The 144,179-nt window shown below is 28.3% G+C and overlaps 4 protein-coding genes across 9 annotated transcripts; 2 read left to right on the top strand and 2 right to left on the bottom strand.

Moving 5' to 3' along the window:
* Nucleotides 1–4,753: 4,753 nt before the first annotated feature.
* On the bottom strand, nt 4,754–12,952 carry His2Av (Histone H2A variant). Its single transcript, XM_016059853.4, has 4 exons — nt 12,802–12,952; nt 12,650–12,727; nt 8,612–8,725; nt 4,754–5,065 (listed from the first exon to the last, which is right to left on the bottom strand). Exons 1-4 carry the CDS (start codon nt 12,802–12,804, stop codon nt 4,865–4,867), a joined length of 396 nt encoding a protein of 131 aa, XP_015915339.1. The 5' UTR covers nt 12,805–12,952; the 3' UTR covers nt 4,754–4,864.
* Nucleotides 12,953–13,058: 106 nt separating this feature from the next.
* Nucleotides 13,059–25,412, top strand: LOC107445462 (transmembrane protein 130). The gene is made up of 6 exons (XM_016059852.4): nt 13,059–13,300; nt 13,388–13,684; nt 15,826–16,131; nt 19,429–19,513; nt 20,726–20,928; nt 22,584–25,412. The coding sequence occupies exons 1-6, from the start codon at nt 13,243–13,245 to the stop codon at nt 22,850–22,852; spliced, it is 1,218 nt and encodes a 405-aa protein (XP_015915338.2). The 5' UTR covers nt 13,059–13,242; the 3' UTR covers nt 22,853–25,412.
* A 5,883-nt stretch (nt 25,413–31,295) lies between these two features.
* On the bottom strand, nt 31,296–61,001 carry LOC107444228 (hatching enzyme 1.2). 4 transcript variants are annotated; one of them, XM_043041757.3, is made up of 11 exons: nt 60,875–61,001; nt 60,625–60,775; nt 59,603–59,648; nt 57,823–57,870; nt 51,132–51,220; nt 50,967–51,042; nt 49,555–49,672; nt 36,482–36,657; nt 34,391–34,621; nt 32,328–32,444; nt 31,296–31,473 (listed from the first exon to the last, which is right to left on the bottom strand). In XM_043041757.3, the coding sequence occupies exons 2-11, from the start codon at nt 60,757–60,759 to the stop codon at nt 31,427–31,429; spliced, it is 1,083 nt and encodes a 360-aa protein (XP_042897691.1). In that variant the 5' UTR covers nt 60,760–60,775; nt 60,875–61,001; the 3' UTR covers nt 31,296–31,426. The 4 variants fall into 4 exon arrangements, with proteins under 4 accessions (XP_042897691.1, XP_021001037.1, XP_021001038.1 ...); XM_021145378.4 differs by lacking the exon at nt 60,875–61,001 and having other exon boundaries at nt 60,625–60,860; XM_021145379.4 differs by lacking the exon at nt 60,875–61,001 and having other exon boundaries at nt 32,328–32,438; nt 60,625–60,860.
* Nucleotides 61,002–81,988: 20,987 nt separating this feature from the next.
* On the top strand, nt 81,989–143,975 carry LOC107439290 (protein bicaudal C homolog 1-A). 3 transcript variants are annotated; one of them, XM_087166110.1, is made up of 19 exons: nt 81,989–82,126; nt 112,061–112,101; nt 113,827–113,893; nt 120,816–120,895; nt 121,844–122,002; nt 122,462–122,515; nt 123,905–124,138; nt 126,694–126,906; nt 128,765–128,822; nt 129,692–129,762; nt 132,337–132,508; nt 133,117–133,179; nt 135,138–135,230; nt 135,610–135,678; nt 139,131–139,279; nt 140,138–140,231; nt 141,312–141,460; nt 141,899–141,995; nt 143,383–143,975. In XM_087166110.1, the coding sequence occupies exons 1-19, from the start codon at nt 82,024–82,026 to the stop codon at nt 143,511–143,513; spliced, it is 2,097 nt and encodes a 698-aa protein (XP_087022236.1). In that variant the 5' UTR covers nt 81,989–82,023; the 3' UTR covers nt 143,514–143,975. The 3 variants fall into 3 exon arrangements, with proteins under 3 accessions (XP_087022236.1, XP_087022237.1, XP_087022238.1); XM_087166111.1 differs by lacking the exon at nt 81,989–82,126 and adding an exon at nt 99,766–99,925; XM_087166112.1 differs by lacking the exon at nt 81,989–82,126 and adding an exon at nt 99,769–99,925 and having other exon boundaries at nt 112,064–112,101.
* The last annotated feature ends 204 nt before the right edge of the window (nt 143,976–144,179 follow it).

Genomic DNA, 144,179 nt, shown 5'->3' with positions numbered 1-144,179 from the left:
GAAAAGAGGAGGAGAGGGAAGGGAGAAGGGCTAAAAGCATGAAACCGGTCTCTCCCCAGATGGCGTATTCGAGTGTTGCGATCGCGAATAATTAACTATGTTTTAGTTGAATTTATGAACTGTTACAATTGACCCCGTAAGTGGGGACAATTGTAACAAGTGCACGACTGTCAAAAATTGTTAGTAACTAATATAATAACATTTAAAATATGGTATTTATTTTTTTTCTAGTAGAGGATAGTCTACTTTACTCGTCTGTCAATTAATACCAATAAGATATTGGATTTTTTATTAGTTAAAAATAGTTAAGTAAAAAATGTTACAATTGACCCCACTCTCCCCTACAGAGCAAGACAATCGTCATTGAAATTTCGAATTAAATTTTTACTGTTTAAGAAACATTGTCAATTTTTTTTCTCTGTAGCACAGGTCCCCTGAACGTGGCGGGGCCCCTAGGCAGTTGCCTACAGTGCCTAATAGATAAAACGGCCCTGCATTGGTATACTAAAAATTCGCTTCCAGAGAGAATCCTATAAACTCAACAAAAGCCCAATCGACGTTATGACTTAATTGATAAAGTCCCGCAGTGCATTGATCGTTAAGACACGGTTCACAGCAGATCACCGAAGTCAAGCATAACTGGCTGCGGCCAATGTGGGGGTGGGTGACCACGTGGATCAATGTGCGTTGGGACCGAGGGTGTGCGCTATTGGTCCCAATTAAACTGTTTTATCGTAAAATGCTACACTTCGCGTGCAGGTCATTGGGCTACCGAAGCGGGGGTGCCATCCCCTCTGCCGAGGATCAAAATTGTGATGGCCTGTCTTCGGATCATCCTCAGGGATGTTTCCCAGACTGTCGCCAATAACCCATTGCACAGCTCTAGTGCGACGTAAATTAACTACAACTACTATCGAACATCGACATGGCACAGAAAAAAAATCCCATTTTCGAAAAGGGAAAATTTAACACTTTTCAAACACCCAATGAAAAGTACAGTTAAGGACTTTTAAAAAACGAAAAAAAGCACCTTTAAGCACTTTTTTAAAACCCTATGCACCATGTCTATTGCGACTTAAATGAACTACAACAACAACGACTTAATTGATAAAAATTATTCTCACCATACTTTCAAAGTGATGATTTGAATTAAACCCACGAATTTTCCAGAAATAGTGCCAAGATAACCTTACTAAAAATACTATAGCTCAGATTAATGCGATTAGAAAACAAGATCATTCTCATGCTGTATTTTCAAACCAATTTTTTAAAAGCCTTAACAACTTCCCATTCAATCAACTCACAAGGAGCATTCACAACAAATGCGCTTACCGCACAGTCGATCGAAATAAGCCCGAAAGAATTGAATCTGCAATACGTCTCATCAATCACGAGATGTTGCAGATGATGGAATAATTCCTTCTAAATATGGCATTTGTCAACTGTTGAGGCAGCCAAGGCCAGCAAGGGGCTGCTGTTCTACATATGAAGAGAAACTTGGTTTTCCAAGAGTTGGCTCTTATTACCCATTTACTGCACGTGCTATTATGGAAAGGGTATATTTGTATGCCAGTCAACAACATAATGTGTTAATGTTTGAAAATTAAAATTTTTACTTGTCGGAAACTTAGAATTGTGTTTCAAATAATACATAGTTTCCTTTTAATATATTGAGCTTACCTGTTTTTTGAGAATTTTTCTATAAATCTTATGTAAATAAAAGTTGATAAAACAAATTTTGTAAATTGATGTTTTCTATGTAACAAGCTAAGACTTTTTTTTCATACATAATGTATAGAAAAGAATATCAATATTTCCCCATATGCTGTCAAAATTCCTTTATTCGATTTTTTTAAAAATTCATTGCTATTAATATACTATTATTACCATAACATAAAAAAACATCTCATTTTATAATATTTTTTGTAGAAAATATTCTTGTTGAATTATTATTAAATGAAATTTACCTTAAAGTAAATATAAAGGTTGATAATGAAGGAATCGTGAAACACTAAAAAATTTAAACAAATACTTCCATGTAAACAGATGGTACACAGGGTTCCCACTCAATCTTTTAAAAAAAATTCAAGGACTTTTCAATGACCTGAAATCAAATTTTTCCAAGGACCTATTCGATATTATTGTTATACGCTAAAGTACATGTCAACCAGATTTTACAATTACGTAGAAGCAGAAATTGTATATTTTTAAATCATAATGCTTATTTGACAACAACAAAATTTTTTTTATTAAATTTATCAGCTAATCATACGAATGGTTGATAGTTACATTCCTGTTTCAAATTACTTTAAAAAATTCCAATTGATCAAAAAAAAAACTCCAATTGACACAGGATACTAGCCAACATTTAAAATTAGCATCAGTGAAACTTTTCATGACAAATGAATTAGAATTAATGAAACTGAATGAATGAGTAATGCATATTACATTAAACAAGCATAGTAAATAATTGATAAAGTTTGCGTAATTGCACGGTTTTCAAAATATAAATACTTTTTTTAATATGTTAGATCAAATTTTAGGTTACAGGAAATGTATATACTTAGATAAATTATCAAAATATATCTATTTAACATATCTGTTTCAATTTTAATATCAAATTTTCTATGTTCTTACTTAAGAATATCAGTAATGTATTTTGAACATAATAAAATCTATTGTAGAACAATATTTTACAGATAACTAAGACTTACCAAGCTTTATTTTATTTAAAATATATCCATAAAATGTAAACTTTGTGAATAGGCCTAATTTTCACAAATTGCAATTTGTGTTTCGAAAGGTGCTTAATATAGGACAGATATGTGTGATTCTAAATTCATTTTGATGAGAATTGTGGGTGGTAACTCTCAAATCTCTCTTTGTGAATCGCAATGCGTGATTTGTAAACTACTAGAATAAGAATCGTGAGGCATGATTGATAAATAACTTTAATGTGAATCCTGATGTAATTTATAAAATACCTTTACACAAATCCTGATGAGTAATTTGTAAATCAATTTAAAGTAATATTCGATATGTGATTCATTGATCATTTTCAGTTAAACCACAATTCGTAGAATATTTTATGTGAATTTCTGATCCATAAATCAAGAATCAGTTTAATGTGAATCACAATGTTTATTCATAATCAATGAAACCTGTAGGACTAAACTTTATTTAATAGCAGTAAAACTGAATGTAAAAATTTGATTGTAAATGATACAAAATTAATTATCCTTCTTACATAAATTAAAAGAACAAATAGGACAACAATATTAACCTGTCGTAATAATGAAGTCAACACATTAAACATGTTTCTAAATCAATTAAACTCTATATATCATTCGCAAAACTATGACTAAGAAACCTAAAATTTGCTAGAAATTTCAGCTTTCAAAACATCAGAGATATGAACAACAATCTGGTCTGAAAAATCTAGGAGAGAAAAGTTTTGCATCTTCTTTAACCCCTTTTCACTTCAAGCATTAAAAATTGCATAATTAGAATTTCTATAATTTTCCTTCGAATTTTTTTTTTCATTACTTTTTTGCAAGAAAAATTAGTATTTTAATTTCTAAAAAATCAAGTACCCTATAGCAGAATTCAAGAACTTTCTGGGGCCCTGATTTTTTCCAACCAAACTCAAGGACTTTCAAGGTTTGTCAAGTACTGTGGGAACCCTGGTACAACAGAGCAATGAATAACTCGTTTAAATAAGAAAATTATAAAATCTCGTAAAAAATAGAAGTTTTAATAAATAATCTTCAACCAAGACTCAATTTACGGGCATAAAAAAAAAAAAACACTTTTTATATTTTAACAATTTGATTAAAGCATTCAATATTTTTGCGTTCTAGTAAATTGTAACGTATTAAAAGAATTTTTTGACTGTAAATTAAAGGAAAATCAGTAGCTTAAATTAAAAATAAGATTAGTGTTTAATCATGTAAGAAGAAAAAGTTGAAGGAACTATTCCCTAAACTTTACAGAGTAAACAACTTGCCAGTGTGATATAGGTTATTTGTATTATATCTCACTTCAGCAAGTGAGATAGATAAATAACCTCACTTTGGTATTATTTGCATTTTCTATTTTAGTTCAGGAAATTTATGTAACCTGGGGGGGGGGCAAACTTCTAGGATTTCTTCATTTTTTCTCTTAAATACATAAAATTTTTAAAATTACCTAGCTTTTCTTTTTACTAAGAAATATAAGTAGAACGATTAGTTTTTAAATTTGCATTACCAATGTGAGAAAGAGCTTCTACAAAGTGATTGAACAGCACTTGAAAAACAAAAAGTTTCAGGGCATTAGGGTATATTTTTTTTTAAACTTGTGAACGTGAGCATTGAGAATACGTCTTAGAGGAAATTGATCTTAATAGTGTGATAAAAGACTGTCTCTCAAAAATTGTTGCTTTAATACAAATACATATTCAAAAATTACTCCCCCCCCCCACTAAAATTACTCACGAAGGGGCCCTAAATAACTACAGACACGGCGTCCCAAAAATAGATCAGGAAGCATGTCAGATTTGTGAAATATAGTTTCTCAGAAGAAAAACCATTCCCTTTTGACAAATAAAAAATTCTAATAAATAAAATCTCTAAGCATACCAAATTTCCTTAAAAAGATGTTTCCTCAACATGGCAATGCAGATAATAGCAATATAACAGTAAAGATAATTTAGTTTTTAATATAAAAAAAACTAACTGAAGTAGGTTAATATATAAAATAAGAAGACAAAGAGTGGCTTTTAAGAATAAAAGATTTTTATTTAAAAAAAAGTCAGAGTCAAAACACTTGATGCAATGAAATATGATGAAAGGTGCAAAATGCAGTTTTATTTTATGGATCTATCTTAAGGAGTCTTGGGGGCAGCCTGTGTTCCCTTCTTACCAATGAGAGATTTGTGGATGTGAGGGATGACACCACCACCAGCAATGGTGGCCTTGATGAGTGAGTCAAGTTCTTCATCCCCACGGATGGCTAATTGAAGATGGCGAGGTGTAATTCTCTTTACTTTCAAATCTTTACTAGCATTGCCTGCTAATTCCAATACCTGCAATAAATAAATAACATTAAGATTCCTTTTTTACACAACTGTTATAAACTTATCGAATGCAGAAACCATTACTAAAGCAATAACCCGCATACTCTTAATTTCAATGAGAATCGACACTAATGTGATTTAATACATAAATATCATATTCATGAGTTTCTGATTAACTTAAATCTTGATAAATTTAGCTCAAGGAAAAAAAAAGCCAAAAAATGCAGAACTCCACCAACTTATTTTTTTTAAAGCATAAAATAAATAGCAAAAACAGGAAACAAAATTTTAACTATTAACAGTTTATGTATTGATGCCTCCATTTTTAATATAAATGAGTCACTAATTATGCAAAAGATTTTAGATAATTTGAAGAAAAAATCAATTGACTGAAAAATATTATGTAGCAGCAAAAAATGTGTTATCTTTTATTACTTTTCGTCCTGCGCACACACAAAAATAAATAGTAATCTTCAGCTGATGAGGAATCCTTAACATCAGATATGGAAACACTTCCCGACTCTCAGATAATTTTTCCAAAATTTTTGTTATTCCGCTTTTTAAACCTGTCTAACCTGCCATTCGAGCACATAAAAGTAGTCACAGAAAATGTTTAGCAAATTCATTGACATTTGTCCAGATACTAGAAAATTGGGGCTTCTTCGATTGCTGAACCACTTCAGTAATGCTTCTTCAACATCCTTGTGATTTGCTTTTCTCAACTTTTTTCTGCCATTTAAATTTTCTTCATGAGCAGAAATTGTTAATTGCCTATTTTTCCATATGTTACAAACTGTAGATTTGGATAGTTTATATTCTCACCAAATATCAGCTTGATTACGTCCATTTTCATTTTTTCTGATTGTGCCCATTTTATCATCAATGGAGAATATTTTACGTTTACTGCTCCCCTTAGTTAAGTTTGAGACACTTGTTTGCCGGCTTTTTTTAAACTGAACTGAGAGCAAAAAGGAGTTGAAATGAGGGCCTTATTAACACATATTAGCGTCCAACCCTTTGACCAATACTGAATAATTACTAATTCCCTCTGACAAAAAATGCATATTGATCCCACTGACAACTTATAGGTGCATCATCTGCCTGGGTAGTAAACATCTACTTGATCTGTTTAGGGATGGAAAAGTTAGATAAAAGAAAACAAGAATAAATGCTTACCGCTACCTCCCCCTCTATAGATGGTTTAAAAACTCAGTTTATGTATTTATTTTGAAGTAGAAATTTTAAAATTATCACAAAATGAAGAAAAAATCAGTCGAAGGCAGAAAAAAGTTCCTTATATCCAACTTCACTTTTTTGGCTCACTATATTCACAACAAATAACATTATATCGGTATAGCAAGGCTTGGGACCGAACACTTCATTTACTATATCCGGGAGTTCACTGTATTTACTTAAAACTCACAAATACTGCCTCTTTTTTAAAACAAAAACATTCGATCAACTTTTTTACAACTGCACATTTTTCATATTTAATGAGTCAAGAGAACAGAAAAGAGCAAAAAAAAAAATAGTCATAGGACCACAAATCAGGGGCCTGTCCAGACATTTTGTGAAAAGTCCTTTTTTCGTGAAAAAATACCTCACATTCTCTCAACCAGGGTCCGCTCTTATGAATTTGTGCAAATAGGGTACGTTATTGCAAAAAAAACTTTTTCAAGGTGTTTTTAAATTAAGGTGTTAATAAAAAAGACATACAAGATTATGCTCAACACTGTAAAATTATAATTAAAAAAATTAAATTTTAAAAAATAAACAACAATTGCTGTTTCTAAATTAGAGATGCAACATACAAATATTTGGTAAAATTTTGGTAAATACTGCTGAACGCAGAATATTCATTTCGGACGAATAATGGAAGAATCGTCTGCGAAGACAAAACTTAAGATCGTTTACATCCATCTTTCATGTTTCCCCCCTAGGATGGGTTTATTCGATTAGCGAAACAATAATGAAGACAAACAAATTTGTGAAGGGTCCCATTAAAAGAAAAATCATTTTGAGAAGGGCCCGTTTTTATGAAAATATATTTTGTGAAGGGCTCGTTAACGGACCCAAATTTCTCTTAAACAGACCCCTGTGTAAATACACAAGTTATAAATTTAAACTAAATCAATATATAAAACACAAATTTTACTTTAATGAACTCTTTAATAAAAAATTTATAAAAAGGTATGAACGCAGACCGACTGCGTCGATACTAAATCCCATGCAATTGCATGGGACTTAGTATCATAGTATTGGAATTGACAAATTTTAAGACTTCTTATAACATTAGCTTAAAAATTATTTAAATGTTTACAATATAGACATGTATAGTAGCGCAATAAAGAATAAGATACACGTATAAAGAAAGTGGAATTCTTGTATTTACGATCTAAGTTTTAGTTAATTTCCTATAGTGAAGGCGCAGTTTAAAAAAGGTCATAAAATATATAGCAAATACATTATATCCAATAAGGAAGCATTTCGGGCCTTGATAAGTGACTAATAAAATTTCTTACTACAAAAAAAAAAAAAAACATTTCATTAAGAGTCAAAAGAAATTATCTTGCCACTTTTCACCAGGGTTCATACAAAGATCTGAAGAAGAAATCCAAGGAGTCCAAAATTTTAAGGACTTATCAAAAATTTAAAAACATTGTGTAAAAGATAACTAGACAGTTTTTTTTAATTAAAAAGCAGTTATTATAAGGAACTCGCAAAAATTTATAAAATTTTGCATAAAATTATAAAACATTTGCATTTTTTTTCTAGACCTTCTGAAATATATTTTGACTTTGTCTAACTTCATCAAGAAAATCACTATAAAGTTATCACTTTTACACATAAATACACTTTCCAGTTTCAAATATTTTAATAAATCTTATTAAGGAACAGATGTAACCTACCAATCTTATATTTTTAATTTGAATATATAAGAAAATCTAAGGCATTGCATACAAAAAAAAAATCACAGTAAATTATTATTTAAGTTTACTTGTAACATGTAAAATTAAAATTATTTGCTGTTATTTTTTTTTCTTCTTTTTTCCGTTTAAATTTTTTCTTAAACTATTAGATTTTTAGCAGCTAAGTCATAATTTAGTTTCCCTGCTTGGACATTAAATTTATCAGCGAACTTAGTAAGTTCATCTGTGCAACACAACAATTTGGAGTTTCTAAGCACTAACTTGGAAATCTAAGTAGTTCCAAGTACTCCTTGGAGACTTTTATTTCCAAGGAGTTTCTAAGGAGTATAAGGAACGAACCCTGCGTTTTCACTGGCACTTAGCTCATGTAAACAGGAAACAGATCTGACAATTTCTCAAAATCTTTATCTATTAGAAAGTATTAAAACTTAGAAACTATCAAAATCTACGAAGTTAGTGTCAAAATGCAAGAAAGTTAAGACAAAATGGAAATAAAGCATATCATAAAACTCTCTCTCTCTCATTGTTCATTTGTTCAAAAAATTGATTACAGTTAAAATACAAAAAGCAATTACTGGACAATTTAAAACTCTTTAACATATTAAAACTGAAAGAACACATGTACCTCAGCAGTTAAATATTCAAGAATGGCTGCACTGTATACTGCTGCTGTAGCCCCTACTCTTCCATGACTAGTCGTTCGATGCTTCAGATGACGATGAATACGACCAACAGGAAACTAAATAAGTAAAAAAGCACACATCAATACAAATAAAATAGCAAAATGGAACGAAAAAGTGGTTTAAACCAGTTTTTTTTTATTTTAAAAAAAGCCTATTTGAAAAAGCATTATTGATTTAATTTTCTTTTATTCATAAAAATACTTGGTTAAATATATAAAAATAAAAAATGGTAAATTTTTCTAAAATCTTTTAAATCAATAACTAATATTAGTCTGCATCACTGTACATAAACATTTGTAAGTAGTTTTTAAATGTATTATATGTGCATCTGTAAAAAAATATATTAATTACTGTAAGAAAATTTCAAGTAATAGAAATTGTCTCAAATAAAACAGTCCAATTATTTCATGTTTGGATAGTTTTTAATGTTAACTTAAAGGCAAATTTGAAAATAATCTTCCCTCTTATTCCTGAGGGTGCAAATGATTAAACTACCTTTTACTATTTACCATTCACTGAACAATCTCATCGCAAATTATAATAATATCAATTTATTCAAACTTTAGATTTCGATTCTATAATTTATATACCACAAAAAGATATTTCTATATAACTTTTATAACAGATTTTACCAATAAGATTTATTTATTCATTACAACACAGTGTTGGCAAGTTTTTGACATATGACGGTTTTCACCATGGTTTTTAAGGTCATGTCAAAAACCTATAGTTTTGGTAAAACTGTATTTTTATTTGAGTTTAACTGCTTATAATTTAAAATTAATTCATTCTTGGACAATAAAATTAGACAAAAAGTTGTTAAAAGATATTTAAGAACAGATTCTTACATTTTCCCAACATAATCATATCAAAAAATACTATTTGAAGTAAAATATTAAGATACTAATGTCTTGCCCATCCATTGAAAGAATCTTCTCAAATTTTGGACTCATCCATACTAAACTCAGAAATCGACTGGGCAATGAAAAATGCGCAAAATAGTTACTGGCTATCGTATGCTTCGGCACAGTGACTGAACATGTAATTTTTTTAGTAATTTAATTAAGTTTTGTTTAATGTGCTTTTTCAACTGATTAAAAGCTTTTAATTTGACAAAATAGCAGTAATTCTTGACTTAGAGTTTGTTAGTAGTTACAAGTTTTGAAAGTTTTGTTTAGCTTATTTCTAATATTTAAGAAATGCCAAATTTTAAATTCTTTTTAATTCTTGAATTTACTAATACTAGTTCCAAGTTTTTTTGTTTGTTTATTTCTGACAATTAAGAAGTGCAAAATTTTGAATCTTTTGCAAATCAAGCTATAATGATAAAAGCAAGTATCACTATTTTCAATAAGTATATTACAATATTACTGTATGAAGATACATCCTTCTATAAGAATACATGTATGTAATTGCAAAATCAATAGCAATCAATTACAAGGCAATTATATGCCATAAATTAAAGAAAACAGTAGGTTTTTGACAATTTTTACCGGTAAAAACATGCTTTATACCACTGTCATGACAAAAACCAAACCCTGTTACGTCTTAATATTATCCTTTTTCGGTCCTCATATCACACTTTAGAATTTGATCATTACTCAAAATTAAGATTAAAAGCTAAAAGTACATAATAGATTTTGCTTACATCAAACAAAACCATTTGAAGTTTACAGGCTCATTTTAGAACAAATTGACAAACTGATTGCTAAAAAAATAAAACTAAAAAAAAAAAGCATGTTGATGGTACAATACCAAAAAATACAGGCACATTAAGAAGCAGAGAGATAAATTTGATAAAAAAGAAGAGATCCATCAACAATTAAATTATCTTCACTACAGATAAACTACACTTAAATTTTTTTTTTAAAAATTCATCCATATATTTTACTCTATTAAATTTCATTAAAAATACACCATATAATGTACAAATAAAATTATATTACTTTTATTAGCGAAATTCAATAAATTTTCCTGACATTTTCAAAAAAAAAATATATATATATATAATTTTTTTTTTCCACATAAGATTCTAGGATTTTTTTTTCTATTTTGAAAGATGTTTACCTTACCATCATTTTGGAAATAATCATTAGTGGATTACTTAATTGTTTTTTCATCTTTTTCAGATTATTTCCAATAATTTTTTTTTTTAGTTGAGTTTAACAATAAAAAAAAAACGGCCTTTAGTAGCGTTTCAGAAAACCGGAAAAATCAGTTATCCGAAATAGAGATGGTCCCGATAATCGGTTCCCTACTGTAATTCTAAAAGAATATAACAATTATTCTTTGGTAAATATACATTTCTACCTATTATTTTTTAATAAAACATGCTATTACATTAATATAATTAGCATGAAACAGTTTTCATGCTAACAAATGTGAGATATTAATTAAAATTTAAGAGCGTACACTGTTTCAATTAGCAAGTTTTTCGCTAGCTTACTGCTAATAATTTCAACGAGGTTCAAAAAGTAGCGTCATTCTTTAATGCAATGTTTAATTGTAACATGTGAACTTCGGCCATGCATTTATGTACTAAGCTTGTTTCGTGATTCAAACAAATTTTACATTGCCTTGTCTGTAAACAGCTATTGGCTAAAGATTTCTAAGTAGTTTTTAAAATCTTTAAATTTTTACTAGATTTTATTAAGCCTCCAAACTGAGAAATTTATTTTAGAATAAACTATTTAGTACAGTAGATAATAGAACATCTGATCACTTCACATTTGTCCTTGGTTTCTTGACAATTGTTATGTAATCACAGCATGCAGAAATTTTCAAATAAATAACTTTTTTGACACAGTCAACACACGCTTATTTGTATTACAAGCTCTCCAGTCAAACTTTCTTTCAGAAATTACCTTATTGATTTCTACAGTTTATAAAACATAGTTCGAGTCAATTTCATTAGATGAATTCAATATAAATATATGAGTTTACAACTTCAAACAGCCCATTATATATCTTACTACTAGTCAATTTCATTATATGAATTCAATATAAATATATGAGTTTACAATTTAAAACAGCCCATTATATATCTTACTACTTTCATTCGTGATAATTTCAACCTTTTCCACATGACCTTCTTTAAAGATTTTTCAAAAATTACTGCTATAACTATGCAGTTTCTAAAATCCCAAAATACATCTACTTTAAATCCACGTAGGTTATTTGACAATTAACCTGTGCGGATTCTCTCTTAAATGCAGTCTAATCTAATTTCTCCAAACAAGACAGTGTTCTGCATTTTATCATTTTAGGAAGCAAGGAAAGTGTTAAAAACTGCAGAGAATTGCTCGGGGTGACTAAGAGTTATACCCTCCAAATTACTGCATAGAAATGGCCAAGACTAAAATTCTGTGGCAAACCAAACACCATCTGATTATTGAAAAAAAAATTTATATTTCAATCCGAAATATATCAGCACACAATGTAAGTTACTGATTATTAAGAAAACTATTAAAAAAACTCTTATAAGTTTCAAGCAGTATATTTTATGATTAAGCCAAAATAACTTAATATATAAAACTCACAACCTTATATCCTAAATTAAAACTATTATCACAAAATTAAAATTCATTAAAACTAGCAAAATAATAGGCCAGCTTTTTTTCAATAGAAAAATAAAATATTCAATAACTAATACATAATTTATTACTTTAAATATCGATTAAAATGCTTGAACATGAAAAAACAACAAGTAATTACTGTGGTTAATTCATGATTTATGTTTAATAATTCATGTATTAAACAAAAGTAAACACATAAAATATTTAGATTGTTTATATTTATAGTAAGAAATGGCTTTGGCGCCAACTTAAGAATAATAACCACATGGCAATCTTGAGCTATAAAACAATTACCAGAACGAAAAACACATTTTAATAACAAAATATAAGAAGCTTGAGATATTTGTTATGAGTACACAAGAGGAAATAAAAAATTAATTACTGGCGAACTATATTATTACTTACTTGTAAGCCCGCTCTGGCTGAACGTGATACAGCTTTGGCTTTAGATTTTCCAGAATCTTTTCCTGCCTTTCCACCAGCCTAAATTTAAGAATTAAATCATTAAAAGTTCACAATACGTTAAAAGTTATGAATTAGATTAGAAATTAACTTACCATGATGATTTATTCGAAATGTAAAAATTTCTATAATTAGAAAACTAGCGAACGAATACTGATTTCCGCTTATACAACAGCGTAAATGCAGCGGCGGGAAAAAAGAAGGTTAAATACTTATTGCTGATTGGTTCCCTTCAACCAATGCTCTAGTTTGGATATTGCCATGCTGATTTTAGAAATTATAAAAATATTTGTGTGTCATATGCGCTGCTTACATGCCATGCATCATTTGCATCATTAAAGTTTTGACCACTAAATTGGCAGCATGCTTATGACATGTGATATCTTGTTTTTGTTTGTTTACGTTTTGCCAAAAAATTTTAGAAATATCTACCTAACCCAATAAAATATTGAAATCTAGATATGATCCACAGATATATTTAGCAGAAAACTTTCTTCAAATTCAATATTAGTAACTGTGCAAATGTTTGCGTAGTTATGAAATCCATACTGTTGTTCTATTTGTCAATAACAATCTGCTTAAAATTTACCGGAGGTTAGTTAATGCAAATGAATACTGAATGTGTTAAATAATTCTGAACTTGTTTAAATCTGATTATTTAATGCTTATTATATTTTATAGGAGCTTCTACTGCAGTCTTACTAGTTACTAATAACGGTCCCTCATACCTTGGTGCCAATGTTACATTCACTGCAGTGTTGCTAGATTATTCATCTGATAAAACTTTAACATTTGTGTTTGATGATGGAATAATTGATCCTGAAGAACATCAAACTAAGAATCACAATGTTACTATCAGTAGAGCTTTTCCTGAATCCATTTACGATGAAGGGACATATGATATGAATGTGACAGTTTTATATACATTTCTTTGGGAAAGAACTTTAGTTTCCAATCTTACAAACTTTCAACTGCAAAGTAAGGTTATAATTTTATATATCTAAGATCTAACCGGCATGTGCAACTTTTTTTTATGATGCAAGAAATCCTTTATCAGTTCTAATATTATAAATAATACTTCAGTGATGCATATAAAAGTAACTGTGCTTTTTAAAAGAAGTTATAATTTACAGTCAGTTATAGCAATTTTATTGCTGGTTAACTAATTAAAATTCTGCCCCTTCAAATTGTAATTTGAAATGGAATATTATATCATAACAATACAATGCTTTATGAGACAATGCAATGCAAAAAGAAATAACTGATTATTAATCGATGAACTATTCTTAAAACTAAGACTTGCGAATCTAGGAAAGACAGATTATATTGATATCCTTTACTCTATAACTAGAGGGAAATTTCTATAGGTTTTCTACGATATCAGGTTTTTCATCTTGAATTTTTAGTTTAAATATGAAATTTTATGCCTTTTTATCATCGTTTCACAGTGGCAGTCATGCATCAATGTATGTGGCCATTACTCTTGAGCATGAGTTCACAGCGTAAGCATAATAGCCTTTCAGTAGGCATTCAAGACTTCTAGGGGAGCATTGGGACTTTTTTGATAATGTGAAAAAACTAGAAGAAGAAAATTTTCAAACTTGGAGTTTAATTTAAAATTAATAATTCTATTTTGCATCAAACCAATTTTATACTTACCAATTTATAATGGAAGTAACACTTTGCTCTCTGTACTTCACAAAAGAATTTTTAAACCAGTGAGGTTGAGGTGATTTTCTTTAGCTTTTCAAAATCCAGATTATTCTTTTTGAATTTTTAACAGATTAGTTTGATATTTTTTTATTATCTATGATTATAATGTTACAATAATTTGACATATTTTAAAATACTTTATTTTCAAAGGTATTTTATGCACTGTTTAAGAGTTTGCTACGAATAATTATATTTTGCAGGAGATCTACTTTAATAAAAAAAAATTGCTGAAGAGAGTTCAGATTTAAAATCATTGATCAATGGAAATTTGTAACAAATTAAGAGTGTGATGTGTACCACATCAAGGAAAGTAAAAAAAAAAATTTAAATTGGTTAATAAAGGTTTGTTAAAAAAATTGTTTTTTTTTTCTTAAAGGGACGTTGAAAAATATTTTACTTGCAATTGTAGGCACCAAACCAAAAAAGATTGGGTACCTATTAGCAATGCCGGATTAAGCGTATGCGGGACCCTAGGCCTTTCAAATTATTTTTTCCATATATTTTTTATTTATTCAAATATAAAAGTCTTTATATATCTTTTCATTTAAGAAAGTATATTTGAAATAAAAATAAATAATAATAAATTAAATTTCACTTCATTTTGTTAAATTAGAACTAAGAAATTATCATAACATTTTGAAAAAATTTTAAATTTATTAACACTTTACAAAATCAACGCTACTATAAAAATGGTATTCATCTGCTCTTGCGATTAATAAACTCATTGATAATGTTATCAAAATTAATTTCACTGAGAACATCTGATTCAATAAACATCAAACTTTGCGTGTCTAATCGTTTTTGAAACATGACGCTTCTTTGCTCACTCTTGATTCATTTCATTTTTGAAAACTCGCATTTGCTTTGCACTAGTCGTTGCATTTGTTTTTGTTATAAGAGTTAATCAATTGCTTGCAGAATATTCCTTAACTAAGATTTTGTGTTTGCAGAAAGTTTTTAATTTTTAAGTCTGCCGATACATATAGAATATGAGAAACCCATTCTAGTAGTACTAAATGCAAACAATATTACGAACCAGGGTTGGAGTTTTACCAGAAAAAATCAATCTTTGCAAAGAGTGGAAAAACCAGGTATAAGTGGAAAAAATGGTGTCTCAAATTTACATGACATATATTCTTGCGTTCTCGCGCTGTAGTGAAAACACTGGAACCAGTGAGTAAATAAATTATAAATGCTAGAGTTTGAGTTTGTTTTATTTTTAAGAAACCTTTAATCATGAGGTTTGAAGCAAATTTTGAATTCTTTCAAGAATGGATAAAAACTAAAACAATATGAAAACTGCAACTTTATTGTAATAAACTGAAACTAACCTTTTTAAAATAGTACGCAAAAGTGTTTATATATTTTAAGTAAGATTATATATGTATATTTTTTTTTCACTATAGAGGATCTAATTGGAGAGATTGTAGTTCAGCATGGAGATGACTATACAGCTCTTGATCTAGATGAAGTTGCAGTTGGCAGCAATGTTAGCTTTGCAGTCAATATCTATAATCCTGGGAACTATTTGAATGATGCTGTTTTCAGTTATGGTTGGAGTGTAGATTGGGAACGTCATCAAACCTCTGATAATTTACTGATATATAAATTCAAAGATCGTGGGTTGAAAGACATAAAATCTATTGTTACTGCAGCTTTACCAAACAATGTCTTCTTGAGTGGTTCGTTTGATAAAATTGTAAATGCAAAAGGTAAGTTCTGTTCAACAGTTTTTGAAGTTATTTATACTTTTCTTATTAATCACATATTACGAGTTATAAAATAGTCTATTATTTGAATACTGTTATACATACAGAAAGTGTTCTGTTTTGAAAATAATATTAATAATTATTCTTAGCAATGAATTCGTAACAGCAATTGGTTTTTATGAGCTGCAGTGTCTTAATGATTAAGGCTTCACTCCCCTGTGGCAGCCTGAAGCCCACTCAACTTCAGATCCATGGGTACTGTGTACCAGCTAGTTGGAAAAGTTAAGACGGTCTATGCACATTGCTGACCGGTTGCCAGAACCTTGCCATTGGTATTGCAATGGTGGAGCTTTAACCCTCTTGAACCTCCTGGCCCACAACAGGCTATAGCAGGAATGCTTTGATTTTTAAGGGTTTAATAGTGACGTATCCTGGGACTGGCAAACTTTTCCCTTCTCAACAGGGATGCCTTTATCCTCACTTACTTTCTGTTAGGAAAAAAAATAATTTGATATTTGAGAAAAAAATTTGAAATTTTTTTCTAATTTAATAATATCTTTTTAGACATATTGTTTCTTAATATTTTAAAATAGTCTAAATTATTGAATTTCTTACGTTTCAATTAAAATTATAATCCATAATTTATTCATTTGTATATAATGTATTTAGAAAGTTGAATAATTCCAAATCAAACTTATTAATTATTTATATGCCACACAGCGCCCTCAAGAAGTTGTGACCATCGCCCTCCCGTCTATACCTGTTTGTTTTTGATTGCTTTCACTCTTAACTACAACAGTAGCAGAAAATTGTTTTATAAAAGTGTATTTTTTCTTAACACTGTCATGTCAATTTTATTCTGCTGTCTTTTTTTCGACCTATTTTCTTAAACTTGTTTTAGTAAACTGAATCCATCAAAGAAACATTAAGTGATTTCATAGATATTCCCTGTCAGTATATCATTGATTAAAATCCAATGCCTGGAATAAAAAAATTTGGTCACAATATTTATCACTTTATTAGTTTTACCATTTAATGTTTTATATGTATATATTTATTGTATATTTATTACACTCAGAATACATTTGTGTAAAAATGTCTGTTAATATTGAACATTTTGTGAAATATTCTTTATATTATATCGCAAATTAATATGATTCTTTGTGTATGGTAATAAACTACACTGAAGAGCCAAAAAAACTGGTATACCTGCCTAATATCGTGTAGGAACCCCGCGAGCACGCAGAAGAGCCGCAACACGACGTGGCATGGATTCGATCAATGTGTGAAGTAGTACTGGATATAATTGACCCCATGAATCCTGCAGGGCTGTCCATAAACCAGTGGGAGTAAGGATATCTTCTGAACATCACGTTGCAAGGCATCCCAAATATGTTCAATAATGTTTATGTCTGAGGATTTTGGTGGCCAGAGGCACTCTTCTGAAGTTAGACACTTCCGCTGGCCATAAAATCCCCAGATATGAACATTATTGGGCATATTTGGGATGCCTTGCAACGTGATGTTCAGAAGATATCCTTACTCCCACTGGTTTATGGACAGCCCTGCAGGATTCATGGGGTCAATTATATCCAGTACTACTTCACACATTGATCGAATCCATGCCACGTTGTGTTGCGGCACTTCTGCGTCCTCGCGGGGTCCCTACACAATATTAGGCAGGTATACCGGTTTTTTTGGCTCTTCAGTGTAAATATCTTGATTCAGAAAGATAACAAATTCTTTGAATCAATACTTTTTTTTCTGCAATAAATTGATTTTATTGAGTCAGTCATTAATTACAATGTCTAAATTTGATACTTAAGAAATAAAAAAAATTTTATGAAAAAAGGAATTTACTGCTCCAGACTCACTCAAATTTAATTTGGGAGAAAAAAAAATGTGATTAAAATATAATAATTTTAGTTTCGATGACATGTTATTTTATCAGACTTTAGCTGTATCTTTGTTAGCAAATCACTAAATTTAGTTTTATATTATTATAAATATTAACTTTTTGGCCAAACATATTAACCTTTTGCTTAAGGCTGTTACAGCATGTGGATCCAGAGCCGGATTACATCTTTCGTAGGCCCTAGGCATAGCCGTTTTTGGGCCCTCCCCTCCTTCCCCCACTCCTCCCCTTTTTTGAAAATATATGCTAAAATTTTCCTGCATATTTTTTTTAACATTTTTATTAATATGGATTTTAATTTACAAATTTGTTTATCGAACTTTATCTGCAATACCGACATACTGCCAATATTGCAGTTAATATAGATAATACCATTATGATTATACCAACATAAATCTGCACAAGAAATGTTGAAGGCTCAAATTAAAGATAAACTTGTGAACACTTTTCCTAACGTTCACATTGCATTAAGAATATATTTGTCGATTCTTGGATCAAATGCAGAAGGAGAAAGATCTTTCTACAGATTAAAATTGATAAAAAATTATTTGCGTAGTTTGGAATTCGAAGCATAATACAAGATTTCGTTGAATCCAAAAAAGTAATATATTAGATCATAAGATTCTGCAAAATAATTTATTACCGAAAAATATTATATTTTTATTTGTATCTTCATAATTTTGTGCAAAATACACTTGTTGTTTTTAAAGCTAAATTAATTTTGTCAAAAAAAATTTTTCTCCCAAGTTTTTCGTAGGCCCCTGAATTTCGTAGGTCCTAGGCACGTGTCTAGTGTGCCTATAAGTTAATCCGGCCCTGTGTGGACCACAAGTGATGGTCCCATATGGTATACCCTAACCAAAGGTTTAATTATTTCACGTCATAGGCATCAATAACTTATTTAATAAATTATATTAAATACACATAATATGCTCTTATCTTAGGAAAAATAGAGAGGCATATTGTTTTTATTATATATTTATTGTTATTGTTTTTAATTCATTTAAGAACTTCCAACATTCAAATTTTGCAATGCTTGTGATCTTTAGTGGAATATTGAAAGAGTTCATCTTTTTAATTTGTAAAAATTTAAGCATTGTACTACTTTCTGAATGTATTATAAAAACCTATTCAAGCAAAATATTATTATAAATAAACAAAATATAAATTTACTTTTTTAATACCATTTTCATTTGATTTTTTTTTTTTTTTTTTTTTTCGTTTTTAAAGAAATTTAGCAATTTTATGCAAATTATTTTTAAAAAATATTTCAAATTTATTATTTTGTGTATTCGAAATGCTCATACTAAAACTACATTTTTTATTGTTAAATTTATTTCATTAGTTACTAAAAACCCTAATATTAATTTTATTTATTTTACTAGTACCAGTGGATAACCTGAATGTGACTGGCAATTTTTTCATGCATCATGGTGAAACACTGAATCTCAACATAAATTGCAGTGGAACGTAAGAAGATAATCCAATTTTATTTATTATTTATTTATTTATTTGATGAAAAAGGGCCAATCTAGGCTTTGATGGAAAAAAATGGGTTTTTTGCTCTCATTTTCTTTCCTGTTGTCCTCAAAGTGCATTTAGTGTATCTAAATGTGTACATGTCATCAACTTATAAAATTCTCTTTTTTTCTTCTCTACTTAGTGTTTCTATTTTTGATACTAAAATATCTTTTCAGCTCTAATTTAATTTAACTATGAAGATCATATTTCATTGAAAAAAAGTAGTTATTGCTATTTGAAAATTTTAAAATCCTTTCACTATAGCCATAACTATGTGGGCTAGATAATTTTTTATAACCTTATTTTATAGCTAAAACCGTAAGATGCCATAATACAAAATTTGCTTGTTTTATTAAGTGGTATGCTTGATGACTGGGCATCTTGGCAAAATTATTTTTATATCATCTTCTATATTCCAGTTTGTCTTTTAAATCACTTATGTATTGCTATAATTTATTATTGCTATATTTGTTATTGTACTATTTATTTATCATACATTATACGAGAGGCAAGTGAAATGAAATCAGAGCTGCCACTTCAAAACTATAATGAAATTTGTTTTGTTCAAAAGTAATTGCCAAAAATGTTAATACATGCATCTCACAATAAGACGAGATCAATTCCAGTTTTGGTGGATTGCTGATAGATCCACAATCTCCCCCACTCTTTAGCTTCATTGTCCAAATGAAACCAGTGTTCAGGAATGTCTTTTGCCAAAATAAGAAAGCAATTAGAGGCAGTGTTGGCGTGATTTAAATCGCTTGATTTTATTTAAAAAAATAATTAATTTAAATCAACTGTTATTTTTTTTTTAAAAAATAAAATCATTGACTGATCACCAATTGATTTTTCTGACTTTTGATCGCTGATAGATTGTTTGGAAAGTTGGCATCTCTACACCTGTATCATACTCTACATCTCCAGAACAATAAAGAAACAACAATATAGATGTTTACATAATCTCTATGTTTTTCTTCTACCCTACAGATAGTAATATGGCTTTAGGTATCCCTAATGTAGCAACAGTGTTGCCAAATTTAGGGAAGAATGTATTTAATGTTAGATCTTTGGTTTTCATTTGACTGCCTGTTATGTATTTAAATCTGTATTTGATAATTATTTGCATACTATACTGTTTTTTTAATAAAGATATTTTTTCAGGCCACCATTTATCTACTGTTACAAATTAATGAATGGAAATGATACATCTGATAATTTTACCTGCTCTCATGTCTCCACATTTACTACATGCCACATGGAAATAATTAAATATCTTCAAAAAGATGGAAAATACAACCTGGGTATTTATGTCAGCAACAATGTGAGAGAAATTAAGAAAGTTTATGAAGTAATGGTTTATAGTGGTAAGTGTAGCTATCTTTTATTTTTTATGAATAAAATGTACTTTAAAATGACTAAAGTAAGCAAATAATTGAATTTTTTACTTTTTTAATCTTAAAAAATAATACCTGAATTTCTTTGTTTCAAATTTATATGTTTTTATGAATTTTAATTTTTCTAAACCATGAGAAAAATAAAAACTCCTAGTTAAACTTATAACTTTCAGAGATTTTTTGTGAGCATATTTGTATCCATATTAATTTGTGTTTTTATATTTATCTCTATTGTAAAAGTAATGAATGGAGATAATCCATTTTAACGATGCAGCTGGCAACTTTACCTATACTTTTTTGTAAAATGAGGCATATTGGAGTATACTAAACTATGTTTTCTTGCATACTGTTTTCAAAATTAATCTCTGTTCTATTGTTTAAATCGCACTCTTTTTCTGCTTTTCTGATAAATCTGGTTTACCTATTTTTGCCCTTAACGCCTTTGACTTTAGGATAAATGTTTAACTGTAGTTTTTTTTTTTTTTTACCTAACGAGGTTGGGACAATAAAGTATAATTTTACAGCATAATATTAAGTGTGGTCATAAGATATCCAATCACAAGCCATTAAACAAATGATTGTAGAATGGAAAACATGCTTAAAATATTGTTGCTTTCTGATGAAAATGATTCACTGGATAGTTGATGCTAGTTGTCAAAACAATAATAGAAGGTTGATAACGAACATCTGAAAGGAACCTGTAATGAAGATAATTATCAAGGCATAATAAACTTCTTGACAGTGGAGCATGTAAGCAGGGGCCCCCACCAGGGGTGAAGGTGGGCGCAAGAAGCTTGGGGGGGGGTGGATTTTTACACTAAATAAAACAAATAGTTTTGGGGGGGATTTAGAATTTGCCCAAGAGCTTGGAGGGGATGGGGGCCACTGCATGTAAGAGATTGTGAAATTTATCAGCAAAAGAAAAGAATAAATGCCGAGCCCTTTGTGTATTTGTCAAGAGCTTGGTGGTTTAGCAAGCAGTTGGCCAAAGGCAGCATTTGTGGGTAAAATATGGAGGGTAAGTAATATAGTAGTTCCTTATGTAACTGTTGTAGTACCGCAGTTGTATGGCTTAACTATGGTATGGTTATGGGTCTTGTAATCATCACAGAGACATTGAAATTCTCTTATGCCAAAGCAACAAGCTTTAGAAGCTTATATGGGAAATTCTAAGCTACTAATCCTATAGTCCAGATCTGTCCCACCAGTGTGACTTCCACATCTTTACCAAACTCAGTAATGCTCTGTGGAAAATATGGTTCCAAAGGGATGATGAAATCAAGCAGTACGTCTGTAACTTTTTCACAAAGCGGCCAAAGGATTTTTATGAACCCACACAATTATAGAATAAAGGCCAAAAAAATTGTGGATAGCACGTTTGAGTTAAATGAAATAAATTGTGAAACATCTTTTGTTTTATTATTTATTAACTGTATCTAATTGCTTTTAAAAGAAAAAGAATTATAAAATGAAAACCTTGCTCTATTAAATAAAAAAAAGCACATTTTTTCTAAATTTTTCCTCCAAAAATTTAAACAAATTAATATTAATGTTTTTGACATCAATTTAAATAGCAAATATGATTCAATTTATTGAAATATTCATATCTTTATTTTTATTTCCAGTTTCTGTCACTCCAACACTATCAACAGTTATTATGCCCATTGTATGCAGCTTACTGGCCCTTATCATAATTTGTGGTGGAATCGCTTATTTCATTCAACACAAAAATCAGATGGAAGTAGAAACGGCTAATTTTGATTTCCAGGATGAATCTGATTTATATCCTGAGCAGACATTCTTTGAAAAACTTTTTGATTCCTTATCTTGTAGAAATTGCAAAAGCCCTCAGTTGTCTTGTAGTAGTGCAAGTGAAAATGATCCACTGATATAATAGAATTATCGAAAACTAGATTCTCTATTACCCAAGTTGTATTGTTATCTAACTGTTAACTACCACCTATAATTGAGTATGACTAGCTGTGGTGATTTTTCTTTCTGAATAACGTTGAATGTTGTGTAATCAACACTGTGATATTTGTAAGAATTTAGTTTTTCATGACCTAGAAATAGAGATTATATTTTATAATGTGAATATATTCCTATCATAACATTTCTTTAATTATCTCTAATCCTTGGTGACATTAGATAAATGAGGTTTAATTAAATTTAGGCATAAGAGTAATTATATTACAACCTTTTTTTTTTTTTTATCCTCAAAGAATCTCCTTTAAAGTTGGAAAAAGAAACTTCTCTGGCTCTTTTGAAAGAAGCTTGTGTGAGTTTTGTTTACACTTAGTTATATTATAAGAGATCTATGTTAAAACATTCATATTATTCTTATTATACATATATTCAAAGTCATCCAAATCTTCTATTAATTTGCTAAAGAAAATAGATTTTCTGGTATTTTAAACAATATAGTTTTAAAGTTGAAGTATATAGATAACTAAAATTGTATATAAAAATATTTCTGAAATATGCTAATTTTTCTTGCATTTTAGGTAATGTATTTTAAAGTTAAGGCATATAAATAATTAAAATTCTATACATTTGAATATTTAATGCAATACAATAATTGAATTCTAAAATATGCTGATTTTTCTCGATATTTTAAACATCATATTTAAATATTTAACCCTATACATATACGTAATGAGAATACTTATACATTGCTGAAATATATCAACTATTATATTTTAAACAATACTTTAAAATATAACATCATGTTAAAAGCAAAATTCTTAACATCATGTTAAAATATCTTATAATTGGGAATATACTTATTTTTTAAGCCGGCTGTTTATCTTCTATTTTAAGGTAAAATATGTCAAGTAAGTAAAATTCCACACATTGTAATTAAATACTTAATATTCAATGCTATATTGGAAAGAATACATATACATGGAATTTTCAAAACAGTTTTCAGTATTTATTTAGCCTTATATTTTCATAATGAAAAGCACAATCTGATCTATTTTTCTCTAAACTTTTTATTTATACTTACTTCATATAGTTGTTATTTCTTTCATCATAACTTTTATTTTTCATTAATGTTACCTATTGTATTTTGTATGTGATTTGGGTCTAATTTATAAGAATATAATTCCAAGCCAAATTAGGATTTTCAAAAACCAATTATCTTTTTTTTTTTCAAGTTGTGTTTATTTACAAAAATCATCTATTTAAGATAAAGAAACAATTTTAATATCTTTTACTGTGCTCATTGGATAAGTCAAATGAACACTATAAAATTATATGTTTGGTTTGTCGGAAAATACGATAGGTTATTTAAAATTCTGAAGTGATTTGTGGGGATCTCTAGAACAGGGAGACACCAGGCACATGCCTTATCTTGTGTAAATCAGGCTCTGAATGTGACGTTCTTTAGGAGGGAAAAAAATTAGTTTCTTTTTTTCCAAATAATTGTAAAAATATAAACTTAATATGTTATATAATAACATATAAAAAAATGTGTATCTATTGAATGTATTATTTAAAAAAAATTTTACTTTTTGTGTTTGTTTAAAGAAAGGTGAAATTTATTATAAATTGTATGATATTTAAACTTTGCTTTTTTTATTTCTCAACTGTTTAGTTGCATTTTTGTCCAATTTTTAAATATTCTATGTTCGTTCATTTAGTTTCTGAAACTTATGTTGTTAAAAAAAATCTTTGAGCATTGATTTATGTAATTTACATTATCCTCCGAAATTGGATGTTATAAAGATATTAAGGAAAAAATTTTCAATACAAGCATAGAAGATACAATGGATTTAAATTGTAAATGTAGGAAATTTTAAGATACAGAAGTTTTTGAGGTAGACAAGTTTGGCTGTATTCATAATTTTAGTTCAGGTTTAGCTGTGCACACAATTTTAGTTATGCATTTATTTGAGGCTTTCTGAATAGTATTTTTTTAACCACCACCTGAGTAAAGTTTTTATTTTAAATGTATGCTTAAATTTAGCAACTTCTTTTTTCATAAAGTTAATGTTAAAATTTCTTCAATATTTGTTATGCCTCGTTATATAACGATCTGATGTATTTTTCGTTCTTGAAATTTTTTTACTTTTAAGAAGTGCTCCAAATTTTATATCAATTATTGTCTTAATTCGTTTGTATATTGTTGATCAATATATTTAAAATTATTTACTTGCATAAAACCATGATTTAAACCTTGACCTTAAAAAAAATTATGCTTAGAAAGGCAAAATTATGTTTACTAATTTTGATCCAGGATTTGTATAGTAAATTAGTATTAAACAATGTAACAAATTATGTATTTGTACTTAAATTCTTCCAGTTTTATTTTGTGCTTAGATTTTTAATTTTATAAATATAATCTAACCCATGTGTTAACAATTCAATTCATGTTGTTAAAATTTTATTTTAGATTTTGCTAATATGTGAATTGTTTTTGCCTCTTTGTAATAAAAGTCATTTATTTCTTATTTGCATTTTCTTAAGTATTAAAGTTTTAATGAAGTGTTAAAATTAAAATACCTTAATTAATGTATTAGATATTAGCAAATTAGCACTGTCAACCTAATTTGTTATTAAAATTTCATATTTGATTTTATTTATATTTGTGTTTTGGTATGACAACTCGAAAAGGAAGTGCCTTTTTTTCGTGTATTTATTTTATTTTTAATACTTCTTACTTTTTAAAATATTTTCATATTCATATTTTTATAATTTCATAATTTTAATGATGAAAAGAAAAGTAGTCATAGATTAAAAGGTAAAATTAATTTGGTAAAGTTATACTACTTCGCTCAAAAAAATCAGATTTTTTTTATTTAAATCGGATTTTTTTGATTTAAATAAAAAAAAATTTTTTTAAATAAGATTTTTTTTTTATTCAAATACATTGTAAGAACTTTATGATTAAATGAAATTTCTTGATTAAATGATAATTTATGATTAAAAAAACTTTATAAATGTTTAATCAAAACTAAATTAATATTAAAACTATATTATAACAATATTTTAGAAGCTCTAACTTACTAAAAAAAAATTTTATTATAAAATGTAGCCTTGAATGCATAGCAACCATTTTGAAGCAAATGCATAATTGAAATTTCAAGACTAGGTGAAATAGAGAATTTAAAGAATACTTCAGAGGTCTGTCTAGTTTTTTTTGAGAGATACTTATTTTGTGAAAATTAAAAATTATATTAAAAATTTAACACAAAAATATGGATTTATAGTTTCTTATGAGACAAAAAAAATAAAATTTTAAGAAAAAGTATTTTGTACCGTTTTTCCTAAAGTTGAATTTGTGAAGGTACCACTAAGCAGTAGTAAATTTGGCTTGGGCAGACCCCTGTCCTTTAACTATTAAAACAAAGTTTCAATTAGCAAACCATAATTTTAATTTGAAATTGTAATTTTTTTTCCTCTTGATTTTTAATATGACAAAATAAATGTAACAGATTGTGTTTATAAATGTAGTCATTCATCAAAAAATAAATAAATATTTAATCTATATATTTTTATACTAAAATATTCATTTTTAATCCTATATCAAAATAGATAAGTTAAGTCCCAAACTTTTTTTAAAAAAATCTATGTGCTCATTGGAACTTTTTTTTCACAAAATTTCTTAATAGAAAATCTAACTCTACTGCTTCAAATAGAGTTTGCAAGGAAAGAATGACATTGTATCTAGAAAAAAATATCTGAATTCATCAGCCTTTTTTTTTTTTCTATTTTTGGCGTATTAGGGTAATTTCTTTTTAATAGAACCTCAAACTGTAGAAGTATACTTTTTACACCAATTAAATATAATGTGGATTTTAATTCCATGCTTTTTCAATCGAAAGGTAAAATTTTAATTAACATTTCATTTATTTATTTATTTTTATTTTTTTAAAAATCATGTTTATTAATTACTTTCTATAGCTATGAAAGTCTATATTAAAACAGCATTAAATGTGTAATTTAATCTGTCATTTCAATCTCAAGAATTAAAAGATTTTTAAAAATGTAAATTCAAATGTGTTGGAATTTAACACACACCGAGAAAGAAAGTAATTTCGTTAACTAAGATTAATTAATGCAGCAATTTATTTAAAATAAATTTTAAAACTAAGAAAAGAAAATAATAAAAGTTTCAATAATTTAAAACACTGTTTTTTAACTTTTAAAATCAATATATATATTAAAAAAATCAGTTGATTTAAATCAATGATTTTTTTAAAAAAATCATTTGATTTAAACCATGATTTAAATCAACAAACCCTGTTATTGACACCAATGATTCTTAATTTAGATAATATATAGATATGCATATTGAAATGAAAGAAATATGCTATGTACTAAAAGGCAAAATTAATAGAGTAGGAGTACTTATTCGTATTGAGGAACCATAAAGAAAATTACCATAATATTAATAATGTCAATGCTTAGTTAATATTGATAATATGTATTAGCTGAAATAACAAAATATAGCCAGTCTACAAATAAGCAAAGTTATTGGGGAAAAGATATTATTGCTTTTATAGATATTATTATACACCATATTATTGATACCAAAGTTTAATTAATATTGGTAATATGCATTAATTGAAATGAAAAAAATAAGCTATGTGCTGGAAAACAAAGTTAATGGGAAATTTTCACTCGAAAATTTTGTAAAGCGAAGATAAGGAATTATTATTTTAATGAATTAGAATTAAAAGAATATTTTTTAACCACTACTTATAAATATTTGAAATAGCAAGTTCAGATAGAAAAATATCATGCTCCAAAATCTTATAAGGAATTCTATTTATTTTTGAAATGTTGGCTTTAGTTTGCTGCCACTGATAAATGTATTTTGCACAAAATCAAATGTTAAACAGTTATGCTTTAAGTACTAAATATGTTAATATAGGTATAAAGTATTATATTGATATATTTGATGATTATTAAAACTGCCGCAACACTAAGTTAATACCGATATTGTGGAAATAAGTGTCTTACGACCCCTTGAAAGGGATGCATACCGATGAAAATTACTTCATAGTGTTAAATTTTGACTATCATGAGTTGACCATGAGCAATATCATCACACCAAGTAATGCTAATTAAATTGATTGGATGAACTTCAAAAAACGTGTTTTGCTTAATATAATTACGTAAAACCATCGGGAAGGATAACAAATAATAATAATAATAAATAAATTATTTTAGCTTTATTATTTGAAGAGTTTAGTGGAAAAGCCAGGTAAGTGACATTTTCAAAAAAGATATTTAATCAGGATAAGAAGAAAGAAAAAAGGACCCAAACTATTTCATTACCGATCTATTAGGAGACTGGATTAATAATTCTTTGTCTTATTTTATTTACCATTGCCTAATTTGAAAATAAAAATTATATTGATGCAACTACTTCATGCTATTTTCACTGATTCATAAATACCCCTAAAAATGTATTTTACTAAGCTTATCAATTGTATCAATATATGCCTTTTAATTTGGTGCATGATTTGTGTTGTTCAGTATATATTAATTGATTTTTTTTTTCTTTTTGTTTATTTACCCCGTACGAAAAATGGGTAGTCAGCTAGTATTTCTAATAAAATATAATTTTTTTTTTATCCAGAAAGTCCTAACAAAAAAAGGACCCTCCTAAAAATATGCCCTAATGCAGAATGCGTAACTTAGTACTTATGAGCAGTTTGTTTCTAAAACCTTGTTTCAGAATTGTGAAATGAAGGAAATTTTATCTAGCATGTGAAAGGATTAGTTCTAAAAACTATAACTTAATGACAAATTATCAATTACCTTTGCTGTACAAGTTAGCCTCTGAGATCACCAGGGTTGATTTGGTTTGAAAACTGGTGTTGAACAGCGAACCCAGTTTTCCGTTATCAATGTTCGGCTCTGTAACTTTGCAATTTTGAACCTAACCCAGAAGATAAACTCTTTAATCGCGAAATAGGGTAAAATTAGACTTCGTGAAAGACTTTTTGATGGAACTAGATTGCATTTTCCTTAAACGAAGAAGTTTACAACAAAAACCTCCCATGGTTAGCCCGATAGGAAAGCTATTCCAACCCAAGACCTGTCCACCTCTGAGGATATTTTACATCAGCAACGTTGTTGGTGGGAGCTGAATTTGCTGGGACTTTAACCTGGGTCTCTTCATTAGAAGGCGAAAGTTCTCCCTGAGCCACCACAGTTCTCTCATACTAGATTGCGACTTTTGGTTGTGGGAATAAATACAAGACTTGGTCTACCATGATCCCATCTCATCTGTCTCTAAATGTAAAGATGTGCATATTTCACATAATGCACATTTACCGACATGCTCTACTTTCAATAATTGAACATCCACTTATGCACAAAAGATGCTCAATATGATGGACATCATATTGAGCATCTTTTGTAAACTGAAGATAGTTACATTCTTTATATTTGTAATTGTTTGCTATATAGCTATAATACGCCACCTAGAGATAATTTTTTGAACTAATTTATTTTTATATTACTATATTTTATTTATTTTTGTTACATGAAGTTACCGAATTTCTATAATGCCATTTTTCAATTATAATGAAATTTAACTCATAGTTTTTACTAGAATAATTACGAAGATCAATTATCACTATGGATACTTTGCACCTGTTAAAATATGGAAATCAATATCGAATTTTAAAGGTAGGCAAAATTTTGGTAACAGGTTTTGATTGTAGTTTCAATCATACCAGAAATACCACTTTTTGTTTAAATAAAATATAAAATTCTAACAATATTATTTGCTTATTAAAAATCTGCATAAAATGTGAGCTGAGTCTAATCTCAGATGAAAGGTGTCACAAAATTATGCTAACGTAAGATTGAACTCAATATACCCTGATCATAACTTGTGCGTGATACGATTTTCTATTAGGTGCTGCTAAAGTTTCTTTGTTTCCCAAGTGTTCTTTTGCTGAACTCAGGTTTGCATCGTCAGAGTCAAAACTTGGAAACTGTAGTAGGAATAAAAATCAAATGGAATTACTTCTGTCTGAAACAATTACTAGCTATCGTTGGTGACCAGCTTGGTCATATTTAGAAATTATCTTGTTCAACAAACTTTAATGGAAACCATGCACAGGACGACTATATTCAAATATTCTAATTCTTCAACCCCCGAGTTTATTGTGCCACTTAAGAAAAATATATATGATTTTATGTGTTTAATCATAAATTAACACTATTTTCAATAAAATATAACTTTCTGATTTTAATAAGATATAACAATAGAAATTTAAGGAATTGTGTGAAATTTGAAATAAAATCTTTTGAAATGAAAAAGAAATAACATTCTAAAAGAATCGTACGATATTGATTAGCGAATTTATTATCAATTAATTTTATATTAGGAATAATTTTAAAACATGGACTTAAAAGTTTTTGAAAACTATGGGTGTCATGAAATTTGAAAAAAAAAATTGTTTTGTCCAATTGAAGTATTATATATTATAGTATACATAGAGCTAATATTATAAAAAAGATTTTTTTTTATAATTTTTTGCAACACGTGATTCATTTTAATCTGAATTCATATTAAAATATTGTCATGTAAATTTTGCCCATTAGTATCATGAAATATGCATTAAAAAATTTCATTTTGTCCAAATTACAGTAAATTGAGAGTATTTTATATTGTTAAGATGAGGATTTTTGCTTTATCTTTCTAAATCGGCTAATTAACAAAATGTGATCATCAAACTCTTCGAAAACAGACATTATGTCAGGAAATTTTTAAAAACTTTTATTTTGTCCAAATTGTAGTAAATGTATAGCATATATTGCGCTAATAAATGGAAGAAAAAAAATTGGCGAAATTTTTTAAAATTTTGTGCGATACGTGATTTATTTTACACCGGGTTCATATTTAAGACGAATTCTCCAGAAGTCGTAAATATGTTTAAAAAAAAAATTTTTTTTTTTTAATATCTTACTTTATCTGTAAATATAAAACCGATGTTTGTTTTTTTTTAAAGGAATTTTTTTTATATTTTTTTGCAACGTTCGATTTATTTCAAATGGGGTTCACATTTAAATATGAACATCAAATTCTTTGGAGAAAAAAAACCATATGCATCACGGATGTATACAAAAATTTCAAAAAAAAATTTCTTTTGTTGAAATTTCAGTAAAACTTGAGTATATATTAGCTCTAATACAAGGAGGGACAGTTTGTGAATCTTTTTATATTCTTTTATGCGTTATAATTTTTCAATAAATATAGGGAAAAAGTTTATGTGATTTCAATATTATTATCACTGAATATTATTCATGTTAAATAAATGTTTTCCGTAATTTTGTAAATAATCATTTAACTGAATAAAATAAGAAAATTTCACAAATGAATGTATTTTAATTCATTTATTTTATAAATAAAAAAAAAGTATCAAAAATTGTAAAATGTTGTTCTTGTACATCACAAATTTTTTGGTATCATATGCTTCGTAAAAAAAGATTCTATGGTTCATAACGCCACTGTTTCATTTTTCTCAGACAGATGTCGCTTCAATCCTAAAAAGAAAATATGAACAAAAAAAACACTTTATTTCATAATCAAAAATATATAAAAAATATTTGCTGATTCATTGATTCTAATCTATTGATTTGAATAGGTAAGTCAACGTATATATTTATATTTTTTTAACTCGTTCAGTAAAATCATAATCAAATCACCTACGTAAGTTGATAATGTAATTCAAATTAGTGTCCTGATTTATTTTGTCTAAATTTATTGGATATCTGTTTTGTTGCTTCGAAAGCCCTTAGAATTTATTCATGTGTGAACTAGGTATCTAGTGACTTGTGAACCATGAATTATAGTGATTGAAATAAAAAACGATTTCTTGATTCGAAATATTTTGTTTGTTGATTTGAATAATAAAAGATAGCCGGTAAAATAGGTTAGGTGCTTGGCCAGGCTTAGGTGGAGTGTATTGATTTGAATAAATTCTCTCCATCCATTTTTTGACACCAATGTCCAGTTTGACCCTCGTTGAAATTAAAGATTCCATTTTAATCAGAGACTCTTATCTAAAAATTTAAATCGGTAAATCAAATTTACTACAACCAACTGACTTTAATTATGATTTAGAAATTGTGTAAGCAAGCTGGCTCTTCTTCTTCTTTGTTACCGCAACAGCCCATTCCAGGCCTTGGCTGCCTCAACAGCTGACAAATTCCGGCGCCTCCTATACATGGATACTCCTAACCAGCTTGCTAACCTTGCTAACCTTTAGGGTTAGCAAGCTGGCTCCTTTGATCCAAATTACTTTGAAGATTACTTCATTATGCCTAAATTTACTGTATGCTTGCAAATTTTATACTCGTAGTTACATTTTTTAAATTAAAAGGTAATTTATACTCACTGCATTGATTGCAGGACTTGCGACAGTTGGTCACCATCCATTTTGGATTCCTCTTGCATTCTCCATTTTCTGCCCATCCTCTGCACTGACTGTCTGTGTCTGTGCATTCCTCTGAAACTCAATATACTATTCTAAGAATATATTATAGAGCGAGTAACATGTAGTTAGTATACGTAAAGAACTCCCTATAGCCATTAGTCTGGTATAGTGGCGGTGACTATGGTTACGAAGTTGGGCCATTATTTAAGACAGGTTTAGGGTCGGGTAGGCGTGAGAAAGGGAATCAGGGGAGAAAGGAGCTAACCTCTTTCAAATGCACCATTTCTTGTTTCCATAGCAGCAAGCAGACTTAGACATTGTGGCGAGGGGTATTCTTTCTGTAGACAAACTATACATTGCTTTGTTGTTTAATATCTTTTTTGAAAGGCGCGCAGAGACTTCTTTTTTTTAATTAACCGATTCAAAGGCTTGTAGACCGTCCTGTTGATGACTAACTTATAAAAAAGTTGCGTAGACTGTTTTCTTATTACATTATTTAGATTTATTGCACTGTTCATAATTAAATTACATGCAAAGTTGTGTTAGCCTAATATCTAAAATTAATTTTTTTTTAGCTATTAGTAAATAAATTTATAAAAAGTAATATGTATTTTTTCAAATTTATTTTTTGCGTGAAACTATACCTTCGGATATACGAATTTTACAATTGCGTACAAAAAAAAAAACTTCAATTCGCTTAAAAAGTTCTCGAGATATGGCGAATTCCCAAAAAGAAAAATTAATCCATGGGGAATGATACAGAGAAAGATCCAATCTTAATAACAATAATTAGAGACCACGTTCCTCGTTCCTGACCAAACTTTTAAGACCATATTTCTCAGATTGCGGTTGCCCCCTATATCTTCCTGGTCAGAAATCCGAATCTGTCTAAGGAAAAAAAAAAAAGGTATGTTTATTCCGAGAAAGTACGTTTTTGTGTCTGTTTTCGTAACTCCAAATATCGTCTGTCTAACACAGGGATGGGGAAACTACGGCCCGCGGGCCAACTGTGGCCCGTCGGAAGGTTTTATCCGGCCCGCGGATGGAATTTTAACTTGCTGATCTGTGGCGAATATAAACAATATACATCCATTTTCTTGTCTACTTCGTTTAAAGTTATTTTTCTTTCTTTTTTAACTAAGTACTGCGGACCTTTTAACTTTCTCTATTTTTGTTCTACAAAATAATAAATTGATGGAGGCTAGCACAGACAGCTTCAATTGGTGAAATGAGCAGAAGTTCCATATAGAATAGCCGTAGATTGGTGCCATCTGAAGCAATTGTTTCTGAATATGCCAAAAATTGAGTTTTACAAATCATTACCAAAAGCTAGTTTCCCAAATATTTCATGCCTAGAAAATCAGGGCTATGTTTGCTTCCTTTTATTTATGCGTGAACAAGTGTTTTCATCTACAAACCTGAGAAAAAATCATTTCAGAAGTAGTTACCTAGAAGTAGTTTACCCTTGTTCCTTAAAATAAGTACATCTCACTTGGAACCTTAATGTAAGGAACTTTTAAAAATGAAATCGCAATTTCATTCATCTCATTAAATATTTACACTGAAAATTGCATATAGTATTTTTTTTTTATTTTAGATGTTTTTATTTAGCCCACCAAAATTTTTTTTCTTCGATTTTTGGCCCTCGACCAGAAAAGTTTGCCCATCCCTGGTCTAACATATCGGTCACCCCTTCGAACCACTAAGATTTAGTCATGGAGCTTAAAGATCCGATCACTATATCAAAAGTTATTTGTTATTCAGATTAGTCCGTTTTTTTATTTATTTATTTATTTTATGCGCATTGTACCTAATTTTGAAAACCTTTATTTATTTATCACTATTATTTGTACAAATGAAGATCTTACGGTCGTGTGGCTGCTCTAATCATTGTTTTGGGATTTTCAAAAAGAAGAAAAAAAAGATGGAAATTGTTTTAGAAAAGTTAAAAATTTAGTTTCAGGTTATTTAATTTTCAAGTTTATGTCAAACAAATTTAAAGAAAATAAAATTATAATATTTACTTTTGTGTTGTGAAGAGCACTGGTACAATTTATTTATCTTTCTAAGATCCGTGCGACTAAATCCAGAACGCTGTCCAATGAAAATGTCTCTGTTCTTCGGCAGGATAGTTGGCCTGTTACGATATTTTGTGAAGTCGTAAGATCCGTAGTGCATGATGGAATCGTAATCGTAATCTTCTCCCAGATGATGAAGTCTGCCATCAGTGTATTTTGCAAAATTGTGTGTCTGTCCTGTATTAGAGAGGGAAAATATAATTCTTTGACAATATATTGTTAAATATCTTTATGCACTTATATAAATAAGTGGTTATGTTAAAATAACTTATTATTTATACTAAAACAAGAAGCAACTTTTCGACTTAAATGAAAAAAATTGGAAACTACATAGTATATATCAAGCAGGTTAATATAATCAATACTACATTTTTTGATATTTTGGCATAAAAGATAATAAAACAAATTGCAACAATTTAAGTTTTTATTTGTGAAGAATTAAAAATTTAAAGCCAAGAATTTTAAAATAAATTAATTAGTTACCTTTTTAATCTATATAAAAATATTTCAGTATTGTTTTTTTTTCTTAGTATTCATATTTATTTATTTATTTATTCACAATGAATAAAAAAGTAAATTAAGTTTTAAAAAATTTTATCATTTATTAAAAGCGAAGTACTGCAGTTGTTCCATTATGCGTTTTCCGTCCAGTATTACGTTTAATTCAATTTCCACCTCATTTTTTTTCCTTTAAAGTTTGAATTTTATTTTATAGCCAGTGTTGAACAAACGACTCAATTCTAAGTTTACGACTATCATTGTTCCAATAAGTAGCTTTAAAATTTTGAAGCCATCACAAAGATTAACAACTATATTAAAACTATATGATTAAAAATAAGAAAAAATAGGGTGCATATCGGTTAGAGGGACAATGTGTAGGTGATCACTTCTAAGCGTTGTCGCCAGTACGAACATATCCTGGTGTAAATCAAAACCATAATTTATGTATGCTATACAATGTATAGTAAAAAAAATATCGATATTTAATATTTTTTTTGCATAGGTCAATATTTTCATTACCCGAATAAAATCTATCAACACTCACAATAGCGTACTCAATAATTACACTATGGTAAAAAAATTTTGTTGCATTTATACGAATACTTGAACTAGCCTAATTTCAAAACTGGAATTAGTTTTGTTTCTAAAGCTACAGATTTTTTTTAAAAGGACAATTTTAGTCCTATTTTTTGTCGAAACGCACAAGCTTAAACACATTATGTATAACAGGGGGTCGTGTAAAGTTATGAATTGCATGGTATACCATGAAATGGAAACGTCGTCATACGCTGCTAGGGGCACTTCCTATTATGATCTATTCAGAAGCGCACGAAGAAACAGTTGAAAATTGGGAAGCACCCCTTAGTGGCCCATGACGATATTTCATGGCATGGACTCCTGATAGCTAATCCTAATGGATCCCCTGGCTCTAACTCCCCTGTAAGTTTACCGTAATATTTACACAAACCCCTGTTATATATAACGTTAATAAACTGGTATATTTTGACAAAAAAAAAAGAGAATAATAGACTAAAATGACATATAAAACAAAAAAATGTAGGTCGGAGAGCCGATTGCTGATTTGAAATCAACAATACGTAAGTATCTAAGTTCTGTTAATAAATCTCTTGCACAGAAAAAAAAAACATTTATTATCTCTATATGCAGTGTTATCTCTATGTATAATAGGAGCGATTTATTATTTTTTGATATGCTATATGTTCTGATCAAGATATTGATATAATTAATTATCTCAATATTACCGTATTATTGGTTATCAAAAATGATAGTATTATTATAATAGTATTTGAAATATATTGATATCGTTAATGATTGCCATATTCTCGTATTTGATACACCTACGTATGTTTAGTATCGGCTGCTGGTGAATAGTATATGATGTTGTTCCTACGTGTTGCTTAACTTGACTACATCGTCTCTATAATCAATAAGTACCCAAAATATCCACTACTTTTTTATTTTTGCAAGGAATATAAAATGTGATGTTCCCTTCAATGTTTAAGCCTTTATAATTACCTTGTTGAATGTTCTCCCACAGAATTTGCACGTAGTTATCTCTGTCTGCTCGGCTCTGTTCGTGCCAAAATCCAACTGCGTGCATGAATTCATGTATGACGATGCCCACGAACATGCAACCTTCACCCAACGACAACATCTGTCTCCCGCCATCACGTCCAATCATTGAGAAACACCTAGAAAAACTCTTTTATTATAGGTGTTCAGAGATGTTTATGTATCGAAACTGACTTCATTGACAAAACAAAAGGGAAATTATAGAACAGCACTTTTATTTTAAAAAACGATTACATTACTATGAATTTAACACGTTGAACGCCGCGCTATATAATTTTGCATGGCTTGCCCGTCTGCCCAAACGGTAAATAACTACAAAAAACTAAATTTGCAAATATTAGACAGATTTTGCTAGTTTTTTAAAAGGTTTAGCATGACATATCTGAAAAAGAGTGGTGAATTATAGTAGCCTACGAATTGTTTAGAAATAGGGGTGGATAAAAATCTACTAACTTGAATTTATCAAACGACGAATCACAATTAATAATATACCACTTGAAAATATTTATTCTTTGTCCGGAGCAAGTTGGCGTCTCTGTGCATATAAATAAAACTGTTTTTGTCTGTTCTATATTGCATTCATTTCTTCAAACCATTTTAGTAACGATAATAATATAAAAAAATAACAAATTTACTCGAATTATGTGTTTCCAATAATCTTATTGGCTTCGCCGGTCACCGGTGACCCCCGTGAAGCTACGAACAAACTCAGTGTCGGTCACCGGTGACCTCCATGGCCAAAATAAACGGACCTCCCTGAATAATTTAATAATGATTGGACTCAATCTTAAGGGCTCGAGGAGGTGACCTCAAATATGCTAATTAATAAGTGCTGACGATATTTTTTAAGTTACGAAATCAGACACAAAAACGCCCTTTTTCTAAATAATATGTAGGGGAGAGTTGGATAAAACGGGATAGTCGGACAAAACGGGATACGTCGCCTAGTGACCAGACTATTGCAGCTATCTAGTGGACAACGACAGAAACGTGTTATTCGACCGTGATTATATCATTCTCGGTGCGTCCCGCCTCGAGATCACTATTTGATAGAAAGTTATAAGTCTCAGAACTTTTTTACTCTATTTTTTTGCCATTTTCTACATTTACGTGCCTTGTTTTTTACGTTGTACTGCCTACATATAAGGGAATAAAATTCCGGTGAGTATTAAATTTAATTAACCATTTATTTACCAATATTTTTATGTGCAGTCTATCTAATTTTCTTTTCACATTTAGGCTGCAGCCATGTTTGCTTCAAAAAGTGTCGGAGTCGGACAAAACGGGACACTTGTGAGTTGGATAAAACGGGATAGAGTTTTTCATGTCCCGTTTTATCCACCTATTTATTTGTTGGATTATTACATTTTAAAATAACCATATATTAATGTAGGCCTTGGCTTTTTAAACAACTTATTTATATTAGCTTATATATTTTTGAAAAATTTAGTCTCTTTATATAGTAATGCAAAATTTGTTTATTAACGTTCATTATTAAGCATTTTATTTTCGACTCTAGAATTTCACATCTTTCTTTGGAACTAATTGTAATGTATTTGACGTTGTAATGATTGATGTTGTGATGAAGACTTTAGCTTTTTTATATATAAACAATATTATTTATATATTTGCATTATTTATTATTTTATATTTATATATTTGCAAAAAATTAAGCATTGTAAACCCTATCCCGTTTTATCCAACCCAGGTATGCTAAAACGGGATAGGTAAGAGTTTGGAAAGGAATTTTTTTTTCTATTTCACAGTCATTAAAATTAGTTTAAAATATGTTTTTTGCGTGCTTCAATAAATGTTGTAACTACAAAAAAAAATAATGTATGGTTTTCCTTAACAGATATTCCGTAGTAAATAAAAACAATAATGGTATCCCGTTTTATCCAACTCTCCCCTAATACCTTTTCTTCCGCATACCTTTTCTTTCTCCAGACCAGTGGCGTGCCAACTTTTTTTTGACTGGGGGGGCGAGTCAATGCAAAGTCATAAGCTTTGCTTGATTTAATATTTTAAAGTTAGTTGTATTATTTTAATATTGTAATTTGTCTAATTGTAATTATCTAAACTATTTCCGTTGTTTATGACGACGATGATTTAACTATTACATCCACACCAATTTAGTTAACAAAAAATGATTTATCAATCCGAAACTAATTAAAAAGAAAAAAAGTGTATTAAAATGTAAAAAATTTAATTAATGAATTTTGTAATTTTACTCCTTTAAACTTGTTAATGCTGAGCAATACATTTTGTCGATACATTTTAATCATAATGACATAGAATGGTTTTTCGCTCCTCAAAAACATATTGAATTTAAAAATAACTTGTTATTTAAATTTTGATTCTAGCATAGATTTGAATTTAATCATGAATATAAATTTTCAGTTTACAAAAAAATGGAAAATTAACTTTATCATAATTTTAATGATAAGCACAAGGTATAAAAACATTAAAATAAATGAAGGAGTAAAAGAGATTGATTTCTAAAATTAAATATTATTTTAAAATGACTTTGAATTTTAACAAGTCTTCTGATTTCTCTGATTAATTCCAAGGTAAAGCTTAAAATGTATACAAAGAAAAAAAAATACAATTTTAAACATATAAATGTGCAGTAATTTAATGAAGTAGAATTAACTTTATCATATTAAGTTTTCCTGATAAGGGACTGGGGATGAAAGAATTAAAACAAATGAAGGAATTAATTTCCAGCTCGCCATATTTAAATATGTTTCTTATTTACAGAAGTATAATCTAAACACATTATAAAATTATAACCAAAAATTTTATTGTATATTAGAGGCTATGTGCTTTTTTAACTTAACAATGCAATATTATTTTTTGAATTATAGCTATTCCAAACAAAATTGTTGAGCGAAAAAGACTAATGGAAATTTAAAAGAATCTTTCGAAAAACCAAATGATATTGGGAAATTATGTTATATACTTTTAAAATATTTAAAAATTTTCAAGTATAAATTGAATGAAATATATTTAAAGAATTTACAATGTTCTAACAAAATATAGAAAAGCAATTAACAAAAATATCATTAACATAAGCGTAAAGGCAAAAATCCGATAAAAATGAAATCTAAAAAAAATATTACAACTAAACAAAGACTAAATCTGAAAAATTTGCTGTACTTATTAAAAATTTGTTGTATTATAACATAGTTTTTATTAAGACTTATTATTTTATTAATGAGAATAAAGAGTTACTGGTCACAAAATTAATCACAAAAATTCCCATTTAGCTTTAAAATGTTTGAAAAATAACAAGGACAGAGGAATAGAAATTATTATAGAGAAAATAAAAATCCGAAAAAAATTTTTTTTTTAAAAATAACTGACAAATAATCAAAGTAAACTACGAAGTTTGAAAATTAAAATGTTCGGAAAAAGCATTTCAATAATAGATGACTAAATATAGGAAGTAAATAATGTCAGACAAAAATCGTAATTACTGAGCCAGGTATACCTGCAAAAAATGCATTAAACTATGACGCACAAAAAAAAGGAATAAATTAAAAGATTACTGACCATCACTGAACAACCTTAGAATCGTCAGCCCTGTGTATAACAAAAATATTCAAATCGCAAACATAAGAAGGTTCTGACTAAATTGTCGGAACTGTTTTTTTTCCTTCCAGATTACAGCTATCCCATTATTTTAAGGGTCAAGAATCAGCATACGTTGATTGAAAAAGTTTATTCAAAGCAAGTACGTTTTCGTGAGGGAAATTTCTTGACTCTTAAAATCGTCTACCCTTACACTAATTATTTCGCATATTTAAAGTCAGGTTCCCGAACTATCCGAATTGAGTCCTATGAAAATGCGATTGTTTGATCTAAGAGTGCTCGCTTTGTTTATTTATTTATTTACGCTCAATACATTGTTTGATTTTGCTACAAAATAGAAAACTTTAGCCTCTTGCTAGTTCACGTACATAAATAATTATTACCTGCACTGCACAGAATCAAAAATTAAAAGTGCGTGAGCATGCGAGATATTACAAGAAAGTGCTAAACCTCACCACTCAAGTAACGAAATAACTTCTAAATTTGAACAAAATAATAATTTGTGTTTGCACGGTTTAGCCGTTTCTGTACATGTTCCTTAAATTTTCACATTTAACTGACCAATTAGAATATGAAAAGACAATAGCTTCCTTTTATCTTTGTTTTTATCGCTTTTCTAGTAAAAATAATGTGATGCAAAAAAACCTAAATATAATTTACTACTAAATGGATATTCAATTATTTTAATAATTCTTTATAAAATTGAGCAATGTTTTAAACTTTTTTTTAAGATTTGGGTGTCAATGTCGACGATGAATATGTGTTTGCTTCTTCTAAATGCTACAATTAATAATTTTAGTTGAGATTCCTCAAAATTGTCAGGAAATCGCATCAACAATTGGAACCTAAGCGAAGATTTTCGTTTTAAGAGATCCTGAAAATTGATTAGTAGAAGAGAAATTGACATTGAATGTATTAACTATAAAATCGGTGATGGCTCCCAATTTCTACTTTGCCCAGGGACTTCTTTTTTCTCTTTCAGACGAAATCTTAAAATAAATTATCCCATTTTTTTCTTTGGTGCATACTTCTATATTCATTTTTGCATATTTTTAGCTTTCTGAAATTATTTTATAAGAAATAACTTTTTTTTTGTACATAAATTTCAAAATTCTAAAAAAATTTCTGAAGTTCATTTTTAATTGAACTATAGGTTATAGTTTTATTATGTTACGCAAACTAAACGAAAAACAAATTAGTTATAGAACTTTTAAAATTGGATAAAATGAATTTGAGAACTGATGATAAAAACGACATGCGACGTGCGTTATTTATGTTAATTGATGAAACAACAATCTTATAACAACAACAATCTTAACGCCAAAGTTTCATTGATATTGTCTATCAAAGAAAATTTTTTTAAACAAAGCTATTAAGGCTACAGGCCATCAAATAAAACCAAAATATTTTGATTCAGATTATTATTATTATCCGGTATACAGAAAGACAGGTATGATGGAATTAACAGGTCAGACACTGAAAATTGTATTTCGAAGGTTTTATAAAATCAAAAAATGGATTTAATATAAAATGTAAACTTTGAAGAAAGTATAGCTCTGTCTATATATAATATGGTTACCATATGATGTATTAGATTAAATGATATTGTAAAATTAAAAAAAGAATAATAACAGTTGGAGCTAATTTAATTAACTAAGTTATTACTTTATTATTATTATTTTCAATCTTAATTTTTCAGACAATTTTAGTAAATATCTGTATTGTTGTATAAATTAAGTTTATAAAACTGGCGCATATATCAGTTATGGGCAATGGAAGCTCATAACTTAAAATTAAATAAATAAAGTAATCATAAAAAGTCTTAAATAAAGTATCCCTAGTCAACAAGCTAATTATAATGCAAGTCATGAAGTGTCAATTTCATAAAACTTCTTGAATCTGTTTAATATATAGTTATAAAAAATGAAATTACTTATTGATTTCAAATTAAAAATTTTCAACACGTTTTATAGAAATTGGATGGAATTTTACTGTTTTATGTATCACATATGCTCTCCTTTTAAAAAGCCACTATAAAAAAAATATTCAGTAGTTATATAATTAACATCGAGCTAAAAATAAAGTTACGTTACTCCAGTGTGTACATGGACCTAAAAATATGGCTATATTTTAAAGAAGATTCTTTTTTGAATAATTTGCCTATTGAAACTTCTGATCAGAAAGGCATGCAAATATATATATTCGCGATGTCATCTATGAGTAAACAATCATGACAGGGAACTATTTATTTATTTGAAATTCCAAAGCAGATATAATACCAAAGAAAAAGGTTATACAGCTTTTTTCCTAAATAAAAAATTCTTTTTAATGGCTTGTCTTGACAATGAATTTTATTTGCTTCGGATTTTTAAAGAGAAAAATAAAATAAACAAAAATATAACACAATAACATATATATAACATATATAACACATAATACATATATAACATATAATATAACACAAAATGCGGAAAAATAAATGAAATTTAAGTAGTTTTATGTGTAGTATTTTTCTCATATTGTTCCAGTTTAATTTATCTGGATTTAAGTCGTAATTGTCATGTTTAAAACGGAAAATAAAAATATTCAATTGATAAAGAGAAATATTCACATTTTTAAGAAATGATGAATTACAATAGTATTGATCGCATTAATTTTTTAATCTCCATCAACAGCATTTATAATTTCAGCATTAAAATTTTTGAAAATTAATACTTTAAATTCAGAAGAAATATTCATGAAAAAAGCTTTCACAAAGTTAATTAACACAATTTTAGCATCCTATGAAATCATGATTAAAAAAAAAAAAGACTACAAAAATTACGCGGATAATTTTTTACCCTCCAATGTTACGGAATGTGTTTTACCCTCCAATATTGCCCCATTCTTAAAAATAAGTTTTTTGTTTAATTAAAGTTTTTATTACTGAGAATAATAAAATATTATGAAAATTTATAATGAACCTTTCTTAAAGAATAATTTTTCAACATTTTCATTGTTAAAAATAAAAATGGTAGTTAATTTGTTTGTATTAAAATAAAAATTATCATTATTTAAACGAATTATCCTTATTTATACAAATTATTGTTGGTGTATAATGTTTTTTTTTTAATTGGTTTATTTCACATGAGAGAGAGTAAATGTATAACAGATTTGGTGTTAGAGTTCTGCTCTACGTAATCATATGATATACATAATATAATAATAGTTATCATATAAGATAAAAATAAAATAGTAAATTTAAAAAATTAGAAAAAGGAAAAAGAAAAACACCTTTCAGAGCTGATATGATGCATTCTCAATCGTGTTATTTTCCTGTTTTTAGAATCAATAGTTTTTCGGTCATTTTTATTTATTTATTTTTAGTATATTAATCTGCAATGAATATCACTTTTGTGCCAAAAGAGCAGAAGAAAATTAATTTCAATAAAATAAAGACATTGATGATCTTAAGGAACCGATATTAAAATGTACCTCCTAAAAGTTGAAAGAATAATCGAAAATACGAAAACAAATTTTTTATTTCAAGGTATTTTATTTATTATTTTTTTATTGACTAGGACTTTCTTAAAAAAATTAAAGGTTGAATTTCATTTTCGAATAAAAACAAAGTTTTTAAAAGTAAAAAGAATTCAAAATATTATTAAACAATTAAAAAAAATTAAATTCGTAACATAAACTAATCCATACACCAACAACAAGCGGTAAAATCATGAACTAATGTACTATTTAAATGTATTTGATATACTTTTAAGGTTGATAAGGTTGAATTTCATTTTCGAATAAAAACAAAGTTTTTAAAAGTAAAAAGAATTCAAAATATTATTTAACAATTAAAAAAAATTAAATTCGTAACATAAACTAATCCATACACCAACAACAAGCGGTAAAATCATGAACTAATGTACTATTTAAATGTATTTGATATACGAACAACTATCTGAAACAATTCAAATAGTACATAAATGCATAATTATTAAAGCATTAAATAATTTAATGAAATGAAAACATTTGCTTACCTCCTTCGATATCTATTTTACGTTTCCTTGTTATTTAATTTATCAAACTGATGTAAAAAAAATAACGACAACAACAACAACAACAAAAAAACAACCAAATAATTTAAAACAATTAAACAAAATAAAAAAATATGCTTTCTTTTGAAATTGATAACTTAAATTATGTAATTAAAAGAGCTAAAAAATTTTTTAAACAGAGAGCGTTTATTTACGTTAGTCTAAGAAATGTCTCATCACAACAAGTCCTCCCCAGTTTAGATCCCTTAAAAGCTTAAAACACCTGTTTTCTCAGAAAATCTAGATAATTGCTTGTTTGAGACGATTTACGAAGAGATATCCAAATAAGATATGTTTCTGTGGATATCTGACATTTTAAAAAGAGGTCAAAGGAGCAAAAGGCCATAAAAATGAAAATTTAAGAAGCAAAGTACTTTTACCAAAGTGTGTAACATGAGGTGGCTGTTTTTGAGGAGTCAAATAACTGTCTTTGTGGGGGGTTTGGCCACCAGAATTATATGCCAAAGTGGGTGGAAAGGAAATTGTTGAAAGTCAGGGGTGGCTTTGAAACCAATTTTTATCAGTGAAGGTTGCATTTTATTACTCTTTCCGCCAGGGAAGGGCAAAAGAGATGAAGTTAGGATGAGATTTTCTCTTAATTATATAGAAAGTTATACGTGAAAAAAAAGTCTTTGTCTTAAGAAAGTTTTTTAGACAGTTTTTTTTTTTCTGAAATTACCAATTTAACTTAATTTTATTTTCACGAATGTTTAAATTTCAATAAGGGTAAAGCAAATTATTCGCCTTTCAATCAAATTTCAGAGGAAAATAAAAGTTTTAATTTCAAAAATAGCTTTAAAGTAGAAAAAAAACAGTACTTTTTTTCAAAAGTTACCAATTTAACTTGACTTCATTCTCACGAATTTCCGAATTTCAGAAGTGGCTAAGAACACTATTCGCCCCCTCAATTAAATTTCAGAGGAAAAAAATTTTTTTTAAAAAAAACTTTAAAGTTGAAATTTTGTTTTTCTAAAATTACGAATTTAACTTTATTTTCACGAAAGGCTAAATTTCAGAAGGGGCGAAGCACATTTTTCGCTCCCTTAATTTAAATTCCCAGTAAAATAAAGTTTTTGATTTCGAAAATAACTTTAAAGTAGAAAAAAAAAATAGGGCTTTTTTTCTAAAGTTATCAATTTAACTTGACATTATTTTCACGAATGGCTAAATTTCAGAAGGGGCGAGGAACATTTTTCACCCTTCAATTGAATTTCAGAGGTAAATAAAGTATTTTACTTAGAAAATAACTTTAAAGGGGAAAAAATAGTGCTTTTTTCCTAAAGTTATCAATTTAACTTGACTTCATTCTCATGAATGTCTAAATATCAAAAGGGGTCTAATGTCTAAATATCACTCAATTAAACTTCAGAAGAAAATAGTGCTTTAAAAAAAAAACTAAAGTTGAAAAAGGGTTCTTTTTTTTCTTTCTAAAATTGCCAATTTAACTTAACTTTATTTTCACGAATGGCAAAATTTCAGAAGGGGTGAAGCACATTATTCGCCCCCTCAATTTCAATTCACAGTAAAATAAAGTTTTTAATTTCGAAAATAGCTTTGAAGTAGAAAAAGAAATGGATCTTTTTTTCTAAAGTTACCAATTGAACTTGACTTCATTCTCACGAATATCTAAATTTTATAAAGGGCTAAGTCCACTATTCGCCTCTTCAATTAAATTTAAGACAAAAAAAAAATGTTTTTTTTTTTTCTTCCAAATTACCAACTTAATTTTATTTTCACGAATGGCTTAATTTTAGAAGGGGCGAAGCACACTATTCGCCCCCTCAATTGAATTTCAAAAGAAAATAGTGTTTTTTTTCTTACATTTTTTTTATAAAAACTTCAAAGTTGAGAAAAAGTTCTTTTTCGTCTTCTGAAATTACCAATTGAACTTAACTATGTTTTCAAGAATGGCTAAATTTCAGAAGGGGCGAAGCACGTTATTCGCCCCCTCAATTTAAATTCACAGTAAAATAAGTAATTTTTGATTTCGAAAATAACCTTAAAGTTGAAAAAGAAATGGTTATTTTTTTCTAAAATTATCAATTTAACTTGACATTATTATCACGAATGGCAAAATTTCAAGAGGGGCGAAGTACATTACACACCCTTCATTTAAATTTCAGAATTAAATAAAGTTTTTCTCTTAGAAAATCGCTTCAAAGTTTAAAAAAGTTTTTTTCTTCCTTTTAGTTTACTAATTTAAATTGACTTTATTTTTGTGAATGTCTAAATTTCAGAAGGGGCGAAACGCAATATAGGCTCTTTTATTAAATTTCAGAAGACAATAAGGTTTTCTATTTGAAAAATAGCTTCAAAATTGAAAAAAAAAAAAAATTGTTTTTTCCTAAAATTACCAATTTTACCTAAATTTATTTCTTGCCTTCATATTTATTATAACCTCTTACTTTAATTTTAGAGGAAAATTAGGTTTTTTACTTGGAAAATAGCTACGAAGTTCAACTAAAAAGTTACTTTTTTCTAAAATTTTATTTTTTGACTATTTTTTACTCGGAATTTAACTTGATTTTATTTTCTCGAATGTTTAAATTTCAGGAGGGGCGAAATATATTGTTTGCCCCCTCACTAAAATTTCAGAGGGGGCGACTGCCCCTTCTGCCCCCCCGGCTGGCATGCCACTGCTCCCGACTACCTTTTCTTCCGACGGATCCGGATTTCTGACCCCTAACATTTAGGGGGTAGCCGCAATCTGGAAAATAGGGTCCCGATAGTTTGGCCAGGAAAGCGCCCTAAAGTTTGGACCCCTTTGTTAATTTTACTTTCTACGTATTTCGCTATATCTCTACAACTGTTTAAGTTGACTACCTGTTAACATTTTTGCACACAATTATAAAATTCGCTTATCCAAAAATAATTCAATGCCAAAAATAAATTTTAGTAAATATTTATTATTTTATTTAATAATGATCCAAACAATTTTGGAATGCAAGGCAGACAATTTTTTTCATAATTTTAAGGAATGTAATTTTATTTAGCAAGATACAAAGTTCGAGCAAAATCGGTCGAATAGTTCCTGAGAATTCGCATTTTAAAATATCTGACTTTTTTGAAATTCTATTTCTCTGGACCTACTCGACCTATTCCACTGAAATTTTTTCTTTTTGCCACGTAAAATTACATTCCTCAAAATAATGTAAAAAATTATAGATCTTACAATTCCAAAAATAAAAAAAAAAATTTCCACGAAATTAGCTCTGGAAAAACAAACTTTATAATTGTGTGCAAAACTTTTTCAATTCGCTTCGATACAGCGAAATGCGCAAGTAATAAAATTAACAATTAGGGGGTCTAAATTTTGAACCACTCTCCTGATCAAACTATCAAGAACCCAGATATCCCCAATAATTAGGAGTCAGAAATCCGCATCCGTCGAAGAAAGGTATGTTTTTTCAGAAAAAAGTACGTTTTTGTGTCTGATTTCGTAACTTAAAACATCGTCTGCACTTATTAATCAGTATATTTGTAGTCACCCCCTCAAATCATTAAGATTTAGTCCTAGAACTTAAAGATCCGATAATTAGATCAAAAATTATTCAAGATGGTCCTTTTTTTTTTAACCCTTTTTCTTCGTACATGTAGAATATTAGAAAAATAAAATTGGAAATTTTAAATTTTTTTTTCCTGACGTTCTAATTACAAGCAAAAATATACTTTGGTATTTCTGAGTGACAAAAGACTAAGTACTACTAGTTACTAAATATTTCTGTTAAATTATCGGAATTATATTTGTACAAAAATTTAAAATCACAAAATAGTAGTTTGAAATTTTTTCTCATTCATATTCAATTGTTTATCAATAATTAATTTAGTTAGTAAATTAAAGAAACTTCAATGATGGATAATTGTTTCGCTTCAATCCCAGAAAATGCATAAAAGTGCAAATTAGAAAAATTATTGTTAGGAAATAAATCATGTTAAGAAGATTTTATTAAAGTATTAAAATGTTAAATATAAAATTGGTTTAATTACTTTGACCTGAATTAATTCAAAATAATGAAAAAAGTATGAAAAATAAATTTAATGAAAATTCTGCGTCAAAGGGTTAAATAGTTTATATAGAAATACATTTCGAATACGTATTTAAAAACTGGTGTATTTGCATTTTTTTTCTTATAACCGTCCTTGAACAGCCGACAAAATTCTGGGTTTAAGGCTATTGTTCAACTCCGTAGCCTTGTAACTTTGAACCAATCCAGAAGACAAGGAAACTACTGGATCAGTACCCCCAGAGGTATGATTTGTTATGGGAACATGGAGGAGTTTGTGATTCGACAGATTTAACGTGCATCAGTCACCATTTACTACAATGGGACTCTTCGACCGGCAGGGATTGAACCCACGACCTCTTGCACATGAGCCCAGTGCCCTACCAATCACGCTATTCCGGCCCCATGTATTTGCATTTGGTGTAACTAGAACTTTAATTCCAAAACTTTGCTAAATAAAATCAATGTATTTAATCCATAAATTAATTACTAAAGCATAGTTATGCTCGATTTGTGATTATTATTTTTAGCATTGTAATAGATTCATAATTCTAATACTCAGCACAATTAATTTTAATGAGCCAACTATCTCAGCCACTTAAAAATCGTTTCATGTGTGAAGAAGAAATAAATATAGGAATTGTTTTTTTTTTTGTTGTATACAAATTATATATTTTTTGCCGTCGAACATTTTTATGTACTTAAATTACAGTGAAATAAATATCGTTCTTTTCTGTAACACAGTGTTTCCCAAAGTGTTGTACGCGTACCCCCAGGAGTAAGGGAACAGTTTAGCGGGGGTACGCGTCCTTATGCGAAATATCTTGCAACAAACGAAAATTTCAAAAACAAAAATTTTAAAACAAAGCTAGCCATGAAAATTTACGATTACGTATTTCTCTATTGGCTATTTTTGCAGAGTTAACAGTTTATAATTAGTGGTGTCAACAACCAGATGTGATTTTTAACTTTAGTGCAATTTTTCTACAGTAAAAAATACATTAATTTTTTTTTATTAGTGGTACACAGCGTTATGAAAAATTTAGAAATGGTACACAAACGTCATAAGTTTGGGAAACACTGCTGTAACATATTTGTTTGTTAAGAGGATATATTAATCCTAACATAATAAATACAATTTAAATGTAAAAATATACCCCAAAAAAATTTTTTTAAAAAAAAGTAATTATTCCCGTAGCTTCTTGAATATGACACTACTCTATGTTGTGAATTATGATACATTTTTAATTAAATATAACTTTAATGTTTACTTCGATTAAATTTCTCGTGAAATTTTCTGTTTTGCATAAATTAATAAATATCTCACAAAATAAGACCTTACCCTTGTTTTCTTGTAATAAGAACAAAATCTTCTTCATTGGTTCGGGGAAGAAAGCGAATGCATGTTTGCCTGTGGTATTCGTCGATAGCTCTGGCTATTATGCTTCGTTCCTTTGGGCCTGTTTTGAAACAAATAAAAGTCTCGAATAAGACACGCATTATTTCATTTCAACTATTTAAATTCCAGCCATGATTAAAACGTAAAAATACAAGTGAGGGTGAACATTAAAATAGTGTTTAGTTCGTTAATGTTTCAAATATAAGGTACTTAAATAAAATAAAAAAAAATGACGTAAAGATCAGTAGGGCGCCTAACTTTCTTAGGGGGAATATGACATGAAAATTAAATTCTGAAAAAAAAGTAATAATATTAAAATTTTTTTGAAACCGTAAAATTCGTTTTGTTTATTCATTCTAGATTCGAATTTTTACCCTATGAGTTTGATCTTCATTATTGTTTCAATATTGAATTGATTTTGAAGTTTTATTTTACTAAGTCTACACTATGAATCTGTGTCTGCGTTTTTTTTTTTTTAATCAAGTGTTTTTTAATTACATTTTCGAAAATTAAGGTCTACAATTTTTAAGAGGACATTCAAATTTTAATTGTTTATCAAAATTTTGCTCTTAAGTCTTTATCTTACTTAATAACCCGCTTTGAACAAACTGACAATTCCGAGTTTATGACAATCACTGTTCAACTCTGTAACTTTGAGCCTACCCAGAAGACAAATGAATACCTGGATCAAGCCCTAGGGCAAACTAGCCTTCGTGTGAGATTTTTTGTTGGAACTAACCCGCATTTGAGTTACATGAAGAGGAAAACCACGAAAACCTTCAACGGCAAGCCCGGCGACAAGGGGATTCTAACCCAGGATCCCTCTACCACTTAAGATATTTTTATGTCAGCACAGTGGTTGGTGCAAGTCAGGAGCAGAATTCTTAATCAGCAACCCCCTGGGATTCGAATGTGTGTTGCAAAATAGTTTATAGTATGAAGCTTTTAGAGAACTTAACATTTTTTTGTACTTTTCGGATAGCCGGGCGTAAGTGTAAAGTAACCGATAAAATGTAGACCTCCACCCACTTTTCTTTACTATTTTTTTTTCTTTTTTTAAACACTAAACAAAATGGATGTTTTCAACAAAAAAAATGGATATTCACAAAAAATTTTTTAATAAAATAGGAGAAAGTTAAAAAATTATATAGTTGATTTTACCTGCTCCCGGACAATCGAAAATTAACAAAACTTTTATTTAATTAAATAACAGTTTGGTAATTACGAAAATTACCCAAACTTTTTATTACCAGAAAAGTTAAGTTTTGAATTGTCTGTACTAAAAACTGACGAGATTCTTTAAAAGAAATCTGTGAAGTGAGGCAAAGGTTTAGTACCAAACTTATTTCACTTACCAAATACACCAGAAATAATGTAAGGAATTTCACCCCGGGGCCATTTCATCCGATTGTCCCGAATAGCATTTCGACCCTTAAAAGAAAACGAAGAAATAATGAAGAAAAGCTATTTTAATTAATAAAGGCTAAAAAAGTCAATAGAATAATAACTGTAACTCTCACTTGTATGAGTTTAGGATCCTTGATGTCTCCTTCGAAATGCCCGGATGTATGGATTGGATCAGAATTTAATTTGGGGGCGAAATCTTCATCTAAAAAAATTATAAATAGTAATAAAACTTAGATAATATAATTTTTTTTTACTCGGCATTCTGAGAATCACGGAAAAAATATATCGAAATTTTTTTATTTTATATAAATACCGTATCAGTGATGCTTGCTTAATTAACCACCGCCTCTACTAGCATTGTTTTGTAATCACTAATATAAGTAATTATATCAGTGCTAATTAGTGCCAAATGTGCTAATATAAGTAATTATATTAGTGCTAGTTAGTGCCAAATGTGCTAATATAAGTAATTATATCAGTGCTAATTAGTGCCAAATGTGCTAATGTAAGTAATTATATTAGTGCTAATTCGTGTCAAATGTGCTAATATAAGTAATTATGTAATTATGTAAATAATGTGGTGATAAGTTTATTACGCCCCCCGGAGGGGCAGGAGCGGATCCAGAAATTTTTCCTTTGGGGTCATAGACTCAGACCTTCCCCCCACACACACACACACAATTAATATTTTTTATAAAAAAAAAATTTTTTTGAAAAAAAAAAAAAACTTAGGTTTTTAATGCTAGTCTTTTCATTTATTTTTTCATAATGAACAATACATAAATAATTCAAGTATTCAAAATCCTTAAATAATAAATGTAATGCGTTTTTTAGAAACGTTGGCAAATATGTCAATGAATGACGCTTGGAGCTCTTCAGCATTATTAATGTTTACAATGAAACTATGATGAATTTCGTTTTAATCTTTTGGATTATGATTCTTGAAACAGTCAAGAACATAATTAGATGGGGGGGGGGAATTGATTTTTCCGACCTATCTAGGTGTATATGCCCCCTTAAATAATTTTTAAAATATTTTATTTCATTTGCAAACTACGAAAAAAATTATTATTTTTATTTGATTTTTCAAATTGTTTTTTTTAGGGGGGCCGCTGGATCCGCCACTGCGGAGGGGGTAGTACAGGAGAATATTGCTTGATTGCGGTATGTTAGCCTTGTGCAACATCATCATGCTGATGCACAAAAAGTTAAGCGTTCTGGTTCTATGCATTATCTCTCTTAGACACACTTTTTTCTTTTATATACATAATTTTAAAAAAAATGTAAATCAAAAGTTCCGCAGTCAGGTTCATTTCGTTCTAAAATTGTAATTATTCCGAGATAATTTGAAGATCATCATACTATTTGATCATTTCCTATAATATTTGCTTTAAGTGAATGGTTTTCTTTTACATATACGCAATCATTAGAATCACTTTTTACCATAGCTGACAAAGTCGCGAAAAACATAGTGGCTTAAATGCATACACCACTTTCCTTGAAATTCGGATTTGGGTGGAGTTTTTCTGATGACATCGGACACTACGGTTGAATTACCGCAACCCACAGGATACATAAATATGACTACTAGTAGCCCTTTGGTGTTGATTTTCAGACCTTTGAAACCACACGTGCAGACGCGGACTATAATCTTATCACTGAAATCTAAATTATGTGATCTGCAGGTGTGGAGATGGTGCAGAAATATATCCCCTCTAAGGAAAATAGAGAAAATACATAATTTGCCGTCCTTAGCCCCCCCCCCCCACTGGACAAGGGAGAGGAAAGTTTTTTTCACAATTAATAGGTTAGAGAAGAGAGTCTACAGCTGAAGAAATAGAAAAAAAATTATTGATTTCGCCCGAACCACTTTAATTTAAGAAGCATGTCTATCTGTATAATTAAGAAATGTTGAAATGTATATAACTTAGCTCATTGTTTTACATCAATTTTGTAGCATTTAAAAATAGGAAAAGGCTTTCAATTCTTTAAACGCTCAATAAATTACACGCAAAATCCATTTGATATATATGCTTTATATATTTATTCTTTTATATGTTAGTAACATTTATTTTATGTTTTCAAATATCGTTTCAGTATTTTATTTTTCATTTCATAACTGACGTCGGACAGCCGACCCGAATCTGAGTTTTCGACTCTGTAACCTTGCAATTTTGAACCCAATTCAGAAGACAAGGGAACTAGTGAATCAAGCATTGACAGATATTTGCCATCGAGGAGGACTTTTTGATGGAACTAATCCCGCAGTAGCGTTACATGGAGGGGAAATAAACACGAAATACACGAAAACGTCCCACAATTAGAGGATATTTAACCACTGAGGATATTTAACGTCAGCACTGCAGTCGATGAGAGCCGGTAGCAGAATTCGTACCGAACAATCATCGCTGGGATTCGAACCCGACTCACTTTATTGGAAGGCGAGCGCTTTATCCAATGAGTATCCACCAGTATTTAAAAAATAATGAAATAAAGCAAAAATTTTAAAAACAGCATTTTTCTAATATAGTTAAATAAAAAATAAAACAATTTTATTTTCGTCATGCCTATAACGACAACGATAAAAAGGAGGAGCATCACTTTCTAAAGACATAGTGTGGCTTTACGGTTGTGATTGCAGCTTTATTGCAAAATTAATTCATAAGTTTTTTTTTTTGGAAAGGGGTCGGAATTGCGATTGATGATTAGAGGGTCAATTTTTTTTTATTTGCAAATTTAGGAAACAACTTTAACTAGTAGTCCTCAGATGCAAAGCTTTAGTTTACATTTTTAAGCACACTCAAAAATTTGTCGAAATTTTGATTGGCAATAAATTATATTTGAGAATAAATTCTGCTTGTAGGAAACTTGTATTGCGATTGCAACTCTATTGATATCCAGAAAGGAATCATAATTGAAATTGACATTAAAATTCTTTTTGACTTTAATACCGAGAGCGATGTAAATATGACTAATTCCTGATTAGTTAACAGTGATATAGCTCTTATATAGACGGAGAGAAAAATTCTGGTAAAATTACCGAACTGTATATTAATAGCATTTCTGGTAATGAAAAAAATCGGAAAAAAAAACAAACAACATAATTATGGTTCATAAAACCGAAATATATGGTAGTATGGTTTATAACCAATAATTTATTAATTTTTCCGTTCACATTGTAGCAGCTTGCCGAAAATTCTGATTTACAATATTATAGTTCTTATTACTGTATTTTAGGGGTGCTCAACCTGCGGCCCGCGGCCGCAATCTGAACAAAATGAAAAAAAAATTAAATATTTGTTTTTGAAAAATAATAAAAAAAATTCGGTAATTTAAATTTACAGTTTTAAGTTTTTGACGCACCCAATCTCAATCAACGTAGTTTTTCGATGTTTAACGCTACGGATTTCAGCATAGTTTTAAAAATCCCAATATTTTTAATACATCATTATTACGATTTACGAATTTTAATTACCACTTTTGACGCTTTTCGTACGTGCCGATTCCAATGACTTTTCGGTAGTTATTGCTACCCATTTTCAAGTAGTTTCTGAAACAGCGATTTTTGAAAGTTATGAAACGCTTTATTTGTGCAAACTTCATGGAAAATCTAAATGACTTTAGATCCTTTCTTCAACAGTTATTGCTGCACATTTCCGTCCGGTTTTTAAAACTTCGATATTTTAGCATGATATTATTACGAATCGCGAGTTTAGATAACCATTTTTTGACATGGCTTATTTGTAACGATTTTATCGCAAATCAAATTATTTTACAATCGTTATTTTAGAAATTATTGCTACACATTTCTACAAGGTTTTGAAAGTACCGATATTTTTTATACGCTATTGCGACATTTTAATTTCAAATCTCGCATTTAAATTACATAAAATTTTGATGGACTTTATTTACTCCAATTTCATCTAAAATATTAAAGTATTTTGGTTATTGTTTTAGTAGTTATTACGTTTTCCCCGTGATTTAAAAAGATTATGATATTTTTAATACTTTGACAGCAAGCGAGTTTTGAATTGCGCATTAAAATAATTATTTTTTACGTGCTCTGTTTGTGCCGATATTATCATTTGCGTTGTACCGATTTTAACACGAATTTTTTAAGAGGTTTTTCGAAAGTGTTTTTTCTTCTTTCCCGTTATTGCTGCATTTTTATTTGTGATTTAGAATATACCTGATATTTTCACACAATATTACAACTCGTGAAATTCGATTCAGCTTTAATTTTTTTTCGTAACTTAAAAAGTAATTACGTATCTTAGCCAAATCAACACCTTCCCAGGAAAAAAAACCGAGATGCGTTTAAACGCGGTCCGTTTTGCAAAAAAATAAATAAATAAATAAATAAATAATTCAAAAAACGGCATAATTCTTTAGTCCCATGAACACGTGCAAGTTTAACAACACACATCGAACCTATTCTTTTTGTTGTCACATGTAATTTAAAAGTCATACATCGTAATTTGTATTTACGCTATCTGAAAATTGCGCATCGCATTTCGTATTAACATTAACGAAATTTAAAAATAATCCATCGCGTTTCGTATTTACGGGATTTAAAATCACATATCGCGATTCGTGTTCTGGCGTTTAAAATATCATCCGTTGCTACTTTTCTCGCACGCGTTTTAAAAACCATATATCGCGAAACATATTCATGCATTTTAAAAATCAAGTGTTGTGAGTAGTCCTTTGCAATTAAAAAGCCACACGATTCGTATTCACGCGATTTGAAAAGCAAGCATCGAGTTTATTATTTACGCAATTTAAAAATCATACATGGCAATTCGTATTCAAGCAATTAAAAAATTACACATAGCAATTCTTATTCAAGCAATTAAAAAATAACGCATCGCTATTTGTATTTCCGCGATTTAAAAACCCAGAAAGGAAGAACACCATCTAGGACAAATTCCAAAACTGATTATGTTATTTGCTCTAAGCTTAATACTACCCACAACAACAGCTTTTGTGGAAAGACTGTTTTCCAGAATGAATTTGGCCTGTTCAAAATTACAGAGTAGTCTTTAAATACAATCATTACATTTTCATTTAATGGCTCAAAAAATATCACATGATCAAGTATATAAAATTATCACAATATTCAAATTTAATATAAGAAATTTTTTAAACCATTTTCTATCTTCTTGGAGCATTTTATATCATTTATGATTATATGCTGGGAAATGATTTGTATATCATTAAATTTTAACTGTATAAAAAATTTAATCAAGATAAGTTTCGAAAAGTAATGTAAATTTTATTGATTGTTAATTGATTGTGTATTAATTGTAAATAGTAAGTGTCATGTTAAAAATATATTCGTCATAAAAAGTTGTAAACAAGTATCTTAATAGTTTTTTATTATTAAGGAATATAGTTCCTTAAAACTTAATGTGTTTTCTTCTTTCTTTTTCTTCCCTCTCTTAGCCTCTTATTATTAATTTAAAATAAAAATGTCTGAAAGATAAAGTACATTCTCTAATAAATGCTAAGTCTTATTTTCCACTTAAGGGGTTAAGTTTTAGTTTTAATCATTTTTAACCCTATAAACTTTATTTAAATCAAAGTATTTAACTTGAATTTATATTAATGACTAGAATATTTATTTATTTGAAATTTAATTCTATGAAAAAAAATTAACGTTAAAATTTATGTTTAAATGAACTTTTGTATTTTGTAATGTGATAAAAAAAATTTAAATTTCTCCATAGTTTTTTAATTATTTCAATTTATCTAAATTTTTTCCGATAGATTGATTCTGATTTTCGAATTCTGTTTTCCTTCTTAAGTAATCAGTTTTGCATTTTCTAATTTTAAACGTTTTAAAGTATTGTATTTTCTGCAAAGAGATTACAAGGTTAACCGACAAAAAGAATTTAGTGTTATAAAAACAATGATGTTTATATAACAATCACCACCAACAATTGCTTTCAATATGTCGGTCTAAACACTTTGGCATGCGGCCCTTGATTGGTCAATCTGCTGTGCATGTGGCCCGTCACTGAAAAAGGTTGTGCACCCCTACTGTATTTAGTAAAAATACAAGACTGAGAAGTAAAAGTTGACCGAATGAATTATTTTTATGCCATGCTTTAAGGTATCATGATAAAATTACCACATTTTCGCATTATGGAACGCTAATTTTATCAAAACCTATTCGGTAAAAATTAGCGGGCTTTTTGGCATTGCCATAAAGGCAGAAACACAGTTAATTGTACCATATCCTGATAATTTTGGCCATAAATTTTTTTTTTCACAGCGTAGATTTAAACGCTCTATTTAGTTAGAACGTGCAAGTTACTCGATTGCAAAAGATTCCTTGTATTTTTAATCTGAATTTCTATTTTCAGATTTTTTTACTAATAGAAAAAAGAAACAAATTTAAGAAAAGCTGGAAAAAAAGCAGACTTTAAAGTTTCCGGCTGAAAGCAAATAAACAATTATAATATAATTCTAATAGAGAAAAAATGGTCTCGAAAAAAAGCAACAAAAAAAATTTAGTAAAATTGACAAAAACAATCACAGCAAACAAACACAATCACAGCACAAAAACAATCTCGTTATATATAGTTTCAAAACATTTGTAATTATCAAAAACTATTGGTATTTAAAAAAAAAAAAATTGCCAAAGTGCGAAAATTTTGTGGTTTTTTTTTTTCGAAAATGAGAAATAAAATTTCAAAGTATTCAGAAGCCATCTGAAAATTTTATCATATAAATTGCAGAAATAAAAATTAATTCCACTAATTTTAAATTTTATCTGTAAAAGAACAGAAATTATAAAACCTTTTAAGATCTGTCCAGCAGTAAAGTCGTCAGGAGTCAATGGAAGACCTGTAAAAAAACAAAAATTATTTTTGTCACAATCGAACACAAATTGTAAACATATCATTGAACCCTGAAAATAATTCAAAGTTTTTATTAAAATCTGTGTTTCTCAAAAAAATTATAGCGAGCTTATCTTGGTACATAATATATATATTATACATTTTTTTTTAATATTTCTAACAATTTGAAGTTTATAAAGCATGCATATTATGTGTCATAAAAACAAAATTTTAGAAGATAGCGAACAAAAAGACAAACGTCTTCAATCTCTGATCAATCAATATTGAGATTCATTAACATTTTGTTATACAATACAAACACAGTACATACAAACAACATCGCGTCTTTAATAATTATTTAAATATTAATTTGCGTACATGGTTTTTTAATTAATATTTTGCGAAGATTCCAAAAATATCTAATGATAACCAGAAGCGTAGGTAGGGTTCACAGAACCCGGAGACAAATGCAGTTTTCGCGCCCCTTTGCAGCATGATGTCTCATAAAAGAAGACTTTTCCGAACGATTTTATGTTTTAGAATATGTAAAATACTGAAATTCAGCTCTCTTTTTTCATTTGATAATTTTTTGAAAATCTAAATATAGCTTTTTAAAACAAAGTAACGCGATATAGCTTCCTAAATTTTTAATCGATTCGATTTAAAATTACTGTACTGTTGAAATATGATTTTGTGGGTATTACCTCATATCTTAATGTCTAGTTTCATTTAAATTGATAGTTCTGGAGTTATCGGCGAAATGTGAAAGTCATCTTAATTTTGAACACGTCTAAGTTAGTTAATATTGAAATCAAGTTACTACTATAAGAGAGTTAATAATGAAACAAGAAATGCAGCGATTGTAACTTTTCAAGACATGTGACCACTTTCTCAAAAAGTATAATATTTTAAAGGATTAAAAAAAAACTGTTGATATAATATAACTAAATTATAACTTTTGAAGAATTTCTCAAAACGTGATATAAACGATAAAAGACTCATTTCTAAAAGGAAGAAAAATCTTAAGAAACGAAAATGAAATAAAATCATTTTCAGAATACTATAAAAAATTTATAATAATTCTCTTTCTATAATAATTCACTAATAAGGAGAGATTTATTATAAAATAACATTGTAATAAATCTTCCCTTAATATTAACCTATAAACAAATTTAGGTAATAGATATTCAAACCCAGTCAGGCATTAGATTATAACATACTATACGACCATAACAAAGGAAATAATTACATACAAATTAGGAAGCCAGGAAAATAATTAAGAAAAAAAGGAGGCGTGGTATTTTAAAAAACAGAAATGAAATAAAGAAATTTTCGGAATACTATAAAAATATTCATAATAAATCTATAGTTATTAAAAAAAAAATAAGATAATGCACACGTGGAGAATTTTTGACGAAAAAACTGGGCGACTGATTTCTTGTCGCCGTGTGGCCTGTGGCGAATATAATCTACTATACGTCTATATACATACTCGATAATATATTATGCATCTAATTTTACTTAATATTTACAACCACTATTTATTATTTGAGAAAAAAATGAGAACTTGTTCTGAAATGACGACGCTTAAGCACAAATGAGTAAATACAGGAAAGAGTAATATTATTAAATAGATTCAGATTTAGGTAATTACATATGATTTGTATTTTAGGTATTAGTTTAATGATCAATATAAATCAAGATTTTAAACTCAGTGTAAATAAATAAATGTATCTCACCTAAATCTTCTTCGCTTTCGTTTTCGGTTTTTGCAATATTATGATCCTAGAAAGGAGAAGAAAAAAAAATGCAATGATTAAAATCTTAACATTCCATAAATCCAACGAGTTAAAAAAAATTCATAAATCTTTTAAGTATTAGCACATTTGATGAGGATACTTTTTGACACTCCCCAGGAATGGAATTAATAATTTATGTGTGAAACTTTTTAAAGGATAAGATTAATAGCCGGAACTTCTTTATTCCCTTTGTAAACAATATCTACACATTTCAAATTCGAATACATAATGTTATTCTTTATAAATGCAAAAAGAAACTTTTTAACCAAAAAAATAATAATAATAATAATCTATTTCAAATTAAAACATTCCCTGAGGTAGCAAAATTTATGCTGTGTGTTTGATCAATTTTTTATTAATTTAAATTACGATAATTTCCCCCACCACGCCAAATTAACAATTCAAACCTTTATATGCTTATTAAAGAATTGATAATCACGTGGGGATGCTTTTTAGTGCAAATAAGTTTTTTTTAATTTTCTTTTTAAAGAATTATCTTTACTTTAATTGTTATTTATTGCCATTAGAAAAAAAAATTTGTTGCCAAAAACGTACAAATTTAAAATCTCTATCCAATAGTGCTCTAATTTTCACGCTGCAGTGACGTAAAAAGTGGTTGTATTTAAAAAAAAAAAAGAATAGTAAGTTTACGTTCAAAAGGAATATTCTATTATTCATCTGAATGAATACGTTGTAGATCAATTGATTAATCCGGCTTTTTGCAAACAGACACCATCTTTTTGTATTGCTTTCGGCTAAGTAGAAATTTTTCCAATATTTTCTACAAATATCTATAAAGACTAAAAATATCGATGAAGACTAAGTTTCAAATTAGAACAATAATTGCTATGCAGATTTTGCATGCTTTTTACTTTACTATGTGTTCCTTATTTCCCCACTTTCTGGCTTTGTCTTTTCTATAAAGATGAAAAAAAGATTATGATACATTTTAAGAATCTTACTTTTCTGTTGAAAAAGTCCTCTTTATACGAATCATCTGGGAGACCTAACTTAAGAAACTTTCCTAACCTCAAATCATTTCCTACATTTTGCAAATCATCTTTGACGAACTCAGCAAGGACGCAATCCAAAACCATCAAGGGCACCAGGACACTGAGAAAACGCATTTCGTAAAAACAATGGGTTGCTAACAAAACAAAATAGATATGGAAGAAGAAGTAACCACAAAGAAACAGGTCACTTTATTTATACCTTCTTTCATAAGTCCCCTATAATTAATCACTTTCCCTGTTGTTAATCAACTTGACTTAATGATTTAATTTCCAGCATCAGAAATTTTTTGTCTGGCCTATCCTTTCGAATCGGTGATTTCTCATTTTTTGACAGTGCCGAAAAGGATTGCACTCGACCACTATGTGACTGATAAGTGATAAGAACACCTGATGTTCGACACTGAAAAATCAAGTTTATGATAATGAGTATTAAGTAAATCGATCATTTTGCTGAAATCTGCCCTGATAGACCCATCCTGTTGTTCATCTGCACGCTTGTTTTTATATTTAAGTTGTAGTGTGCAGGGAAGGGGGGAAGGCAAAGGGATCTACGGCCCATTCATCTAGCCCAGTGTTTCCCAAACTTATGACTTTTGTGAATCCTTTCTAAATTTTTCGTAACGCTGTGTACCACTAATAAAAAAAATAATGTATTTTTTACTATAAAAAAATGCACAAAAGTTAAAAACCGCAACTGGCTGTTGACGCCACCAATTATTATCTGTTAACTCTGCTAAAAATAGCCGATAGAAAAATACGTAATCGTAAATTTTCATGACTAGCTTTGTTTTTAAATAAATTTTTTTGAAATTTTCGTTTGTTGCAAGATATTTTGCATGAGAGAGCGTAACCGGCTAAACTGTTCCCGTACCCCTGGGGGTAAGCGTACCACACTTTGCGAAACACTGATTAGCCAAAGGTATCCAATTGACGATTAAAAACACCAAAATTTTAAACTGATTGATATTATATAATTAAATTAAATTTTTTAACTGATAAAAAGTTGGTTCGAGTAAAATATTTCGTTAAAATTATAATATGATTTTTAGATATGATTAATTTAAGTATGAAGTTTTAGATTATTACTACTTAAATAACTTTTTTGCATAAAACAAAGGGGAAAAAAGATTATTGCACCAAGCAACTGCTATTTTCGCATTAAAAGCATCAATTAACATTTGCCCTATAAGTGATTTGTCTTGCGATAAGTTAAAAATTTTAACAAAAATTATTAATTGTATCCTTTTAATAGAATTAAAATACAATTCCCTATATGAAAAAGATATGCAGATTTGTATGCGACTATTATATCAATCATTAAAATTTAGTAAGTTCAATTTAATTATTGGCTAACCAATTTTTTTTTTTAATTTCTTAAGAGTGACTCTTAAGAGTTTTCTAATAATTTAGATATGAAAAATCTATAAAGTTCCTTTTCGTTCACTTCAACTTAATCGTTGTAAATAGCAATTTTTTTTCTTCTTTTCTTTTAATATCCAATTACATCTTTTTTTCGTTTAGCTTTACATTGTGATCTTCAAGGCACTTTTTTTACCTGTGCTACTTTCTCGGTGCAGTTTTTTTTTTCTCAATTTATCTGTAACTTTAGTCTGAAGATTTTATTTTCTTCAACTTTTATCCGATTCACCTCAATCACGTGAAAAAGCACGGAAAAAAAGTACGAAGAAAATGAAAAAAAAAAAAAAGAATTTTATGGGAAGAATTTTAAAAAAAGTTGCGACTGTTTAATGATTTTACTGACCGATTAATGGTCAAGACATGACCTTATGATCGATAGTCGTATATTTTTAGACATTTAATCGTAGTAAAGAGGTGAATGTGAACAAGTAATAAAATTAATTATTTAAACTATTGCAGTTTTATAAAAAGAGCCAGTATAAGCAAAATGGAACTGATTTCAACCTAAAAATACAGTTCGACGTAAATAATATTTATATTTTTTTAATTATAATTAATGTTAAGGTCTAATAAGTATTAATTATAATTTACAAGTGAACTTAATTCCAACTAAGTTTTAAAAAAAATAACGGTTTCAATATAATTTTTTTTTTTAATTTAGAAGATTTTTTTTAATTTAAATTTGAGTTTTATTTTATTAACTATATTTTGCAAATTAATCTTAAATATCAGCTGAGAAGAAATGATAACATTTCGGAAATATCAATTTTATACATGATAGATAATTTTATAAATGATAATAATAGAAAGAAACAAGATTTCACAGGTACAAGCATTGTTTGAAATTATGGAAAAAGATAATAAAGAAATTTTATATGTAAATTAATTAGGTACTTTTTGTCCGGTGGCTCAATTTTCTTGTTGCTTTCTCTCGTGCTTTATTACGGTTGCTTTTTTTCCGCTTACCGATTTGCCTAGTAGTTGGTTAATGGCATATATAATAAAGTAGTTTTCGATGCACATGGAGTATTTTTAACAAAAGACAACGCAATGTTCGAAAATGCCTAAAAGTCAAATTTAACATTTCTTTTCTCAAAACTACCGAGAAAAAAGAAAGCTAACGCAATAGAATTTAGCAGCATGCAAGCTTGTTTCAAATGTTTAAAATTTCAATAAAATTAAATTAATTTAAATTTTAATTAAATCATGTTTAAAGGTATTGTGCCTTTGTTTCTTTTCAAGAACTTATGCCTTTTAAAGCTCAGCTCCTATCTAAGGGGGGAAATGTTTGATTACTTTTAATGTAAAAGAAAAAAAAAACGAAAACAATATTATTTTAATGAAATCCTCAATCAATTAATAAGCATGATAATTTTAATAGCTCTTTAACGTCAATTTATGCACTCATATTGATTTAAGGTAATTTAGATAAAAAAACAAAGTCATTAAAAAGGAAAATAGAATTTAACAATCATTCCATTTTATTTGAAGAAGAAAAGAAAACATAACCGAGGAAGGTTACTCAAAATGGCAGGAAAGTAAGGACAAAGAGGCCACGAAAGTGTGTTGGTGTTAACATAATAATTGCTGCTAAAACATTGATAACAGGTTGATTTCGAACAACCACTTGATTCTGTTGAAATACCGAATTTCTGGGATTCCAAAATATACATATATTTCTATTAAATGTTTCTCATAGTTGGATAAGTGTTGACATCGGCATAACGGTACGTATTATAGTAGATAGAGATAGGATTGGAAGAACAATAACTGTCTGAATTACTCTGCAATCAAGTAAACAAAAGGAAGTTTCGGGGATTCCCCCTTTCACACTGCCGGGAGGGAGAGAAGAAAAAAAATTGTATAACGAAGCGTGCGTAACAGATAAGTTGGAGGTGGAAGAATCTGACTAAGTAGACATTTTGATTTGTGGTTATCCGGGAAAAATTAGAAGACTAGATCAGGGATCGCGGAAATGGGAGGGAACTGGACCTTAAGTTACAGTGACCACATTTTCATTGAGACAAAGCGGGACAAATGGGATGAAATGAGAATTACAATTTAGTTATATATATTTCATTGTATACATTCATATACTTGTTCAAAAATGTATTTATTATTAATTATTGGTAACTATAAAAATATTTGTAAAAAATAATAATTTGAACGTCATGATTTTTAATCAAATTAAATTTTTTATTTAAAAAACATTATGATTTTCTTTCACGGTCATATTTTTTATCTGAGTTAATACTTAGCAATAGATTCGGATAATTTATTAAAATGTCGTGAAATATTTCACATGAATTGGTCAAATTATATTTTACACTTAAAATAGATTTTTAAAGTTTTAATGTTCAACTGCGTTTTTTCAGTTATCCATATTTTATTGATACTAGAAAAAACACGTTCTGTTGCTACAGTTGTTCCTGGAAAGGAGAGCGCGAATTCTACAATTTTCAAAATATTTTGATAAGGAATATTATTCTGTTAGAAACGAAGGAATAACTCGGTCCATTTTTTGTCTGTTTTCACATTTGCAGATAACCAACATTTAATTTTTTCATCTGTAACATTTCATATGTTCAAATTATTCTTTTTTAAAATAGTACTTACTGAATCAAAAATTATTTGTGAAGTTTCACTCGGCAATGAAACAAAATCTAATATTCTATATTTAATTCCTGTTTCTGGATCAAAAAATCTAACAATTGTGGGAAATAGTTTTAAATCTTTGTGGTTAGACGCATCAGAATTCATGGATATAAATGCGCATTTTTCTAATTCTTTCTGCAATTGTGAAAACGAATATGGTGAAAAAATATTACAAATAATTGCTTCGGTTTTTGTCCTTGCACATGCATATAATGTTTGTCGGATAATGTTTTGATCATTTGCGACGTAGAATTTCATTGATCTGAAACTTTGATTTCGAGATCAAGGTTTATGGTGTGGAAAGCAAATAGCCCTTCCGCTAATGCTAGCTGTTTTTCCGTGTTGCCAAAGCTAGCAGTGCGATAAAACTGTTCCATTTCAGACGACGAAGCGGCATTATTCAAAAATCTTTGTGCCTCTTTGTCGCTAGATGTTTAGTAATATCGTTTTTTCCACCATGTGAGACCAAAAATTCAGCATTGCATTTATCACACCGTACCATATAGAATTTTTTGGTTTTCTTAATAAATTGAAATTCTCTGCTTAGCTCTTCATTAAATTTGCATTCTCTTTTTTTACTCATCTTTTATTCTGTGGGTAAATACTAGAAATGAATAAAAAATTTACTACAAAGGCTGAAAAAGAGTATTAAATTTTGCCTTATTGACCGTTACGTTGTGGCGACTATTGCTCTACCACTATCTTCGTCAATCAAATAATGAGTCAAACCGAACGTCAAATTGAAAACAACAAACTGCACTGTCTGCACTTATCTGAATTAAGCCGAGACGTACCGACAATGATCGAACCACCGAGTAAATCTAACTCGGTACATTGCCTAATTTAGTTTACTCTGCATGCATTTTACGTGCGTTTTTTAATGTATTTTTTATTTCTTTATATTCGCCATAATACTTAATAAATAATAGGTAATATATTTTTACAGTACATTTAAAATAAGAAATGCAGATATTTTCTAAAAAGCGGGACATTTTTAAAAATCGGCGGGACTCGGGACAGTCCACTTAAAAGCGGGACTGCCCCGCCAAAATCGGGACGTGTGGTCACTTTACCTTAAGTCCACTCATTTTTAATCTTAACCTCTGTTAAGATAAAAAAAAATTTCACTCAATATGTGTGTAATTAAATTTACAATGTAAAAATAGATAATTTTGGTAAATAAAGAAATGATTTTAAAAAAAAATTGAAATAAAGACTCTCTAAAAAAATATCTCCATTTCAAACGAGTTTTAATATTTCCTTGATAAAAACTGCTACCAAATCACCCCTTACTCAATTCATGACTCAGCGAACAGAATTTAAAAAAAGGTGAAACAGTATAATGAAAATTAAAAAAGAAACCCGTTAAATGACAGATGCATAATTTACAGGTAAAAAATTTCTTTTATAAATTTTATTTTAATTTTAAAACAATTCGAATCATGAAGTTAAAATTGCAAGTTCGAATTTTTGATTGGCATTTTGAGAGGTTTAGATAAATTCGGACTAATAATTCGATTAAAGTATTATATATATAAATATATATACAGGGAGGGAGACACCCCCCCCCCCCTCACTCTTGAAATACTTCCGCTGTCACTGGACCAAATACAAAACAATTATTTGCTTAGGTAAATAATTAAGTGGCAATATTATTGTTTTGATGTCCAACTTTGTTTTATTGAATTAATGCAAATAAAAACCTACTTTTTTAATTCTTTAATGGTTTAAATGTATTGAAAGTTTCAAGCAATCTAGGGCTAAGTTATTAAAAGTTAATTAGAGCAGTGTGCTCTTTTCTGATATTTAAATTTTTCGCTTTCATATAAACTGACTAATTTTTTTAAGAAACATTTTCAATGGTTTAATTTAAGTTGAAAGTTGCTAGTAACCTATAAAAATCTAATTGTAAGCTGTAGTTATTGAAAATATTATTTTAATGAGTCATTTTTTTAAAAAAAATTGATATTTAATTCTTCTGATTGAATAATAAGAGAAACCGTTTCTCCTTTAAAAAAAACTTTTTAAGAATAAAAAACTGTGGCAAGCAGAAGAGCATATTATACAGTACGCACATTAAAAAAAGTGGAACATCTAAATAACTTTTGATCTAGCGATTGAATTTTCCTGAACTAAGATGGATCTTATTTAATTCTTGATTTCTTTCGAATAATTGTAACAGACCCTAGCAACAAGTACTAGTGTGAGAATATTATAGCATATAAAAAAACATTTCGCGTTTGACCTACAGACAGCGTAAATACAAGTAAAAAAAAAAAAAGTACATTGGGGGCCAAGCTGTCTGGAAGAACCAACGAACAGTCTGAAGGGCAATCCTGAACAGAGGTCATAGGTCGAAAGCAATACACTTTTAAATGCCCCCTCAAATCTTGATAACAGCTAAAGGGGAGACCATATTGCTATTTTACACGTAACCACATTTGCAGGGTTACTATATTTCTTTCATTTCATTTCATGGTCAATGCTAATGGAATGTCAAAGTGAGAAAAAATTTTTTTTTTCCTTTTTCTTTCTCTGTTTTGAAAAATCTGGGTCAATAATGTGAATGATAATTTAGTTTAGAAATAATTAAAACTTTCAGTCTGAAAAGGTTTGAGAATTAATGCAAATAAAGAATATGAAATCGCTTCATAAAATACGTTTTTTGGGTCTCAACTAAAAAAATAACAATTTAAGTAATAAAAATAAACTAAAAATTATAAAGAATCAATGAACTAAAAAAATTCTTTAACTTTCTTAGTTATACAGATATTAATTTAATTATACATGAGCACTAATGAAAACTTATTCTAATATACTTATAAAAACGGAAAAAATTATTTTAGTAAATGTAGATAATTTCTTCTAACATATTATAGAAATATTTAATATAATAATATATATATATATATAATATTATTCTCATTACGAATAACTAGATACAGTGTTTGAATGAATTCGTTTGAGTTATGAATAACTAGAAACATTTTGTTTAATACAACAAAATATTTGCTTCCATAAAAGAAAGTATAAAAAAATAAAAATTATGAAGAAATAATATGTTAGACGAATAATTTGTTGTTTCGTAAAAAGTGAAAATTTATTGAATATCTTAAATGTAAAAAATACTAAAACAGTTATAATTAGCCTGGTACTTTAAATTTACTATTCTACTTCTTAAATTTACTATTAATAGTATTTCTACTTTACTATTAATAGTTCTGTGTATAACAGGAGGGTTGGCAGTTTAAAACTGATACGTTTGAAATTATTAGATAAATAAAATGATGAAACTAACCCGTAATTTGCGTTACATGGGAAAGAAAACCACGGAAACCTCCCACAGTTAGCCTGACGGAAAGGGGACCCTAACACTTAATCTGTCTACCACTGAGGATATTTTACGTTAGGAATTCGAACCGACCAACCATCGCTGGGACTCGAACCCGGTTCACTTCTTTGCAAGGAGAACGCTTTATCCCCTGAGCCACCACGACTCACATTTTACAATTAAAATATTTTATTTGCTCTGAACACCTTTTTCGAGTAAGTGCAAAACGTCATTAGCTTATGGGTGCATGGTATTAGATCCGAGCTAAATTCTATAATTTCTTTCAGGAAATTGTCTGCATTATAAAAATCCAATTAATAAAAATTAAATTAAACCAATCAGTTGAAAATTATATTTATTATTACATTTATGTATTAAATCATTATCAATTTTTATTTTAAAATATGAAGCATAAAATTTTTTAAATCACAAATTTCCTAACTTATACTTTCAAGTCTTATATATGAATATATCCCCTTGTATAAGTTGACTTTTCAAACCCCCAAAATTTTGCGAAAAACAGGAGGTAGACTTATAACTTATACACCAGTAATTAAGTTAGCTAGTTTTTTTTTTTATCAGGAAATATCGAAGCATTAAAAACAATGAGATAGATATGAATAACTCTATATGAATTTACAGCTTTCAAAAACTATTTTCAATATGTCATATGAAATTAATTTTGCATTTTCACTTATTAGATTTTATTCATACATTTGAGTTTTTTTTAGAAACAATAATTTACGTTTAGAAAAAAAAATTAAGGATAAGAGAAGTTAAGATAATTTATTTAAGAGTATTTCAACAAAATATAACTCAATGGAAACTTTTGAAACATACCATATCAAAAAGCTACAAATTTAAAAGTTAATTTTCAGAATATTATTTGTGTCGGATTCTTTAACGTTAGCAGCGTTGTCATATGGCTCCCACTCTGCAATGGATTCTACGTCATTGTCTCTCAAAAATTCCCCTTCACCCTCCTCTAAAAAAGTTCGAAAATTCACATTTTTTAAAATATTTTACAATAATATTTGGTTCCAGACTTTGCCACGCGTTTAGTATTATTTGATACATGGTGTATGTAAGATTAATAATCGACTTATACTCCTGACTTACCAGAAATATGCTATCTCGTATTCAAAAGTGGTGGATCGAGATATACGGTATTTTAAAATTAACTTCTAATTAAATTTTTTTCTTCTTCTTTTTTCATTATGTTGTAGCTTGTCAGTGATTATCTGCCTGAAGGATCATAATCATTACTAAATTAATAAAACTCACGAAAATCACGGCGTGAAAGACCAGTGGCGTAGCAAGCTTAACTCGCGCCCGGGGCACAATACCCTTTTAGCGCCCCCCCCCCATTCGAAAACCATATAATATTATATGTAAAATATACTCGCAAATTAATAAATAATTAAAGTAAAATAAATAAAGTCATAGACTCAAGCTAGGCTTTAAATTTGAGACAAAAAATGTAGTTGAGAGAACAAGACTAGATTTTGAAATGTATATGATCATCTAGAATTAGTTCAAAAGATACCTATTATTTATTTTACATATTTATAAAGAAATATTTTAAAAATATGCAGTTTTAAAACAATAAAAAAGTAAATATTTATTATCTCTAAGGAGATACAAATATTTAATAATCATATGATTATAATACATAATTAAAACTAATTACTATGTCTAAATTTTCCGTGCTTTTGATGAAGCAAATGTATCAATAATATCATCAAAATTGATCATTTAAAATTTTCTCTTTCCACACTTAAAAATGCTAGGTCACTTAGGCGATCTGTCAAAATTAATTTTAATTTGCTGAATGAACGTTCGCAGCTAGCGATTGATACTGAGATAGTCAGGAGTATTTGAAGTGCCGCTCTCAGATTTGGAAAAACATATTCGAGATTGATTATAAAAGTAAGAAATTCTAATGGAGGTTTAGGTTCAATTTCTTTTCTACTGCGGAGTAACATTTTGCTGTCATATTTCGATAAAAAGTTCGATTACATTTAAATCTGTATTATAAAATTCCCCCAAATATTTACAATTTTTTTTCAAGGTCGTTATCAACATTATTCTTGTTTAATAAATTTTCAACGTCTAGTAGAAATCAAAATTTGAAATTAAGGTCACTTAATCGTGTACACATTTCTTGTTGGAGACGATCAAGAGTGCTTTTCATAACGCGAGAAATTTCACTTTCTGCGGAAAGACCACCATAGCCAATTCTCCAGGCACGTATTGTTGTATCCATATCCCATTTTTCACAAAGAGGCTCTGCTTTTTCTACTGCCTCTTTACAGAGCTTGTCTCAAATTTCTGCTAGTTTAGTCGCTAATGATTCAAGATCATGGAACACTTAACTAAAATTCATTCTAGGATCTTGTAATCTTGTAATCTGAGCTGCACACGACCAATCCTTCTTAAGATTTCATACCAGAAATGAACTAAACAGTTATAAAAACCGTTATAAAATTAAAGGTTAGTATTTTGCAACAGAATTGTAGCTTCACTTCTGTTGTCACTTGTAGTGGTAGTGTGCTCTGCTAATTTTTCTAATAGTTCTTTTATATTCTCTAGCCCAGTGTTTCCCAAAGTGTGGTACGCGTACCCCCAGGGGTACGGGGACAGTTTAGCGGGGGTACACGTCCTTATTCGAAATATCTTGCAACAAGCGAAAATTTCAGAAATGTTTATTTAAAAATAAAGCTAGCCATGAAAATTTACGATTATGTATTTTTCCATTGGCTATTTGTTGCAGAGTTGACAGTTAATAATTAGTGGTGTCAACAGCCAGTTGTGATTTTTAACTTTTGCGCAAATTTTTTATAGGAAAGGTTTGTAATAAATTCTACTTATTTTGATTATTTTTACAAAATATAATTTTTATTCCTAAAATAGAATATGGATCGCTGGTTGATATCTACAAAACTTTGACCAAAAAAGAAAAAGAAACATATTTTATAAAAAAATACATTCAGTTTTCTGTTAGTGGTACACAGAGTTACCAAAACTGTAGAAAGGGTACACAAAAATCATAAGTTTGGGAACCACTGCTCTAGCCCATAGATGATAACGCTAACCGCTTGCATTCTGGCGCTCCATCGCGTTTCAGATGTTCGACCTGCCATCACGGCAGCATTGTCGTAACATTGTGATCTGCAGTTTGTTAATGAAATTTCATCGTAATTTAATTTCTCTAAAATTGTATTTTCGATCGAGGCTGCATCTTTAGCATGTATTTCAATAAAACCCGAAAAAGATTCTTTGATAGAAACTTTTTTATTGATAAAATCAGCATCTACGTACATACCTAACGACTTGGGACATTTGTTCTCGAGAGATATCAGGAGTTGAAACTCACAAAAGTCCATAATATTTATTTCTTTTGATATCGTTTATTAGTTGATTTCGAACTGTAGATGCCAGAAGATGAATGAATTCATTTTGAATCTGTGGTGACAAATATGAGAACAACAAATTTTTCTGTTAACAAATTTTTTTCATACTCTATTCACTTAATAATAGAATCGTCGAGTAGATGTAGTAAGTAATCTTATTTGATTTATTACTTTCCAAGAATGCCTTCAACTTGAAAGGTAGTAATATAGTGAAATATACAATATAATTTATGCTGACATTAAACTTATATATAACATTTAATAACGTACATTTCATTTTCATTCTAAGCAGCAGAGCGCGATGACAAGGACGCAAAACTGAAAAATACACACCCAAAATAACTTAAAAGTTACTATTTCGGGTATTTCACTAATTTGTTGCGGGCTTCCACAACTTGTCGCAAATGTCACGGATATGTACAGTCACGGAAAAAAGTATCCGGAAAGTAACAAATAGTCTTTTTTTAAAAAACAGATAATTCTCAGGCACACAACAAATACGTCGTTGTTTGTGCCCTTTCCTAGAAATGACAAAACGCTGTATTTGTTTTGTGTCTGAGAAGTATCTATATTAAAAAATAGACGATCCTTTAATTGTTATTTTCCGGACATTTTTTTTTCCGTGACTGTACATATAAGTACATTAGAGTGTTATTGTTATCGTTTTAAAATAACATGCGTAAACTACATTGCGTTTATACAAATAAAAATAAATAGTGTTCTGAAAGAACGAATGTTTGCACTTTGTGCACTGCAAATATTTATTATAACATATTCTGAGATAATTTATGTAACCACACAGCGTAGATGCCATAGGGAAGTGCTGACAGACACAGGTCGAGTTAGACAGACACAGGTCTGCCAGTAGAAAAGACGTGCCATTTCTATTATGAATATATTATTACGGTTTGATTTAGACTATTAAAGTGACATTATGAATTAAATATTAAATATTATGAATAATATTTATGAATTAACATTTATTATATTACATGGAACTAAATTCAAAATATATTTTCCAGAAATCAATTATAATAAAAAAAAAATTATTCAGCAATTTTTTGTTTTGCGGAGCATTTGGCGCCCCTTTGTGAGTAGCGCCCGGGGCGTGATGCCCCCCCCCCTTGCCCATCCCTCGCTACGCCACTGTGAAAGACGTTCCTCTTTTTTAATCTATGATAAACTAAACAGTATATCACAGACCGAAATTCCGAATGCTGTTGTTCTAAAACCACTCGAGTTTCAGAATCCCTTTCGATGAAGTGATCTCTTCATTTGACAAATTTATAGCCCGTGAAGTACCGAAAAACCGAAACACCAGATGTTCAGTGTTGAAAAAATATTTCTTGCATTTCGTGCCGCTCTAATTTATACAAGGTCAACTTCCACATGACATGTTAAATTATAAAATTGGATTGTCGGTGTTATCGTCTGTTAGGTGGGTGGTTTTTTTTCCAGAAGGAACTGTGATTCACTCCTTTATACCCTCCTTAAAAGAGGTGTGCCGGAATTTTCTGAGCCAATAGAATTACTTCAAAACAATAAATATGTCAATAATTTTTTTTTGTTGTTGTCAGAATACGAGATATTTAAACAGAACACAGATCGATAAAAAAAAACCTCCAATTAAATTTTTTCTTTATTAATGTCAGAATAACGTATAAGTGGGCTAACAGGTCAATGGTTATTGGTTTTCCATTCCATCTGGCCATAAATATCACAAAGCAACATTTATATTTTCAATAGTTTTTAAGAGATTGATGATAAAAAAATACATTAAGAATATCACTTATTTTTTTAGATTTGTAAAAAATTTATCGAATTTTGTAATAATAAATAGGGAACATGTTTTTCATATTAAATAGCCCTTAATCCATTTTAAAGCCTAACTTATATTATCCATATAAGTTAGGCTTTATAAGTCAGTTCTATAAAAATCTTCCAACAAATAAAAACCGTATGCTTGATGGAAAGATTTGCCCAAAAAGTTTTCTATTCCTTAATCAAACATATGGAATATTTTATCATGAAAAATAGCAATTCGTTAATTTTTTGCCAACTTGCAGAAGGAACAATCTTGTTGAAATGTAATATATTTTATTATCGCCGGCCGTGATCCCTGTTTATCAACACAAGATTTCATACAATGGGATGGTTTTAACTTGTGTGTTCAGATTTCATTGTAATATAAACTTATTTCGAATTCGAAATGCTGAGATCAGTTAATATAATTTATTCCTGTTCTCGTATTCAGAGAAAATATAAATTACCTCCCACTCATCTTTTTTTTTTTCTTTTCTTCATTTCTCTTTTTTTCTTTAAGAATAAATCTTGCTCATATCTATAAAGCGAGACATTTTTCCAAACAATTTTCAGAGCTAATTAATATTTCTACACGCATGCTTATTGATATTAAACAGTGTTCCGATGTAACGCTATTTCATCTTCTCTATTTAGTTCCCATCTTTTATTACAAAACTTTTGCATGAAGTATTGAATTGAAAAGAAATAATAACAACAGAAATTTTGATAATAACAACAGTAAAAAACGCAAATTCCTATAATCATTTTATTTTATTTTACAACCGTCGTTGAACAGCCGACCCAACTGTTGGGTTAACGACTACTAATGTTCAACTCCGTAGCCTTGTAATTTTGAACCCAATCCAGAAGACAAGGGAATTCCTGGATCAAGTATTGGGAGAAATTTGCCTTCGTGGAGAAATTTTTGATGGAACTAACCCGCATTTTCGTTACATGGAGAGGGAGACCACGAGAACCTCCCACGGTTAGCCTGACCGCAAGGGGACTCTAACCCATGATCCGTCTACCATTGAAGATATTCCACGTCAGTACTGTGGTCAGTGCTTGTCGGATGCGGAATTCGTATCGTTAAAGAGCGAATCGTTGAAAGTGAAAATCAACGAATTGGAGAATCGATTAAAAGTGAATCAAATAAATAAATGAGTAAAGTAACAAAACAAGAAAATCTAAGAATAAGTAAACCGACCAATCAGCAAATCAATAGAAGAGCTTATCAGTAAATTAGCGAATCGATAGGTGCAACAACCAATGAATGATAGAGTTGGGCAAAACGAATCATCTAAGTGATTCGAATCAATAGAATCAGTTCACTACGGTGATTCGAATCAACAGTTGTTTTTATCGAAATAGATTTAAATTATAATGAATAATTGTTTCTTAAATTTCAGTTAGTTTTGTTTCACAGTGATGCTATGTCACATACAGTTCTTGTAAAACCTAAGACATTCTTAAGCATTCACTATAAAGAACTTATTAATTTCCAATTAAACAGGGTGCGTAGCGTTTTTAAAAAGTGCTTAAAGGTGCTTATTTTCATTTTTTAAAAAGCCCTTAAAGGTGCTTTTTTTCATTGGATGTTTTTAAAAAGTGCTTAATTTTTCCCTTTTTCAGAATGAGATTTTTTCTTTACAATGCTGATTTTCGCTTCGAATTATGCAAAAAGACACAGTTCACATTGTTCTATTCAACATTTTCATAATTAATTCAACCCCAATCTACATCGGCGTATTGTCAGTTCGTAGCGTATGAAAACGCCATTCGCTTAGCATGATTCAAAATTTCATGATTTTTGACAATGTCAAAAATGCCAATTTTGTCAAAAACAATGCCAAAACAATTTTTTTTTTGATATGGGTCATTCTCACAAAAACAGTCATTTTCATGTCCCCAGTATATTTTATGTTTGTTTTACAGCTTACGAAGAAAAAAAAAATCAGGGAAAGTGTCCTTCAGAATGCAAGCTAACAAAAGAATGAAAATAAAATTATCAATTTTTATTTTTTATTTATTTTAGATAATTAAAATATACCAATATGTCATTCCCTCACTTGTCCCCACTGCTGATTTAAAAAAAGAAAAAATTGTTTCTAAAATACAAAATTTTTTTTTACAAATTCGTGTTTTTTATTTCAGAATACTGAAATATAGAATTCAGAAAATCAATTTTAAATTGAATTTCTGATAAAAATATTAACACATCACTATTTTAAACTTTGTCCCCAGTGTTTCGCGTCATTCCCTCACAACAATGTTCTTATCACCTGCAATTTTCTTAGAATAAAAATATTTTAATAAAAACTTCAGAAGTTAACAACTGGCATCATAGAACAAAATTGCAGTATGTTTCCATCTTCAACTTAAAGAAGCTTTGCTGTGGAATAAATTTGAATGAATCAAACCAGGTAAAATTTTTTACATTTGTCATTCCCTCATGTCATTTTTTAGAGTAAATTAAAATACAACTTCATCGAGAAAGTGGATAATTATATGTTGCTTTCTTGTATGAATATAATTGTATGTGATTGATTTCAGAAATTCATTAGGCCTACTTGTTATTTTTAAATTTTATTGAATTCGTCATTCCCTCACTTGTGTATAAAGTGAGGGAATGACGCTGAAGTGAGGGAATGATTCAAGATGAGTATATTATTAAATTTTTTTTTTCAATCGTGCCAGCCAATTTTATTTCCCAAACCTGTAAAAACTATTAAATATATAAGACTAAATTATAATAACTAGACATACTTAGATATACTTAGTATGTTATCATTTTCAAACTTTAGGTAGATGTAACTTAGATAAAAACATGTATTAAAATAAAATATCATTCCCTCACTTTTTAAAAAGTAAAAATAATTAATTTACTTATTAATTAATTTGAAAAATAAATTAAAAAATTAATAAATTAATTTATTAAATTAATTAATTTATTTATTAAATTAATTAATTTATTATTAATTATTATAAATTAAATATTTAAAAATTAATTAGTTAATTAATAATTATTATAAATTAATTAATTATAAATTAATTATTTAAAAAATTAATTAAATTAAATATTAAGTATTTGTAGGATATATACTTTCTTTATAATGTCATTACATATTTCTATTAATATAAAAAGTTTCAGAGCTTTTTATTCACTTTACTTTTTTGGGATTTTATGAACTGAAAAATGACAGTTTTCGTGAGAATGACCCATATGACGGTTAAAACAAGATAAAAAGGTCAATTGTCAAAAACTTTCCAACCTTGCCTAATTATGATATTTTTTTAAAGTGCTTAAAAATATTCTTTGAGCTCTTGAAAAGTGCTGATTTTTTGTTGAATAATTTGGCTACACACCCTGTTAAGGAATTCGATGAATTCAGATAAAAAATAAATATAAAAAAATAAAACACATTTCTTTTGTAGTTTTTTAAAATTTACCATAGTTAAAAGTCTATATAGCAATTAGCAACATGCACAATATAATTTTACGAAAGATATAATTAGTTGTTGTTAGCGTATGCCTGTTAAGGCAGAGGGGTGCAATTGTTCTTGTTTTCCAGTGGCGACATCTACGGCCAAGAATTCGACTTCTGCCACACCCATACGTCACACCCGTTTATAGGGTGTGACCCATTCATTCATCCACATATCGTAATTTTGAGCTGAATGAGAGAACGATCAATCTCCTATTCAGTACCTCCAGAGGTATTGATTTGTTATGGGAACATGGAGGACTTTGCGACTCAACAGATTTAACGTGCATCAGTCACCATTTTACTACACAGGGAGTCTTCGGCCGGCGGGGTTCGAACCCACGAACTCTCGGACATGGGCCCAGAGTCCTACCTACCAGGCTATCCCGGCCTATGAGAGATATAATTAGTATATTTATTTGTTTGAAAGAATTCATAAATGAGAAAGAATAACACATTTTTTTTCTTAAACTTTTTACGAATTTTTTCTGTCAATGTCTCAGATGATACAAATGTCTCCTCGTAAAAAATTATAACAATAATAAATAAATGCAAATATTTTCTCATGCACGAATTCTGTGCAGAAAACTTCCACATTTTCTCTTATTTATTGTATTATTCAAACGTATGAGGCTGTTCCATTACTCCTTCATCACGTGATAAAGAAGTCATATCTTAAAACACATATACGTGATAAAAACGTGTAAAAGAACACACTTATTTTGTTCTAAATTATTCGTAAAATTTCTGAGGTGTGTTAACTTTACCCAGGATAAGTGTGTACTATGTTGATTTACCTTACGACCGTATTGAACCCCCATTTTCTACGAAACTAAAGTCAATATGAAAATATGCATATAGTGAGAAAATAGCTAGTCAAATATCCAAAATCGTAAATACGATCAGACTTCTTTTTAACTAACTTCCACTTTGCGAATTTCGCCAATTTGAGAATTTTTTCGAGGAACCAAGAACATTTTGGAAATTTCTTCGTAAAATAACTTCCAAATAGCGAAGTGAATTTTTTATTTAACGAATTTTTCTCTGAGATCCCCCTTCCCTATTTCCTAAAATATTTCAGAAAATTTTAAACTTATTAACACATTTTATGGGGTAAATGACCTTGAATTGATTTTTAAAACCACTTAACTTTTGTTTGCATTTCAAACGAAAAACAGAGACAAAATTAACGAATTTTATCACTAGCAATTAAACCTATGAACGCGGGTGGTAGTGTATGTTTAAAATTACTTCTATAATAAATGCAGCTATAATTTTATACTTAAATATAGCTTTCTTTAGTTGTAAATGTATGTAGCATGATAGTGTAACGCTGGATAATGTTTTGCTCTATTTTTACTTTTCATGCAGATTTCTTTTATGGTTAAGATTTATAAAATAAATAGTAGATACTAAGTTTACAAGATAAAGGTGTATCAATTGCTATTTTAATTATGTCTAGTGTTTATGAATTTAAAACCTGTTTTGTGTCATTTCAAAAGGTGATTTTCTTTTTAGCGAATTTTCCATATAACGTACTTATTATCGGGATTTAGCGGCTTCGTTAAATAGAGGTCGGGCGTACTTTATTACTAATTTTTACGTCCCATTCTTCCCATGATGATTGTTAAAAATTTCGCATTGTTTAAATTTTCTACTATTAAAAATTTTGGTATATTAATTGAAAAAATTACAAATTTTGGTATATTAATTGAAAAAATTAAGTTCTTGTTTATTACGACTAATTTTTGATAAAAAAGCATTAATAAGCTAAAAGACCAATGATCTTTCTCTAAGTGTTCCTGATGTCTTTCCCCTCCCGTGACGAATTTTGGGAAGGATGAGAGTTTGGGGACTTGGCAACTCACCCTTGTTAATTCACTGTTATACCCTTCCCTTTCTGTTAAAGTAGATATGCAATAAAAAAAAGAGAAAAATTTTCGGCGATTCTATCTTCACACAATTTATTTCCTGTAAAAGAAAAGAAACCCGTGAAAATAAATCACTGATATCAAATCTTATTGATAATGAATGTTTTATTCTTATAATGAGGAATAGGTTAATGAATTAGAAAATGAAATAAGTTTATTTTTTTCTGTTTTAGAACTTAAATGTTGATAAGAATGTAACCTTTAATTGATAATAATGTGCTCATTGTAATAGGTAGAATAATTTGCTGTTTCACTATCAGTAAATATATTTTAATTATGCCCATTAGATTTTATACTTATTTGTTTTAATAATTTGTTTGTTTTAATAGTAATTTTAAATCTTATTAAATATGAAGTTAATGTATCTACCTGCAATTAAATACCTGTTCTGCAGAAAATAATTCAATTTAAAAATTGCTTTCTTAAATTTATTTGCTTTTCATTCGACAATTTTTTTTTTTTTCAATGGCAGGCACTGAATTTGAATCTTTTGCCTATACTATGCCAGAATTGTTGCTCATTTCGCGTTACCCAGTGGGCACCTGTGAACCAAAGTCACGGAGGCGAGCAACATTGCCCACGCCACACTGCCACAAACCCGTTTATAGGGTGGGCCACATTCACACATCACACACAATAGAGGACAACACAAGAGAGAGAGAGAGAGAAACATCCATGCCCAGAGCGGGATTCGAACCCGCGGCCATTGGCTTCGCAGTCAGGCGCGCTAACCACTCGGCCACCTGGCCGGCTTTTTTAAAAAATCAGATTTTTAAACAAAACATGATTTTAACCAACTTTGATAAAATGCCTCAATGTTTCGCCCAGGACCGCTATAGCCCAAGGCACGCCCCTGAGTAGGTGTTGGCTATATCAGCTTTCAATGTTCTATTTCATAACCTTGTATCGTTGTCACACAGAAGACAAGGTTACTCCTGAAACTAGACTTGAGAAAAACTAAACAGAGAAATACTAACCGCAATCGGGTATTACTTAAAATTCTCTGATCCGACTTCATCCCCCCCTCCATTTAAAATGAGCAGATTTCTATTAATTTACACTTGATTAAAGACTAAAAGTGAAATTTATATAAATAACGTACCGACGCGTGGATATTGTAAACGTATTATTAATAGTGTTTATAATTATTAGCATATTTATTTGAATCTTGTTACATCTGATTCAGAGATTTGATTTTTTTTTTTCTTCTAATTCTCGTTTTCCTTTTTTCATTCGCTATTTTAAGAGTTATTCTTTGTAATAAATAAATAAATTTAAAAAAAAAATAAAAAAATTATCAAGACTTTTTTAAAACAGATCTTTTAAAAAAAATTATGATTGGCCTAGTGCAGGGGTGACGAACCTTTATGCACCAACGTGCCATTTTTTCAAAAAATTGTTTAATGAGGCCATAGACGTGCCGTCAAACAATTTTGATTCGTGATTATTGGGAAAATAATAATACTAAATATTATCAACTCAAAACTGCTGAAGTCCTAGGTTATTGCATCTATATGATTATATTTTCAATTTTAAACCATTGAATTTTCATTATCAAAAATAAATCAAGAAAGAAATTTTTTAAGAAAAATTCTTTTTCTTTATCTATAGCATGAAACTTCCTTAAAGTTTCAGGAATACAAAGGTCTGAACAAATGCCCCTCTTTTTGTAACCCTTATAACAGGGGTGGCGAATCTTTATGCTCCAACATGCCATTTTTTCTTTTAAAATAATTGAATGGGGTCATACACGTGCTGACAAATAGTTTTGACTTCGTGGTTAGTGGGTAAATAATAATAGTAAATACTATCAACTCAAAACTCTTTATTTACTATGAAAAAAAATACATTTTGCAATGTCTCAGTTATACGCGTAATTCAACTTATAGCAACATCAGTGTGACTTTTGTTGTTGCAGATTAGATGACAAATAACTTATATTAGGTTGTAAGATGTTAGTTTAAGCTGGATTGTTAAATTTTTTTTGCTAGATATTTACTGTTAACTTGTTTTTTATGGTTATTAATTGTTTTTTGGAATTAATTGTAAATAGTTTTGTTAATAATTGTTTTTTTTTGTTTTTTGTGAATTTCATTTTAATTGTTAATATGCTTTATAGTGAACTTTGTGATCGGTGGCGTGCCCAGAATATTGTGTCACGTGCCATGAATGGCACGAGTGCCATTGATTCGCCATCCCTGCCCTAGTGACTTACTAAATTCATAACAAGTATTGAAAGGCGATAGCGAAAGTTCACTATATCTTTCACTAAACTATTAGTGCTTGGATAGATAATTGATGTTCTTGCATATTAAATGTAGTAAATAAAAATTGTAGTAAATAAAAATAAAAATTCAGAAGTATTTTAAAACGGATTTTTCATTGTGAAAAATGAATTATGATTGCCCCTGCGACATACTAAATTCATAACAAGTACTGAATGGTGATAGCGAAAGTTAACTACTTCACTCACTAAACTAATTTAATTTAACCATCAGTGATGGGACATATCATTGAACTTTTCCATATTAAATGTGAAATGCGTAAATTATAACTAATTTTATACACTTTTTAAACTTAATTTTAAATATTACAAGGAATTTATATTATTGCTTTCGTTTTCAACAAAACAAAAGTCCTATTTTAGTAAGATTGTATATTTTCATTAACATAGTTAAATGAGGATAAAAAAATCTTATTCTTTTTTAATCAGCTATGAAAAAATGCATAACATTTTTCATGAATTAATCCAAATAATTAATAGTTAAATTTTATATCCAGATGAAGACCCTGCATTAAAACAAAAATAAATGCAAAATGAAAACAAATGATCAAAAAGCAGCTTGACCGTGAAATCAAAAAGAGAAAAATTTAAAATGCAGCTTAGATGTCAGGAGTAGTTTTATACTATGAATTGTGTAAACACAAATCGTTTGAATATTTAAAATTGAATGAATTAGTTTTCTTTTCAAAAATAAAATTACGTTTATTTACCATTTTGGAAAGAAAAAGAACAAAATAGAAACAAAAAAAAAAGTTTTTCCAATTCAAGAATGAATTACGATGTGGTTAGTAGAATGGGATTGGCTATTCTCCTAGAGGATTATCCAATAATGATCCTCTAAAGTAAAACAGCGATAAATGGAATAATTTGGTATATATTTGGAATGTGATAATCTATTGGTTGGCGAATATTTTTGGCGATAAATGTAATGTTAATCCCTGACCTTGACAAATCGGTAAGGGTTTAAAATCAAATCCGAGACACGTGGGGGATTCTATTTACTAATAGATGATCGAGAAGACACAGTATGGGATTCGAGATGTCAATTTCGGAACATACACCCATATTTAAAAGCGAATTACTTATAATACCGAGGCTATGGAGAGCTATTTTCGACCGTTATATCATAAGTAAGTTTAATTGAAAAATTATTATTTATATATTGTATAAGTGTACTTTAAAAGGTTGAGGATCCTTAAATTCTTCCACATCTTAGGAGTAATTTTCCGTGATTCGATCCAATCATTAGGGAATAGGTTCTTAATCTAATTAATTGATTACTTAAATCTGTTTTAATTGCAAATATAATATTTTTAGCCGTAAAATCCCTAGAACTTGTTAGAATTTAAGAATTGATTGTTGCATAAAAATGTAGAGCTCCATATTTTGTTTTGGTAATTGCAGAGAACTATTGGGAACACCTTGCTAAAGGCACTATTTGAAAATACTTAAAATTTTTGAAATCAAGAACTTGCTAGGTTAGTTCATAAATTTTTTCCCCCTTCTGTGATTTTTTAAAAAATTGTTTTTAAAAGTTTCTGTCGGACCGCTGCCCGGAAGTTGTCAAGAATTGGTTTAGCCGCAGATCACGTTACGGAAATTTTCCCGATTAAACTATTGGCATTTCGTGTTCACGAAATTATCTTAAATGCATTTAAAGAGTATTGCAAGTAAGTTTAATAAACGTATAATTTTTCTAAAATAAATTACGTTGTTCAACGAGTTTTGAGTTAGTTTTTGTATGGTATGTTTGAACACGGGAGGAAAAAAGTCATAATTAGTATTCTTTATCTCTTAATCTTCAATAATTTTAATCGGTGAGTTGTTTTCGTTAAATGTAGCACCAAAAGCTCAAAATAAATAAATACTTAACAGTTTATTGTCGAAAAGAAATTAAAAAAAAAAAAGCTTTTGATTGCTTCATTTCGTCAGAAAAATATTTACTTTAGTTACAACAATTTTAATAATTAAAACATGTATTATGTTAACAAAATTTATGGCTAAAATTAGAGCAAAAGCCAGAAAGGAAAAATAAAAAACTCAACAGAACGCTCTCATAATCTTCAATAATTTGAATCGGTGAGTTGTTTTCGTTAAATGTAGCACCAAAAGCTCAAAATAAATAAATACTTGACAGTTAATTGTCGAAAAGAAATTTTAAAAAAAAGCTTTTGATTGCTTCATTTCGTCAGAAAAATATTTACTTTATTTATAACAATTTTAATAATTAAAACATGTATTATGATTACAAAATTTGTGGCTAAAATTAGAGCAAAAGCCAGAAAGAAAAAATTAAAAACTTACAGAACGCTTGTATTATTTCTTTGTTTTACGCATAAGATATGTTGTTTACATAAGATATGTTGTTATACATAAGTTTATGTTGACATACATAAGAAATGTTTCGAAAAATTCAGGCGAAATTTGTTTTAAATATTTTTTAATCACTCTTAATCTAATTTTTTGAAATAGTTAATATATTAATTTTTGCATTTAAAAATAAAATTGTTGACATTTTTTAAACATCTATAAACAATTCTTCTTTATTCAAACAATACAATTTGATACAATTAATGACAAAGATCTACATTAATTTTGTAATCAAGTAAGGGCAGGTGTTTTTTTGGGGAGACTAACGTATCATGATCTGCGGCAAATTAATCGGTAAGTCTTGGGAACTTCCGGGCAGCGATCCACGAGAAACTAAAAGAAAAAAGAAACGTCACAAAAAGGGACCAACTCCACAGTTATAATTCATATCCTCTGGGGGGGAGGGCAAACATTGACATGTTTTCTGTTTTTTATAAATTTGCAAGTCTGAAATCGATTTGGCACCTTGGCGATTAGATCACGATACGGAAATACCCCCTTGAAACACTTAAAACTTAACATTTATAATTTTTTGATTCAATAAAGTGGTTTATCATTGTTTCCGTACTTACATTTTAAGATGTAAATTTTTTGTTTCATAATAAACAGTAAATAATACTTATAAAATAAGAAATTAATGACTATTAAACAGAATTATGGACTTTAAATGAGTCTAATTTACCATTTTTAATTCTTTTGTTTTATTAACTTTGGATATTTTAAATTATATTTATGTTTTAAAATAGCAATGAAATCTATTTTGATAATTAAGAAATTCCTAACTCTCTTTTTGGTGTAACAGAATTTCATATGATTTATAATTTGTTTTATTTATTTGAGACATTAAGGAGTTTTATTGTTTCATTACTTGATAAAACATTTGTTATTGATTTTTTTTTAAAAAATAGAAAGGGAGCTATATTTATATTTAAAGTAGTAATTTTTTAACACTTTTAAAACGAAATTCTGCAATTTTTAATAATTTAGAAGTATCATTTTTATATGTTTTGTTAGCACAATTATTTTAATCAAATTTATTTAAGTTATTAATAAAGTATATTTAAAAGAAATTGAGATATTTTGGAATTTAATATAAATAGGAAAATACATTTTAAAAATAAGATATTAGTGACTTCTTAGTGTACATAGTAGAATTTTGTATTTTTAAATATTTCTGAATTATCATTTTTAACTGTTCATTTTGTTAACTCTAGATAATTTAAGGAAACATTTGTATAAAATTATTAATGGAGTATATTTTGAAAATAAAGAAATTCGTGAATTTTTTACAAATATAACAGACTTAATTTAACGCTATTTATTGTTTTGTTACTTTAGCACTAATTTTAGTGTTGTTGTTCTTATTTATTAATGGAGAAAATTGGCATCAGAATTTTTCATTTTTGAGTAATTCAGAATTATCATTTTTAGCAGTTTTGTTTTCTTAACTCAAAATATTTTAAGGAAAAAGTAATTTTTTTAAAAAGTTACTAATGAAGTATAGACTGTTTTACAAGTATAACAGAAGTTATGTTGTTACTCAGGGTTCAATATTTTTTACTGTTTTACTATAAGTACTATTTTATATATATTGTTTTGTTGCACAGTAATATTATTGTGTTGTCACTTATGATAATTTAAGAATCAAAAAGTTTTTATTATTATTTTTATTAATTAGTAAGGAAAACCATTTTGAAATTCAGCAATGAATGAATTTTTAATATTAAATAATTTTGTATTTTATAATCAACATTGATTTTTAGCTTTTTGTTAACCTTAAAATATTATGGTATGTGACATTTTTTTTAAAAAATGAATTATTTTCTTTATTTTGAAAATAAAGAAACTATTACTTACTTTCTGAACATCAAATACAGAAATTAACAGTAAACAACTTTGGGATAGATAATTTTTGATAGTTAGTTCACTCAATATTTTAAGATACACATAAATTATATATTTATTTTGTGCATTTATTTATATTTGATAAGCAGTGTTTAACTATCTCTGAATTACTGACTTGCCACTGTTTTGTTAACTACTGATTTTTTAAGATATGATTTATTATTTTTTCCTATTACTAAAATATATGTTTTTAAAGTTAAAAAATTCATAAACAGTATGACTTATTTTTTACAGTTTTATATTAAGATGTTTTATTTATGTTTTGTTACTTAGGGTATAGTTCAAGTTATAATTTTATTCTAAAAAGAATTGAGAAATTATATTTTGATGATAAACAAATGAGTGTGCCTTCTAAACACATATTACAGAATAATATATTTTAATTGAATATGAAATGCAGAAATTTGTAGACCTTTATAGAATTCAGTTAACTATTTAGTTTTATACTTAAGTCGTATTTCTTGTTTAGTCACTCAAAATAATGTAAGATTAAATTTTTACATTTTAATATGTTGGAAAATGTTTTGTGATTCTTTTACATCTACAATTTTACATTTTAATAACTCTAATTGTTAATTTTTTATTGTTTTGTTACAATTTGTGAAATGAAAACTTTAATTTTTAAAGTAACAATTATTGCAAAGGAAAAAAAAAAGGTTTTGGAAATATTAAAAAAAATCTAAATTTCTTTTCGCTTACATCAGAGTTACACAGTATAATTATTATAATTTAACATATCTTAATGGTCTATTAATTGTTTTGCTTTATCAGTACAAAACATTTTAAGAGTTACAAAAATAAACATTGTTTGGAAACAAAGAAAACAATAATGAAGTGAAATGTGTGTTTAAATTATTATAAAATTAGTTTAATATTATAAAAGGAAATCATTTTACATCTTTTAAAGGGAATTATTAATCAAACTTTTCTCTTGTTACTTCGTTATTGTTTATTAAAATTGTTATCCTTTCTGGTCAAATCGATTGATGTATCGATATTTTCATATTATAATATAATTTAAAATAAAAGGTATTTATATTCGGGGTAGTAATTAAGAAAATTTATACACTGGGCCTTGAACCAGGGATTAAAAGATATTAATAATCTGTACACATTTTCACTGGTCCATGTACACGTCTCTATTAATTTTTTTTTTTTTGTTTAAAAAGATGATATTAGAGTGAATTTCAATGAAAAATTACAATGCAAAGAAAGTGTGCAATCTTCACAATTATATGCTATTTTGGGACAATAAAATAGACCAAACACAAAACTGAATGTCAAAAAACCAAAACAGCATACATATCATCTCATAATTTCGATTGTAAAATATTTTTGGTGGTCCCAGATCAATGGACCATCGTTAATATCGACCGACTTTCATACTAAATGTTAGTGACTAAATTCAATTTTTTTTTATCGTCTAATAAACCTTTTGTCTTAGACATATTAAAATTCATATGTCTTAAAAAATAATTTCATAAATTTGTAAAAGAATATGAGGAAATTATTTAGCTTTGTCCTCAATTCGGTAAGATTTCGATAGAGAATCGCTTGCTATTGTTAAGAAAAATCAGATCCACCCGGATGCGGTATTACTAACTGCAGAACTAGGGACGCACTTCTGGTTTTTAAGGCCCGAATTTTGGTAAGCGCATTATCGAATCAAAACTCCGTTTAACCGATAAATCACGCATATGAAGTGGCATATATTTTTATAATTTATAACGTCCATGCACATCTTAATCACTTATTGATACTTATGACTCCTCATTTGATTGGCCTTTCCTTAGAATACATATTAGTTTGATTGGCCTTTCCTTAGAATACATATTAGTTTGATTGGCCTTTCCTTAGAATACATATTAGTATTCACTGAAACCCCGCCCCATCTCTAAAACGTATCGCTCTCAAAACTATATTATTTAATCAAGATTTATTCATTCCGCTTAGCACAGACACCAAATAACACGTAGAAATTAATAAAAATTAATCTATTCATACTTCAATAAATCAATAATAAGTTAATTAATAATTTAATTAAAGCTATGAATGAATGTCCGAGATTTCATTGCCACTTGTTCTGCAGTGGACTGATAGTTAAGACTCGGTTCCTAGTAGAACAGCATCATTGGCTGCGGTCAGTAAGCGGTAGGTGACCACTTTCATCAGCCTGCGTAGGGACTGGGACAACGCGGTATCGGTCTTCGTTAAACTATTTTACAGTAAAATGCTCGACCTCGCTCGCTGGTCATCAGACTACAAAAGCAGGGGAGCCATCCCCTCTGCAGAGGATCAAAATAGCGATGGCATGTCTTCGGATCATCCTCAGGGATGTTTCCCAGACCATCGCCAATAGCCCATTGTGCAGCTCTAGTGCGACGTAAATAAAGTACCTACCACTGCCACTTATTAACAATATTTTTAATTATTTAGTCGGGATATTTATAAGTTCGTGCAATAATTTCTTTCTATTATAAGTTCGATCAGGATATCCAAATATTTTCCATTCACTCTCAATTTGACAATTATTTGTTTAAAAATAATGCCTCATTAATTAAGATAATATCAAAATTAAGCGTCGCGTATAGTGTTGTGCTTATGTATTGGATTTCCAAACAGAATTATCGTGATATTAGAAGAATAAATGATAAAATATTTTTACCAATATCAAACTGGAACGTTTATCTTTAAAATTAGGGGAGACAATAAATTAAAAAATTATGCAAAATTTTTATCTTTGATTTTATATGAGATTTGCTTAATGAGAGAAATCATTAATCACTTTAGTAAAGATAAGAAAAACTCTATACTCTACTATAACAATACTATTTTTTTAAAAAAAAATGCTTTAGCCCCGCTAAAATGACACATACCACCAACACAGAATTTGGTGACTGAGATCTTTAAACTTATTTTGTCTTCGGGGCAGTTTCATTGTTATGGACGTTAACTACATTTGAAAACTTTAAATGCGTATAGATTGATTAATAAAGGTCGAGCTGTTTTAGTATTTTTTGTTAAAATAATTTATTTATGTTGTTTACAGTAACTAAAATTTTTATTTATATTCTAATTTTCAAAATGTTTCGTTAATTAAAAATACACTTTTATGGATGTTACATCAGCAGGGGTCTGTCCAGACATTTTGTGAAAGGTCCATTTTTCGTGAAATTGTGAAAAAATTACTCACATTCTTTCAACCAGGGTCCGCTTTTATGAATTAGTGCAAATAGGGTCCGTTATTGCAAAAAAAAAAAAAAATTTTTTTTCAAGGAGTTTTTAAATTGTAAAGACATACAAGATTATGCTCAACACTGTAAAATTATATTTAAAAAAATTAAATTTTAAAAAATAAACAACAATTGCTGCTTCTAAATTAGAGATGCAACATACAAATATTTGGTATTTAGCCTATACCGCTGAACGCAGAATATTCATTTCGGACGAATAATGGAAGAATCGTCTGCCGAAGACAAAACTTAATTCGTTTACATCCATCTTTCTTGTTTTATGCCCTGGAAAGGGTTTATTCGATTAACAAAATAATAATGAAGATAAACAAATTTGAAGGGTCCGATTAAAAGAAAAATCATTTTGTGAAGGGTCCGTTTTTAAGTTAAAATATTTTGTGAAGGGTCCGTTTTTATGAAAAGATATTTTGTGAAGGGTCCGTTAACGGACCCAAATTTCTTCTAAACAGACCCCTGAATATGAAAGTTAAAAGAAGAGGGAGCAAGTGCTAATAACTTAGAGAATTCCAACAAAAAATATTAAAAACAGCTTAATTTTTTTCTTTCATTTTTAACTAAGTTTCATGAATTCAGAGTCAATAAAATGTGTTACATCAATAACAACCAGTTCATTATTATTTAACCATTAATTATATGAAAGTTAAAAAAAGGGAGAGCAAGTGTTAATAACCCAAAGAATTCCAACGAAAAATATTAAAACAGCTTAATTTTTTCCCTTTTTTTAACTAAGTTTCATGTGTACAGAGGAGTTTCTAATATTGATTTTTAAATCCTTCTCAATTTCCTCTGACAGTCAAACAGGATTTGATGTTTTCAATCCATGCTTCTTTAATCCTCATTATAGATTTCAATACTCTTTTTTCCTAACAAATATTAATTTTCGAACAATAATGTTTCTACCTTTTAGAATTAATTTTTGACTAAACTTAATGTTGACTATCTCGAGAACTGTTAGTAAAAATAAGTTGGTCTGTGCTACGTGATTTTCAGATACAAGTCAGAATTTTTTTCTCGTTATGTTTTCTCTAGTCCAGTAAAATTAAAACGACTCTTCCTTCGGAAAAATTAATACTCAAGATAATTTTTTTTGTATTTGACACCCAAAATTGTATTAAAATTTATAAGATTTTTTCAAAAAATGAAAATTTGAATATGTTTTTGGGGAAAAAAAGATTTTTCAAAACATAATATTACTAAATTTTGATCTAAATTGTTCAGCGATGAGATGAGTTTCTGAAAGATAGTCATTTTCTGTAGCAGGGGTGGCCAACCAGCGGCTCGCGAGCCACATGCTGCTCTTTGAAGGATTATTTGTGGCTCTCGATAAATGTACCCGAGTTTCCTTTTCATTTTTGTACTATTATATTTTAAAAAAATATTATCGTTCCGTATGTTCCGAATTTTGGAAATTTGTACCATAATCGAAGTATCCTGAATTAAAAAAGGGCTGCTTGTCGAATTATTTCAATATTCGGAACAACGTACTTGTGTGAATCATTTTATTCCACTTTGAAATTTGTGAAATCCAAACACCGATCAACCTTAACTAACCAGCATCTCAAATAACTACTGAGAAGTACTGTCACTAATTATTCATCAAATTTTAAAGAATTATCAAGGGAAGTAAAATAAATGTGTTTAATTTTAAAATTCAATGCACATATTTTTTACTTTTATTTATATGTTTTCAATAAATATAATTTCTGTAAAAAAAAAATTTAATACCTTTTTTGCATACCTTTTGAATACGTATATAATTAATTGCGCACTCGAAAAATTTCAAATTTTGAAAAATGGCTCGACTATCAAGGAGCTTGGCCACCCCTGTTCTATAGTATACTACTGACCACTTTATTTTAAGATAATATAATAAAGACAATAATTAAGTCTTCATGAAATACAATAAGTATTATATATAAGAAATACAATTAAGTCTTTATGATATACAATATAAAAAGACAATCAAGTCTTCATGAAATTTCATAAAGCTAAAAGCTGTTACACATCTTTCCATTTCATAGCATGCTGACTACTAAAAATTTTGAATTGATGTAGACTCTTACCTTAAAGCATAATTATTTTATTAAATAGTCTATTTAACTTGGACACGTAAATAACACGCGAAACAAGTAAGATGCCTAAGTACAATTGTTACTTGAGTGAGTTCATTTTTTGAGTTGTTACACAGTGAGCAAAAATATCACGGACTACCCCGAATAACTTTTGATTCAATGATCGGATTTCACTTTCTAGAACTCGAATCTTAATGGTTCAAAGGAGTCACCTCAAATATGCTAATTAATTCGTGCAGACGATATTTTAAGTTACGTAAGTTGACTGTATAAATATACCTTTTTTGACTGATTCGGATTTCTGACCCCCAAAATGTAAGGCTCGCCGCAATCTGGGAGATATGATTGGATTATTGGGACCATATTTCCCAGATTGCGGTGCGAACTATACCGTGAAAGAGAAAAAATAAAAAAATTGCTGAAAATGCTTTATAAATATATATTTTAGCATATGTAAATGTTTTTCGAAATGTTGATGCCTATCCATCGATTTGATATTATTAGTTAAGTTCTATATTGAACCTAAAAATTATTAAAGTGTCTGAGAAATGCCTTCCCCCCAACTCAACTATTAATAATAATTAGAAAGAAAACAAAGAAGAGCAATGCCAATTAAAGAAATAGACAATAGTATATGCATTAAATGTAGATTACACAGAATTTTTTAACGCATCTCTCATGTCATATTGCAATCATCACCGATCACCATACTAATTATAAAGAGTGACAAGGACAAAATAAAAAGTTTACTTTAAAACGTTATATAAAATTTTTTAGCATATGTATATGTTTTTTTAGAAATTTTGACACCTATCCTTTGACTTGATATTAATATAAAGTTTTCTTTTGAACTAAAAAATTGTAACAAATCATTAAAGTGTCCGCCTTATGACCCCCTCAAGCGCAGCTTTCAATAATAATTAGAAAACAAAGCAGAGCAATTCCTATAACCGAAATAAACTATAGTATACATTAAATTCTAGCCTACACAGACTTCTTAAACCTATATAAAGTGACAAGGACAAAAAAAAGTTCTATAAATATTTTTAGCATCTATATAAGTTTTTAGAAATTTTGACACCTAGCCTTTGATTTGATATTAATATCAAAGTTATTTTTTGAACCAAAATATAATATACAATCATTAAAGTGTCCGCCTAATGACCCCCTCAAACGCAGCTTTTATTAATAATTAGAAAACAAAGCAGAGCAATGCTTCAATAGTATACAGTAAATGTAGACCAGTGTTCCCCAACCCCCCGGTCCGTGGATCAAATGACACCGGGCCGTCCATTTCATTGAAACTGAATTTTAATTTCTTGGTTTATACCCCAAACTAAAAATATCTGTGTTCCATTAAAATTTTATTTATTTTAAAAAAAGGGCCCCCGAAGGTAGTGACATAAATTTTTTAATGTTAGTCATGTATCATTGTCTCCGATTACCCCCAGATGGAACCGTCTCATTTCAAAGAAACAAGCTCAGGGCTCTCATTGATTTAACGTTCTAGTAAGTTAAAATGTTAAATCACTTTATATTTATTTTTTAGTGTAACTGTATTTTATTTGGAAGGCATGTTTAAATGCAATTAAATGAAAATTATTAAATCAAAATAAATGTAAAATATAAACAATCAATCCCCCCCCCCAGCGGGCTGCGGTAAAATTATCAAACGTTGACAGATCTCCGATGATATAAGTGTTGGGGAACACTGGCTGATCTAGGCTACACAGCATTCTTTAACCAGCCTTATGTCATATTTACATCATCATCGATTTTAGTGATGCCTGTGCTAACTATAAAGAGTGACACACCCAGTACAAAATAAAAAATAAAAATTGTTTTCCTAGGAAATTGAAAACATAAACATTTCTGCTCATTCAAGGTTTTTTATAAAGCATAAAACTTAATTGTTATTATTATTTCTATTCTTTTATTAGTCCCTCAGTTAATATCAGAGCTGCAGTGTTGAAGTTTCAAGAAACCTTTACAGGATTCGGAGTTGAGCAAATTTACTCAACTCCGACTCTAGTTAGTTAGGCCCTGTAGGTTTTTGATGTTATAAAAATTGTTTACGCAATTATTTTTAATAATATAATTATAAATAAGTCTCGAGTGAATATTATGACAATTATTTTTATCTAAGTTATAACTTATCACAAAATGATAAATCATATTTGAATGTTTTTGAACCCATGTTGGATTGAACTGTTGAAAAAAGACTCAGGAAAAATGAAATTGAAAAATCGATATTAATAATTTTTCTTTTAATTTATTTATTAATTCTGAGACCAAATTTACTTAGTCTAAGTTAATTAAAAATAATATGCGAATAAATAAATTTAATGTATCAGATTATTTAACTCTTAGTTAATGAACTATACAATTTCGTGTGTTAAGATGCTTTTTTTATGTGTGCGAGTGCGTGCGTGAGATATTGGCATCTACTAGATCTTTATTATAAAATAGTTCTGCACAATTTCAATATTTGTGTTAAGATATTTTTTTATATTTATTTCTTCTACTGCAATGTTATAATATTATATACAATTTTAATTTAAGTATACTTAATTTTATAATAAAGTATACTTTTATTCTAAGCGTATATAAAGAAATTGAAATAAGTAATTTGAAATCAACATTCACTTAGTAATAATATTGATACTTTTCTAGTGGAAATTTTAATCGAGTAAAATTTGAAATAGGTACCGAACATTTTAATTACAGACTTCACCGCTCTGGCCAGTATGCTTTCTAAACATCATGTCTAGAATATTTTTTTTTCTACTTATGATGCTTTTTGAAGAAAATTGTTTTCAATTTATGAGAAATATTAAAAAAAAATCTATTGTATTTATTAAATCTGTATATATTATAAAAATTGTTCATGGTAAGTTATTTCTCAAGGATATTACTTTAACTATTTATTAAGTTTTTCAACTGTACCTCATCCCATGTAGATTATAAGTATATAAAGATTTTTTTAAAAATTACTAAGGTCCTCCACCTATTGCTGGCTATCACTTGATTTACTGCGCACTGAAATGCAACTACAGAGTTGAAATTTGACGTTCTGATAAACGAAACTGAAGTGTCTTTCGAAGTTCCATTCTGTTCGAAAGTTATTGCAATTTTAAGTGCTTTTTTTCGTCAATTAACTAATTAATTATTTATTTTATTTTATGTAATAAATTTGTTCATATTTCCCTATGTTTTAATTTTATAAATTCGTGCTTTACTTGATATCATCAAAAATAACAAATAAATAAATAAAATAAAAATAGAGTAATCTGGAAAAGGCATACTCTTCAAAGATTACATAGGTCTAGCGTAGCCCTCTCATTTTACATGATAAGTATAAAGAAATTAGTGTTGCCATCTATGAGCATTTGTAATAGTTAAATTAAAAGTATCGAGGTTGGCAATGAAATCAGTAATGAAAAATTCTTCAGGTTGTTTACAATTAGTTGTTATCTTTTGCAAAGCACGTAAGAACGTTTCCCGGAAAAGAATTTCCTGCAAATAATTATTTTTAATAGCTAATGTTTTATTAATTTATTTGATAACACAGGGGAAAAGTTTTTTTTTTCTGTTGCATGATATTTTTTTAACTGATCTTAGATACTTTTGAATCTTTGAATAGATATAATTTTAAGTTCAACTCTGTAATCGGTTTCTTTCTCCAAGCTGCAGCTTTTTTTTTAAAAAATGACGTGTTTTTTTTATTTTTTTAATTGACATGTTTTGTCGAAATGTACAAGATTAAAAACGTTCTATAAAACAGGTGGTCACGCAAAGGTTGAGACTAGGGGAGACATCATCTGGATTAAAATTGCATTGGACACCACGCCCGGAAAAGTCGTCATACGCGGCTAAGGGCGGTTCCCCTATTATGAATTGTTCAGAAGCGCACAGAGGAACAGTTCATTCTAAGGAAGCACCCCCAAGGGACATATGATGAGATTTTTGAACATGAATTCCTATGCAATTTTAATCTTGATGATGTGACTTTATCTTACTTCCTTAGAAGTTTATCGCAAAATTTTAGCTCTCCCAATTTATTTATAACGTTTTTAAACTTGCACATTTCGACAATAAATAGCCTTTAAATATTTTTAAAAAAATTAGTAACTTTAGCGTAGGAGCTAAGCTATATTCAGGTTTGAAATCCTTACAGCCGAATTAGTTCTGATCAAGTGTTTGTATCAATGCTACAAAAAATTTGTTCCTCAGTTTAATAATCGAAATTTGTTTTAAATTTAATATGCTATATTAAAATTATGTTGAACTATATAACGGTTCGATTGCGAAATTGTTTTTCGCAAAATAAAATTATTAATTATTATTTTAAACGGATAGTGTGCATATGTTTGTAAGCTGTCATTCTTCAAACACTATTCAACTGATTACCCCCAGAAAAATATTGTTTTTTTTTTTTAAATTTTATTTTGTGCTCCCTTTTTAAACTTCACATTTATTTACACAAATCCATTAATTAAATGTCTTAATGTAAGCCATGTTTACGAAGCCGTACATGAAATAGGAAGCTTTAAAATTTTCAATGCTTAAAAAAGCCTTTAATATAAAATAAGCCTTTTTTTTTATAAATACTGTTCAAAAATTTTTTTCTTAATATATATTTATATCTCACCCAGCTGGGGGCCCCCTAGGATCAATGGGCACATCGTTTGCGTGCAGCGCATACGCCTTTGCAAATTCTACTATTACTATAATAAAAATAACATGAACATTATTAAGCTACCAAAGAACAAATTAAACTAACATTATTAAGCTACCAAGCTAAGTTTTTTTACTTAGCTCATTAGATCAAATGACAGTTTAATATAATAATGTTACTAACAGAGTAATATGCGTAGTGTAGTTTACTATGCGTTATACATAAGCATAGTGTTTAAAAAATGAATTCGAGAAGTCATTTCGTGACAATCGGCTTTAAACATTTGGAAAACATTGCATTAATCAAAAATATTATTACTTAAAAAGTTTTCGAAAGCTTTTCAGTATGCAAAATTTATTAGCGTTCTATTGCAACAGTATTTTGGGGGGAAATAAATTATACAATGGTAATTATATAATTGTATGGTATCATGTTAAATAAAACTGAATTTCATGATACTGTTTTGCATTTAAGGATACATTGTATAATACTTACCATGCAACATTTCAAAGTCATAACACCATAAGTAATAGTTAACATCAATACAAAATAGCAGGATCTAGTGGATAAGTCAGTCAAGTTTACCAAGATAGTAGTCAGGTTTACCAAACGATTTTATATTTCATAAAAAAAATTTGGAACTCCCATTTCTCTTCCTTTCCGTACATATATAATTATCGTCTGCAAGGAATATTTAATTTCTAGCTGTTATAAAAAAATCCGCTTTTATTTTTAAAAATAATTGAGGATTTTAATTATAATATTTGTTTGATATGATATGAAATGTTTGTTTTTCCAATTACTTCAACTAACCTTACTTTCTCGAAAACAGAAAAAAAAAAGGATTTTATGTATAAAATTGTTTTAATCTTTTAGTTTTTCTCCAGAAGATCTAGTTAAGCCTGCTCCAAAACGCCTTTTCTTCTTCTTTTTTTTTTTCTTTTGAAACAGCTCAAAAAAAATTTTTTTTCTTGTTACATGAGTAGGAAATTTTCAAAATTTTAATTAAATTTGTATCATTGGTAAATAATATACCCTGTATTAAAAAAGAAATAATAACTTTATTAACAAAATAATTGAAAACAAAGGGGGAGATGATTGATGCAAATGACTCCAAAAATGCAACACTTTCCAAATGTTTAAAAAATACAGTAATTGCTTTTCTAATTTAATTAACTTCCTGACCATTAAAATAGCGTAATATGTAAAGATTTACAGAAAATAAAACGCAGATCGTAGGTCGTAGAAATAAATTTACATCATTAAAGAATGTAGCTTGAAATGGGAGAAAGTAATTTTTAGAAGAGTCTTATATTTTAATTTTTATTTAGTTGAAATGGAGTATGGATTGCCGTTTTCTTTGAAAGACTATACCATTTACCAGAGACTATTACTTAATTCCGTGCCTCACATGATCTTCACGCGTTATAGCACTCCTTATTTATTTGATTGACGCCATTTAATTCCCCTTTTTGAATTCACATTTATTTATTTTTTTGGCAGAGGTTGAAGATATTATTAGGATCTTGGCGAACAAAAGGTAGGTATTCTTTGGCCAAGATTAGGATATTTTAGAAATGAGTGGAAGTGTTTAATAAATGAATTTGGGGGCATTGGTCAGTTTCAGTTGTAAGCAGTTTTTTTATCGTTGGTTACGAACCCTTCACCTCGCAGTTTTGATTTTTAGTTTGCTCTGATGAATATGTATGCAAATTTCAATTAAATTTTAAGAAAAATTGAATATTACTAGCACAGTATGAATATCTATTTTTTAGAAAAATAATAATTTACATGAAAAAACTGCATGCAAAACCAAGGTTGGATCTTTTTTTTCTTCTTCTCCCGAACAAAACCCAAAAACCAATTTTTTTTTGTTGGTTTAAACCCGTTTTTTTGGTTTATGTGAAATTGAAGGTTAAATAATATTCTTGAAATTGAAGGTTAAATAATATTTTATTCCCATTTAAAAGTAATCGAAGTATTAAAATATATTTCACTAACATCGTTTTTAACTTGATTGATATTTAGAATAAAGAATTAAAAATACTCACTTTTGTACCATTAATATGCAAATGTGATAAAACAGTATAATAACTGAAGATTTTCAGAAACTTAATTTAGTACTTTTCATCATTATTTAATTTGCAAATAATAATTTTTTAGCTAAATGTTTTTTTAGAAATGAGTGTGAAAAGGAAGTTTCCTCTTTGATAATCAGTATGCATAAATATTTCATATTACAATATTATTTAAATTAGTATCATTATTTAGCAGTACAATTTGTAGCATTAATATGAATTGTTAAGATAAAAATTTAATGTTTTTTTTTATTCATTGTTACAAAATTTTAATATAAAAGAGCATGATATATATTCAAGACGAATGTATTTTTTCAATTAAGAAATATTTAAAATTAACAGAACGATGAAAAAAGAATAAAATTGATAAATGGGCAATATAAATATAAACAAGGACAATAGTAAATATAATGTTTCAGTTCTAATTGTTTGTAAAACGAAGAATAAATTGCTTTTTTCATTTATTTTAACATAATAGGGCTCTTGAGTATAATTTTCTAATCGACGCATTGCAGCATTAAAGGGAAGAAATACTTCCAAAATATTTTAAATGAATTATGAATATTTTTTCTTAAACCATTTATTTTCTATCTTGAAAATAGTATAAAAATTGTAATTTGGAAATATTACAATAATGAATTTAAGCAAACTGCATACATACAATTTTGTTTAAAAAATAATTCTAAAATAATCCTGAAAAAATAAAATTTAGAAAAGCAATATTCTCATTTGATTTATACTTTTTATTGTAGCAAGCATCATAAATAGTTAGAGAAACTTTTTTTTAATTCTTTCAATAATTTAATGATTTCCCTAATTTTAAAAACTAACAGAACCTAGAATTAGTGATAGCCTATATTATTTTAAGAGACCTCGTAATTTCATCTTAAATGTGCTGACATTTAATTAATTTTACTAAGCTAGTTTTGTTGAAATTCGATTTCGACGTAAACATTGAAAAATTGCTGATTTTTGTTAATTTTTTTAAGTAAAGGAATCTCCATTAGCAGTTAACTCTTAACAGGTAAAAATAACTCTTAAACAGGTAAAATAACTCTTAACAGGTAAAAAATGTGATGAAAAAAAACCTTTCAATAGATCTTACTTTTTTTTTTCATCTTTTTTTTTCATTTCGCAATATTCAAACTAATAGAAATTTATATAAATAGAAGAAAATTTACCTATTAAAAATATTTAAAATTGCACCAGGCTTGTGTTTTTTTTTTTTTCCTTCCAAATTGTTTGACCTTAACTGTGGTTTAACCACATTAGTTCAAACCAGCCAACCCTGCACAAAATGTTTTTATGATTGTTAAAGCAACTACTTTTTTTCTGCTAACTGATTTAAAAAAAGTGAAATTATTCCAATAGATTTCTTTACGCATAACATATATTACAGGGGTGGCCAAGCTCCTTGATAGTCGAGCCATTTTTCAAAATTTGAAATTTTTCGAGAGCCGCAATTAAATACGTATATAAAAGGTATGCAAAAAAGGTATTAAAATTTTTTTACACAAATTATATTTATTGAAAACATATAAATAAAAGTAAAAAAATATGTGCATTGGATTTTAAAATTAAACACATTTATTTTACATCTCTTGATAATTCTTTAAAATTTGATGAATAATTAGTCACAGTACTTCTCAATAATTATTTGAGATGCTGGTTAGTTAAGACTGATCGGTGTTTGGATTTTCCGAATTTCAAAGTGGAATAAAATGATACACATAAGTACATTGTTCCGAATATTGAAAGAATTATTGAAATAATTCGACAAGCAGCCTTTTTTAATTCAGGATACTTCGATTCTGGTACAAATTTCCAAAATTCGGAACATACGGAAAGATAATAATTTTTTAAAATATAATAGCACAAAAATGCAAAGGGAACTCGGGTACATTTATCGAGAGCCACAAATAATCGTTCAAAGAGCCGCAGGTTGGCCACCCCTGATATATTAGGTTTTGGGCATGAATTTTTAGAGCTTTTAAAAATCTTCCATTTTTGTTTAAATCGTCTAAGGAAACGAAATTACTTTTCCGATCAAAATTTAATAAGAATAAAAGAACAGAAATTTTTTTAAAAAAAATTTGAATTGAATAAGAAAAAAAAATTATTGACTAAAAGATTATAAAAAAGTACTATTTGTGAAGAATAAAGTAACAAAAATAATAATTTAAAAAAAAAAACGGAGACATTGAAAAATGTTTGTATGAAGTAAAACTAAATGAGAAAGAAAAACTTAATTATGAGCCAAAGAAAAACTAAATACAAATACAGACAACTGGAAAGATAAAAATTAAATGAAAGGGTAAATCATTTTTTTTTCTTCTGCGGAGAAAGAAATACGGAAAAAGAGTCGTTTTGAGGCGGATTAAATCTCGCCAAGATCGAACAGTTATAGCAGTAACCCTATAGGCCATGTGATAATTGTTAGAAAAGTTTAGAAAGGACAGTTCTTGTCCTCTTGATGTCAAGCAGAAGTGTGGAAGTTCAAATGTAAATAATTTTAAATGACTAGTGTTAAAGATGGAAGAAACCATCAATTTGGATCGGCTGAAGTTTATCGGTAAGTTTTAATATTTCAGGAAACTTGTTTCGCTTCTGTATCGAGAATGGCGCGATGCTTAAAACTTAAACCAACAGTACTTGTTGATAAACGATTTTGTTCTACTGTTTACTGTCGATTTTGTTCACCGCTGTTGTTTACGGGTGCTTCGATAAGTCAATAATAGCAGGATTAACATTTTTTCAAATAAATTTTTAAGTAATTTTTGTTTAAGGGGCCTATAATTATATTAATAATAAGAAGGATTTTCGATGTTTTAAAGTTCCTGGTATCTTAAGAATTGGAAGTTTCAACAACAATTTCTACAACTTGCAAATTCAATTGTTCTAGTTTTTTTTTTCTTCCAAAAAAAGAACCAAATCTAATAATTAATCAGCATACTAATATTGTAATTTGTATATATAAAGGTTTTTTTTTTTAAATTTTAATTTGTTGTCACACTGTGTTATGACAAATATTACTCTTACATGTGTTTATCATATTATAAATAATGTCTCATCATGATACTATTATGCCATGGTATGTTTATGTACGAATTATTTATTTCTACTATTATTTTAATTTATATATTTATTTGTTTGATATCATTTACAAAGTTTGCAAAATGTTTAAAAAATTTTATTCAGCTAAAATGTTAACCTTTTTAGCTGAATAAAATTTCACTTGTTCTATTTATTTTCAGATAGAATTTTAACTGAACCTCCAACTATTTTATAATAATTTTTTAATTTGTACCCATAAAATAAATGATTTTTAAATTTAATTTAATACCACTATGCAATTACTCTTATTTAGTATGACATGTTTCAATTTATATCAAATTATTTTTCCAGATTGAATATTCAAGATTCAATTATTATTAATAATTGCAATGGTGTTTATTCTTTCAAATAATTTGTTTACTATTATTATTTATCAAACGCTATTTGCGAAGCATGTAAAATATTTATAATTAAGGACTTGTATACAACTTAGCTGTTTGCACATTTAATAGCTTGATTTTTTTTTCCAAGTAGGAATACTAAATTGGTGCTCAAAAATCTCCATTTTTGTGCATCATTCACAATGTTTTACTTTTATCATAGGAGAATTTTACATGCTGTTTAAATGTAAGAAAATTATATGCTGCACTTATGATTATAAACATATGTTTGGATGCATAATCATAATGTTTATATGGTTAATCATATGTAATCATGTAATGTTGATTTAAAATACAATTATATTCAATCATACTATTATAAAAATATAAATATTCAGTTTAACACTTTAAGTTTGTTATAATATAAGGCATCGAAATCTGTCAAAGACGTGCCAACAATGTTGCTTGATGTATATATATATATATATATATTTTTTTTTTTCTCTATAATTTCTCTCTCCATTTGTTTTCTACTAAAACTATTGTGGGATTGATTATGAATTAATCACTCCTTTCTTTGATATATCAAGTTTAGAGCAATAATGCACCTGGTGGCAATATTATTTATGTTTAGTATTTTATTTAATTTATTTATTTTAGAGACAAAATATCTTTGACTATTTTTTCTTTAATGTTCTGATTTTAACCAGCATTCTACAAATAATTGTAAACCATTCTTCTCATGTTATGAAATATATATACAGTGAATATGTGTGACATATTCTATCATAGATAATTTAAACCAGTGGTCTCCGGTCACACACATGCAATCTGGTCGCCATCACAGGTCAGTGCCGGTCACACACACGCAATCTGGTGGCGAACACTGGTCAGTGCCGGTCCATGAATTAAATGGTACAGGACCACCCAGAGAACATCAAATTATTTTAATTTTATTTACTGTGGTGTATTTCTCTCAGCTTTGTACAACTTTCCATGCAAAAGAGGGTTACCCGGAAACTAAGAGACTTCACCTAAAGCAGCACCCATACCTCCTGCTATTGTATTGTATTTTATTTTAAGGGCAAGTTTAAATACAATTAAGCTAATATTTATTTTTAAATTATAAACTATTTGAAATACAAACTAACCACCTCCCTATCCAAGCGGGCCATAGTAAAAGTATTAAATGTTGACCAGTCTGCAGCATTCTAACTTTTTTAGTTACAAAGTAACTTTGAAATTGGAAATTCACCGCAGAGCATTAAATTTTATTTGGCAGCTGTATTTATACTATACTTAGGCATTGAATACATTAAAATTTTTGTTTCTTATTTTTTATTCAATTTTTCGATGCAGACAGCAAAAACATTAAAAAAATATGAAAATAAATTTTAGGCTAATGTTCAGAACCAGAATTAGTTATTTTAGTTAGCGAGTAGTTACATTTGTCAAAAAAATTAAGTAAGAAGGATTAGGTTAGGATCTATGTTGTGAAATTATATTTGAGTGACCTAATAGTGTTGTCTGACATTGCTTTTTGTGTGAATTTGTTTCGTCAAATAATTCACGAGAAACTGACATTTTAAATATTTCATTTTTATTCAATAAAAACATTTTATCTGAATGGTGATTAACAATAGATGCTCATATTTTTTTCTTACACACTAGGAATATAACAATATTTTTAATATTTCCTTTGAAGAAAATTTTTTTTTAATTTGAAACAAGTCCTACCTTTTTGCAAAGCACTCAAAATTGTTTTGAGGAGCATGAAGTGGTTTTCCAAGCACATTTAGACAATCTCTGGTTTAAGGGAAAGGCCAGTCTAGGACACTGGTGACCAACTTTTTGCATTATCGTTCTTTTAACTGACAGTTCATGTGCAAGTACTAAATAATTGATATAAGAAAGATTTTTATTTCTTATGAGCTGCACATTCAGTCTTCCCGATGAGCAGTCCTAGTGCGTTCTCCAGAAGTGGTATCCACTCTTTCAGGACCACCACAATGGTTGAGATACCGTTGGCCACATGAGAAAGATAGTTCACTTAATTTTAAACACATTGTTGATTGAAATCAATATTTTTGCTATTTTACTTTACAAAAATTTTACTTTTACTTTTTACTTTTTTTTTTTTTTTTTACTTTTTTTTTTTTATTATTCTATTACAAAACAAGAGCCGATGACTTGAATAAGTTTCTGTGTAAAATTGTGGGTCAACTTAGTGTTAACTGCATTTTTATCCAGTGTTCTTGATTCATAAGTTTATGATTCATAAATTTATAACTAAGCATTGAACTCAGAAAATAAATTATGTTATGGAAAGAATTGTTACTTCTGGAATATTAGAACTGAAACATCTCTTGTAATTGTCCAATACATGAGTTAGCTCATTCCTAACCTGGGTGAAAAATGCTTAATTTAGTTGACTAAGTGAAAAAGTTTCTACTTGGAGTTCATAATAAAATAAATAATAAGCAGTGGCTATTTTAAGTTATAACTTGTTCTGAAAATTATCTGGTCATTTGGGGTGATAATTGAATATGATTTTAAGTACAGAACTTATTTTTTATTATATTTTTATCCTAACATAATAAAAGTTAAACATTATAAAAATAACATTAATAAAATTTAAAGAAAGAAAGAAAAAATGCTTTTTATAATAATTATTTTTCTCACCAACTTAAAGAATATTTACAGCAATAATGGAATAAGCACTTCCAGTTTTTTAAATTTTTTTTTCCTTCAAATTTCTCTAGAAAAATGAGAGAACTCAAAAGGAGCTTAGGTCTTGAGATTTCTAATACTCATCAATAAGTTGTATCTTGCTACAATTTTTTTGTTGTTATTTATGCAATAACTCCATAACAATTTTGAAAAACTTAGCTTTAATGTTTATGGAAATATGAAATATTTTTATAAAGAATTTTTCTGCCTTACGTTTTTATACTATAACTGTAAAAATGTTACATAAAATTAAACAAAATTTTTCGAGCAATTTTTAACAAATAATGAAATTATTTTAAAATTTGAAAAATAAAATTAGTTAAAAAAATTGCGCAAAGTATGATAATTTAAAGAAGTCTTTTGATTCTGCGCATGAGCTGTAAACTATTGATGTATGTATAGAATATGTTTTTTTTTCCTTCATAATTTTGTGTGTATTTGATAAGTTAAAAAAAAGTTCGATTTGAATATCTTGAAAATTTAGTGAGAACACTTTGAATGGTAAATAGTTTTCCTGACATTTTACCGATTATCCGATCGGGACCATCGCTATTCCGGATAACTGATTTTTCCGGTTTTCTGAATCACTACAAAAAGCCGTTTTTTTATTGTTAAACCCAACTAAAAAAAATTTTTGGAAATAATCTTTAAAAGAAGAAAAAACGATGAAGTAATACACTAATGATTATTTCCAAAATGATGGTAAGGTAAAAAATCTTTCAAAAAAGAAAGAAAAATCCTAAAATCTTATGAGGAAATTTTTTTTTTTTTTTTTAAAAAATGGCGGGAAAATTCATCGAATTTCGCTCCGGTTTTTTGGTTTTCCGGTTTTCTGATTTCCGGATAACGGGTTCTGTACTGTATTTTGCAGCGTGAAACAAAATTTAAAATTAAATTACAACATCCTACAATAATTGTCTGGACTAGGAATTATCGTTAGGTGTTCTCATAAGGAAAGAAAGCATGCGTAATAAAATACAATCTTATTTGATAGTACAAAATAAAATTTGAGCAAAACCCTTGCCAGTATTCTTTCTTTCTTTTTCTTTTTTTTTTTTTTTACACATTTTGCAAAAACTACTTAGAAAATAGCTAATAGTGTTTCTGTAATATTTATTTTTCTCATTCTACTATGCTACTATCACGTTTTTTATTGTTCTCTAAATGAAAGTTTTAAAACTAAAAGTTGTTTATTATAACGTAATTTTATGATTTTACCCTATTACAACGTTACGTTGAATCAGTGTCTTAACCATATTCAATTAGTATTTTTGGTGCAAATTACAGTATTTTTTTATTCGAATTACATTAATATACTATTATAAGGGGTCAGTCCGGACATTTTGTAAAAGGACCTGTTTTGGTAAAATTGTGAAAAAACTATTCATAATTTGTGAATATAAAATAAGCGTTAAGTCACATTCTTTCAACCAGGGTCCTGTTATTGCAAAAATTGTTGAAAATCTTTTCCAAGAAGTTTTTAAATTGTTAATAGATACAAGATTCTGCTCGACAATTGCCGCTACTAAATAAGAGATGCAACATACAAATCTATACTGCTCAATACAGAATATTCATTTCGGACGAATAATGGAAACAAAATCACTCACATTTTTAATAATTTCAATTGACATATTTTAAATAACACAACTTAGTAATGTATCACTTTTAATGTGCACGCATTAAGTATACTTAAACAATTCTTAAATTTATAATATGTTATTTAAAAAATTACCGAAATAAATTTTTATGTGCATAATTAATATTCTATTAATTAATTTTATGAATAAATATAAATTGATCAATTATTTATTTACAAAAAAAAAATAAGTTATGGTTTAATGTTAATTAAAGTGCGCACACGATGTTTGTAAAAGTAGAAATATTTTCTTAGATTACTACATTTGGAATTTAAACTTAGGGAAACTTACTTAGTTTGTCTCGAACCGTCTTTCTCTCTCCCCCCCCCCCCCGGAAAGGTTTATTCGATTAACAAAACAACAATTAAGATAAACAAATTTGTGAAAGGTCCGATTAAAAGATAAATTGTTTTGTGAAGGGTCCGTTTTTATGAAAAGATTTTTTGTGAAGGGTCCGTTAACGGACCCAAATTTCTTCTAAACAGACCACTGATTATAAATTACAGATAGTGAGATTCGTTAAGGTGTCTAGATTTTTCCTATCAAAATTTTATAACTTTATTTTGAATGATTTCATCTTAACGCATGATACATTAAAAATAATTAAGTAATATATTTTTAATGTATAATTTTAATATTCAGTCTATGATTTTATCTAATTTTTAACTGGAAAAATTTAAAATTTATTTTTATTTACAAATAAATCGCTTGTTTTTAAAAAATGTATTCATTCTTCTCTTCCAAAAGCTGTTTTTATATAGTATTAAACATAAATACTGCAGAAAAACTTGACTATCTGTCATACAGTATCCTTCTTTTCTTAAATGCTCGACAGGAAATCCTTAATAAATTATACGGTTTAATATTTTTCCATAAATTACATACAAGTTGTTTTCTTTAACACTAAATTCTATAAAAATGTCATAAAATATCGCCAATAGGAGCGATTATCATTCTTATAGTACGCCCTTTCCATCTTCTCCCTTTCAGAATGATGTGAAACCGAGGACGGAGGTCAGGAGAAGTATCTGAAAAAGGGTATCTCTGGTATTTGATTTTGGGCTTCATCTCCTGTTTTGTATTGTGTTACTTCTTCACTTTATAATGTTTGATCATTCGGTTGCTCCGTTATCTAATATACAGCGACAGAAAAAGAAAAAGAAATTATTTTGCTTATCTATGAAGGAAACAAAATATATCTTCTCTTAAATTTTAATAATCTTTTTTGTTATAAATTTGCATCTTTGTTACGATTCTCATTCTCCAAATTAACTACCTAGAGCAGTCAGGGGTCTGTCCAGGCATTTTGTAAAATTGTGAAAAAATTACTCGTAATTTGTGAATATAAAATAAACGTTAAGTCGCATTCTTTGAACCAGGGTCCGCTTTTGTGAATTTGTGTAAATAGGGTCCGTAATGCAAAAAAACTTTTCCAAGGAGTTTTTAAATTGTAAAGGCATACAAGATTATACTCAACACTGTAAAATTATAATTAAACAAATTAAATTTTAAAAAATAAACAGCAATTGCAGCTACTAAATTAGCGATTCAACATATAAATATTTGGTATTTAGCCTATACTGCTGAACGCAGAATATTCATTTCGATGAATAAAGGAGGAAGCGTCTGCCAAAGACAAAATTAAGTTCCTTTACATCTGTGTTTCCCCCCCCCCCCTTCCTGGGAAGGGTTTATTCGATTAACAAAACAATAATGAAGATAAACAAATTTGTGAAAGGTCTGATCTTAAAAGACAAATTATTTTGTGAAGAGTCCGTTAACGGACCCAAATTTCTTCTAAACAGACCCCTGTTTACTGTAAAAAAAATTGCACAAAAGTTAAAAATCATTACTTACACCACTAATTATTAACTGTTAACTCTGCAAAAAATAGCCAATAGAAAAATACGTAATCGTAAATTTTCATGGCTGGCTTTGTTTTTAAATAAAATGTTTTGAAATTTTCATTTGTTGCAAGGCGTACCCCCTCTAAACTGTTCCCGTACCCCTGGGTACGCGTACCACACTTAGGAAAACTCTGACCTAGAGTGTAAATAGAAGCTAACCATTTTTATTATTACTATTTTTATTTATTTTTTTGATTAACTGGAATAATCGAAACTCATTTATTATACAAAATCTATAGAAACGGATAGTATGGTTCTTGTCAGTCCTTAATATATACATGGGTCTGTTTAGTAGAAATTTGGGTCAGATAACGGACCCTTCTCAAAATATCTTTTCATACAAACGGACCCTTCACAAAATATCTTTTCATAAAAACGGACCCTTTACAAAATATTTTAACTTAAAAACGAACCCTTCACAAATTTTTTTATCTTCGTTATTGTTTTGTAATCGAATAAACCCTTCCCAGGAAGGGGGAGGGGGGACAGATGTAAACGAACTAAATTTTGTCTTCGGCAGACGCTTCTTCCTTTATTCGTCCGAAATGAATATTCTGCATTCAGCAGTATAGGCTAAATACCAAATATTTATGTGTTTCATCGCTAAATTTAGTAGCTGCAATTGTTTATTTTTTAAAATTTAATTTTTTTAGTTATAATTTTACCGTGTTGAGCGTAATCTTGTATGTCTTTACAATATAAAAACTCCTTGAAAAAGATTTTTTTTGCAATAACGGACCCTATTTACACAAATTCACAAAAGCGGACCCTGGTTGAAAGAATGTGACTTAACGTTTATTTTGTATTCACAAATTATGAGTCATTTTTTCACATTTTTACAAAAGCGGACCTTTTGCAAAATGTCTGGACAGACCCCTGATATAATTTTTATTTCCATTTAGAAAGTATTTTATTCATTCGAATCTGTAAGCATGGTTGTTGCCTTAAAACTTAAGTATGAGAAAAAAAAGGATCAAATGAAAATTGGAAGTAAAACTAAGGGATCCGCTTCAAATTTTATTGATGTAAGAGAAGAAAAATTTCACTTTTCCGCGAAATTAGCTATAGTTTAATAGAGCTGCACAGAACGTTTTTCCTAAAAATTTTCCAATTATTTTTAGCCACTTATTTGAAGAAAGGAAGGATTTGAAGTTTTTTTTATTCCGTGTCGAATGATAAATGCGAAATGTCTGGAGAAGCAATACTTGTTATGAAGTAACGATTGATCTTAACTGATAGATGTTCGATATGCTTTTAATTTATTTATTCTTTTTAGTTATTTTATCCTTCATATCATTATGACTTAGCTATTTGTTTTTATTTCGATAAAAATGTGTAATCTGTAGAGATATTAATGTTTACAAATTGAGAATCGGTTTACCCACTCTGTTTTCCATATTATAGCTGAACTCAATTAAACAGCTATTTAAAATCAGAATTCAGGAAAGATAAGTTAAATATGATTTGTGATTATTTTTCTATATCAGTATTCGCTTTTGCGTCTGCTAGCATACAGCATTTTTTTTATTTATTTTTTCGTTCTGCTTATTAATTAAGCTTAACATTTGTAACATTATTGAGATAACATTGCTTGTGGTTTTTGTGTGTTCGATTTATGATAGACTTGATTTATATCAAGCTTAAACTGATGATTTCTTTTTAAAAACCTTAAATCAACTGCTCTGTGCGGTGTTTTAAATTTTAAAAGCTTAGATGCGTTTTGTCGCAGTGCAATATTTTGTTTTAGAATTATTAAATATTTTTTTTGGGGGGAGGGGTTAAAAAGAATTTACCCTTTCCTTGTACTTTTTATCTGTCTAATTTTCATTATATTACTATCTTAAAAATTTTTTAAAAATAATTATAACTGGTTTTCATGTGGAACTAAAAAAAAAAAAAAAAGCTGGGCATATTATAGCCGATATTTTGCGGTTTTACAGCAAATATTTGGAAATAAATAAACAGTAGAAATTAACACAAATTTTAACTGGAACTCTTTTTTACGTAGTTCAATGGAAACATTTAGTTAAAGTGATTTTCAATATATTTTCTTTTAATGAGATTATAGGTAGTTACAAGAAATGTAGCTTAGGGTTTTTATTTATCTTAAAATTTATTTGGGTAGTATTTTTTACGTTCTTTAAAAACTCACATAAATTAAGAGTTACCAGAAAAAAAAGAGGTTGTAAAACAAGGTTAGCATGTTTTCGGGAAATCGCGAGTGCTGGTTGATGATACATATTCGCTGCTTCTTACTTAGCTCTTTAATCTGTACTAGTAAACATATTCAGTTGCAGAACCGTGATGGCTTATTGGCCCTTTGGGGTTCTCTCATTAATGGCAACTACTAGACCATTCGTCTTCAGATGGATTAGGTGCAGCTTTGCCTGGGAAATAAAAGCGGCAGGCACGCAATGCTAAACACAATGCCCTAAGGAGGCTTAGCCTTTAAAACCTTGTTGTCCGATAATTAAATGGCAGTTGCAAAAGTGCATTACAGTTACTCTACGGAATCGACCTTTTGGTTCGTTCGTCTTGGCCTGGTTTATAATTTATAACTTTATTTTCAAAAACTTTTTAAAATAACTAATGTGATTGCTTTTTTTTATGATTTAAAAAGGCGCCATTTTCAGAAAACACCAATAAATCCTAGGGTCTTTATTAAAATCTAGATTTTATTGGTTGAATTTTTTTTTTAATCTTAAGTGATTTAACATCAATTTATATTAGAAACATTCTAATACGTTGATACCCAATGAGCATATGTACGTTTGTTATATTTGTTTAGGGGGAGAAAATGCAAGAATGTTATTCACTAATGACCAAAAATTGTTTTTTGATACTAATATATACAAATTTTTTAATTTGTCGAAGTTCTTTATCGTAAATTTGTTATTTAGATCTCATATTTTAAATCTCGTTTATTTGCTTGTTGCTTTTATGAATTATTAAATTCGATAATCAAAATATTATATATTGCTCAAAAAAGAATTTGCATCTTAAAAATTATACTATTTGTTTACTTTTTTTTTTTTAATGAACCGTCTGCTACTTAATACAAACCGATTGCTTTGTTTAATTCTAGCATGTTCGTCGCCTGTCTAGTTACCCCAATGGAACAAAGGCTTCCTTTCATTATTTGCCCCTATACCATTTCACTTCGCGTCACTTATGTGTGGAATAGAACTAAAACTCTTGACGAATGCAGCGAAATCGTTTGCGGTGTAATGCTGTAATTGATGATTTTTGTTTCCATGTGGTGGTATAAAGTGCGTTGTAGATTTATTATCATTTAAATCTCAAAGGACAACATTGTGTTGAAAATTACGTTTTCCTCGTTTTAATTATTACTTTCCAAGAAGTTGAAAAATTGGTGGCGGAATTGTTACCCGAGAAAAAAAAATAAAAATAATTCAAATGGTTATTTTTTTTTTTTTTTTTTTTTAAAGTTAGTGCGAACATTTATTATACGGGGAAATAATAATTAATGGAATGTGTTTAGGGTCTCTTAATTACTCAAAGAAAAATATTTCTTAGTTGTACATTTTTTTCTACGTTTTTGTTATGGTTAAAAAGCAATTTTTGTGGAACAGTTATTGTTTTATTTATTGTTCCACGCTCTTACACTTACTTATAAGAAGGTGTAAAATCTTGGTCGCCATAGCGCTTAAAGAATGCAGCTGGCCCCCAATATTTTACTATTTTTTTTAAGCTGTTTTTAGCATCAAAAATCCAAACATTTTCTCTTATAAATTAAGAAAATGATTTAATTATGATTAAGAATTTTAACATGACAAAATTCCTCCATTTTATTTAAAAATAAAAAAAGGGTTATTATTTCTGCAACTCTGTGAAGAAGTGTGTTATTGCAGATTATTTTGCTGATACGTAATACTTCAAGCAAACGATTAAGATCCAGCAATCGTTGATTCATCTCGTGCTGAGGCTGAGCTTCAGTATATGATATCTTATTATTATGTCTTAAATCAATATCTTAATAAAACTAATTTAAGTAAATTGTTATTTTAATTTAACTGGTCATTTAATTGTTTTTTTAATTCTCAAGTTGTAGGGTTTTTAGATTTCCCGTTCTATCCTGTTTATGGGGAGCACCTGTTAGAGAGAGAAATTACTGATTCCTTTATCATTTCCTGCCTTCCCCCCTCCCAGTCTGAGTGTGGATGAATTATTTAAACCTTTGATTTGATCCTTATTCTTAACCAGATAAGATTGGTTTTTAACTTTTGAGGGGGGTTTAATTTTTAAGCGCAAACTAAAAAAGATTATCTGAAGTGGTAAGAGAGTAAGTATAAAGTGGATGTGAAAAAACTTTATTTAAGATTGCAGCAAATCTATGTACTAATGGTTGGGGAGAAATTTTTTCTCACAAAAACTGGTAAACATCAATTTTATTTTACGTTTCATTTTACGTTTGAATTGTATAATTTATGTAATATAATAAGTTTAATTTAGATGTTTGAAAGATGTACAAAGAAAGTCTGTTATTTTGATAAATCTTAGTTCAATCTTATAAGTAAGCATCAATTTTGCCTCAAGTGAATGCTACGTAACACTACAAAGCGGGAATCAAATTGACAAGTACAGTAATTTCTAGATTATAGCTGATTCATCATCAAAAGCTGTTCTTCTGGTTTTTGTTTATTTATCTTATTGTAAATCTAGTGTATGCAAGACATTTATTGCAGTCTTTTTTCTTTTTTTTTTAAAATCAATCAATTAAAGGAATACCTACCATTATTATCTAGGCACTAAATATAGCACAAAATTCCTGACATTCAACTCAATCAGAATGATAGGTTATAAACTAGCAATCCTGTATGTAAAGTAAAAATCATGTTTTCATTTTCTTTTCTTATTCTCTGTCTTAAAAATTTTGCCATTTTCAAAAACTTTTATTGATGCAGTTTCGAAATATTTGCCATTTTTCTTGCTATTTCACTACTAATGTCATCCTTTTTTTCTTCTTATGAATTAGAAGCTGGGAATCCAAAATCTACTGAAAACCTTTTCCTGGAAGTAAGTTATTTTGATTTATTTTTTTAGCACAGTTAAAAAATCTTCTAATATTTAATAAAGAATATTTTAAAATGAAAAAAAAATTCATTAAATATCAATAATTTCTCTGAAATCATCAATATAAAATTTTATAATTAAAATTCAAGTTTAGAAACTATACACTTTAAATTATCCATTATTATTTCGCTCTTATCCAGATTCGGACCAATCCAAGGTATCTATCAAATCGAACATGCTTCTGTACTTTAGTAAGAACGCGCCATAACTTGATCCCACCATCCTCTATTTACACTTCTATTTTCATATAGTGTAATCTGGCAAACTTGTTTGTTACGAAAACATTTTAAATCTTCTTTTTTTTAAATGCCGGTAAGTGTAAGCATATTTGAATTCGCTTTTCGATTTTTTACTTGGCTGCATTTTTACTTTACTTGATTTTAATTTCCATTTTTTGTTTTATTTAAAATTTTTTGCTTAATAAGTTATATTTTTTGTGTGCTCTTCACACTATTGTATTGATATATTTTGCTTTGGCTACATTAATACAAAATTAAAAAGCACTATTTCTTTTCCGATATAGTCGTGTGAGTTGATGACTAGATTATAACTTCTCCTTTTTTTTCCGGTTTATATATATATATATATATATATATATATATATATATATATATATATATATATATATATATATATATATATATATATATATATATATATAGTGCACTCCCGATTATCCGGGTTAATCACCGGGACAGGTCGCACGGACAATCGAAAAACACGGATAATCCGAAAACTCCTTTTGTTAAAGAAAAATTCAATATCAGTACAAAAAATATAAAAATTACTGACATTTGCATGCATAACATCAAACTAGGAATTTTCCGTTTTAAAAAATGTGTAATGCGTCTTCGCCATATATCGATACACATATTTTGCGAACCTCAGTAATGTCAACGTAATCAAATCCTCCCATATAATCTAATAAAGCTTCCACAGAGCAGCAGAATGAGAAATTGTATTTCATTCATTTACTACATTTTCTGCATCAGTTACTATCATCACTATTTGATTTAACAACATAACGATGTCTTCATCAGTCAAATACTGGAAGCCAGGCTCACATCATCACTTTGAAACCAATCTTCTAAATTTTCTTCATCAAGAATTTCGAAACTTTAGATTTCTTTTGCTTGTTCGAGAATACTGTTATCATATTTTTCTTGAACATCTGAAGAGGATTGTTCATCAAGCGGTATGATCTTTCTCCAAGATCGTGATAACGTAGACGATTTTACCTTTGACCATGTTACTGATATTCCATATACTGCAATCCAATAACGAATATTGCTTCCAAAAATTTGGTAGTGTTATAACTTCATGAATTAAATTTTTTTAATCTTGAAAATGTTTCTCTTTATATTTTTTGTTTGACTCCGGAATGAGCACGGATAATCGAGAGTGTACTGTATTTGTACTTTTATGAAATTTGAAATTTTTGAGTATATTTAAAAAATTTTAAAATCATTTTCCATGTTTCCTCTATATATTTAACTTAACGTTGCATAAACTATTTCTGGTTGCATATTTGTGCGAAATATTTTATATAACACTAAATTTTTTTGTTTTGCTTATTTATTTAAAAATCCTTGCTCTAAAATGTGTTTTATAGTTATTTTTTAATGTTTTGTTGCAATAGTAGAACAAGCTTTGTTATGATTTTCTTAGGTAAAGATGAAAACTGGTGCAAATGTACAATGGGAAAATGGTTGCAAAATAGCACCGTATCGAAAAGGTACGTGGTATCATTATGTTTTGTTTTAATTTTGTGCATCATAATCTTTGACAAATTATTAGCTGCGATATTGAATAGAGATTATAATTCAATCGATTAGTCCGAAAACAAGTAATCTATCTCCATTCACAATGTTAAAAAAAAAAAAAAAAAAAAAAATCCACTATAGAGGAAAGTGGATTAGGAAATCCACTGTAGAGTACGTGTTTTCGAACGCATAGATTCATCTTCGATGTTGTAAATACTAAGAAATGTAATGATTTTCTTAAAAATCTGGATTAAAAAAACCTGTTTTCCATTAATCAAGCAAAGTTACACTTATTACTGATTCACAATTTTGATATGGAGGAATGTTTAAGGTTCCAATTTTATACCAATTAAATTGCTCTCCATTAATGTATTCGTTACAAAAAATTATTTAAACAGATCTCATTGATATAATTAATAGTAATATGATTTTAACGGAAAATAGCGCTTTTTTTTTAGCTGCTTATAATTTTATGATTGACGCGGTTTTAGAATTATTTTGAAACTTTTCAGGCGCACAGTGCTTTTTTTCTGATGAATATACAATTCTTTTCTCCAGGCATGATGTTCCAATTCATAGCCTCTAAAGTCATTCTCGAAATTGGAAGAATTAAAATACTGCATTCCTCTTAACAATTTGGGCATAAGTTCACATTGAACTAACAAAAATATCTATCCACTAAAAACACTCTTATGAACAGCTTGAAAATGTGGCTTATTATTATTATCCGTTCCCCCTTCTGAATGTAACATATCTGCATGAACATCTCAGGGATCTGTTTAGAAGAATTTTGGGTCCGTTAACGGACCCTTCACAAAATATTTCAACTTAAAAACGGACCCTTCACAAAATATTTCAACTTAAAAACGGACCCTTCACAAAATGATTTTTCTTTTAATCCGACCCTTCACAAATTTTTGTATCTTCATTATTATTTTGTTAATCGAATAAACCCTTTCCAGGGCAGAAAACAAAAAAGATGGATGTAAACAAATTAAGTTTTGTCTTCGGCAGATGATTCTTCCATTATTCGTCCGAAATTAATATTCTGCGTTCAGCAGTATAGGCTAAATACCAAATATTTATATGCTGCATCTCTAATTTAGAAGGAGCAATTGTTGTTTATTTTTTAAAATTAAATTTTTTTAATTATAATTTTACAGTGTTGAGCATAATCTTGTATGTCTATACAATTTAAAAACTCCTTGAAAAAGTTTTTGTTTGCAATAACAGACCCTATTTGCACAAATTCATAAAAGCGGACCCTGGTTGAAACAATGTAAGTAATGTTTTCACAATTTCACGAAAAACGGACCTTTCACAAAATGTCTGGACAGACCCCTGCATCTTATATCCTAAAGAAATATCTAGTATTAATGATTTTTATCGCAGTGGTTTTCCTTTGTTAAAACCATCACATTATTTTAAATTGTATTTTCAAGACTGCATAGAAAAATATTCTTCCTTGTTATGTTAACTGAAATATGTACATTACTTTGTTGGTCGTTTTGAAGAATGGGCGAGAAAAAAGAAAGAAAGAAACATTGAAATGTGTATTAATCAGAAGTTATGATGAAGGCGTGATTTCCTCATTCTGCAGAGATAATTCTGATTTGTCGCAAGAGGACTCTCATATTTTTCACTTGGCGACACTTGTCTACTTGTTTTTTTGTTTCTCTATCCCTAAATTGCATTTACGTTTCTATTTATTGCAGAGGAGGCCCTATGTAAAATGCCCTTTTCAGACGATTGCGCAGACGGATTTTAATTTTACTAATGGGCTTTGTGGATTAAAACCGTGATCACGAAGAGAATTATATTAAAAGTAAAAATACATTCATGAGATGAAAGAAATAAAATAAACTCACTCAAATGTTTAAAAAGTTTAGCCCTCAAAACTTTTTAAGTCTTGTTACTTGGTGAATTTTAATCGAATCCGAATGATTATTTTAATTAGGGTTATTGAGTGCTGAGATTTGATGTTAGAATAAATTAAAATTGAAAAGTTATTTACTTTTAGAAATACTATTTTTATATATTAACTTATAACTAGCTTAAGAAAAAGGTTTGGCCATCCAAATTTTTAAGTCTAAATGAATTTCAATAAAAACTGAAGTTATTTTAATAAGGGTTATTAAGAGCTGATATTTTATGTTAGTGCATGAAAAAGGAAACTAAAATTTAAAAGTTGTTTATTTATTTGTAGAAATACTAATTTTATATAATAATTAAACTAATATTCAATAACTTACATGTCATTTATATAATAATTCAACTAATTTTAGATTATTGTTTGATGAAAAAAAATTCAATAATTCAAGTGCGTGATAAAAATGTGTTAGCTTTTTAAGTCTTAGAATTCTGTAAATTTTCCTTAAAGCTGAACATTTTAAACTCTCCTATGGAACTGAGATCCTATTTTTGCGTAATAAAAATTAAAAAGAAGAGTTTTAAAAAGGTATTGTGGAAATAAAAAATAAACTAACGAATTATTTTTTTCCAAGTAATGTAAAAGGCACGGCCACATGAACAGGAGTTTCAATGCTTTTAAAAAGCGAAAGAGAAATATCACTTAAAATATCAGGTCATAAATGATGTCAAATATTTTGTGACATTAGAGCTCTTTTTCGCTTTGTTTTAACTTTTTTTTTATATACACACATGACATTAAGTTAACCTTTTCTTAATTAAGATTTTTGGAATTGGTTTAAAGGATTTCAGAATATTAAAAAGCTCTTAGTATGATTTGATTATGAAACTCTTTGTTTATGAAACAAGTTTTCAAACTTTTTTTAAGTGCATATTTTTAATTTTTTTTTTATTCGCTGGAAACAGAGAAGTCTACATGCAAGATATAAGTCAACATTCAAAATGTTTATAAGACGAAAATACAAATTGTTACAACCATGAATTTGAAGTACAAAAAAAACAACATATAACTTGATCTATGTTATTGAAGAATCCAAAAATACTCGATGATCATATGATATGAATGTAGTTAATTCCTTACCCCTACCTCGCCTTCCTTTCTTCATTCTGTGTTTGAATTATTTAATGAGCTATGACTAATCCTAATGCACGGGATTCAAACCACAGCTATAAAATAACAGCGAATAAAAAAAACTCTTCCATCGAAGGGGAAATATGATTGTCTTATTATTTTTATTCCCATCATATTATATTACATCTTACTTAACAAATTCTAATTCGCTTATGTGTTTGAATTGCATTTTAACTATGTTTATAGTTCCTTGTTTTTTTTTTTTTTTTTTTTCTTAGCGGAGTTTAAAAATCTTATGTGATAGATAGCGCTTGGAATTGAATTATTTACGTGTGAGAGTTTCTGAAAATAAATGGCATTATTTTAAGAGATGTGTTAATGTTTTAAATCTACTTTCACTTCTAGCTTAGCCAAATAGTTGTGGTCCAAATTCCAAATTTAGAAAAAAAAAATATTGGATCAGACATTTTATTTTATAATCTTGAACAGTCACCGAACTTTCGGGTTTACGACTATTAATGTTCTACTCCAGTGTTTCCCAAAGTGTGGTACGCGTACCCCCCAGTTTAGCGGGGGTACGCGTTCTTATGCAAAATATCTTGCAACAAACGAAAATTTCAAAAAATTTTATTGAAAAAACAAAGCTAGCCATGAAAATTTATGATTACGTATTTTTCTATTGGCTATTTTTTGCAGAGTTAACAGTTAAAATCAGAGGTGATAGTGAGCCCAAGTCAAAATCGCGGAAAATTTCTTGAGTTAAAAAAAAAAAGTTTAAATTGAAAAATTAAAAAAAATGTAGTAAACAAAATTTTTTTTCTTCCTTTTTCTCAATATTTCTTAGTTTACTTAAAATATTACACATACTTATACCATTTACACATACCTATGATGACCTGGAGAAGTAGTAATTAAAATTTACAACTATGTCTTTCTTTCTTGAGTTTATGATTATAACAACTGTTTACTGATAAAAAATGAATATTAATCATGAATATAAGCTTATAAAGTATCTCTCTGACTCTCCCTTACAAACAAATAAAATAAAAAAATCTGTTTTTAAATTCCACCTTTGAAAATTTGATTTCCGGAAATTTCTGTGATCAATGATTTTTTTAAACGTCTGGACCTTCGATCTCCGGAAACTTCTGGATCACTGTTAGCAAAATAATCCGGAAATTCGGATTTTTTCCGGAGCACAATCAACCCTGAGTTAACTAAAATATGTAGATAAAAATAAACATATTTTTTAAAAAATACATTTATTTTTTTTATTAGTGGTACGTAGCGTTACGAAAAATTTAGAAAGGGTACACAAAAGTCATAAGTTTGGTAAACACTGTTCTACTCCGTAGAACCCAATCTAGAGGACGAGGGAACTCCTGAATCAAGTATTGGGAGAAATTTGCCATCGTGGTGGACTTATTGATGGGACTAACTCGCATTTGAGTTACATGGAGAGGAAAATCTCATACAGATAGAGAAAGGTTTTAATTGTGAATAAGGATTTTGATGTAAACAATAATTAGACAGGTGAACTACATTTAACAATAAATTTAATTAAACAAAAGTAACATCTCGAACACGACATTACTATGCCATCACAACCTTGTACACACACCTAATACGAAAGTAAAATAATACAGTTCTTGTACGTTTTCTCTCTCAGGGGAAAAGTTTAATCATTCTTCCTTTTAATTTGGATTTTTGCTTTTCCTCTTAATCTCACTGTTAGTCTGACGGCAAGGGGACTTTACCAGTGATATTTCACATCAGTAATGTGGTCAGTGCAAGCCCTATGCGGAATTCGTATCGACCAGCCATCGCTGTGATTCGAACACAGTTCACCTGATTGGAAGGTGACCGCTCTATCCCCTGAGCCATTTAATGCTTTGAGTTATTTATTATTTGTTTATTTATTAATTATTGGAAACGAAGTTGTGGTTCGTCACATCAAACTGCAATTGATGACTTATCTCATTAAAAAGGCTTTAACCTATGTGGTGACTTTGAGAAAAAAAAAAAAAGAATGGACTTCTTTCCTTGCTGATGGTGAAACTCTTGTGATCCTAATTCTTTTGCTAGCGTTTCATTTGGATGCTTGCACGTTATTGATTGGAGGAGGTCTAGTCTTAAAAAAAAACAACCCTTTAGGTTAAAAACTAGGCAGTAGATTTCATATGGTGTTGGTGACTGTTTAAAAAAAAAGCGATTGCAGCTAATTAGAAAACCTGTATTTTATGACATTTTTTAAAATCTATTAAAGTGGATTCTTTTGTTAACAAATGCAGAATACAAAATCCAATTAAAATGTTTTTTAAAGCATTATTTTAAAAGAGTATATATATTTTAATTTTCATCGATGCACATATTTCTCTATGGATGTTTACATTCTTTGATATCTTCCAATTTTTTTTAAAACTCCTTTTACTTTTGAATTAGTTAATTAGAAAAAAATTTATCTTCAATTTCAACTTAACATTGTTTGACTGTGTTTCAGATTTAATTACGATAAATAGTTGTTTTAACAATGAGAAATTTAATCATCTTACAAACAATGAAAGCTGGTAAACTTAACAGGAAACATAATGGTTAAAAAGATTATTGTAAAAAGAAAAATTCTTATTGACTTGATGAAAATCGATTAATACCCTTCTAAGATATTTTTATTATGCATTATTTATTTATAAATATTTTTTTTTTTTTGATTGACCCAGTTAAAGCTGGTCTAAATCTGAATAAATGAAACGAACAATTTATGATCAATATTTGTTTTTGTAATGTTAAAATAAGTTAATTGTATGCCAAAAGTACGCAATTAAAAAATTAGGATTTGCGCTTTAATAGGGTTTCTTTTCATCCTGTTAATGCGATGTTAACTTGTGTTTAATATTTTAATGAGGATGTTCCATGATAACTATTGAAAAAAAAATTTCATCTGGAAACTTGTTTAACTTTTATCAATTATAAATCAAGTTTTTATAATAGATTCTTTAGAAGTGGTAATGCATTGTGGTCTCATGCCATAGGTTCATGGTTCTATCCTTGCACCGGGCATGGTTGATCAATACTGCTTAAGTCCTAGGTTATTGCATCTATATGATTATATTTTCAATTTTAAACCATTGAATTTTCATTATCAAAAATAGATCAAGAAAGAAATTTTTTAAGAAAAATTCTTTTTCTTTATCTATAGCATGAAACTTCCTTAAAGTTTCAGGAATACAAAGGTCTGAACAAATGCCCCTCTTTTTGTAACCCTTATAACAGGGGTGGCGAATCTTTATGCTCCAACATGCCATTTTTTCTTTAAAAAAAATTTAATGGGGTCATACACGTGCTGACAAATAGTTTTGACTTCGTGGTTAGTGGGTAAATAATAATAGTAAATACTATCAACTCAAAACTCTTTATTTACTACGAAAAAAAAAAAAATTTTGCAATGTCTCAGTTATACGCGTAATTCCACTTAAAGTAACATCAGTGTGACTTCTGTTGTAGCAGATTAGATGACAAATAACTTGTATTAGGGATATAAGATGTTAGTTTAAGCAGAACTGTAAATTTTTTTTTGCATACTATTTATTGTTAGCTTGTTTTTTTTATGGTTATTAATTGCTTTTTTGGCATTAATTGTGCATTTTTTAAAATTTTAATTTAATTTTTAATATGCTTCATAGTGAACTTTGCAAAATATTGTGTCGCATGCCATTAGTTCACCATCCCTGCCTTATAACAACCTTGTTTGTAACAATAAATTTATGCTATTAAGAGAATGATTACTAATTTTATCTTACTACTCTGTATCTATGTAGGATAAAAAGTGTTCTTTTTTTCTCTCATTATTTTCGAATCTTGCAGTTATATTTCTATTATCTTTCTTTTGGAAATAGAGCCCTGTATAAAATTGAGTGGCACAGCAGATAGCGTTAAATTAGCCAAAGAAATGTTGCTTGACAGAATGGAGGTGCAGGTAAGTTCATTTTTTTTCTCATTCACTTAAATTAGGTATGCTCTATTGTAGCAATATGCAAAGTTATTCTAAGTACTATCGATTAGTTAATCAGGCTGTTTTCTGTACTATTATTATTGAGTAAATTTGTTATTTATAGGGATTTAATTAGTTATTTACACAGATGTCAAAGGTTATGAAAATGTTTTCTGGAATGTTTTTAAATTCTTATACAGAAGTACTGGAGGCTATTTAAAGTTATGGAAAAGTCCAATTTCCATTTTTTAATTTCTTTATCTCATTACAGATAAATTTTCTTTTTATTTAAAGTCATTGTAACAAGGAAATAGTTTCCATTATTTTTCCAAAACATTTTTTAAACCGTATCTTCATATCTTTTAAACCATGTCTTGAAAGACCGTATTAAAAAGTTTTACTCAAGTTGATCTTTTCGATTGCCGTATTAAAAATATAATAAATATGTTAAGAAGGAGTGAAAAACAAGAATGATCCTCATTCAAAAATTCCTTTACAGATAAACAAGTTGAATCTCATCTCAGCATATTACCATGGTATCTGCTAGCATGGAAATCTTAAAAGTTTAAAGACGCTGCCACTTTAGCAGAACATACGACAAAATTAATAAGCAAATATTGAAAACAATTTAAATAGTAGGAAATCATACATTAAATTTCGGATCACAAATTTCTTATGAAATAAAACACTTATATTGGTTTAAAAAAAATTCATAATAACTAAATGAAAAATTCGAATAATTTGTAATGTTTTTAAGTACTGGTTTTTAAATTCAAACAATTTTTAAAAATATTATGCACAGAACTTTAGAAATTTTAAGTAAACATATCTACATGTTGGCTTTAAAATATACTAGGTAGAACTTATATTATAGAATTACCATTGACATAAAGATCGACATTTTTCATCAACTCTTCTGTATTTTTGTTTCAGAGTAATAGAATCATTATGAAAATGGACATTACACATTTTGAACATCCTAGCCTTATTGGAAAAAGTGGTAAACTAATAAAAAAAGTTATGGATTCTACAGGATGCCACATCCATTTCCCAGATGGAAACAAGTATCCTGAATATGAAAAAAGCAATCAGGTAAATATATTTGCCCAACAGCTTAGTTTTTAAGGTAATAGGAAGGTGTAGACATTTTCATGCTTTTTTCAAATTTTATGTTGAATGCACTAATTTGATATTTTAAGAACAAAAAGAAATCTTTAAAGTGTATTTATCTGTGATTTGTTCCATTTATTATTTTTTAAGCAATTGTTTTTAGCTTTTTTAAATATTTTGGCATTAAATAAAATTTATTAACGTTTCGGTTTTTCTTTCACAAATTTTATAGCTATTTTTGAAAATGTTTTATCGATTCTAATTGTGACTAATCATATATTAACTTCCTTTTAATGTGCTATTAAATTTTGTCCAATTTATAACTTTCAGTTTGGATTGTGATTTTTGCTTTATGATGTCTACTGGATATTTATTTTGGTTTATCAACTGCATATAAACTAAAAATATAATTTTAAAATTACGTTCTTGATTTCATTTCAGGTATCAATAACAGGAGAACCAACTAACGTTGAAAAAGCCAGATTAATGCTTAGGGTAAGAGTTATTTGGGATGTGTTAATTGAGAAAGATTTTGTTTAAGTGAAAATTCAGTTATTATTTTTTATTGGTTTTAATACTTGTTTGCTAAATTTCAAGTTTAAGGATTTAATTCATATCTCTTTGTGTTCAATTTCTTTCTTCTACTCATAAATGAATTTTTTTTGTACTATGTTTCTCTGTATTAGAATACATTGGAAAGTAGTAAAATTAGTGGTAAAAAAAAGCAAAAATATTGCATCTATTGACAGCCCGGCGGATATTTGTATTTATCAAATTTGAAAAGTTAGTTGTGTTAGAAACTTGTTTCTTTACTAAGCTAATATAAAAAGTAGTGGCCCAGAATCGCTACAAACTATTTTTTGCATTGCGCAAATCACTTTTCTTTATTGAAAATCCAATAACCTGCACTTACTTTATAAATACAGTCAAACTTCTAACCATCATTCATGTATCTTTCGTTTTTCAATATGTATTGTCTTTTTCAATGTTCGCACATTTCCCGACATTTTAAAAAGTATTGGAGTTATTTCATTTTGAGACGAATAACAATACCTCTTGATGATACAGAATATGATAATTAGACTTCATAACAGTTTGGGTAAAATGCCTCAAACAGCAAGCTTAATGTTGTGGTTTTTTCAGTTCAAAATGTAGTTTCAGAAGCTATAGAATGGCCAAGTTATACAGATTAACTAAGTTATTAAGATTCGACAGTTAATACAGACTTGGATATGCTGAACTTTCTGTATTCATGCAAACTGACAAATCTGTTAACAGCAATCTGTTAAAACATTTTAAAACTTTTTGTTGGAGATGAAAAAAAAAGTTTAAACCAATTATTCCAAATAGTTAAAATTAATAAATGTGTTAATGCATTATTCTTTTGATTCCTTCATATTTCTGAATAAAATTTTTTTTTTTTTGGATCGACATTTCTTTATACTTATTGTAAATTGAATGTATGAATCATCATTATTTGATATAGTCCAAATTTGTCATTTCCCTTCACTTAACTCTTCATATGAATTGTGCAATGAGAAACAATCGGTCAAGGTTCTAGTGCTTATTATTTTTTAATTTATTTTTTAACACTTTCTTATGTTGAGTTGCGCAAGTTATGGCATTTTCGTTTTTTGATTTACCATGCTAAAGTGCCCAGCTCTGTTGATAAAAATCGAGTATACATTACCATAACAGTAGAAAAATACCTATATAATGTGTAATAGCTTGTGTTAGATTATAATTTTTTTTTTTATAGTTAGTATTCACTTACGATTATTTGATTGTTTTGTTTAATTCTCTTGTTCTGAAAGATTTCATATTAAATGTTGTTAATCTCTTAGAGTGATAAGTTTTGACCTTAATATCAAATTACAATTACAGGCATTGATCCCTATTCAAATCTTCTTTGAAGTTCCTACGACCAGTCAATTCCAGTGTGTTCTAGACCCTTGTTCATTAGAAACCAAAAACATAGAAAAAGAATTTGGTCTGCTGTTGTACTCCTTCCGAGGAAAAAATGGACTAGTTTGTGTAATCCGATGCAACCAAGACAAGTTTTTAAGTCTTCGAAAAGAAATCCCGCTGTTGATTGAATATATTTGCTGTAGAAAAGGAGTAAGTTGTTGAAGCGGCTTTTTATTTTATTATCAATATTCCCCCCCCCCTTCTTCCAGATAAAGAATGTTATTTTGAATTCAATAAGCATTTGTTTTCTTCCAGAGAAAATAGAAAATGATCAAATTATTCATTTTCTTAACATTAATTCATTTAACTGATGATTAAAAATGGTAGAAAATTTTATAAATCGAAGAAAAAGAAACTAAGTTAGAAATTGCGTTAATATTCTGCTCACATTATATAGTTTGTTAACAGAAGGTGCTGTTGACTGTAAAACAATAGTTTTAATCCATGTTGGACTACGGTTCCAACCACATTATTTCCATGGACGTTAATTTTATCCTCTGGTTTGAAATCTTGACCTTGGTGAACTTCAGCACCCTCTGTCTTACCTGGTGTCATCTTTGAGTGTTTATCCTTATCAGAGAAACTTTGGTTTACCTTAGAACATTTTTAATCTTAGAGGCACTTAGCATTGAAAGGGGGACACTTGGACTTTTAGTCGACTATTTTAATTATTCTATTAATCTTATTTTAGTCTTATTTGTATTTAATGTGATTTTTCATATTTTTACCATTTGATGTTTTACCTGACCTTACTTTTAAATGTTTTTACCTGTATTTTTGACACTTTTACTGTTGGTTAAGATGTTAGATGTTTTAAGCACTTTTAATTTTTATTCTGTTTCATTTTTATCATCTTTTCGATTTTGGGATTTTTCCTATGTATATAAATTTTTTTTAGTTTTGATTTTACTTTTCTGTAGTTTTGTAGCGTTTAGTTCACGTGACAACGGGTGAAACCCTTATCCGCGAACTCCTTCGGGGGTAAGTCGGTTACTATTAGTCTTATCCTCTGGCTTTGAAATTTTGATGTTGCAAATGATTTAAGATAATTTATTTTCAGTTAGTTGTTCCATTTGTTACCAAACTACGTAACTATTTTTTAAACTTCGTAACAATAGATAATTGAGTTCCTAAGCAAAGTGCTGCAAACTGTTAATTTCTGTCCCCCCTAAATATACTTTAACTTAATTTTTGATGCTGAAAGCAAGTTTGGGACACCCAGTAACAAAATTACAAAAAACAAGCATGCGGCACTAGCTCTTCCAATTCCAAGATACCTTCTAATAGGAAGTGGACTGTTTCCTTTCTTTTGCAGATGGAGGAAGGTAAGAAATATATGTTAAAGATCTGGCAGTTTCAGCTGAAGCGCATTTACTGAAAACAGGTTTCAGTCTCTGGCGAGCTTGAACTCATAATAAAATTTTTAGAAACTATTTTACTACTTAAAAACAAACGCTTGGTTCAGTTACTAAGGATAAAATATGTAAAATTTATGTAGTGTAAAAAATTTAAACAATCTACTTTTTCTGTCCGCCGGTACTTATTTCTTGTGAGGTTTGTTTGGTATTGTTGAAAATTCCTCTTTGTCACATTTAACTCTAGATTTTTCTCCTCACTATTTTGTTTTATGGATGGTTTTTATCTGCTGTATATCTCAAACACTAAGTAAGCTTTATGTTGTGGGGACCGAGTTATCGACAATGCCAACCTTCATCTATCAAAAGGTACCTCTGGTTGAATCAAGTTAGCATGTCTTATATACCAGTGAATTGATGTTTAATTTTTGTAGTGGTAGTTATGCCACAACACTCTCCCACCAGAATTTTATCAGGGATAGAATTCGATGAATGGATACAACTAGTTACTGTACTTGTGAAAGACCGGGAGAGCTGGTTTTAAGGTCACCAGGTTTTTGAGTGCTGAATGTGAGAGGTGTATTAACTTCACAATCGTAGTCACTCCTGTGTTGCCGTTAGCAGTCGAGTGTATGCAGGCAGGTGTTGTGTTTAATCAAGATGAGACCGAGTATCAACAGCGTGAGGAGGTGGATAATGTTGCAGTCACAAGTAGCAAGTCTACTGTTCAATGAGGACCATCCAACGAAGTAGGCGTTACCAGATGGAAGTGGGCGTTACTGCATGTTCAAATCACGTCCGGAGGTCACCAATGGAGGGGGCGGAGTTATCGACAATGCCAACCTTCATCTATCAAAAGGTACCTCAAATTGAATCAAGTTAGCATGTCTTATATACCAATGAATTTATGTTTAATTTTCGTAGTGGTAGTTATGCCACAATGTATTTCGTTGTGGGGTTAAAATTTTTCTTTATCCACAGTAGATTCGATCAGTACTTTTCCTGACAGACATACTGAAACGGAATGTATTTCAATTTTATATAAAATGCTACCTTTATAATAACATGCATTTGAAAGTATTCCGATTCTTCGAGTTTTCAGTACTTTGTATAAGTTTATATCATTATATTCAATCATGTTAGCTCTTCACATTTGTTGTTTTGTAATTTTTCATTGCCCAAAATATTATTAATTCTTTGTTTTATTTATTTTTTAAATTATCAGTTAACTATGAACTGTTGCAACTATATTGTGACAATTTAATTTTGTGTTTATTAAAAGATTTTTGTAACATTAGAATTAGTGAATGTATTTTCTCTGAATTGATTTTATAATACTTTTAATTCAAGGTTGATCTCCCACCTGTACATATCATAACAGACATAATGCCTCAGCATCAGAATTTCGTTAAAGGCAACAATAACTGCAATTTGGAAGATATTAAGAAGAAAACTGGGGCAGATATAACTTTTCCAGATTTTTCTCTTTCTAGAGCAATGAGGAATGCTGTAATAATCAGTGGAAATTTAGACTGCGTATATATTGCCTGGCAGGATTTGATGGTGAGATGTCATTTTGGTTGTTTAAAATTTTCCTTTTCAAATATTCTGTGATGTTGTGGGAGGAAACAGCATACACAAATCGCAAATAATATTAGCATGCATGAAAATTAATTCTATGCTAAAAAAATTTATTAGAATCAAATAACAGAATCTTATAGAGTGAAAATGTGCGACTCAAAGCTCGTGTTAAAAGGAATAATGTCTCATCTCACTACCCGTAATATAATTTGTCGGACCAAACTGATGAACTGCTAGCTTTTTTTGTTCCTTGGAATGGCTAATAAGCATAAGGAAGTGTCCATACTTGACTGACATTTAAGCAGTGGTCTGAAAAACTACATTGCAAATATTTAATTTAAAACAATACAGAATTATCAAATTTTAAGATTAGATTTTTTATTATTAAATGGGTAAGTGAAATTTTTCGTTATTACAATAATTTGTCAACCTTCCACTTCGGCATTAGACATCTTAAATTTTTTTGTCATTTCAAAAGTATATTTTAACTAAAAAAGTTTTTGAGAAACTAACTTCATGATATCTTTATTTAATCCTTTTTTTTTTCTCTTGTTAATGATACACTTACATTTTCAATAATTTTGAGTAGCATTTATGTTTATTATGTATTGCTACAAAAAAAGTTTTAATTCAATAATATGGTTTAAATTGTATTGTGATGGTTAAAGTTTAAAAAACACTAATTAATAATAATATTTCAATTAAATATGTTTATGTAATTTAACCAATTATAAAATAAAATTTCTCAAAGTATCTTGAAAGGATCAGAAAAATCTGATTTAAGTCAAATTAATCTGCTTTTTATATTTATATTGTATATTTTTTTCATATAAATCAAGAATTTTGATGTTCAGTTTTTTTTGAAGTGAACCCTCTTTCATTCTTCTTAATCTATATTTTTTCCTCATCTAGAGACTAGCACCAATTTTTTTTCTTTACTTAAGTGTACTTAATTTAGAAACTTTTTTATCCTGAATTTAAAATGCTACTAGCTGAAAAATAGGCTTAATAAAGTGCAATTTTTTTTATATTCAAAGCTTACATATGTTTAAATTTTTTTGATAAAAAAACTAAGTTTTTAAACTTCATATTAGTCAGTGTTTTCACTACAGCGCGAGAACGCGAGAATCTCGCATATTTTTTTCTTTTCTCCCATTAAAAAATGATTACCGCGAGAAATTCGCGCATTCTATAAATTAATTTCAAAATTCGCGAATTTCTCGCATTTTGGAAAAAGCTTCGAATTACGTCATTTAGAATAAAATCCGTTTCACATTTCTTCCTGGATCTTCAATATTTTCAACACTTGCCCCGTTATCTAGCTTCACTATTTACTAGTATTGTTCAGAGCCTTTTCGAACAACAGAGCACAACCCCTCCGAACCACGGAACCCCTTTCAGAACACATTTTTCTGCAACCACGTGTTTACTGTAGGTATGGTTTTTTCATGTAAGACGTTCAAATTTTTTTATGCACTAATGTAAGATGGACAAATACCTAGTAAAGGCAAAATTTTCTATGATGATGGAGCAAAAATATTCAATGCTTTAAAAAATACTAGGCGTTAAAAATGTATTATAATAAAAGAATTTTTTTTTCAAGTCTATTTGTATTTTTTCAGTTTTTAGAAATCTCACTTAACTTTCTGAAATCTCACCCTGTTTTTGAGAAAGGGTGAGAAATTCTCACCCATTTTTTTTCTATGATGAAAACACTGTTAGTAGAGTTTTATTTTGGAGTTAAGTTTTAAATAGAATAAGTTCTCATGCTGATTGAATTATTTTATTTTTTAAAAACCTTATTTTAATTGACATATAATTTTTAATTTTCAACTTTTAGAATTGTCTTCCAATTACCGTTACATTCGATGTAAATTATACCCGAGATACTAAAGGTGGTAAGTAATCCTAGATTCAATTCCTTGTTTATTTATTTATTTAGATGCAAAAAGTGAACATGATTATTTATATTCTGTAATAAGTGTCAGGCTTTCATAACAATACAGTGTACAAGTTATATTTCCAAACATAAGTTTTGAACCTTTATATTTTTCATAAATTACCTTTTTTTATTGTTAAAAAAATAATTTAGTTTATTAATTAGAACTCAGATGACTTGTTATCTCCAATGCATGTTTACTGTTTGAACAATAGGAAGGTCTTTTAAATGAAACTAACTCATTTCATTGCTTTCTTGTTGGCAATTGTGTCCTTGTCATCTCTATTCTGCCTACATTAATGCACCTTTTTTTGTCTGCACTTAAGATAAATAATTAATTTAAAATGAAGAAGTTTTTAATATTTTTATTTATTATGTTTTTAATTTTAAGGATTTATATTATCATGTCTAAATAAGGTTAGTGTTTAATTAAATTTTCAATAAATATTCAAATATTTCTGTTAATGAATCATATTAAATAAAAATATAATTCTACTTAATGTTCACAAGTTTTAAATTGTCCCATGAGTAATGCCAAATAACAAGGCGCTCTTTTATTTAAATTCAGTAGTTTAAATTTTGCCCATATTTCTTTAAATATTTATCATGATTTGATTTGATGAAGTTTATGTGACAAACTAAATAGTTTGTCATTCCTACCTAAACTCTCCCCTCTTTTTAATGTATGTATAATATATATATGCTTTAATTTTTTTTCTATAAAATATAAGTAACTTGTTTATATACAAGTCATTCATCAAATTGAGTTCTGCTTAATTCTGTAAAGATAAGTAAGCTGATTATTCTGATTATTATTTATTTTTGCAGACTACATGAACTTTTTACAAGATTGTGGTGTTATTGCATTTACAAATCCTAAGCCAAAATATCATGTTAAAGTATGTATTGTCTTGTTATAGTTTTTTAAAAAAAATTATTGATTGTGCATAAAGATAATGCATTTTGAACTAAACTTTTAAGTTTTATAAAGGCTATTTAATGGTAACATTAAATCAACCATTTATTAGAAGAATTTTGTTAAACAAGGACGTAGCATAATCAGTGCTTCTAATAAACAAGTTTGCCTTTAAAACATTTTTTCATGTTTTTCTATAAATGATCAGGCTGTAAGCAAGATCAATTCATAAGTAAGTCCCTAGTTAAAACTTAGGTTCCTAAGGTGTCTCCTAGTGAGCACTGAAGGCTTGGGGTTCACTGGGAATTTGAGCACTCTTCAAAATTTCTTATTTTGTAATGGAAAATTATTTGCACAATGTTTTTAGACAATAAGTTATTATAATTGCAGTCTGGGGATCAAGATGCAGACAGAAAGTAAAGGTTTTATTAACAAAAAGCTAACAAACACATACAAATTTTAAAAAATGCCATCTGGCAGTATTAAAAAGAAAAAGACTTCATAGCAATCCTTCCCTGGGAATGACAACAATCTCCCCCTGTGAGAAGGATTTTACTTTTTAACGCATATAACAATATACATAAAAATTATTAACTCTCAACATAAATTTCTAATTAAACTTATTTCTTCCAAAGAGAAAATTAACTTCTCAAAAGTTACAGCTTATCATTAGTATCAGAATATTAACATAATCAACTAAAGAATTTGGTCGTAAGAAAGTGATAGTTGCGTACATACAACAACTATCGCTTTCTGACGGCCAAAGTCTTCAGTTCGCAAACGAAACTAATGCTAAAATTCAATGCGAAAAAATTCAAAGCGCATTTACTGGTAAAACAGAAGATCGAAAAATCAATGCAAGTAACGAAATAAAAAATATTGAAATGAAAGAAAATGAAAATGTTTCAGACTATATTGCAAGATCACGTGGACTTCAAACGAAATGTTCGTCACTGGGACTGCAAATTACAGAAAGATAACTTGTTTATTATACTGTTAGAGGTTTACGAAAAAAATTTTCATGAATAAGAGAAATCCTGAAAACCCAACGTGAAAAACAAATGGAAGAAATTTTAGAAATACTGCGGCAAGAAGAAAACATTTTATCAAAATTAAGAAATGATATTCCTAGACGAACAGGAGCATTCGGAGTAAATCATAAATGTAAAAACAGAAGTATGAAAAAATGTTTCATCTGCCATAAAACGAACTACGCTCAGCTACCAACCGTAGCCTGTGAATCGAGATTCAGACAGAAAGTAAAGGTTTTATTAACAAAAAGCAAACAAGCACATACAAATTTTAAAAAGAAAAAGACTTCAAAGAATCCTTCCCTGTGAATGACAACAATAATGATATATTGAATTGAAAATTTGTAACCAGTGAAACACTTCTTTGCTTGCTGTTTTATGCAAAAAATTATTTTCACCGAGAAAAATGAAGTTCACAAATTTAAACTATACTTTTTAAGTTTTTAACAACTTATTTTGAAATTTTTTGCTGTTTATTCTTCATGAAGATAGTTAAAATATTTCAATTTTTCATAATTATTTAGTTAAAAGTTGTTTTATGTTCTTAAGAAAATATCTTAGGTTCTGTATAAATAATTCTTTATCTATTTCTTTTTTCTAATTATAATGCAATAATGAGTCCATTTATATCTCCATCGTGGTTATATCTCCAGAACGAAATGCATTTCACACAAGCTACTAAAATTCTATTTATTTTCACCTATGATGTCTTGTAAGGAAATTATTAATTAATAAAAAAATAATAAATATAATATCTTCCGCTAATATTATAAGGCTTAAAAAATATTAGATGAATTTCGCTGAAAATGGAGTTAGTAAATCTGTCGCCATGATTGAAAGTATCGGTAGGCAGAATGTTCATGATTTTATACTTTTTAAAATAAAGCAATTAATGCATCCAATATAACTTTTCAGTTAAATTTCTGAACATGGAGGCAAAACTTGCTAATTTCAAAAATGATCTAAACAGGTTTTTAATAACATAAAAGCATTTACGACATTGCTGTCAAGACAAGATGATACATAAGTACATGAAAACGAGAGATGCAAGAACAATAGATTGAGGTTCGACTGCATATTTCAAACCATAAAACTGCAGTATGGTAAAACTTCAATCAGTAATATAAGTTCAATGATGCCAATTTGAAATTATTTTCTTACATAAGTTTTTTAACAGTGAAAACCACAAAAAAGCTTTGTGTATCATTCTAGGTAATTATTTAAAGTTAATATCAAATTAGAAATTAAATAAACTAACTCCAAAGTCATACAGACATAATTTTTTTTTTAAATATTGTTTAAATGGAATAATATTGAAAGTCAATTATTGTATACAACTTTTTTAACTGGTAATTTTGCAAAATTTTTTTATATATTGTATACAACTTTTTTAACTGGTAATTTTGCAAAATTTTTTTATAAAGTATGACAGCAGTCTCAAATTGTTTGTCTATCTTGCAATTTTTCAGCACCTATTGTTGATATTGGTAAAATAAAATAATGCTTGGTGTGTTTATTCCTTACAGTCTGTGTCACTTCGTGGTCCAGAAAAGTTTTCAAAACAGATGCTTCAGTATAGACAACACCTGTTGCGACTCTCTACATTGAGCTTTAGTTCGGATATCGAACAAGCAAACTTTGCTGCCAAATTAATTTCATCTTCAACAGAATACCTTCGTTCCACTTACAGCGCTATTCGTAAGTGCTCAATTATTTATTTTCCTTTAAATTTTAGAAATTCCACTGTTAATTATCAGAGAGCTAATTATCACTGTTAATTATCATATGTTTCAAGTGCTCAAAAATGGGCTTCTGTTGAATGCCTAAAACATGTTGACAGTTAATGCATTGTTTGTCATGCAGAGGCATTTAACTAAGATGCACTTTAGTTTCATTGTTTGCACTCACAAAGCTAGTGTTGTTTAAGGAAAATTGTGTTATATAGATCGTCTACTGTAATAATTTCGAATTGTAAAGTCATGTATATAATCATTAAAAAAAGTTCATTATTTTCTAATTAAACTAAGAAAGATTTAAAAATGTGAACCTATTTATGAGTTAAAATAATGTTGAATATAAATCTCCCAAGTTGAAAATTATTAATTTTATATTTAAATTTTATTTTTTAATTTAAAATGTCAAATGATTATTTTCTATAACAGATGTAAATTGTTGCAATCAAAATTGTTTATGCAGCAACTCTTAATAATTGTTTGTATACAGAATTTTTTTCCTTCCTTTCTGCAAATTACACTGTTATATTTGTTATTTATTCTTTTTTTCTAAAATCTGATTTAAATTTACAGCACCATCCATTGTTGGCCTTATATCAAGCAAAAAAGAAGTTGCCAATTTAGCTGAGATACAAGGTCAGAACCCCTGTTTATAGTTTGATTAGGATGTATTGATTTAAAAAAATCCATTTATATTTGAGATGATATTGTCTTGTTTACTAATTACTTAAACTGAAAATCACTTTTTAAAAGTATTATCGCAATTCATTTTATTGTAAAATCTTAAATGTGACTTTTTTTATGTCCTTGGTTGCTTTCAAATTATTATATCTAATAAAAATTAATTATGCTCTAAATAACCTATTTCGAAACAGTTAGATTAAAAGTTAATTCTTCATAACAATTGTCATATTTACCTTATCTATTTTAAAACAAAAAAAAAAATTACTGTCCTTGCCGACAGTGTTTCCATCTGCATAACTCAGTTTAATAAAAAAATATTTGCAGGACAGCTTTGCAGTAATTTACTCTTTTGTTTGAAGATAGCAAGAAGCCTAATTTTTTAAATTATAATTTTTCTAGAGCAGATTTGTTAGCCTTCTGCAACTGATTTTAGGCAATTTTTTTTTACCCAGTTTAGCAACAGCTGATAATAATCTGGCTTGAGTTATAACAAGGTCATCACAGAGATGTTGATGAAATTATGACATTGGATGACATAGGCAAGATTGTATTGGATGTGAATATTTGATGACATTGTGATGATGGTTATGACTGTTTCCTATATCCACAGATGGGAGTAGAGTAATGACGTGTTGAATGATTTATTGGTGTTTTGGTTTTCTATGTAGCATTTTCCGTGGAAATTTATTTATTAAACTTAGGTTTTTGGATTAAATTTTGTAACTTTTTTTTCTATGGAATGTATGTTTTGGTGGGTGTAATTGAGTTTTGTTAGGTGATTTTTGGTCGAAGTTGCGCCTTAATTTGAGTTTGTATGTAGTGCTTTAATTTGAATTTGTATATTTTTTGTCTTTTCTGGTTTATCCTCACCTGCTGAGTCCCACAAAAAAAATTTCTGCCGCACCCATAAAACTCATTTAGAGCAGCCAACTTAAGCACCAGAACGGGCCTGAGGTTTACTTTTTTATCATCAAAAATCGGAGATCGACTTATGCATTGAGGCATAGGGTTATTATCTTTTGAGGCATGTAAAAAATTACCTGTCAATGTGTTATTTTGAGCATTTTTTTCCCATGACTCTTGCATATCAAATCTGTAGCATAGTAAAAAGGCTGTTTTTTTTTTGTAATTTTTACGAACTAAATAAAGATGATCAGCTACAGGAAAGCATATAATTAATATGCACTGACAGAAATTAAAAATCAAAACGTTGTGTAAACTGCATAAATCAGAGTTTTTTAAAAAATTTCTTTGATAAATTTTTTTTTCAAGTTTTTAATTGTATTAATTTAAAATTTCCGTGACTGATCCCAACTGTCTCTTCCATATAAAACATACTGTTTATATATAAAAATAAAGTTAGTTGTTGATGATATATTCCTGAGTTAAAAGTTTTTATGGATACCTAAGAATTAATAGAAGAACTTTTACATAAACTTTTTAACAGGCAATGCATTGAAAATGTTCAAACATGTATTATTTTAGCGAAGCTGACACTGTATAGAGGATCTTATTTTCATGAAGTACTAAAAACAGAAAGGCCTTAATGGTCACCATTTTCAGTATTATTTATCATTCTAGAAGATGGGAGAAAAGTGTCCAGTCTGCAGAAGATTATGAAGACCGTTATGGGGAAATTCTATGTTCAAAACTGGAAGTTTTGTTCCTTTTGGTATTTTATTTGACTATAACATTTCTTTAATTATGTTACCAAAGAGCCTGGGGGTACTGTCGCGATTAGTTATATGATTTCACTTAGAGTGAAAATCTCAAGGGGGGGGGGGAGGATTGTTTCTTGTTTGAAGTATCTTCATGTGTTCATTTTATTTTTTTGCATCATGAATAAATACATGTGGTAAAAATGTCATGATCATATTATTGGTTTATGTAATCATAGTTTTCCTGCGCAGGTTCAAAGTACTTTATGGAATCAGAAAAGTCTGATTTTGATTTGACTCTAATGCAAAATAATAATTGGACCAGAAATATGCCAAATAATAAAGGTTAGTACTTTTTTAAGTATATTTATATGATGATCTTTATGTTAAATGATCATCTTTAACTAAGAAGGTTTATGATACATGTATATTGAATTTTTAAAAATATGTCTGTTCTTTAAAACCTACTTTAACTTGAACTGCAGTGTTCTAGAATTGTGTGTCTCAAGAAATTTTTTTTTTTAAGAATTGGTTTTGAATAGTTTTTTGTGTAAAATAAGAAAGCTTCTTTGTAAAAATTTTATTTGGAAAAGAAAAGGAACTTACCGTAAAATTAGAAGAAAAAAAATGTTTAACAAACAAATATAGGGTTTCTGGTAATTGTATTTCGTGGTCTTTCCATGTTTCTTATAATAGTAAAATGTATTGATTTATTTATTTTTAGAACTGTGTATCGGAACAACAGTTGAAGAAAAATGTGACTACGAAAAACTGAAAGTTATGGCTGCTAGAGGTTAGTAATTGCATTTTGTTACAAGATTTATTAATAAATAATTAGTATTATTATAATTTAATATTTATAATTATTTTGCTGTATTAGATTCTCCAATAATTAGAAAAATCTCATTTAAAGTGTAACAATTGTATCTCTCTTATATTCAGTTTATCTATTTTTCACCTTTATCTTTATTGTAACTTATACATGTATATTAACATAAAGAAACATCTTAAATTATTATCTTTTATTCGATCGGTTAACTAGTTGGTTCAATAAAGTATGGTATCGTTAGTCCAGCACTTACTAGTTAATAGTGGAGATGTATCAGGCCCTAAAGTTTTCCTGGGTCGTGGTACACAGTGAAAATTGAGTCTTTTAACTCAGCTGGTTTCAGTACCAGGTAAAAATTTTATTTGTTGCCTGGCCAGTTCCAGATATGATATTTATTCAAAATAATGTAAGAATCATATAATTTTCCATTGAACAGGGTATAGTTCAAAGGAAATTTATTGCACTCCTATATAAATAAAAACATATTTTTATTTTCAGTTTTTTAAAAAAAATCTTAATTTAAAAATAAGTTAGAGATGTAAGATGATTGATATAAAACTTTTCATCTACTAAAATGGAGATATCTGCTTATAGTGAACATTGGATTTTTCATTTAGTTTATTTAAATTTCCTATATAATTTATTAATGTAACTTCTGTTGAAAATTGACTATTTTATAAATATTTCAATAAAATTATGACGTATCAAATGTTTCAATTATCAGAGTTTAAATTTTTAATCATTCAAATCCCATAAATGTAATTGCAATGAGATATACTTAAGTACAATATCTTAAATTTTATGATGCTCAATAAGAAATTTTGTCTTTTTTAAAAATGTTGAATAGAAGTTTCATATAGTGCTTTTGCTGCTCTTATTGTTATGATTCTATAGAAGTTTCATATAGTGCTTTTGCTGCCCTTATTGTTATGATTCTATCTCTGTGCACTTCTATCTATTTGAAAAAACTTTTTCAATGAAACCAAAAATGTATTTGCATTACATGAAGGGAAAAAAACAAAGTTGAAACTTTCCATTGTCAGTACGAAAACTTTAACCAACCAGACTGGTTTGAAATTAAATTTATTGAGCTAACAAGTAAGAAATACTCTTTCTAGTAAAATCTTAGTTTAAAAGTTACCGATGGCCAATTTCAGTCATACATAGTTCTTTTCAACATAAATGCAAATCAACTTTTAATGAAAATCTTAATAAGTTTTTCTGAATGAGTTCATCATTTAGTAATGTAAGCATAAAAAGCTTTTTTGTTTCAAAAAATTTATAAATAAATTTTTGGTAAAAAAAATTTTTTTGTTTTAATATTTTTAATTAATTTCTAATTAAGAAAGAATTTAGAAAATTTTAATTAATTTTGAAAATTTTATTATTTTTAATTTAATTATTAAAATAATTAAATTTTCAAATTTAATTACTTAATGATTAATTTAGAAATAGTATTAGAGTTATTAATGTGCCATTTGTAAGAAAATATTGATTTTTTGTTTGTTATCCATTATTTTTCTCTGCAATGCTACACCTCCAAATCCAAATGATAGAAACTTATTTCATACTCATTTTCTGAAAGCAAATTTGAAATGATTGTAATGCATGCACTAAATCTTATTTTTCTATACTTTGCTTTGAATTTTAATCATTAAAGTTTTAATAGTTTTAAATATCAATACAATCAATAATATATGTATTTCTAATTTAGTATTTATTTACTTATCATATTAATTTAGTTATAATATTTATCAGCTTTAGATTTCTGAAATTGCATATCTTTCTCTATAGCGAACATATTTCTCTGTCCCAAAGGTGTCCACTTTTCGTAGGTTTCCCTGAATTGAAATTCTGCAAAAGAGTGAAATAAGTCATTCATAAACCAGTTATTTCAGCTTGATTGTTAAGAAATTCAAGGAATGCATGAATTTACAAAACTAAAAGTATTTTTAAAAATAATGTTACTTTAAAACTGAAACCGGTTGTAAAAACTGAGTGCCAGGTAGTGAAACTCTTTTGCCCGGTTTTGATAATAGCTAGATAATAAAAAAATTGGCAGGTACCCAGTGCAAAGTAAATATTTGTACATAGTGACCTTAAACTATCAAATTCATTTTTGTTAGGATTAAGGGCTCTTATACTGAGTATCCCTGTGGCAGAATCGCGGCGACATTGCTGCAGAACATTACAGAGTTCTTGCGGAAAGATTTTTCTGTTAAAAAGCAAAGAATTTTCTTTTCTGCAGAAATTTACAGGTAATAATTAAATCTGTATTTCTGGCAGTTATTGATTTTCACGTGGCTTTTTATTTTTTTATTTTTATTTTTAATATCCCGATATATTTCTAACAATATGGAAAATTCCAATCGTGTATTTGAGTATTAACTTTTTAAGGCAATAATTCTATCAAATTTTTGGCAGATATTGCTATTGATTTCTCCAGAGTTTTGAAATCCGATATTTTTTATATGATATTATTTATTACAACAACCTAATTTTGAAACAAAACACTAATTTGAAGAATCGATTCCCGTAATTTTGTAGTCTGATCTTTTTTTCCGGCAACTACTACTACTGATTTCATGATTTTTAATTATTTTTTTATTGTGATGATTACTTACAAAATGAGAAGAAAGAAATAATTTGTGCGTTACCCCCCCCCCCCCCCCCCCAACAAAATGCAAGAAAATCACCCTTAATATTAGAATAAAAAATTATTGCATGTTAAATTTTAAAAAAATTAGTTTTTTTTTTTTTTTTTTTTTTTTTTTTTTGTAAACAACGCTTTTTGTTATTTTAAATTAGTAACACATATGTTTTGTTATTATTAAAAGTATCTTGCAAAATGATTTTAGTGCCAGAGAGTTTTGTCACTGAAAGCAAGAAAAAATTCTGCTACAGGGCTGAGATTGTATAAATTCTGCTACAGGGCACTGTAAATTATATTCTCTTAGTTATTTCATATGTGCAAGAAAAAAAAGTAAACTTTGTAAATTAATATTTTATTGAATTTGTAGCTTCTGAATATCTACAATATTACAAAATAAGCAGATCCGACTGTGTAAAAGCTTACATTATTTTATCTTTATAATTTTAAGCTATATTTATCTTCATTATTTCATATGGCTGTACAACAGTCTTAATTACTTCACAGAGATGCAAGACTTATTCCACAAGTAATGTCTTAATTATTTTCTATTTTGCTGGTGCAAGGTCTATTATATTAAACTATACTACCTTAGTTATTTCTTATGGTTATGCAAGACCTATTATATGAAATTATATCTTTATTTATATAGCTGTTCAATATCTATTAAATGAAATTATAAATTTTTCATTTCATAAATTCTTATAGCTATAAAAATATATTATCTTCCCATATTTATACTGCATATTTAATTCTCTTATTAAAGCTATGCGGAGGCCTATTGATTCACTGGATTCAACACCACAAGTACCTTCCAGTTTATGGGCTGGGTATGGTTTCTCACAGTCAATGCCTGCTGCAGTGATAAAAGAAAATCTCTCTAGCATAAATCATTATTCATATGCACCTTTTGATGTAATTATTTTCCTTTTTATAATATGAAAAGACAGAATGATCGAAATTCTTTTTTTTTTGGCATTCATCAATTATTTAAAATAGTTTTTGTTAAGTATATAAATAATGAAAAGAACCCGAAGTTTTATTTAAAAAAAAAGTAATTTATGAAATTTTCATATTTTGATTGTAAATAGTGTTTTACACTTAATATTGAGATATTTAGTTAATTTATAATAGTTTCTTGTATAAATATTAGCTAGTTGTATTAAAGACTAGAATATTTTTAAAAAAAATCTGTTCTATTAAAGATCAAGAATTATCTCTTTATTTTAAACACCCAACTGTAACCAATATAGTAATTCAAAACCTAATTTGGCAGTATAAAAGCTTTGGCAACTTAATGTTAAAAGATTTTTTTTTAAAACTTTATTGTCTTAAAAATCTTTATTTTTCAATCTCAATACCAAAAATTTATTAAACAAACTGTATAATTTTTGAAATTACCTGAATGATTTAAATGAATATTTTTTTTTTCAGTTACTGATTTTTAGTTTTCTCTTAATCTTTATAATTAAAATAAAATTTCTGTTATTTACAGTCCAATTAAATGGAATTGAAGATTTTTAGAAATAAAGTTGCTTAAATTGAATTTTTGTTCAAAGCAAATAAATTTTTACCAAGCAATTAGTAAACTATTATTTATTAAACTAGTTCTCTTTCTTTTAAGATGACAATAATTTAACTAATTAAGGTAAAAATCAGTAGGAAGTTGAACTGGCTATGCTTACTTTTCTAGTCTTTTCCACTTTCCATTATTTTGTTCTATGATATTTTTATTTAAACATGCACTTGAATAGTTTTTTCTTACTTTTTTAGAATAGCAGCAATACTAGTTCTGAAGATAGTGACACATGGGAGACAGTTGTTTTAAAAGATTGTATGCCTACCCAAAGCATTTGGTCAAATAACAGTAAGAGTAAACAATTCTATATATCATACAAATTTTTAGAATTTCTTTTTAAAAAATTCTACTTGCTTTAAAAATTTTGCTCAGTAAAGGAACAAAAAAAGGAGAAAAAAAAAAGAAAAAGTAGTAAATCTTACTTTTCTGTAACCATTGATAATTTTTAAAGTATAAGATAAGGATTAATTTGCTTTTCTAAATCCAGTTAGGAAACTTTTTATGTTATGACTTTGCTAAAAAAATATATATATATGTAATAACAGGGTTACATCCCTGTAATCATTGGTTATGTTAAGCTTAAATAATTCAGTTGTGAGCCAAAATACATATTAAATAGTTTTATTTAAAAGTAGGCTGTTGGTGGTAATAGCTCACACCCATTTCTCCACACTGGAGGGGGTGGACAGCACTCTCGAACAATTCAGACAGAGTTTCTCAGGATCACATCATGTTGAAAAGAGACATACAAAAACTATTGCTCCTGCATTATATACTAACAGAAAATGAGGTAAAAAGGCTCTGCATACCTTATAACCCTACTCATTATGGAAAATCATTTAATGCTTCCTAATATGGAAGTGAAAGAGGGAAAGATTTTAATAATAATTCCTCCTTTGAAATATAAATCTAATTATGATTCAATGGTATGTTTTCAGCCTTGAAGTCCGAAAATAGAATATCTCTACACCTATTCTTTACCAAAGACATTTTATGAAAAGAGTTTTAATGCTTTTATTAATACGAAAGTATTTATAATTTTTTGTATTACATATATATCAGTGATTGCCTTGTTTATTAATATTAATTAAGATTTGACAGCTTCTAATATTTAATGCTTCACAGTAGTTTTAATTAAAAAGACTTATGTACCTAAGTTAAATTATCATTTGTACCTATCACATAATTCAATCAAAATCTTAATAGTATCACATACATATAAGAATTTTCCATAAAAGATGACTAAAATAAAACATTCCATAAGTATTTGGATTTATAAACTATTTTCACATATTTATTGTTTGCTCTTATGGCTATGCTTACTAATAACTGAATGTAAATTTTTTTTCCCTTCTTTTTTCTTTTCAGAAGACTGTTTGTTTAGTCACAGCAACTATTTTGACTTCCTTAGGGATACTTCATTTACATCAAAAACTGACATGACAGAGGGAATTCTATCTGAACTACTGTATCAGCACAATTTGCAATATTACAGTGACATTTTCATCAAAGAAGAAGTAAGTCATCAATATAATTCATCTTTATTCGTGCTATATTATTTCAAGTTTAGTAAATTTAATTCCTTTATACGTATTTTTACAGTTTGTTGAAGAGGAAAACAGCCATTTATTATAGTTATTCAAACTTACAAATTATTTTTGTTTAAAGAATTTATTTTTTCATTATATGATATTAAGTAATTCTAAGCAAAATAAAACTCCCAAGTATTTCTGAAATTAAAAATATTATATTGTATTATTCTTTTAAAATAAAATTTGCTTTTATTAAAGTAGAGCAAGCTTTATTTTTTTCTATTTATCAGTCACACTTTTTAAAAGTACTTTGGTTTATTTGTTATGTTCCAAAGTCAATATGTCCTGATAATTGTCCTATTTTTTTCTGAAATGAACCAATGTCCAAATATTACATTTCTATCATTTGTTTTATGTTCTTAGGTTGACTATGACACTTTTTTGCTGCTAAATGATGAAGATTTACAATCTCTGGGAATACCTTTCCATGCTAGAGTCAAAATGATGTGTTTGATCAAAGGTAATACAATTTCTGTGTACAATTCAGTGAAATATTATTATATGAATGAATTCTATAAGCATGTTGAATCTTAATTTCTATTTTACAGTTTTTTTTCTATTAGTACAAATTATAAAATGATGCTGATCAAAAGATATTGATTTCGATTAGAAATTCCATTTTTAAAAATAATTTCATTCTTAAAATTACTTCCATTTTAAAAAATAAAAACAAACATGAAATGTTTTGTGGTATAAAATTTAATAGTCAAATGAGTTTAAAATTTCATTAATAAAATAAAAGTTTATTGTTAATTAATGACTCTCTGGTGTATTACCTATTTTTTTTTCCTGGTGTATTTTTATTATTTATGAATTTTAATAGTTTTTACTGTGTTACAAATAGAAATATCAAGAATTCTATTTGACTGTAATTTGGTTATAGGACATATTAAAAATATTCTATATTTAATAAAAATATCTTATATTTAATATATCCTATAATTTGGTTATAGGATATATTAAATATAGGATTATATTAAAAATAGGACAATATTAAAAATAGGGCAATATGATCCCTATTATTAGAGCAGGAGAGCAATCAAAAGTATCAATCACCTTCTAGCCTAAACTATTTCTGAATTACATCGGCCCCACATACTTAGAATCCTAATCCGTCAACAAAAAAAAGTATGATTATTCGGCGAAGGTAGGCTTTAGTGTCATGTTTTCGTAACTCAAAATATTTGTTTACCTTATGTTTCAAAATTGTTGGACTATTTTTAAACAAAATAATAATAAATAATTATTAACAACTATTTTTTACTTGTAATTACCTTCAGTTAAACTAATTATTCAACTGTGTGCAAGCGTTTTGATTCGCTGAACAAGTTCTTGAGATATAAAAAAATGAAACTAGCATCACTTTCCTGCCTTAACTATAGGTACCATATATTTTTCGAATCACAGCTAGCTACTCTCACGACAATGTAATCCAAATCCGTCGGGGGTAGAAAAGCTATGTTTATTCAGATGAAGTAGGTTTTTATTACTTCTTGAGTTTGTAACTAAAATATCATCTCCACTAATTAATTGGCATATTTGATATCACTCCCGTGAAGCATTCAGTTTGGTTCCTAGTACACAAATATCTTATCATGAGATCAATATTTATTCAGGGTGTTTTGCTTAAATTTTGCGATTGGGTTACGGAAATTTATTTCTGAAGTGAATGAAAGCATACTTGCATAAAATATGTGTTTTCTTTGACATAACTAACTTTTTGTGTGATATAAATTTAACTTTTGTAATGGTCTTGTGTCTTGTTTTCAATCTCTGTTATATTCGCAATAAAAATCGCAAATTTTCTCAATTTTTTAAAAATGAGCATCTGTTTTAATTTTTAATAGATCTCCAGGAAAAAACATTAAGGAAAGATTCAGTGCCTTCTAAAGTGTTCAATGTTGCTCCTGGTGCTGAAAGGAAGATGGAAAAAGAGAGATTGATTGAACAAACAAGGAGCAATACAGAATTATGGTGATGAACTGAATTAGTCTTATTACTGTTTTTATTTTTCTAGCATCCTAACAGACTATTTTTATATTATTTAAATCATCTATTTTTTTAGAAAAAGATCTTTAATTTTAAAGAAAAGATTTCACTTTTTATGTTTCTTTCTTTTGTAATGTAAAAAAGAAGGGAAAAAAAATCTTTTTCATTTTTTAAATTTTTGTTATCAGTTTTCCAGTATTTATATCGAGTGTTGAAGTAAAGTTAATTAACATGGCTTTAGTTGTAAAATGTTTCTGGTATTAGCATGAAGAATATAAATTAATTTAAAAAAAAAAAAAAAAAAAAAAAAAAAAACATCTTATAACATTTTAAGTTTTTGAGGCAAAATGTGTTGATGTTCAGAAAATTGAATGGCTGCTCTTAACATACATCAGAGCTAAGTATGTTACAGTGTTATCCTTGCTATCAACTTGCTATCAAGAGCTTAAAATATATGGTACCAAATTTAGCAAGACCAACTTCTGTTGAAGCAATTATTCACGCATATCTGTGAGAAAAGCTAAGAGTTCATTAGATAAATTGCCTACAAGTGAAATGTAAACTCCTTTTTTGAATAATATGCCTGCAAGCTTCACTTTCGTAGAAGTCATTTCTATCTTATTTCAAATAAACTTGCCTCCTGCCAAACAAAGGA

Source organism: Parasteatoda tepidariorum, chromosome 6 (assembly GCF_982258835.1).
Source record: "Parasteatoda tepidariorum strain Cologne lab strain chromosome 6, Ptep-v5.0, whole genome shotgun sequence".
NCBI classification, from domain to species: Eukaryota; Metazoa; Arthropoda; class Arachnida; order Araneae; family Theridiidae; genus Parasteatoda; species Parasteatoda tepidariorum.
This window is presented reverse-complemented; position numbering and strand designations above follow the sequence as displayed.

Excerpts from the sequence above, each read along its gene's own strand:
- His2Av (XM_016059853.4), bottom strand. Across the intron at positions 8,726-12,649 it reads CAGCCAGAGCGGGCTTACAA|TTTCCTGTTGGTCGTATTCA; the intron begins GTAAGTAATAAT and ends TTACTTATTTAG. Across the intron at positions 5,066-8,611 it reads TTGAATATTTAACTGCTGAG|GTATTGGAATTAGCAGGCAA; the intron begins GTACATGTGTTC and ends TATTTATTGCAG.
- LOC107445462 (XM_016059852.4), top strand. The coding sequence starts at position 13,243 with ATGAAATCCATACTGTTGTTCTATTTGTCAATAACAATCTGCTTAAAA. Across the intron at positions 13,685-15,825 it reads TACAAACTTTCAACTGCAAA|AGGATCTAATTGGAGAGATT; the intron begins GTAAGGTTATAA and ends TTTTCACTATAG. Across the intron at positions 19,514-20,725 it reads AACATAAATTGCAGTGGAAC|GCCACCATTTATCTACTGTT; the intron begins GTAAGAAGATAA and ends ATATTTTTTCAG.
- LOC107439290 (XM_087166110.1), top strand. The coding sequence starts at position 82,024 with ATGGGATTCGAGATGTCAATTTCGGAACATACACCCATATTTAAAAGC. Across the intron at positions 112,102-113,826 it reads CTGAAAACCTTTTCCTGGAA|GTAAAGATGAAAACTGGTGC; the intron begins GTAAGTTATTTT and ends TGATTTTCTTAG. Across the intron at positions 132,509-133,116 it reads TTCCACTTACAGCGCTATTC|CACCATCCATTGTTGGCCTT; the intron begins GTAAGTGCTCAA and ends TTAAATTTACAG.
- LOC107444228 (XM_021145378.4), bottom strand. The coding sequence starts at position 60,789 with ATGCGTTTTCTCAGTGTCCTGGTGCCCTTGATGGTTTTGGATTGCGTC. Across the intron at positions 57,871-59,602 it reads CGAAAGCGAAGAAGATTTAG|GTCTTCCATTGACTCCTGAC; the intron begins GTGAGATACATT and ends GTTTTTTTACAG. Across the intron at positions 32,445-34,390 it reads GTGCTCTTCACAACACAAAA|TTTCAGAGGAATGCACAGAC; the intron begins GTAAATATTATA and ends TAGTATATTGAG.